Source organism: Hippopotamus amphibius, chromosome 1 (assembly GCF_030028045.1).
Source record: "Hippopotamus amphibius kiboko isolate mHipAmp2 chromosome 1, mHipAmp2.hap2, whole genome shotgun sequence".
NCBI classification, from domain to species: Eukaryota; Metazoa; Chordata; class Mammalia; order Artiodactyla; family Hippopotamidae; genus Hippopotamus; species Hippopotamus amphibius.
In genome coordinates this window covers 38,999,893-39,140,439 of record NC_080186.1, presented here as the reverse complement: position 1 = coordinate 39,140,439, position 140,547 = coordinate 38,999,893, and the positions used below count along the sequence as shown (strand labels likewise).

Here is a 140,547-nt window from a genome sequence, read left to right as displayed (position 1 = left end):
AGGTTCACAGAGGTGGGGGAGTCACCCAGAGTCACCCAGCCAGGGGACAGTTCCAAGCCGGGGGCCTGTCCAGTGGCAGCCATCACTGAGTGTGTTTGGGGCTTCGAGTTTGCAAATTACTGCTTCCCTATGGACTTATTACTCATTGTAGATGCAAAAGCTGAAAATACTCAAGTTTAGAGCCTGCCTCCCTTACCCTACCGTCATCTAGAGTGCTGGCTCCCAGATTCCCGCCTGGCACCCTTCTCTCCCCACCCCACCAGGCAGGCAGGCACAGTCTCCACAGCAGTCTGTAAGGCAGAGATCCCCTAGACTGCCTCATAAGGCCCAGGAGGGCAATCACTTTCCCCAGCCACCCCCCAGCCCGCCAGCCAACCTTATGTCTCTCTAAGGACTAGAATCCAAGGAAGAGCCCAGAACCTCAGGAGGGAAGAAGGAAGAGCTCTCCCCGGAGGCAAGAAGTAGCATCTGGAACGGTTTCTGCTTTGGAGCAGGTGTGCAGCCATTAGCAGGGCTTTGGCATGTTTGGGGGCAATAACTGCCTATTTTCTCCAGGGTGCATCATGAACCACTTTTGCTCAGAATGTAATGAGCATGTTTCCGAATCATTGGCAGAAAGACACTGGAACTCACCAAAAAAGACACCCCCACATCCAGAGACAAAGGAGGAGCCACAATGAGACGGTAGGAGGGGCACAATCACGTTAAAATCAAATCCCGTAACTGATGGGTGGGTGACTCACAAACTGGAGAACAGTTATACTGCAGAAGCATCCACTAAAGTGAGGGCTCTGAGCCGCACGTCAGGCTTCCCAACCTGGGAGTCCAGCAATGGGAGGAGGAATCCCCAGAGAATCAGACTTTGAAAGCCAGCTGGATTTGATTGTAGGACCTCCACAGGACTGGGGGAAACAAAGACTCCACTCTTGGAGGGCACACAAGAAAGTGTGCTCACCAGGAACCAGGGGGAAGCAACAGTGACCCCATAGGAGGCTGAACCAGACCTACCTGCTGGCGGTGGAGGGTTGCCTGCAGAAGTGGGGGGCAGCTGTGGCTCACTGAGGAGACAGGGGCACTGGCAGCAGGGGTTCTGGGAAGTGCTCATTGGTGTGAACCCTCCCAGAGTCCACCATTAGCCCCACCAAAGAGCCTGTAAGCTCCAGTGCTAGGTAGCCTCAGGCCAAACACCCAACAAGGTGGGAACACAGCCCCACCCACTGGCAGACAAGCAGATTAAAGTGTCACTGAGCTCTGCCCAACAAATCGGATTGAAGTTTTATTGAGCTCTGCCCACCCAGCTCTACCCACCATCAGTCCCTCCCATCAGGAAGCACGCATGAGCCTCCTAGACAGCTTCCTCCACAAGGGAGCAGACAGCAGGATCAAGCAGTATCAGCAGTATTTCACCTTGTGGAACTGAAAACCACAGCCACAGAAAGATAGAGAAAATGAAAAAGCAGAGGACTTTGTACCAGATGAAGGGACAGGATAAAACCCCAGAAAAACAACTAAATGAAGAGGAGATAGGCACCCTTCCAGAAAAAGAATTCAGAATAATGATGGCGAAGATGATCCAGGACTTTGAAAAAAGACTGGATGCAAAGATCGAAAAGTTTACCAAAGACATAGAAGAATTAAAGAGCAAACAAAGAGATATGCAACACAATAACTGAAATGAAAAATACACTAGAAGGAACCAACAGCAGATTAACTGAGGCAGAAGGATGAATAAGTGACCTGGAAGACAGAATGGTGAAAATCACTGATGTGGAAAAGAATAAGGAAAAAAGAATGAAAAGAACTGAAGGCAGCCTAAGAGATCTCTGGGACAATGTTAAACACACCAACATTCGCATTATAGGGGTCCCAGAAGGAGAAGATAGAGAGAAAGGACCTGAGAAAATATTGGAAGAGATTATAGTTGAAAACTTCCCTAACATGGGAAAGGAAATAGCTACCCAAGTCCAGGAAGCACAGAGAGTCCCAGGCAGGATAAACCCAAGGAGAAACATGCCAAGACATACAGTAGTCAAACTGACAAAAATTAAAGTCAGAGAAATGTTATTAAAAGCAACAAGGGAAAAATGACAAATAACATACAAGGGAACTCCCATAAGGTTAACAGCTGTTTTCTCAGCAGAAACTCTGCAAGCCAGAAGGGAGTGGCACGATATATTTAAAATGATGAAAGGGAAGAACCTACAACCAAGAATACTCTACCCAGCAAGGATCTCATTCAGATTCGACAGAGAAATCAAAAGCTTTTCAGACAAGCAATAGCTAAGAGAATTCAGCACCACCAAACCAGCCCTACAACAAATGCTAAAGGAACTTCTCTAAGCGGGAAGCATAAGAGAAGGAAAGGACCTACAAAAACAACAACAAAACAATTAACAAAATGGTAATAGGAACATGCATATCGATAATTACCTTGCACGTAAATGGACTAAATGCCCCAACCAAAAGACACAGACTGGCTGAATGGATACGAAAACAAGACCCATATAGATGCTGTCTACAAGAGACCCACTTCAGACCTAGGGACACATACAGACGGAAAGTGAGGGGATGGAAAAAGATATTCCATGCAAATGAAAATCTAAAGAAAGCTGGAGTAGCAATAGTCATATCATATAAAATAGACTTTAAAATAAAAACTGTTACAAGAGACAAGAAAGGAGGTTACATAAAGATCAAAGGATCAATCCAAGAAGAGGAGATAATTATAAATATATATGCACCTGATATAGGAGCACCTCAGTACATAAAGCAAATGCTAACAACTATGAAAGAGGAAATGCAAGGCAGAAATAGAGACACAGATGTAGAGAACAAATACATGGACACCAAGTGGGGAAAGCGGGGAGAGTTGGGGGGGGGATGAATTGGGAGATTGGGACACCAAATTGTACACTCTAAATATATGCTGTTTATTGTCTGTTAACTGTATCTCAATAAAACTTCTTGAAAAAAAACAAAAAAGAACGTAATGAGTATGTTTCCTACGAGGTGGGGATGTTTACACTGCTCTTCTGTCATCTGCTTGACCTCAGGCTCCAGGCCTTCCTATTTTTAAATGGATCCAACAGCCTTAGGACCAGCCACTGAATGCAACTGTGAATGTGGCTTTCGTGATGGGACCAAGGACCAGTGGGGCAGCCTTCTAGGGGAAGAATCATTCATTCCAGTGCTTTACTGTGGTCACAAGTTACTTCCTTTCAACCCTGTTCAAAGACTCCACCCTGGGGATTTTCCAAGCTTTAAAAAATGGAGTTTTTTCTTGTTTTCCCAGACGTTACATGGGTGGAAAATACAAATAAGGTCATCTCCTGTGTCTCCTTCCCTCCGGCCCCAGGCAGCTGCTTTCTCTCGTTCTCTTTTGGGCTCTTACAAAGGCAGGTTCTGCTGCCTGGAATGCCATTCCTCCTCTCTCCGTGCCCACCCCTATCTGAAAAACTCAACTCTGTGCCACCTCCTCCAGGAAGCCTTACGAATGGGGATACGTCTCCTTCTCTGACTTCCCCCACAGTTTTTATGCTTCCGTCTGACACAGCCATTACCATGCTCAGTACTGAATGTTCACTTAACTCCCTCCCCTGACTAATTTTGTGAGTCTTGAGACCCGGGGATGGGAATTATTCTTTACCAAGAGTCTCAGTGTCCAACATAGGGCCAGGGACAGAAGAGATGCACAAGGGATGTTGACTGACTGACTAATTGATGGAAAGACTAAATTAATAAACATAGTAATAGAGCATCAGAGATAAAGGGGGAAGGATGCAGCCCCGTCATTTTATAGATAAGGATAATGAGGCTTAGAAAGGGAAGGGAGAAGGTATTATTAGGAGCCATTGCTTCATGGCAAGGATGTAACTGGATTTAGGGATGTCTGGAATCAAGTACTCAAACACCCTCTTCACATCAGGATCACTCTTCCAGACCACTTTCTCCACAAGGTTGGGGACCTGGCTGTTGGCAAACTTCATGCTCTCAAAGTTCTGCAAACAGGGACAGAAGAGCAGCAGCTGGAAAAAAAGAAAAAAAAACCAGAGCAAGCACTTTGAATGATCCCATTTGAGACCCATGCCCACTCCTCTCAAATCACTGTCAGAGGATGGTAGCTCCCAACTAAAGGAGGAGCAATTCTCCCAGACACATGAGGGCATCGCAGCCATAACTCTTGGGGAAATCACTATGATCTGGGCAGCCACCCCAATTTAAATCTACTAGAGTCACTAGTTTTCTTGAGCATCTCTGTACCCAACCCATGTTAGATATTTTCATGCCCACTCTCTCACAATAACTCTGTGAGATGGATATCATTACTCCCATTTCACAGATGAGAAAACTAAGATTCAAAAAGGGTAATTGGCCCAAAATCCAAGAGAGTTAATGAGCCCAATAGAACACTTAGTCCCACTCTCCTCTGTGTACAAATGAAAAAAAACTGCAACCCCAAGAGGGTAGGGACTTGCCTGAAGTCACAGAGTAGGTCAGTAGGAGAGTCTGGAACTGGATTTCATGAGCACATAGTCACATTACATTATTAGATATGTAACCCGCACCTTCGGGGTATCTGCTCTGCTCATGAAAATTCACTTCTCTCAGAACAGCCCACCCACCACCCCCCAGGACTGTGAGGAATGACTCCCCAGAGGGTAGCCTGGCAGCTGCACTAGCACTATGTGACCCCATCCCCCTCTCAAAGCTGATTGGGCCAGAGTTGGACACCTGCTCCTGATGGTCCAATCACCCTCTCTTGGGAACATGGAGATTCTTTCCACGTAGCTGGACAGGATAGGTGCTGTGAACAGTCATGTTGTCCCCCATCTGATCAGAGGGGCAGAGAAGGCAAGAAAAGAGCAACGAGGCAGAGGCAGAGGTGGGGAGATACCCCAACCTTGGGGTCTTGAGCTGGATCAAGCCCTTTTCTGTGTTAGGTCGCTTGAGACTCAAAGTCTCTTGTAATCAATCCCCCTTTCTTTGTTTAAACAGACTCTAGTGGATTGCTGGCTCGGTGAGTGTTGATTTACAATGTTGTGTTAGTTTCTGCGTACAGCAAAGTGAATCAGTTATACATATACATATATTAAACAGACTCCAGTGAATTTCTTGTCGTGAAAATAGCATCCCTCTATAGCATGCAACAAAGCACCTTTACTGATAAGGGGTCACTGAGTGAAGCCACATGGTTACTTCAGGCAATTCAGGTGATCTGACGAGGAGGCCCGTGTGGGCTGGTGTGGTCAGGAGGGCTTCCCTGGAGCAAGGAGGACTTCTCTGTCCTTGAAGGATGAGATGCATGTAGGCAGGGAGAGAAGAGGCAGGAGCACTTCCAGGGGATACTTGAGATGAACAAGAGAGGCTAATTTGAAGGAGTCGAATGCAGGGTCAAGCAGGACAGCTAAGTAGCAAACAAGAACGACTGTGGTCTTCTGGTCCCCTGGGAGCCATCCAAAGCTATCCAAGGTGTCCAGTGGATGCAGGGACGGACTGGGGGGCATTAGCCCCTGGGAGGGTTCCCAGGGCCGGTTACAAACCAAATCACTGTGGTGAGAGCAATCGCATCCCACCTGTGCTCTAGGCTGACATCAGGCATTTTGCCATTTCCCATTGGCCCCTCACTCTCCTGACTCTGTGACTTTGCGCAGTTCTACCAGCCTAGGAGCCCTTCCATCCCATCTCAGCCCAATTCAAAGGCCACCATACCCCAAAGCCTTTCCTGTCACCACCCCCAACACCCAAAGGGTAATCCAGGCTTTCTTTCTGCAGGTTCCCTCTTGGACCCTCTGCTGTGTAGTTTATATAATACTTATCTGTGCAAGTATCTGTTGCTACCACTAGAATGTGAGCCCCAAGGCCAGGACTCAGATCTGATTCAGCACTTCTCTGTAGCTCAGCGCTGGAGCCGGCCCACAGTACGGCAAAGCTTGCCGCACGCCTGAGTGTGTCCTCTGTCCACGCTAACCATGAGAAGAAGTGGCGGGTTAGCCACCTCCTATCAACCTCCCTCCCCCACTTACCGGTCAGGAGAGAGAGCAGGATGTGAGGGAGCAGGGAGCTGGTCCTCCCACGGGGGCTCTGGAGCTGGGAGCTGTGTGAGGATAGACGTGTGTGTGCACATGTGTGCGTGCACAGGCCTGTGCTGGAAGCTCCCTCTAGGCTGTCAGTCAAGGAGGGCTCCCCCCAGAGCTGCGCAGCTGGCAACACTAGCTGTGTCACTAGCTATGTCGGCCACCCCCGGCCCTGAGCTTCATTCTACGCACGTGGTCCGATGATGGGCCCGTAGGCATCAGGCCTGGAGGCTGATGGGAGATGTAGTCCATAGCTCCAGAGCCAGCCCTGCGTGACCTGGAGCCCAGGGGGGGCTGCAGAGCCACAGAAATCAGCCTAATCCTATGTCACATGCTGTCCCCAGAGATCTGTTCGTCCCTGTTAACCTACAGTTGACATTCAGGTTGATTAGCTGCTTCCCTTCCTCACGCTGCTCCCCAAGGCTGTGAGGGGCCAGGAGGGAAGGCAGAGCAGCCATATGAAGAGAGACGGCATGTTGAAAGGTTGGACAAAGAGGAAAGGGGCCAGAAGGGAGCCGGCACTCACCGAGCCGCTACGGGCTCCCGCTCTGACATATACTTCATCCCTTCCTCCCTGCAGGCCTAGTTATCCCTTCTCCAGCCAGTAGACAAGGAACCTAGTGCTCTGGCCCCAAGGCGGCTTGCCCCAGGCTGAGTGGCTGGGAACAGGCAGAGCAGGGACTTGAACCCAGTGTGCGGACGGCCACCCTCTCGTCATGGAGTCCCGTTGCCTTTAGAGGGTCTAGAGGTGGGACCCCGAACTTCTCCAGCACCTTTTCCTCCCGAAACTTCATGGCCCAAACCCTCATCACCCTACACGTCCAATCCTCTCACAGAGGATTTTTGTGCCAGATTTCTGCCAACTGGCCTATCTGGCCTGCGGTCAGATCACCCTCATTCCACCTGCAGCGTTCCCACCAGCTTTTACCATGGCTGAGTCACTTAGTCCTATAGGTGACTCTTTGCCTAATGTCTGCCTCTGCCACCTGACTCTAAGTTCCACGAGGGTAGGGGCTTTATCTTTTTCTCTGCACTCGCCCATTGTTCATTCACACAACAGATATTTATTGTGTGACAGCTGCTGTGTTAAGTGTTTGAATATAGTCATGGAAAAAAAAGACAAAAATCCCTGCCCTTTGGAGCTTACCTTCTAGGGTAGATAGATAGACAACCAGCACATCTCAGAGTGGACTGTGTCTCACAAGGTGATGAGCACAATAGACAGAAATCATAAAGTCGGGGAGGATAATAGAGAAAGCAGGGGTGCAATTTTATGTAGGGAGGTCAGGAAGGACCTGGAAGAAAGAGAGGGAAGGAGGCATTTGGATATATGGAGGTAGGGCATTCTAGGCAGTGGGAACAGCAAGTGCAAAAGCGCTGAGGTGGGAGGGTCCCTGGTGTTTTCCAGGAACAGCCAGGAGCAGAGAGGACCAAGAGCGGGGCAGGAGAGCCCTGCAGGATGCTGCCTTCCCTTTGATTTGGAGAGTGATCTGATTCAGCTTTTAAAAGGACCACTCTGGCTACTCTGGTAAGAATTGGTAGTTTCTGATGCACATCAGGGATTTAATAGATATTTTTGAATGAATGAGTAGCGGAGAGGGAGAGGGGAGAAAGAAAGGAATTGCTATCGAGGGGAGAAGCTGCAGAGGCAAAGCCAGAGCACAGTTCTAACCTGGACACTCAGTGATTCTGAGTCCAGTTATGAGGCAGTGAAAGGGAAGAGACTTCTGCTGAGCTGGGTGTGAACTTTCCCGCTGTCAGGGTGTCTTAGTAAATGTCCTGGGAGGCTGGAGCACCTTGTCATGGGAGATATGCAGGTCAGGTTGGGTGGCCTGAGGAGAACCTGAGAGCTCTGGCTTTCCAGGGACTAGCGACAGCCTGTGCTCCCACCTCCAGCTCTCCCCTCCCCTCCCCTCCCCTCCCGTCCTTTAGCTCAGATGTTGCCAGTGGGTGCAGCAAGATTCCTCTCTCCCCCCTGAGGACCTCCATGTGGCCCGCAGGGAGGTCGGGCCCTCTGGCCTTTGTCCACCTTCCTCAGGCAGTACCAGTGACAAGGAGGCCCCGGGAGCAGGCCTGCAAGGAGACGACTGCTGTGGAGCGTTTGGAGCCGTTGGGTCAGGAGGCTGTCCAGGGTGGCAGGCTCTCTGTGGGCAGAGTCCTGCATTCCAGGGAGCCAAGGCCAAGGCAGGCCAGGAATTCCTTGCTTTAATTTTTGCCTCTAATTCCTCCCAGAAATGAGCCGTGTCAGTCCTCAGATTCTTGGGTTTTTACGGGGCGATTATGGTGATTAGTATAAATCTCCCGTGTGTTGTTTTCAAAGGGGTAATTAAGTGGAGGAACCAGGCACCATTTTCATTTCTCATTAAGTGATTAGGGTTTGTCTGGCAAATCCCAGCCTCTGTGGCTGGAGGCAGGCTCTGCTGAGCTTGACTTGGGCAGGGCATGGCCTCCCCACACAGTGCGCATCCAGCACTTCCCTTCTGCCCCGGCCTCTCCTAGTGTGAAGGAGTTGGAAGGAATCCTTTCAGTGTGCAGATGAGGAAACTGAGGCACAAAATGGGGAACTAACGCACAAATATTGCACCACTAGCAAGGTCTAGAGGCAGGTTCTGCCTCCCAGAGTAGGACTCCAGGCAGTACACCATGCTTCCCATCTAAAGAAGGAGTTTTCAATAAACGTGTTCCCACTGAGACAGCTTCACGTCTGGAAGGAGCAGTGACGTTTCCTTCTTTAGCATGGGGTCATCTTTCCCCCTGATTCTTCTTTCTCCTAGAGCAACCACCACATCAACAAAGTATAGCAGACGCTGTTGGTGTCCCGCACAATGGTGATTCCCAGCCTCCTATTCCTTTGCCTACCTCCCACTAAAGAGGCTGTACCCAACCTGCCTAGTGGTTAGGAGAGGCGGAGTGACCCAGTTCTGGCCAATGAGAACATGGGGGATTCTGCTGGGGGACTTCTGGGTAAGATATTCCTCCTCCTTAAAGTCACTCAAGGAGAAAGCCTTTTCTCCGTACTCACTCCCTCACCTGTGCTTTTAGATGTGGTTGTTTGTAAGGATGTGCGTAGCTGAGGCAGCCATCTTGTAACTTAAGGCAACAGGCTAGAGGAAGAAAGCCAACTGTTCCAGTTATCTTCTGCTATGTAAAAAATTACTGCCCCACCCCCCAATTCAATATCTTAAAACAACAACTTGTTATCTTTCATCATTCTGTAGGTTGCCTGGGCTCCACTAGATGGTTCTCACTTGAGGTCTCTCACGAGGTTACAATCTGATGGAGGCTGGGGCAGAAGTCATCCAAAGGCTCGCCTGGGCTGAATGTCCTGAATGGCTCATTCAGATCACTGGCGGTTGATGCTGGATGTCCAGTGAGAGCTCATCCAGGGCTCTTGACCAGTGCACCTGCACATAGCCTCTTCATGTGGCTTGGGTGTCTTCCATCATGGCTGCTGGTTTCCAAGGGCAAGTGTTTCAAGCACTAAGCATTTTAAGAGGTCCAGACAGATGCTGCAAGGCTTATGACCTAACCTTTAAAGTTCAAAATGTCATTTCCACACATTCTATTGGTTAAGCTAGTCACTAAATCCAGCCCAGATTCAAGGGGAAGAAAATTAGACTCCAACTCTTTTTAAAAAATTTTATTCTAGTATAATTGATTAACAATGTTGTGTTATTAATTTCTGCTATACATCAAAGTGACTAAGTTATAGATATACATATTCTTTTTCATATTCTTTTCCATTATGGTTTATCACAGGATATTGAATATAGTTACCTGTGCTACACAGTAGGACCTTGTTGTTTATCCATTCTATATATAATAGTTTATATCTGCTAATCCCACACTCCCAGTCCTTCCATTCCCCCACTCCCCACCCCCTTGGTGACCACAAGTCTATTCTGTATGTCTATGAGTCTGTTTCTGTTTTGTAGATATGTTCATTTGTGTTGTATTTTAGATTCCACATAGAAGTGATATCGTATGGTATTTGTCTTTCTCTTTCTGACTTACTTTGCTTAGTATGGTCATCTCCAGGTCCATCCATGTTGCTGCAAATGGCATTATTTCATTCTTTTTTTATTGCTGAGTAATATTCCATTGTGTATGTATACCACATCCTCTTTATCCATGACTCCACCTCTTAATTCACACTGCAGAAGAGCAAGTGGCATGGAAGATATTGTTGCCTCCATCTTTGGAAAATGTAATCTACCATACCCAAACCCTGAGGAGGATGATGTGGAATATGGAAAGGGTCATGGTCCTTGTTACCTATGAGCTACTGCATAGTCTCTAGACTTAAGTAAACAAATAATATTCTTAAGGCTTAAGCCATAGTGTGTTGGATTTTTGTCAGCGTCTGAGGCAAGAGGCAAACGTGATCAGGGAAGACTTCCTGGAGAAGGTAGGATTTAAACTGGACTTTTCAAGACCATTTCAAATTCTTAGACTTTGGCACCAAATACTCCTAGGTTTGAGTTCAGGTTCTGCAATTACTACTCACTGTGTGACTCTGAGCATGTTAGTCTCTGTGAGTTTCAATTTCCTCATTTGTAAACTAGGAATAATAAATACCTGCCTCTAAGTTTGTTCCGAGAATTAAATGAGATAGTACGTAGTAAGAGCTTAACATGAGCCCTGACACCCAGTAAGTGGGCTGTAAATGTTATTTATCATCATTATTTTATCATGTTATTGAGATGAGCAAGAGGAACCCAACTTGTTCTGTGTGGTTCCTGGTGTCATTGCTGAGACCATTGAGGGGACGTGTCAGGAAAGCACTTTGGGAACTTCCCTGGTGGTGCGGTGGTTAAGAATCTGCCTGACAATGCAGGGGACACGCATTCGAGCCCTGGTCCAGGAAGATCCCACATGCCACGGAGCAACCAAGCCCGTGCGCCACAATTACTGAGCTTGCCCTCTAGAGCCCGCAAGCCACAACTACTGAGCCTGTGCTCTAGAGCCTGTGAGCCACCACTACTGAGCCCACATGCTGCAACTACTGAAGCCCACGCACCTAGAGCCTGTGCTCCACAACAAAGAGTAGCCCCCACTTGCTGCAACTAGAGAAACCCTGTGGGCAACAACAAAGACCAGACCCAACGCAGACAAAAATTAGTTAATTTTTTTTAAAAAAGGAAAGCACTTTGTGAGGGATATAGCTGCCTCTGGATGTGCCCAGCTTCCATCCCTGGGAGCACAAGCAGAGCTGAGGGGCCCTGTGAGGGAGAGTGCAGAGGGGCCTCTGCTCTGGGAGAAGCTGGACTGTCCTTTACAGCTCAGCGATGGGGAAAAGGAGCAGGTGAGGGGGCCTGCTTGGGACCCTGGGCAATCAGCTCAGAGTAGTTGGTGAGGCCCCAAAACTTCCTCTACGGAAGCCAGCCTGAGTTGGAGCAGGGAGCAGTCCTCTGCAGGTATAGTGGTCAATTCGTCCCAGTTTGCCCAGGTCCTTCCCGTCTTAGCACTGAAAATCCCACATCTGGGGAGCTCCTCAGTACAGGGCAAACCAGGTTGGCTGCTCAACTCCTTCTGCAGGGAATCCTCTGGGTGGAGCCCTCCAGGACTCTGGAGTCCTGAGTCCCTCGGAGGCCTGGGATGCAGAGCCACCTTGAGAGCAACCCGGCTTTACAGTCTCCTAAGTCAGGGACAACATCAGCCCCTCGGACATCACAGGCTGCATGTCCAGGTCCAGGGATAGGGGGTGTAGTGCAGAGAAGCAGCAGCCACTATCCAGCCACAGTTGGTCAGTCTCAGTCCCCTGGGAGAGTCACGTTTGTGCTATTATCACCAGTGAGTAATGTAGGAGCATTTTAGGGCCTCGAGGCATAGAAGACCCGTACTTACACCTGAGATAGAACTTCCCTAAACTAAGCCCTAGAACTGAGAGCCCACCATTCACACTTCATTTGTTAGGTTTGAACCAATGGGGACTGTGCTCTCTGAAGTTCTCACCTGACAGGCACTCCCAGAATAAAGGAGTTTATGGTCCTTTCCTGAGGAGGAGAGAGCCTTGAAAAGTGAAGAAGAGGTGCCTGGGGCCAGGGGAGAGGAGAGTGAGCACAGGAGATGTACATGGAGGACCTCACACCTGGGCCAGTGCTGTAATCAGAGGGATAATAAGACAGCTTGAGCTGACATGTCCCTGGGGATGATAAATTGACTGCTTGTTTTATCCCCCTTTTTCTTGAGAGACTTCGAAAATGATTATTAAGGAATACAAAGGATGTAAACCCACAGCAATAAAGATAATGGGTGAGGTAACCTCAATAGACAAGATATTACAACAGAACAGTAGAAAGCAGATGGAGGAGTGGTAACTAATGCAGCAGGGCAGAGACAGAGCGTGTGGAGCAGAAGATACAGCCAAGGAAGGAGGCAGTATGCCTTGGTAGAACCAGGAAGACACAGAGCTTAAAACAGGGGATTAATTAAAAATCAATATTGGACAGTCTCTCCCCAACCCTGCGCACAGAGCACCGAGAGGTCAGGATCCATTCTCCAGGGGGAGGTCAGGGGGCTTCTGGAGCAATCTAAAGTCCCCAGATGAGAGACCTTCATGTTCTGGTATTGGATTGGGAGTGAGGGTAGGAAGTCCCCTGCTATGGACTCACTAACTGCCCAGTTAACCTGAGGCATGCATACTAGTTAATCAGCAACCTTGTTAGTTCTTCATTTGTAAATATGGACAGTCAAGGATTATCAAACATTTGAGGACTGCCACCAAACTGAAAGAGTAAGACAAACAAAATGACCCCAAAGGAAATGGAAATAATGCAAGGAGCAGAAAAGAACTAAGAAAAAAAAAAGTTTTATACTCTTAATAGAATCCTCATAAGAGTCAAGGAGATAGTGTATCCATAAAATAAAAAACAACCAGAGAATGAGAGAGCTCTTGAAATTTTAAATATATATTTCAAATTTCAATAGGTTTCAGTGTTTTCAAGCCAAGGAAATTTCTCAGAGAATGAAATAAAAAGATAAGGAGGTAGAAAATATGAATTAAACTTCCAACAAATGGGAATTCTAGCAAAAACAGATAAAAATGGAGAAATTATTTAAAAGTTACCTAAGAAAATTTCCCATGAACAAAGTTCACAAAGTCTCCATATTAAAAGAGCTCAATACGTGCCCCAAAAATGAATGAAAAAAATGACCCACACTTGGGTACCATATTGTGACTTTTTAAACACAGGGATAAAGAGAAGATCTAAAAGCTTCCAGATGGGAGAAAAGTAAAAAAAAGAAAAAAAAGTCACAAAGGAGTGGTAATCAGAGTGACTTCAGAATTCTCAGCAGCAACACAGGATGCTAGAAGTTAGTGGAGAAATGCTTCAACGTGCTGAGGGAACATAGTCGTATGAACCATCAACTACACAGAGTAAAGATATAGGGAGACATATCAGGAGACACAATATTTACATCCTATGCATCCCTCCTCAGGTGGTTTGTTGGAGGGTGTGCTCTAGACAAACATGGACATAAACCATGAAAGAGGAAAACATGTTTCAGAAAGGGTGGACCACACACAGAAAGCTGTGAAAGGAAGTTAAAGTGACAGATGTCCAGCAGGCTTGGACACTAGCAGACCACATTAGAGCATGAGAATAGAGGGCCTTGGAAGGAAGTCTCTGGGGAGAGAGGGAGACTGGATGAAAGAGAGACTGGATAAGTATGAGGGAGGGATAAAGGCAGCTAGGAATCTGAGGAAAAGAAAAGGTGGTGTAAGAATATGCAATCTAGGAATCCCCAGCTCTGTAATGAATGATGATAACACAATTACACAAAAAACACAGTTTATTAGTTTCTAAGTTTTAGGATGCATCTATAAACAAAGCATTAAAGACTTGATTGACCAACGGGTGACAGAAGAGAAAGTCAGGGGTTTGAATCATGGGGAAGATTCTGTCTGCCTTTCTTGACTGGAAAATGGAGGGGGCATAAGGAAAGGACCTGAGCACAGCCTCTACTGCCAAGAGTGCCCAATGACCAACAGTCACCAAGGAAACAGGACTGTCAGTCCTACAACCACAAGGAACTGACTTTGGCTAACAGTGTGGAAGCTTGGAAGTGGATTCTTTCCTGAGCCTCCAGATGATACCTTGATTTCAGCTTCGTGATACTGTGAGAAGAGAACCCAGACTTCTGACCTACACAACTGTGAGGTAATAAGTGGGTGTTGTTTTTAAAGTTACCAAGTTTGTGATTATTTGTTAGGCAGCAATAGAAAACTAAAACACCTGGCATGCCCTTCCCCTCTCTGCTGCTCCCAAACTCTTACTTTATTTATGTCATAAGAGGTGTTTGAGCCTAGTGGCTAAGCTCTCAGACTGCAGATAGGCAGACCTGGGTTAGAATTAGAATATCACCTCTGAAGATAAGCAGTCACAAACAGTAAACATTCAGTAAACAGAAATATAATGATTGTTCTTATTCTGTGAGTATCAGCTCAGCTATCACTCTCTCTGTAAATGTTTCTCTGACTCCCCACCTCACTCCTCTGGAAAATTCATCACACTCTCCCCTGCACTTTGTATTTACTGTATTATTGTGTGCCTCATGCTGTACAGGTTAAATGCCCTCACCAGACTGCTAATTCGTTGAAGGGCAGAAATCTTGTCTATTTGGAGCCTGCCATAGCCCGTCATGAAGAAGGAGCTCTGAGAATGTTTACGGAGGAGGATCACAGAAGAACTTTCTAGATCCAGTGAGGAGGGATGCTCAGGGAGGGGTGAGTTCTGTTACTAGTGTAGCTACCTGTCAGGGATGCTCAAAGGGGTTGACTTCTGCTTCACTGTGTTTTGAAGCTGGGATTTGTCTCATAAAAGCACATAAAAAGCTGGGAGGCAGGTGCTAGAGGGTGAGAGACCACTCCAGCTGGGGTCAGTGGAAGAGGCAGAGTCAGGGGCTGAGCTGGGCATTACCTCATCCATTCAATTATTGTAACACACATTGTTAACTCTGGCAGTCCTGCACAGGGAGACGCTGAAGCAGACTTTGAAAAATAGGTGGGGTTTTGACAGCTGCTCCTGGGAGAGAAGCCTTGGTAGAGACCACATTATGGTCAAGACCTGACAGATCCACTTCTCCAAAGAGCAGTCTGAGGACTGAGCGGGGGGGGGGGGGGGGGGCTCTGAAGTATGTGTTCAGCTAGTGGGGAGGAGGGATGGAGACGTGTGCTTGTTTCAGTGGTTTGAGATAGGGACAAGGTGAGAATGAATACAGTCGGTCCTAGAAGGTTGGAACTGGGAGCAAGGAGCCTCCCAGCTCTGTTCAGGGATTCAGAACAGGAAGGTGCAGGCTTGTAGGTACAGAAACAACTTGACCAGCTGACAGAACCAGCAAAGAAGTGGATGCAGTATGGATCCTGGGCGCCCCTTGGTGGCCACACTGAATAACTACACCTGATACCACCCAGGCACAGCCAGTGCGCAGCTGAGCACTTTACTTACCTCTGGACTGGGAGGACCCACTCACCCACCTAGGAGGACCACTTGTTGCACTGGTGTCTGGGGTTGTGTGTCTGGTGCTTGTGCTGCCCAATTGTGTAGGTGTATACATGTATATGAGTGCATGCACGTGTCTGAGTGTAGGTATCCGTGCCTGTGATTGGGCACATGTGTTCGAGTTCTGTGTGTGCATGTATGTACTAGGTGATAGTACCCTAGCATGCATTTGTGTGCACTGGTACCAGGATGTCCATCTGTACTTTTGTATGTATATGTATCTGTCATCCCATTGCTTGTGTCTGAGTGCATGTGTGTTACTGCAACTTTTGGGGCCTTGGCTTTCTTTTCTGTTACACATTGAAATCGTTAAGCTCCATAATCTTATTGTTTGTTTAAAGTTTGCTCTTGGATGCAGGCCTGTTCCAGAATAACTAGCAGATGCGAAAAGCATCCATTATGTATTTTTGCAATTAGCCGAAAACCCAGAAACTTTTTCTTAAATAACAGACACAATTCTGTGGGCTGCTTATTGCTGGGAGCCACCTCCTTTCTCCGGCTTGCCTGAGCCAGCCCTGGGCCCAGCCCCAACCCAGGCCAAGCCAAGGAGGGTTTGCACACTGTCCCTAGTGAGATGGAAAAACCATTAAGAGTTCAGAATAGAACTCAAGGGACAGCTTACAGTGAGGAGGAGAAAGAGCATAAAGAGGAGGGGTGAGGGGAGGAAAAGTGCAGCCTCCAAAATCTGAAAAGCCTTTGTCACACTGGCTCATCCAGCCCAGTAGTTATAAAGCGTTCTGGTTTGGACCCAGCTAAACAGACACAGGACAAACCCACATTCTTTTACTTGCCTTTAAGGTTTGTCCATTATATCTCCCCACCTTATCTTTGCATACTCCCATTGTTTGGAACATGGTCTCCCATAAGCCTCATGCATTCTCACTGCCATCCTTTTGCTAGAGCAGTTTCCATCTCCTCTCCTCCAATGCAAACCAGGTACCTCCTGATTATCATCAGCAAACTTCGTTGAGTATCTATCCCAGGCACTGGGGAGGGGAACTGGGAGGCAGAAACAGAAGCTTAGGTAATCTCAGAATTTGAGTTCTTGTGTGAGGGCACAGACTTTCATCACGTTCCCCAGTCTCTCCTCCCTGCTTCTATGGACAGAGAGCTGTTCTGTGTCCTGGGATTCAGGAAGGACCAGAGAACGTGGCTCAGGTTCCAGGTGGACTTCAGACTGAGATTACAACTTGCACAGGATGGTCTGTGAATGAAAGAATGCTGGGCTAGAAGACTCTAAAGCATCCTGCCGAGTAGGCTCCTAGGCTTTGCTTCCTCCAGTGATGGGGAACTCACCAAGTCCTCAAGCAGATCAATTCACTGTTGGGTGGCTCTGACTTTCAAAGGTCTTCCTTGCTTCTGCTGCCCTGGCTCTGCCCTCAAGCCCACACTGAACACAGCTACTCCATCTTTCTTCAGAAGTCTAGAGAAAGTGATAGTGGTCCCCTGGGCTCGCTAAGTGAGATGAAGGCAGTTCCACCATGTCAAGTTGGTGTCCATTTGACAACCTCTTTAGTGGGGGAACATCTGTGATCTTCTCGAAGTACTTCTCTGCCCTCAACCCATGAGCTTCAGGGATGGCAGGCTAGGCAACTGCCTGATTTGTGAGTTTCCACTAAGGTTGTCATCAACTTGTCAATTCATCATGCACTGAGTGTCTACGTCATGCCAGACACTGTGGAAACAAAGACCAAGAACACGTAGTCCCTTGCCAGTAAAGACGCAAGGCTGCGAGTTTCCAGTATTGCCTCTGGTCACTCTGTTCAGTACAGTGGTTCTCAGAGTATCTTATCAGCATCACCTGGAGCTTTAAAAGAAATGCAAATTCCTGGAACATACCCCAGATCTACTAAACCAGAAACTCTGGGTACGGGCCCAGCAATCTAGGTTTAAGAAGCCCTCCAAATGATTCTGATACGCTTGAAAGTTTGAGAATCACTGGTTTAGGTTCACCTGGGAAGTCTTTAAAATTAAATCACAATTTCTGGGATGGAGCCTGAGGCATTTGTTTAAAAAAATAATGGTTTAAAAGACACTGACTAAAAGCTGAGCACACTTAATGAAATCCATTAACAAGTATTGGTTCTGGAGCATCACAAGGTATTACTTTGCCTTCCCAAGTCCTTGTTAGTAATGACGGAGGTAAAAGCATGTTGGTGTTAAACAATGAGACCTGGGTTCTAGGCCTAGTTCTGCTTCCAACTACAAAGAAATACAACTAAGACCTTTTAGAAACTTCTTTCCCAAAGACTCCATTGATCAAGAACTACAATGCAATTTACTGAGTGGCTACTAAGTGCAGGTACTGGGAAACAGAGATGAACAATACAGACAACACTTTCGCTCTCCTGGCACTTATAATCTAGCAGAGATCAACAGGAAGTTAAAGAAACTTCATAAATTGAGCATATGTACAACAGAGAAGATAAATGATGGTAATAGGCTAGTGACAGAGGAAGCCTGGTTGGGTATTAGAGGCCACACTTCAAAACTGGGCTTAATTACAGGTAGGCAGCATGGACTACTAGAGAGACCGGAGGCAGATGTGGTAAGATTCAGAGGTGTGGGCTCCAGTTCCAGACTCACAACTATCTCGCTGTAAAGACTGTGGGGCAATTGACTTGGGCTCCTTGGACCTCAGTGAAGCATCCATGAAACAGGTCAGTAACAGAATCATCCCAACCTGCCTTGTTGGGAAAAGAAAATGAGATGTGAGGTAAAAAAAAAGTTTGCCAGCATTAAAAGCACTCTACACAATACAGTTAAGAAACCAGGGGTTGTATATTGTTGTATTACTAACAAATCTGGATCAAACATACTTTGAAGGAATGGCCAATTTTTTTGTAATGTCCTCATTTTAGTGTTATTCTCATCTCCTGTAACAAACTCTCTGATCTCAGTCACAAGTGTTAGTGTCTCTGAAATTTGGCTTGCTAATGTGGTCAGTTAGCTCAATTAAGATGGCAGATCCTTGCATGAATGTGATTGTAGACTGTAATAATGCCTCCTATATGCGTCTATTTTTTCAGCAACTGGCCATAATCTGTGTATCGTCATATGAAACAATGATTTAGCTGATAACTATAAGTTAAATAGCTACTTTAAGTCAAATACACAAGCTAAACTCAGAAATATCCATGAAATTACTCAAACCACAAGTTATGAATAAAGATAGATGGCGTTAAGGGCATCACCTTAACACCTGAAACCCATTTTCATCAACAGAATACTCATGGAGTGGAGTGGGAATGATATCATGAAGACTTCTGGACAAATTAAGAATGGGTGGTTGGTGGGAGTGATTATGGGTGGAATAAATAAGTTCCTACAGGAGCCATCACGCACGAAGCAGATCTGGGCTGAATCAACTCCTGCTTCTCTATACAAATGGTTTTATTCTCCCTACCCTCATCCCATCCCATCCCCTAAATTTCTGAATCTTCCATTAGCACACAAGTAGCAACAGCAGCCGCAAGTCAGCAGTTACCTTCTTTCCCTAAACAGCACTTATCCAGATCTAAGTAAAGGCCCTAAATAGAGGCAGGAATACAGATACAATCTCTGCTCAATGACGTTTGATACTGGATATGACATGGACATTCTGACACAGCATCTGAGACCAGGGGTTTTTTGATGTTGCTGTTTTAACTTGGTCATTTTGATGTGGGAATATTGACTCAATCTAAAAGTTACCCATGAAACTTTCACATTTTCCCCCTTAAATAATGTAAACAACGTGTCCATCTTGACCACCATCCCGGCTGAGAACAGGATGATGGTTGTGCCTTCTGTGCACATTACCTGATAATTTAAAAGAAAAGAGGTTTACAAATTCTGACAAAGCCATTTTGATGCAGTCTCGTAATGCTCACAGGTACTCTGGGCAAGTTCTGGCAGCTTCTCTGGAGCCACTTATGAAAATGCTTCTTTATAAAACTAATAACCTAGGGTGAGCCATGCACAACAGCTTTGTGCTTTTCAGTACCAACTATGGACCAATGCAACGTCTTTCCCTTCTGGCTCAGGAAACCCATGGAGCCAGGTGGCTGTGAGACGGCCAGTTCCACCCACAGTCCTCAAAGGGCTGCAAGGATTTACCAACTAGCAAGGAAACTTACCCAATGCAGGAGTTTTCTTGGAAGTCCATCCTGAGTCCACTGTAGCAATTTCCCCCCCACCCTTAATTTCATAGATGCTGCTACTGAAAAGTATTACTTCTTCCAGGGAGCCTTCTAAAGGGAACTATATGAGCATTTCCAGAGTTCACATACATGGCTTTTTTTTTTCTTCTAATTTTACTCTTTTTAAATGTGGTTATTCAACCAAACAATAATACATTTGCTATTTCTGCAGTATACTGCTTAACTGCTGATTTCACTGTGTAGAAGACAGATCTTAAAGTTTCCCAGGGTTATCTGCCATTAGTGTTAGGATGTAATAACCACCTCTACAGACTCTTTTCCTCTGGTTGGTTAGGGCATCAAAAACCAGTGTTAGGAAGTTGCATAAAGTTACTTCAAAATGTATCACAAAATAAAATACAGTTTTCTGTGGCTGCAAGAACCTCATCACCTAGAGAAATTTAAGGTTTCTCTAAAGGGTTTGTCTCCCTCAATAGTGCAAAATAATTAAGCACTCTTCTCTTATGCCAGGGTCTTAGGAGATCAAAATCATGAAAGAAAAGCCTCTTTGAAGAATGAATGGGATGGCAGGAGTCCCATAAGAGTCTGAGCCCTGGTGATGGCCTGGAGCTGGTATGGCTGACATAGGACGTAAGGGTAGGTACCAGAAATTCAAGGTCGTCCTTCAGCTCTCCCCAGAACAGGAAAGATGGTGACCAGCAGAACTTAGCTACGGTTCAGGATTAACATCGCAATCAAAATAAACACACCCTTTCAAAGGAAAACAGACTTGAATCTAAGAGAGTACTTACACTTAAGTCAGAGATGAAGAAATAAAGGGATAAGTGATGAGGACCATTTTTACCTTTTCCTTTGGTACGCAATAAATGAACTTCTTTTCTTTCATTTAAAAAAACTGCTTACAATTAAGGAGTACTTAATTAAGCTGAAGTATGCAAGTGGGCTAGGGAGAATTGCATGAATGAAGTTAGCCATCTGAAGGTCTATCCACACCACAGTGTTAGTTTTAGATAAAAAACTCTTGGAAGGCAGAATATGTGTTTACAGTACTATGGCTTGTGCAATTAGTATGTGTTCACAGATGAAGGACCAGACCTCCAGGGAAAAGATGCTGACCTTGTCTGGCCAATACTGTCAGCCACTATTATCTCCAGGGACTACTGGAATGTCAGGCAACCACTTAAATTACATGGACAAAGCTACAAGCCCACAAAATATTTGCATCCTTGATACACTCTGCCTGCTGCCAATTTCCCCCTCAAAGAGACAAGCAATTGATGCTGCAGGCCAGTAATGAATCAGGCTACTTGTGCTTCAATCCGGATTACTTCTTGAAGGAACAGGATAAAGTCATGCTTTCTGCTTAATTCAAGATGCACAAACATAGTACACAGAACAGAAAATTCTCTTGGATCCTGAACTCTGCTTTTGCCCTGTGAAGACCCACATGTTAAATATGATACTTCTTGATCTTCAATATGCTTCAGAAAATAGAAATCTGAACCAGCAGACAGCAACGGCCATAGCACAAAATTTATTGGGATTACTCACTAAGTATTGATAATTCATACGCATCCAACATCACTGAATGAAAATAATGTTAATTAATTTTTTAAAAACAGCAAGGCTTCCACTGGGGTCTTTTTAAAGTCAAAAACTTTTTGATGACTGTATCTTTAATAAGTGGAATGACCAAACTAGTGAAATCAGAGGTATCTCAATCAACTCCTAAACTCAACATTGCCAACATGCTTTTCTACTTAAAAAGCAAACAAAAAACAAAGCCTCATAATTCAGTAATTACTCTGTTTCTGGGTTTTTGCTCTAAAATGCCACAGAAAGATATTTGATGAAAAGGGAGCAAAGCAACTAGTCTCAGCAGTATTCTTAAAAACCTTAGGTTTGCTTTCACAATGTCAATATAAATATTCAGAACCCCATCTGATGGATTTCTTCACTCACGTGAGTAGAAATGTTCTCAAAATTGTCGTCTTTACTCTTGCTTCATACTACAGCGGTTTGACTGAACTACCAGTAAAATCCCTCGGTACTGGCTAGACTAAATCACTAGATAAGAATTCATTACAATCTCTTCCAAGAAATCAAGATAATCTTAACACAGATTTTAGTGGCTGTTACAGTACTTACGGATACTTTGTTTTCTATGGCGAGTATGTTGAAAATTCATCACTAATAAGTGAATTTCATAACACACAGAAATAAATAAATCTATCACAATATAAGAACATCCATAAATCGCCCTCACTATTCCAACGACTTTAAATATAAAATCTAATTATACAAAGTCAAAATACCTTGCCCAATTTAACCCTGTATACCAACAGCATAAGTGCTGAAAATGAGAACTATTTTAATAAATCTCATATTAAGAGCCTTGGATACCACTTTGCACTAGTGATGGCAGAAAAAGATCAGGAGAAAAATTTTCCAGAGATTTTTAAAGGAAGAATGAATTTAAGAGAAAATTCCTTTGGACTTGATAGCTTTTTGAAAATTCTGTACCTTTTAATACTTCAACATGATGCCAAAAAAAAAAGAATTTACTGAATACAAGTAGCCAGGAAGGGAATCAAACATTTACAAGATAAATTTATTATTTTTCTGACCAAAGTGCAATGATTTTTAAATCTTCTTCAACAACTATGAAAAAAGTCTTCAAGAAAATAAAATACAAATGGGAAATTTAACCATTAGATTTCTTCTGCTTTGTGCTAACCCTATGCTTAGTCTAAAAAACAAACAAACAAAAAAACTTTGAAGTATTACTAAAACACTAACCAAATCATTTTACCATAAATCTAAGTACATGCATTTCAAGGTTCCACTGCTAAGAATTTTAAGATCAGTTTAATTATTAACAACATTATATAATAAAGCAAAAGGGAACACATGTCGTTACATGTGATCCTTGCCCTTTACCCTCAGATTTATGTCAGAATAAGGCTGACAATTCCACCAGGCTCTGAACCCCCAGTGCCCCCATCCCAACCCCTGGAAGCAAAGACTATGCCTTGTCACACAACTTGTACATGTTGTAGTAAAACAAAGCCTAAAGTTTTCTTACCTTTCTATAGGAAATGGTCAGTTATTTGATAAATAATAAAACACATAAAGGAATTTCTTTCATGAGTTTGTTTACCAAACACATTGTGCAAGAACTGACTACACAAAAGGTTCCTTTGGAATTTGGTCCATAAATTCACTTATCAGGTTGGACATTTAAAACCTGTAAAAGAATACGTGGGGAATCCCTATTCCAAACATGCTGTAATTACTAAAGGGATATACATATATACTAAAAAGTTTTGCTCACAGAGGTACAAACTATAAAAGGATATTCTTTTTGAATAAAAACTAAGAACTAGCTAACACCCTTCTTTGTTTTGTGAGCACCACAGCTAATGTGAATTTAGACTCAAATTCACTGTCTACTCCTGTGACCAAAAAAAAATAAAAAAATTTTTTAAAAATTGAAGATAAAACATTTAATTTGTCTTACTACATACTTTCCAGCCATTAACTGAAATGTAATTATGAAAGATTAAAACTGCCTTAAAAAGGGGTTGTGATAGCAGCTATCAAAGCAATATTCAAGCATGATTTCAAGGATGCTTTCAGAAAGGTTTAGAGTTAGCCTTCTTTGTCAAAAATCTTCACAACTTCATCAAAAACCTGTAAAGGAAAAAGATACTCATAATAACTAAAAGGCAGATAGTGTTAAAATACCATATGGCTAAATTCCTGTTAAAATGGCCAATTTTACATTAATTTTCAAAATGGATCATTAAAAAAACACATTATAATTTCTTAGTTTCATCTATTCTACATTAGACAATAGTACAATACCATAAATAATACATATACAATTATGAACATGTTGCTTCAATTTTATTAGTGCTTTTAAAGACAAAACAAACTTCTTGATAGGCTACCAAAAATATGATAAAAAGTAAACAGGCTGGGCTTCCTAGGTGGCGCAGTGGTTAAGAATCCGCCTGCCAATGCAGGGAACATGGGTTCGATCCCTGCTCCAGGAAGATCCCACATGCCGCGGAGCAGCTAAGCCCGTGTGCCACAACTGTTGAGCCTGCGCTTTAGAGCCCGTGAGCCACAACTATCGAGCCCATGTGCTGCACCTACTGAAGCCCACGTGCCTAGAGCCCATGCTCTGCAACAAGAGAAGCCACGGCAATGAGGAGCCCGTGCACCAAAACGAAGAGTAGCCCCCACTCACCACAACTAAAAGAAAGCCCGTGCACAGCAAAAAAGACCCAACACAGCCAATAAAATAAATAAACAAATTAATTAATTAAAAAAAAACTCAATAAAAAAAAAGACAAATAACCCAATTGAAAAAAAAAAAAAAAAAGTAAACGGGCTTCCTAGGTGGCACAGTGGTTAAGAATCCTCCTGCCAATGTAGGGCACACAGGTTCAATCCCTGCTCCAGGAAGATCCCACATGCCGTGGAACAACTAAGCCCGTGCGCCACAACTACTGAGCCTGTGCTTTAGAGCCCGTGAGCCACAACTATTGAGCCCATGTGCCGCAACTACTGAAGCCCACACGCCTAGAGCCTGTGCTCCGCAACAAGGGAAGCCATGGCAACGAGGAGCCCGTGCACCACAACAAAGAGTAGCCCCCACTCGCCACAACTAGGGAAAGCCCGTATGCAGCAATGAAGACCCTACACAGCCAATAGATAAATAAATTCATTAATTAATTAAAATAAAGTAAACCAAAGTGGTTTATCTTCCTAGTTCTGATTCTAAAACAGTAAGTCTTCCGATATATTATCTCAGCTCTATAGGAAGGGGCCATGGACCAAAAAACCAAAAATGACTATATGATAAAAGGTCCAGAGGAAGACGAGTCACAGAATCAGGGAAAGATTGGGTGAATTTAAGAGACACTAGAAGCAGTGGCTGGGCACTGAGAGCTTGCAAACCACAGTACAGAGACCAATGATTCATGAAGGAAGCAACAAGTGTTGAGTCATGGAAACCCTGCACCTCTGGAGCTACATGGAAGCTACATCTCTTCCTCTGTGACGGAAGAGATGAAAGCAACCTGGGGCTCTTCAGCTAGATGATTTGCCATTCATGTTACAGATTTTTTTTAAATGATCATGGTCCAAATCACTGTTCTGAAAATGCCAATTTTCCAGTGCTCGAGAAAAGACGTTTGGAATTAATAAACCACCCACTTCTTAGAAAGAACAAGTCTGAAATTGTAAAATCCATTTTAGACTCTATTCAAAAAGGAGAAATACACCAGAAACTAACACAATATTGTAAATCAATAAAGTACACATACTTCAATTCAAGAAAAGAAAAAGCCTAATTTTTCATTCAGTCTCCAGTGTTTTGAAAAGCAAAATAATCTGCCGTAGTATTTCTTTTTCTCCTGTATACCGCTCCTCTCCCTGCCCCAAATCACATTTTTACTTTACTTTTAGGCAGGCTAGGAATACTCACTTCATCAACAGATCTAGAAGCATCTATTTTCTTGACTTTCCCCATTTCTTCATATAAGTCGATAATTGGCTTTGTTGACTGAAGATAGGTTTGAATTCTGCAAAAGAAGCAAATATTGCAAGGTTCTAAGCATACTTCTCTCCCCAGTTATAGGATAGATCAGGGGACAATACAGAATAAACCCAATTGACTCCCTCCCTTACCATCTTTTTAGACAAGCCATTCTACATATTTAAGCATGACATTTTCTTTTTCTGGACCAAAATGGGGCAAGTGTTTAATCTATTATTCAAGTTCCAAACTGAGACACGGTGGCTATGTGTAAAAAATGCAAAGTACCTCTTTTCCAAGCTCTCTCTGTTGTCATCACTTCTACCACTACTCTTTCCCCTCTCAAGACATCGTTCAATACAGATCTAAACAGACAAATATATAAAAAGTTATTTTTAAAAAGATAGGAATTTGCCAGTCTTTTAAACCTGGAAAGAAAAGTTTAAAGAGATTACCAACAAAATCCTGCATTAAACCCAATGTGTCTAATTCATTAATCAACATGCAAAGTTGAAACATGTGGTTCAATTTATGTAAACTAGGTTAAATAAGTACAGAGCATAATAAGAATTCATTCATGACTCAGTTTTTCCTGTGTATTTTCTTTCAAACCGCAATAAAAAGATGATCTCTATGTGTATGGTTCCATCTAGGATATATTATTAACTTATTAGGTATGAATTACATGCCTCAGACTTTGTTCCGTTTTTGCTTACTTTTTGAAAATTCCATAAATATCCGAATATTTGAGTCAACATATTTGCATTTGAATAAAGTATCCCTTGTTAATCGTGAATAAACATTCCTTAGTTATAAAGCTGCGGTAACATTCTAAAATTAACTTTGAAGAATAAGTGAAAACATATTTTTTGGGGGTTGGAAAAAGAGAGCTACATTTTAAAACAACTGGAAGGCTGCAGCAAGTCTCTCCACCACAGGCACATTTGCAATTCAACCTAAGAATAGTCAACCTCCTTCAAGGCAGTATTGCTGATTCTTATTCTTTCAGGCTGTTGGCATTAATTTAATAAAGTTTATATTACAGCTGTCAGAGTCAGGCCTTTTAATTAAATGATTCCGAAAAAAAGAAAATCCAAGAAATTCATTTAGTTATTCAAAAGTATGTCTGGGTATGTTATTAGAAGTGCCAGAAAGAAAAAGACTGCTTTCCTGCTTTTTTCAAGATCATTTCCCTCTTAGAAGACAAATCAGGCTATCTTATATGTTTCTTTAAAACAGGAAGTTTCCCCAGCTTCCCAGAAATATGTGTTTCTTTTCTAGTAAACAATATCCTAAGGTAAGATACTCTCTGATAATAGTGCCTACTTGAGAAGCAACAGTGCAGCTTCAGTACCCAACATTATTGTACGAGTCAATTCTTAATTCAAAATAAGACAAATTCTTGTTATTTTGAAAGTGAAGTAAATTTTAGGCCCTCAAGGTTGCTGATGCCAAATAGCTTTCAAAAATCCAGCAGTAAGACACTGCTGTTCTGTCCATCCAACCTACTCACTCAAAAAACACTGTTGCCAATATAAAACATAAGTAAAACAAATCACTTTTTTTCTCCAGTAGTTGACCATCAGCTGTTTAAAGTCCATGTAGGCAGATAAAGATTTTCATTACCTCATTATTACAGTCAAAAAACAAAACGAAAGATACATCAGCTTTCCCATCCATGGTCTTGTTCCAGCCTTGAAGGTTGTCTTGATTTCTTGGAAACCCGTCAATCAAGAATTTACTTTTCTGAGCATTGGCTGCCATTGTCTGATCCATTTCCTAAAGGAAAAGGAAGATTTAATTTCAATACTACATTAACAAAATGCAATTTCTTAAGCAGGGTGGCATCTATATGGGTATGTTTTATTATTATTCTTTAAATCATAAGCGTGGAGGGTGCACAGGAAAAAAAAAGACGAAGGAAATAACATGTTTGCCTTGAGTTCGTAGAGTTACGGGTATGTATCCCTCCCCCATTTTATACACATACACGCAATTTTTTTCCTGTAGTTTTAAACTTTTCTATAGTAAACATATATTATTTTCACAAAGTTATAAACAGCAAAAAGAGAAAAATAAGCATTAACCAATATTTTTGCTCCAGCCACTAGAGACCCTTTGTCTTCCCTTTCCTCTTCCCAAGTCATTTTGCTATGGTAGGAAGTATGCTGCTTCTATAGGTACTCAGATTCTCTGCAATAATTCAAGTCCAACTGCAAAAAGTTTTGGACATATAAAGAGATTGCTAGCATTAATTATTAGTGTAGGAGTCAATACTCTTTTTTTCTTTTTAACTGAAGCTAATTTAAACCTAAATGCCACTGGCTACCCCAAAACACACTAGCAAAGGAAACAATACATTCAGAAAGATAGCAAGCACTGCACATTTCACCATCCTCTTCCAAAGTCTGAATTTAGGTAGAATGTGGAAATATGTGAATGGGAGATGCAGATCTCAAATCTCCAGTCCTTACCATTATCAACCACCATGGGATAAGCACAGAGGCATGACTTCGACAAACTCCAGAAGAGCCTCTACTCTAAAGCAAACTGACATCCAGTTCCCTCAGTGCTAAACTTTCCTAGTTCCTCAAGAAGAACAATGGCTGTCAGAATCCCTAATTCCTTTATCTGAGGGGTGGCTCTACCCCAGCATCTAGCTTCTCCAACATTCACAAACTTTCACAAAATGCTTTTGGGCCCCTGCTATAGCATTTCTATCCCAAATATGGTAGTAGAAGATATCTGAAGAGGTACATCAATATTCTACTCACTCAATATACACTCATTCAAGGCCTACCATCAGGGAACATGAAGAACAAGGCCACGGCCCCTGGGGGGCTCACAGTCCAGTGGGTAACAAGTATGTGTAAGTAAATGTGCTAAGTTCTATACTGAGGTATGCAAGGAAGCTGTGATAAAACAAAGAAGCAAGCACAAACTACTTGGGAAACTGCCAAAAGAGTTTTACCAAAGAAGTGGCAGTGGAGCTGAATTCTGAATAATGAAATGGCAGGCAGAGACAGGGACCAAGGTACGCCAGATGGTGTCACCTGGATGTTAAAGGCTCAGCAATGAGGAAGCATAACAGCTTTGATGAATCTGAAATAAGCTGGTAGAGGTGAATCTTAGGATGCATGCAGAGAGTGGCAGAAGATGTGACTAGAAAGTAGATAGGGCCAAAATTAATGAAGAACTTGTTGTATCACAGTAAGGATCTGGTTTTATTCTGCAAGTAATACAGGACCACTGAGAAATTTTAAGCACTAGAAGAATATGCTCCCAATACCTGTAGAAAAAAAAAATCACTCTGCACCATGAAGGATGAATTAGAAGGGGAAAAAAGATGGATTAAAGGCAAAAGATTAATGATAAGGCTCTAGTGATGGTCCAAATAAGAAAAAAAGAGGATCTGAACTAAGATAACAGTAGTAATAGAGGGGGAAAATAAATAAATAAACAGAAGAGGATAAAGAGAAAGATAACTGAAGGGATCTGCTCACTGAATGGATTTGGGAAAGTGTGGAAGAGGTGGAAAATATAGGATGGCTCCCAGATTTCTGGCTTGGGCAGCTGGGTAGATAGTAGAACCATTAACCAGGAAAGGAAATAAAGGGTGATCACATTTTAAATGATATAATCAGTCTCTGACATGTTGACTTTGAGACACTTGTGAGACATTCAGATGGATGCCTAATAGTTAGAAATATAGGTCTGGAGTTCAGAAAAATGATTTGTGGTATAGATTTTGGCATCAACACAGTGAAAACCTTGGACGTAGCTAACACCTTCCAGCAAGAAACATATAAAATAAGAGAACCAAAGATGAAACCCCAAGAAGCAACATGGTTTAAGAAACTTGCACAAGAAGAAGAGTTATCAAAGGAGACTGAAGAAATAGCAGTCACTGAAGGAGGAAGAGAATCAAGAGAAATGGTGTCACAGAGAACAAAGGAGGAATGAGTTTCAAAAAGACAGTAAGTTAAAGGCTACAAGAAAAATGACTAAAAATATCCCTTAGATTTGATAAAGAAGGTCACTGGTAATATCAGCAAGAATAGTTTCAATGAGATGGAAATAGAATCTTAGTGCAAAGAGCTGGAGTAGAAAATGAAAAAGCAAAAAATATAGACTACTCTTTCACAATTAAGCATAAAAGTGGAAAAGGGGCATTAAATCCAGAGAATAAGGAGAGAGCATTTAGTTACTCTGAATGGAAGCAGGTTACTCCAATCTCTGAGACAAGAGGCAAGAATGTATGTGAATGAGCCACTCTTAAAGTTTCTCTGGTTCCAAACAGGAGCTCATATATCTCTTATCCACCAGGCTTCAACTATTTCTTGCTCTTCCCACTCTTCCATTTCTCCTTCACATTTCTTACATGTGGAAATATCTATTAATGGCTATAATCTTGGGAATCTACAGTGGAGAGTTACCATGCAGATGTAAGGTATCTGGTTTTTAGATGGGACCTATTTTAGTTTGATAGCTGTTAGTTTCAGCATTTCACACTAAAGATGGTGATGCATGCACCAGAAAAGGAAACATCAAGACTGAAAGAATGGCAACAATGGGAGGGTCATAAGGAGAGAGGGAGGGAGGGAGGGAGAGAGGGAAGGAAGGAGGGAGGGAGGGAGGGAAGGAAGAAAGGGAGGGAGGGAGAAAGTTTGGAAGAAAATGGGCAAGGGAAAGGGAAAGGAGGAGGGGAAGGAAGAAGAGGAGAGGAAGGAAGAAGAGGAGGAGAGGGAGGAGAAAAGGAAGAAGAACTAGAAATGGAAGGAGGATGGATTGTCTGCATGTTAGGAAGGCTCAAGTGCACACACATGAATGTTCAGTTGTAGCTGATCCTAGATCAAGGTAGAGAATGCTTCCTACTGTCCAATTTCTTCCCAGGTGAAACTGGAATTTCCAGTTCTGCCATTCTCAAACACCAAGACCACCCTCCACAAGCAAAAACTTCAATACTCTGATTTTTTTCATTGCTCAAAGGAAGAGCAGATTTAATTTCTCATTTCCTTGTTGGTTTAAACTGGTTGGCATTCATACTCCTTACCCTCCTTAACAAACTGATGGTTATCTCAACTGGCACAATCTTTCCATCTTTAATGTACTTTTCAATGAGTTCTCCATACTGTGAATCTGGGTTCTTCCTTTCATCACGAAGAAGTTCTCCTGCAGAAAGGTGTGTGTAGCCATATTTCTGAAAGAAAAAACACAGAGGAAGGAAATCAAAACACATTCAACCGGTGACAGGACTATTGTTTTTTCCCTTCATGTTAATTTCTATATTCTAATTTTTCTACAATAAACAAGCTTTGCTTGTAAAATAAATAATAAAAAAAAATTGAAGAGCAATTTCTTACCATCCAGTTTGCTTAAAAAATATCCTTAATCTACATAGGGCATGGTAGCTATAATGTTCACAAATCATGCAATCATCCCAAGATTTATTTATTTAAGGCATTAACAGCTTATTATATTCCTTCACAAGCACAAAGTTTAAATGTTATTAATAATGTTCAAAGAAATGCCTAACAAAAATCTATATAATTCAAGCCAAAACCCCCAAATCTTACCACAGTTGGCTGTACTTACCTTCTATAAAATCTTCCCTTCCCTTCCTTAAACTCAACCCATCTAAACTGAACTCATCAGCACTTACATAAACCCCATTCTTCTGTTGTGTTCCCTTTCTCAATAAACAGTACAAGTCCTACCCCTTCCATGAAATTCACTTTCCTGACCACCCTGGAGAGTGGACACAATCAAATAGTGTCTTAGAATATCACTGTCTCTCTGTCTAAACCACTGTCTTCCTTACCACTCTCAAAAGTCCATTTCCTACCTCTCTAGTTGTGACTAGAGAGGTCTCATCTGTAAAATGGGAATATAGATACCTATTTTACAATTTAGCGGTGATGACTAAATGAGATAATGTATATAAAATGCTTACCAGGGGCTTTCCTGGTGGCGCAGTGGTTAAGAATCCACCTGCCAACGCAGGGGACACAGGTTCAAGCCCTGGTCGGGAAGATCCCACATGCCTCAGAGCAACTAAGCCCATGCGCCACAACTACTGAGCCTGCGCTCTAGAGCCTGTGTTCTGCAACAAGAGAAGCCACCACAATAAAAAGCCCACGCACTGCAATGAAGAGTAGCCCCACTCTCCACAACTACAGAAAGCCTGCACGCAGCAATGAAGACCCAATGCAGCCAATAAATAAAAAATAAATTTAAAAAAAAATTCAAAATAAATAAATAAATAAATAAATAAATAAAATAAAATGCCTACCAAACAGGCTGACACATAGTAGGAGCCAATAATAACCTCCTTGCCATCATGAAGATACTTAAATAATCTGGAAGCAAGTTTGAATTATATACACAAACCACTTTTTATATTATTATATACATGCATGTGTAAATGTATTCACTTCAAAGGTTTTGATAGAAAGATCAATCAAAGGAGATAAGACAGTAGATATCAATACACTGTGAAAGGTCAGCAGAACAGTAGTATTATGACTGTGATGATCATTACTATTATTAAAGATTTACAAATGATGTATTAGGTCAGGGTATAGGGTAACAGTTGAACTAAGTCACATAAGATGCTACAGTGTTATTCTGCCATGTCCCCATGGTTAGAATGAAAAAACAATACAGATCTAAGAGACAATTATGAATACTGAAAAGCTTCTTCCTCCACATGAACTTGCACGTTCTCTTGTATTAAATCAAGAGAACTATAAAATCTATTTTCAAAATAGATTAAAATAGATTATTTTTACTCTCAAATATCAGGATACTGAGATCTATATTCAATGTTCAGTTACAACAATCATCTCATCCCAAATCTTAAGACTCCCTAAATGAGTTTTTTATCTCATTCATAGTAAGTGTACAGCAAATATTTGATAACTTCAATTTTATCTTTAATTTCAATGTTAAGATTTGAGGCAGCCCACACTCCCACCCCTCTTCTTCCAAAACAGAATGTTTTAATTGTACATTTTACAAAAATTAACTCTTTCAATTACTTGGGCGATAGTGAGTTCTCTCTAATCTCTCTGGATATAAAGTTTGCTGAGAATAAACAAAAACCATAGTATCACTCATGTCTCTCTTAGGCACACAGCTCTATCCATTAGAAGAAATGATCAAAAGTGTATTTAGTTGCTGTAATAGGCTTTTAAAAACACGTCCATCATTTACAGAAAATGGAAATAAATACAAAAGAACTTAATTATTTAAAATGTTACTTTAAAATTTTTTTCACACCACACCATTTTTAAATGCCTACTTTTATCACCAAGTATACACAAACTTTTGAAAGATGGGTATGGAAAAGACTATAAAAAACGATATGTGACCTACTTTCCCATTTACTATGTACAATTTTCAGAAAGCATGTTGCAACTATTGCCCACAAAATTTTACAGCAGCTTCATTTCCCACTGCTTACTTTGGCTCCTGCTTGGAAGTCTATGCTTGCCGGATGCTCTCATCTGGTCTAGAGATTATAGCATATGGTAATATTGAATAAGTACAGAGACAAACAGTACTAAACAATGGCAAATGCTCAGTGAAACACCACCAATTCAGACTGCTCTGTACAGACTGCCCTGGCTGTATCAACAACATATACATTGAGAAATCCACCTAGTAATTTAGAAATTAGTACATACACAGTTTTTCCTGACATCAAAGAGCTCAAATCTGCAAGCTTATATTATATTACAGTAGGTTCTGCCATTTCACTTTTTTAAAAGAGAGACTAGCTGTAAATTGCAGAAGTATACAAATGATATGTTTTTAAAAAATTATGCAGAAAACCACCTTATCTGCAAAGTTCAAGGAGATAAGGAATTAAAATAAATATAATCATGTCAAATCTATATGTCTTTCTATTTCTCATCCACATTTCATTTTTTAAGATCCTCTATTTACCAGTTACTTTTTCATACTATATTTTTCTTCAGGATTTTGCTGAAGCTTTCCTCTTACCAGAGTTTCTACAACAAAAAAGCAACTATCGCTTATGCACTAGTTATTATGGTATTTAATAACAGTCAGACTTTAAAGAGCATGTTTTCAAAGCATTCTGCTGTCATTAAGCAGTCACTGATGCCAATTTTGAGGAAAGCAAGAATGGATATTTCCCAGGCTCAACCAAAACTTTTTCAAATTCTCTGAAATTTCCTAGCAATTAAAATCTAGTGGGTCACTAATTACAGTCTTAAGAGCAACATTCAAACCACAGCAGGTTATAAATACTATAAACTATAATAACTACAATCACAAGCTACTATTCAGCTAAAAATAGCAGTTTTTCCAGTAACAACTGTATAAATTCAATTTATTTAGCGTAATTGTCTAAATTTTTTACTTTCATTTTCTCCTTTAAGAAGCTGAGAAACAACTCAATAACTTCTACGAATCAGACACTAAGATTTGGAGGGAGGAAAACGCACCATGTTCTCAACAAGTACAGAACAGCACTCAATGTTACTACAACTAGGCAAATGTTGACAATTTTATGGTATCAAATCTCAAATTATCTTGCTAGCTTCCCTCCCTTCTTAGAAATTTTCTTTCCTTCTTTCTATATTTAGGTAATGTCGTTCTATGTGAATAAAAACAACAACAAAAACAATCAAAACCAAAACAATAGCAAAAAAAAAAAAGAGTTCAAGGTACAAATGGTGCGTAAATGGCAAGTCTGTGGGGGCAGGAAGAGACGGAGCCATCCACTCACCAGTTTGGCACTTGTTGCAAACAATAGCTTTAGAACTTATTACAACATCCCAGCAACACTTCATGTAAGGCTATCATTTATTTCAAAGGCATTTCCAATAGAACTTTTTCCAATTACTCTGAGATGTCTGATAAGCACTTTCATCATCAGAGTAACATTATCTGCCAGTCTTAGATTTACTTTTGACTGTAAGAACTGCTGTACAGTGCCCAGATGTTTAAAATTGGTCAACTATTTAGGATTCCTTCCAGTGTTACCCACAGAGGGTTAGAAAAAGGATTTTTCTTATAATCACCATTATACAGAGGTTAGGAAAGAAAGGAAGGGAGGGAGGGAAGGAGGGAGGGAGGAAGGAGGGTGGATAGAGAGAGAGAAAGGGAGGGGGTAGGGAAAAGAGGAAAGAAGGAGGGATGGAAGGAAGGAAAGAAGACAGAGTGACTCTATCCTGTGGGAGAAAGGCTAACTATAATCTCTGACTTAAATTGCTAGCTGATTTCCAATGTCATTTTTAGTCCGCCCTCATTGTATTTCCAAATGCATACATCACATTTGACCATGCCTATTTAATTACAAATCTACATATTAACTATAAACTATGAAAGTTATAAACCAAGCTAAATCTTTTCTTAGGCAAAATCTTTAACAGACAGGCTCCAAATTAACATGAAGCATATTTCCTTCTCCAATTAAAGACTGATAATTTGGGAGAGATAAATAGGTTATATTCACAAAGGATGCAATAGTGACTTACATATTTAAAGTGGGTGAGCCCTTCTATTAATTAATAAAGTCAATTTTTCATATTTGCACTAACTTTTCCTAAGGAATTCAGTCTTTACCAGCACTGTCTGCTTGGAGAAGAAGAGAGTCTTCAGAGGCAATGACAAGAAGGTAGAACAATAAATAAAACTTAAAGAAAGGGTCATTTAGAAGCCACAAAACAGACTGTTTTCTCATTTGTGTAGGCCTCAATATCCCTCTAACATTTTGCAGAAGGCTTCTCAGAAACGTTGAGGATTCTGGCATCTGATTTACATATCAAATGGCTCTTATAGCAACTGTGAATTGGAATTTTCACACTCCAATTTCTTTCCAGTTGTTCATTTCCAGTATTTTTATTTCTTTAAATTCATCTCAGCCATTCTGAATCAATCCACATTCCCTATATTAGAAAGGGATGGAAAACAGTCAAAGATGAAGATGAGGCCCCAGAAACCTCCAGGGATTCTAGGAGCTCACAGGCAATAATTTGAAGATTTCCAACATTAATGGATAGGCACAGAGGTTTTGTTAATCTTAAGAAACACTCATCTCATCTTGTTAATTAAATGATCAATTCTTATAGTCACTGCAGAGCCTACATGCAACACACTCACATCCCTACAACACAAATATTGTTGCGGGCGGTCTAAGAGCCTAAATTCAGTTAATTCAATTTCAGTGAGAATACTTAGAGGATATACATCAAACCAGTCAAACGAAGCCCTAGCCTCTACTCACCTTATGAAAGGGAGGTTTCTAAAACACTAAGCAGACCCAATGGTACTTATTTCTTATTTTTTTTTTAAAAAGGTAAGTAACATTAAAATGAGAATATCACTTACCCAAGGAATACCGAAAGTAAGAAAGTCACCCTAAGAAATAAAACTACTTGGGAATACACTTTGTAAAGAGCCTCACCACAAAAGAACCACAACATTTTAATAGCTTAGGTTCTCTTTAAGAACTAGAGTTTATTTGGATTTACCAATCAACACTTGAGAAAAATGTGCAAAGAATACCAAACTCTGAATTCAATAATATATGCAAATGTAAAATATGAGTATCTGCAACATTATCAAACAACACATTTAGAGAAACACGTAGGCTTCAGCAAGGATCAGAAGAGCATAAGAACCTTGCATGAAGTCACATACTTAGAAAACTGAAAGAGAAGCTGAGATAAGGTTTTATACCTAAACTCTGTCACAATCCAGTGTGACTCCAGGAAATTTATTTAACCTTTCTTAGATCTCAGTTTCTTCATTTGTAAAATACCTATACTACCAGAAATCATATCTGTACTACATTACACTATCAGCCATAGCCAAATATCATTATTAGCTGTTAAAACTAAGCATCTCCTGAAGAACATACTCCTAAAAATGTGGTCTACTAGATTCAAAACCTACCATGAAAGCTCTCAGGTCAGGGAGGAGTTAGACTAACTCATACAGGCTATTCCTGGAGCAAAGTCCAAGATAATCAGTGGCTAAACTACAAATTACATACCAATAAAAGAGCAAAGTCAAAGAATAACTACAGAACAAGGAAACTATGATACATGAAAATTCAATTCACTATGCAAATACCCTCAAACACACAGGCTCCAAAAACTGGCATCACAGATGTATTTGAGTACATTAAAAAATTTATAAAAACAAGATTGTATTTACCTTGCTTACTATCTTCTTATAAACAAACAGATCAATAGCCTTCCAACCAACCAGCAATGGCTAATTAGAAAATATACATTTTAAAAGATCCTATTCAAGTCAACTGTACCTCAGCTTTAAAAATCCTATTCAAAACAGTACTAATAACTTAAATTTAGGGGTAAATCTAAAACTAATACATAAGAATTATAAGAAGAAACTAGAAACACTTAAAATCAGTATCATAAAAAGAAGGCATTCTATGTTCCTGGATAGAAAGATTCAATGCTGTAAATATTTAAATTTCCCACAAATTAATCTATAAATTGATTGCAACCTCAATCAAAATTCAACTGGGATTATTTATTTTTTAATGAAATGATGAGTTGATTCTCAAGTTTATCAGAAAGGGTAATAAATGTGAGAGAATGTCCAAACTCAGAAAATAATATTAACAACTACAAATGGGAACTTATCCTACCAGATGGCATAAAATACTATAAAGCAATAGTAATTAAAACAGTATGATACTGGTATAAAAATAGACAATGGAACAAGGAAACTCAACAGAGTCCAGAAACAGACCCAAGCATAAGTGGGAATTCAATAGGTGATAGAGTCCTCATCTAAAAATCAATGGGGAAAAGATGAACTATTTAATAAATGATACTGGCTACCCATCTGAAAAAAATTTAGACTTCTGCATCATATTATATGCAAAACTAAATTCCAGGTAAATTAAAGTTCGAAAACAACATAAGCAAAAAACAAAAACAAACAACAACAACAACAAAACCCCTAGGACAGTACCGGGGAAAATAATCTTGAGATAGAGTTAGACACTCCAAAACAAGAACCAAAACAGCTAAGATTTATGTTTGACCACATAAATAATAAAAACTTCTGAACAAAGGAAGATATCATAGATATAACCAAATGACAAGCAACAGCCTAGGAGAAAATATTTTCACCATACAAAGGTGACAGGGTAATACATGTTGTATATAAAGAGATCCTACTAACAAAGAAAAAAGCTCAACACACCTACCTACTGTATAGCATAGGGAACTCTTACTTAATGCTCTGTGCGACCTAAATGGGAAGGAACTCCAAAAAAGAGGGAATATATGTGTACAGTAGAAACTAACACAACATTGTAAAGCAATTATACTTCAATAAAAATTAAAAAAAAAAAAGAAAGAGAAAAAAGCGCAATACAAAAATGGGCAAAGGATAAGAACAAACAATTCAAAGAAAATAACAGATTCTCAACCTTACTGGTAATCATGAAAATGCAAATTAAAGTAATGTGATTTCATTTTTCACCCATCAGATTGGTTAAAATAAAAAGACATATTTGGCTATGGCAAGGATGGGGGGTGGGGGTGGGGGAGAACCAGCATCCTGACAGTTGGTGGGAGTGTAAACTGGTTCAGCCTTTTTAGAAGGCAATTTGGCAGAGTCTAGCAAAATTTAAGTTTGCATACCCTTTGGCTCAGTAATTCCATTTCTAGGAGCTGTGCTACTGAAATAGTTGCACATGTGCTCAAAGACATATGTACATGACTATTTACGTCAGCACCATTTGTAAACAGAAAATCTAAATGTCCACAAATATAAGATTAGTTAAATAGGTTATTGTATGTATTGTGAATGGAGCAGAGCTATCTGCATGTTCTGATATGGAAAGCTATCCAGGATATACTGTTAAGCAAAAAAAAATGCAAGGCACAAAACAATAAGCAACGTTTGTGTGCATGCATTTTTATCTGTGTATAAATACATCAAAAAAGGACCAGAAAGCCACACACAAAAACGCTAGTAGGTGATTACAGAAGGAGAGTAGGCTACGGTTGATTAAGGAGAACTTTCACTTTTTACTTTATGTACTTTCAAACTGTTTGAATCTCAATGTAGATGGATACATACAAACGTTTAAAATTTTTGATTTAAAAAAAGCAGATATTCTATCCACACATCTCTAAATGGCAAACATCACAAAGCAAGGTTGATGATTTAAGTGTTTTATTAATATTGAATCCTAAGAGAACAGCAAAATGAACAGCCTTACATTAGGAATAAAAATCCCTACAAAAAAAACATTATCTAATTTCAAGAAAAAAGAAAAATAGTACCTGCACAATCGCAAACTTATTTAAAATTTAAACTAAATCATTGCAGAGGATAGCAGCAAAAATCAATTCAAATGTTTGGATAAGAATTTCTCTGGAAAGTGATCCATTCCCTAAACAAAGGAGAAACAAAAGTATAATATAGCAACACAGAAACACACTGCCTGGGCATGAAGTCAAGAGTTATAGAAGGAGACAGAAAACAGCCCAGTTTTATAGCCTAGAAACAGATGGAAATTTAGACACACACTCAGTTGAGAGGATCCAAGAGGCACAGCAGCAAAAGTTTAAAAGGAAACATATTTCAGCAAAGCCTTACTCTAGACACTAGAGTTCAAAATTATGAGCAAGATGTTCTGGAAATGACACCTCCATGGCAGACAATGTACCTACACTACTTATAGTCTCCAGAATGACCCCTTGGAGCACTTTCAGAACTTTATTGTACCAACCTCTCTCAACTGATTTTTTTTCAAAAGAGAAAATTAATCTATCTTAGACAGCAAAGAATCATCTTCATTTTTAGTCCATCAACCTGTGCTAATAGGAGAAAGTGTGAGGAAAATCAATATTTGTCTTTAGAAAAGAAGTACACATTAAAAAAAATTTTTGGTATAAAATTTACCTTCATGATTACATTTTCCTCAATCTAAAATTAAAGTCAGTCTAAGAATATACATTTCTGATGGCATAGCCATCAAAATCCTAGCTCAACCTGGGATTTAATGCTGACCATAGACAACTGTACCCATTTATATAATGTAGAGCAGAATATAAGGGATTCTTCGTTCTTGATTAGAATCTAACTTCTTCACACAAAGGAAATATCCTAAAAAGTGATAAGCTTATGGGAAATTTTTATGGAAAACTTTCTTTCCTGCCATGACTACACAACAGGAAGAATGCTGGAAACCATTTTGCAAAATGGAAAACCTCTCCCACCTCTCTAGTCTGACTTAACTTGGACCCAATTATGCCCTGGAAGCAGTCAAGGAAATGACAAGAATCTGTCACTCCCACTCTTCCTTTCCATTCACCACTATCCCCTCTCTCTTCCACCCTCAACTCTCAGTCCCAGGCACAATACAGACACTTACCAGTTACACCTCTTCTACAGTTTTGGCTTCTCTTTATCAATCTTTTAATCTACACTACAGGCAACTGAAAGCATACTGTATGTTCTAAAGTGCAAGATATTAGATCTCATCAAAATTAAAAACTTCTGTGCTACCAAGAAAATGCAAAGACAACCCACAAGATGGGAGAAAATATTTACAAATCATATATCTGGATAAGGGACTTGTACCAAAAATATACTTTTAAAACTTTACAACTTAGTTATAAAAAGATAAATAACCCAAATTTAAAAGTTGCAATTAAAATACAATATTCGGGGTGGGGGGTGTGTGTGTGACAGACCAAGGATACAGACAGACATTTCTCCAAAGAAGACATACCAATGGCCAGTAAGTATGGGAAAGTTGCTCAACATCATGCAAATGCAAATCAAAACCACAATGAGATACCACTGCACACTTAGTAGGGTGCTTATAATCAAACAAACATAGACTAAGTGTTGGTAAGGATAAAGAAACCACACATCACTGGTAGGAACGTAAAATGGTACAGCTGCTGTGGAAAACAGTTTGGGGGTTTCTCAACAAATTAAACAGAATTATTATATGATCCAGCAATTCCACTCCTAGCTACATACTCAAAAGACTCAAATAGATGGTTGTTTACCAATGTTCACTGCAGCATTACTCACAATCGTGGAAGGTGGAAGCAGCCTTCATCCAACAACAGATGAATGGATAAACAAAATGTAATATCAATACATTACATACAATGAAAAATAATTCAGCCATAAAACAGAATGAAATTCTGATACATGCTAACATGGATGAAACCTGAAAAAATTATGTTAAGTGAAGCCATTAAAAAAAGGACAAATACTGTATGATCTCACTTACATGAAGCAACTAAAACAGGCAAATACAGAGGCAAAAAGTAGATTAGAGATTACTAGGGGCTGGGGTAAGAGAAGAATGGGAAATTATTGCCTAATGGTAGAGTTTTTGTTTGGGGTGATGGAAAAGTTTTAGAAATAGTGGTGATGGTTGCACCACACTGTAAATGCCATTAATGCCACTGAATTGTACACTTAAAGTGGTTAAAATGGCAAATTTCATGATGTATTTTACCACAATTAAAAAAAAATTAATAACATGAATATACCAAAATCACTGAATTGTACACTTCAAGTGGATGAGTTGTATGGTATGTAAATTATATCTCCAAGGTATTTTTTAAAAAACACAGTATTTCTGAAAAATCAGAAACAAAATTTCCAAAACAAGGAATCAATTAATTAATATATGTAATCTAGAGTATGATATCATTATATAGATTATATGGTAAAAGTACATTTATAAGCATGGTAATATGTTTGTGATATTATAAGTAAAAACCAGGTTTCCAGAGTATAAGCCTACTAAACAAAAACAAAAACAAAAACTCTGGGAAAATATGTCCCAAAATATCGATTAATGGTGGTTTTCTCTGGATGGTAAGATTACCACTAATTTTCATACTCTTCTTTTTACTTATCTGTATTTTCTATTTTTTCTATAATGTATGTGTGCTATTTATATAATTAAAAAGTAATGAAAAGTAAAAGTAGGCATATCTTTAATAACATGACAGTTAGGGTACATATACAGGCTTAGCTTATGATACTTAACCGATCATTGGGTCATTAGCTCCATTTGGCACCTAGTAACCTATTTTGAATATAAAGAGCATTTATACTATAAACTTTTCCTTAAATTCACTTGCCCTTTCTAGGATTTTAAAATCTAAGTTAACTCCAAACATTTTCTCTAAGTAGAAAGACCTTTCATATTCTATAGACTTTGGCATCCTGGGTTTTTAAAAATCTGTAAACTGATTAGTGTGGGTAATCATTTCCTTATGCTGTAGTAAACAATGCGAATACAATGATCCCCCAGACTACTTTAATCTAAATTACTCTTTGATCTCTTTACTGCAAAACTTTCTAAACTACTGTTATCCTTTACACATCTACCAAGTGCCATGTACTGTGCTGAACACTGTAGAAGCATTATGCTAGTTCATCTTTGTAACAACCCAGTGAAGCTGGCATTATTATCATCACTCTACAAATGAAGAAACAGAATCAGAAAAGTTAAGCAATATAGCCATAAGTGGCAGACTAAGATTCAAACCAACATCTGACTTCAAGGTCTACATTCTTTCTAATACTATGCTATATTGTAAGAAAGCTGGCTCCAATATTCCGTTTCTTAAATATTTTTAATTTTTAAAAATTCATACATACACAATTGTTCTATTTCAAAAAGCTATTCATTTTCCCACCCTTACACATTCTTTGTTACCACTCTGAAGTTCTATGTAAACATGAAATTCAGTGGGAATTTATCAAATATAACTCCTTGGTGCTCCCATTCATACCACATAGAATGGCAAAGAAGATACACATATTCATAGTGACTGGATAATATGCCTCTTGAATGTGACTACAGGATTACAATACTAACACTGAAGTCTCAGTATACTGATCTATTTTAGGGCTGGCAAGACCACCTACTTCCAAACCCCTCATTTTACGAAAGGGGAAATGGTGACAAGCTAACTTGCTTATTAGTGGAGAGGAAACTGGCACTTGAACCCAGGTCTCCTGACTCTCAGTGACTATTATTCCACAGTGGGCCTCTGAGGTAATTCCTAGGTGATAGACATGGAGATACAATCTTGCCGTCAAGCTGCTATGGCCTGTGCACGACTGAATCTGCTGGTGGAAATTAAAAGGGAGACTCCAAGTTGATGGACTCTATCATTTTGTTGTATCCTAGCATGGAGATGAGATCAGGAACTTTATCCACACACAGAGCCCGGCATCTCTGACCCACCATTCTGCCAGATTCTGACCATCCTTGTTTCATTTGCTTCATTCTTGTCTTTCCCCACTTCTGACCCCATTTCCATTTCCACTTGCCTCACCCAATAATCATTACATAAGTAGCAAAGAAAAATTTCCAATTTAAAAACCTAAATTAACCATCAAGTCAATTCCCAATTATATAGTAAAACATCTTCTGGGCTGTCTCTTTACTCCCAGTAGATACCAAGAGAACAGAAATTCTTGTTATTATCTACCTAAAATATACTTAATATAAAGGCAAGTCCTATAGGTTAAGTTAAACACACAGAACTTTCCAGTGGCAAACATCAATGACATACATCATGGAAGTTCCAAACAGGAAGTGAGCAAACATGCATTCTTTTGTGGAGCCCCAAACTGAGCCCATTTAATTGCTTGTTGGTATACAATACACCCTAATGATGAATGGAACCAACTTACTATTCTTCTGGAGATGACCGATGGAAACCAAGCATGGAACAGGTGTTTTTTGGGGTCCCAGTTCCTTAAAGTGAAAGTTTCTGAGAGTGGTACATAATAACTGGGGCTTCTTCCATTACCAAAGTGCTGTTTGGTTAGCTTTGTTCGCCAAGCAGAAGAAAACTGTCAGCAAACAGTATGTCCAGTCACACATGTTCTCTATTAAGTTCTAAATGCTCTTATCACATGTTTAGTCTGTAAAAATGTTCTTAATTTAACTGAAATGTTAGAGTAAATACATTTTCATATGGCAACTGGTCTAAAAGTACTAGCTTTAAGGTTAACAAGAGTCAGCATGATCAGGCTAACATAACACAAAGAATAAGACAGTTATCCCCTGTCTCCACCCTTTCTCGCTTATCTGATCTAAAAGTCCCACTACTAGAGTGGTTTCTCTGAAATGCTCTGAATTTCAATTTCTATACATATATACACACACACACACACACACACACACACATACATATATATATATGTAATTTTATTATTATTATTTAATGCATGACTGAGCTGGCCAAAAATTAAAAGAATAACTCAAATTCAGATAAATCAAGAAAGCACAAATCCAGAGGAGTGAGAGTGCTGGAGATGTGGCTGCCCTGGGGACTTTCCCCATCCCCAAATCACAGGTGGCTAGAGCCTGGGATTTAACAGGCCACAGAGCTGGGAAAGGAGACAAAGACTGAGGCCAAAACAGGATTGAAGGTCAGATCAACCAGCTCCACACAAAGTCAGGACCTCTGAAGAATGATACCCTTGGTAATTGAACTAGGAAAAAAGTATCCACCAAGCAGAAAAAACAGCAAAATTTCCTAACCACAGGCCCATACTGATTAAAGAAACTTCTAAAGGATATACTTCAAGAAAGACAATGATCTCAGAAGATTTGAGGTGCAAAAAATAAATGGTTAGTAAACAAAGCAGTGTGTAAGTTATCGTAAACAAACACTTGTCATACAACATTAACAGGTCATTTGTGGAGATTAAAAAAAAAGTCAATATAGAATTAAAATCCAAAAAATCCAGAATAGGATAGAAAATAGAGTTGTGTCCTAAGGTATTTGTATTGTTTGGGGGAGGGTAAAAGTAGTAATATTAGACTTAAATAATATGTATACTTAAAATTTCTAGGGTAACCACAAAAAACAGACTGCATAGCTTCCAGAATGGGAAGGAATAAATCAGGAGGGAAAAAAAACTTAAGTAAGTCAAAAGAAAGTCAAGGCAGGGTGGCAGGAAGGCAGGTAAAATTAACACAGAAAAAGTAAGATAATGATAATAATAAAAAGAACAGTTAACATTTATATAGGACTTACCATGTGCCAGGTACTGCTCTAAGTAGTTTACATACACTAGCTCATTTAATCCTCACAACACCCCTCTGAGGTAGATATTATATATTATTATTCCCATTTTACAGATGAGGAAATTGAGACGTAGAGAGACTAAACGTTTGCGAAGATCTCACACATAGTAGATGTTACAATAAGATTCAAACCCAGACATTCTAACTCTGGAGTCTGAATTCTACATACTGCCTAGTAGACAATACACTGGTATGACACTTTGACATTTGTTCATGTCCTTTCAAATCAATTTTTCTTCAGTCTAACAACTAAGAATGCCTACCAAAGTGTAGCTATTTACGCTGCCCAAGACATTCCCTTCATTGACTATTTTAGGATAAGCATAGACTAGGCAAGGAGGGAGATGCTAACATATGTGAAGTGCCAAAGGCACTGCACATTTTGTTACATGGATTCTCTTGGCTAATCCTCATAATTACCCTGTAAAGTAGATTAATATTCCAAATTTTCAGGGGAGAAAACCAAAGAGCCAAAAAATTTAAATAACTTACTAAAGGGCAGAAATCCAGGTATGACCGGCTTCAAAACCTACTTAACAAACATTTACTGAGCATCAATTTATGCCAGACGTTGTACTAGACACTACAGATATGAGAGTAAATTTAGAAATTTAAGGTTCTCATCCTTATGGAGCTTATGGTCTAATGGGAGCAACAATGCAATAATGATAAAACTAAAAGTGAACTACAAACCAATAAACGTTATAAAGGACAACAGAATTTAAAAACTGATGACTATTATAAAGGACAAAAGAATTACAAACTGATAGATGTTTTAAAGTGCTTTGAGAGCACATAATAGAGAATCTGACCAATGTCACTGAGGAAATCATTTTTAGCTCATGGTTCCCAAGCTGTGTGCCACAGTGCCCGGGAGCACTGTGCTGAATTCACAAGAGTGCCTTGGGTTTACATTTTTAAGGGAAACAGCAATACTGGGCATCTATTAGATATCACGTGAACGATCAGCTCAGGGTAGTTCACAATTTCAACTTTAGATCATGCACATTCTTTTCAAAGACATCTTTGTGATGCTGACTTTTTGGTGGGAGGTTACTGTGATAAAAATAAGCACCACATGAAAATTAATGTGGAAAAGGAAATGAGGATGGAAGTGTCCAATTTGATTACAAGGTATGAGAAACTGGGCAGTGCCCAACAGGTATTTACATCCCATTAGTAAGTGACTGTGGTTGCACAATTAAAGTTGCTACTTTTTCTTTTAACTTACATGCACTATTTCTTCAAACAGCTACTAAGTTGCTAGAGAATACTTAAATATTGTTTGGATCCAACTACTTAATAAATATAACTGTTAGATACTTATTTTGGACTAAGGTGTTTGCGAAAAAAATTACTGAGACACTAAGGGCACCATGAACTGAGAATGTTTGGGAATCTCTGTATTTAGCTAAGATCTGAAGGATAAGTAGGCATTTCAAACACCATGAAGTAGAATGAACAAATGACAGGGTCCCCATCCTTGAAGACATTACAACCTAGTTAGGCAGGCAAAACTGAAAGATGAACAGTTTTTTGTTGTTGTTTTGGCCACACTGTACGGCTTGTGGGATCTCAGTTCTCCAACCAGGGATTGAATCTGGGCCATGGCAGTGAAAGCCCAGAATCCTAACCACTAGGCAACCAGGGAACTCCCAATAAACAATTCAATGTTAAACTTTAATACTTGCAAAACTCTATCATATCTTTTCTCATGAAATTCTATTAAGTATGTGTCTATCTCCACTCTAAATTGAGAGCCCCAAGAAGCCAGTATCCCCCAACACGGAGCAAAGACTTTGCATTTAGGAAGTGTTTTCTCGGTCAGTCTCACTTGTGTCAGTTTACTCTCCTTAGGCTTTTCTCAGAATTGAAACCTCCAACTACCCCTATGCAAGGGTAGATCTGCTTAAAGTGTTCTCTACTCCCTGCCCCCCCCCCCCCCCCCCATCTCCTGGCTGCTCCTTTCCTACTGTCCTTCAAAACTCAGCTCATACATATCACTGCCTCCCAGGAAGCCTTCCCTGACCCACTGGGCTGTAATTTAAATGTCCCTTATCTAAATGGTCTATTTGGTATATTTGTACCATAGGACTTAGCACTCTGTCCTGTAGTAGTCACTGTTTAACTTACACATCTCCCAGCTCACTGTAAATTTTGACAGCAGGGTCTGTGCCTTACTCACCTTAGCAACTATCACAGTGCCTAGCTCTCAAAGAATGTTTTCAGAATAAATGACAAGTATGGGGAAAATTTTTTTTAAGTCTAATTATGTCTTTCACCCTAATGGACTTCTTGGAAAAAAATAAGTAATTTACTGAGAAAAACTGTGAAGAGGAGATTAACAAATCTGCAAAAATTAAAATGACTGATAATCATCTAGTGCTAGTAAAAAAAAAAAAATCATACAACAGCTGATAGAAATGTAATTAAGTATAATGTTTTTGAAAAGTAATCAAATAATTATCAATTAAAATTAGAAATGAATTTATCTTCTAACTTAGCAATCCCTCTTTTAGGAATCTTGCTTGCAAAAATAAAAGCATCCATATGAAATATTATATTTACACGGAAGTTTATCAAAGCACTGCTTGCAATAGGAAAAGAATTCCTGAAAACTACCCTGAGTGTCCATCGATAGTGGGGAATGGTACAACTATGCTATGGTAACATCCATATTATGGACTACTCTGCAGCTACTAATAAAAAAGAGTCAAGTCTATGCGTGGATACCTGAGAGGATAGCCATGATACGTTCAGTACAAAATAGAATAATCCCATATGGAGGTAGAAAAGGTAAAGATATGCATTTTTATTTGTAAAAATATCGAGAAAGAGTTAATACCAGGCAGTTAATAGCACTGACCTCTGGGTTAGAGGTCACCAACAATTATGCATTACTATTGTAACTTAAAATGGAAAGAAAAAAATGAAGTTTTCAAACCTTAGAATAGTAAATAATCTGAACATATTCTCCCCTCCTCCAAATTCTTAACAACAACAACAACAAAAATCCCACATTACAATTACCTTTAATGAAAGGGTGGTGCTTTGGTAAAGCCGAGGACTCTGTGGACTCTCTTTCACAGATAATTTAAACTTTCCTTTAAAAACAAACAAACAAACACAGAAACCCAACTCTATCTCTTACACCAGCCTATCCCACCAAGAGGAAGAAGGCCTATTCTCAAACAAGTTTAATGTCCGGTGGATCTTTCTATCTAGTGTCTCTAATGAGTGGTAGTCTGCTTTGGGGATTTCTAATCATGAGCTTGAAAATTCTAGAATGCGCATCAGATTTTTACAACTATACCATTTATTCACTGAGAGCAAACTGAAGTGTTAAGTGAGAAATCGGAGTAAGACAGGTTTCAAACACTCCTGGTCCTGAAATTGGGAGCACTAACTGCTACTTGGGCGCCCCCTGGGGACAGAATTTTAATTTTTTTTTTACATCTTCAGGATAAACTGCTGTGCTATACAAATATTCATTCAAAGCATACTTATTAAGCGCCTATTATGTGCCAGGCACAATGTTTAACACTAGAGACAAAAAGATAAATAAAATCAAGTTTCTTATTTCTACATACTTAAAGTCAATATCACTCAAAACTTTCTAAGCACAGCAGGTAGATACAAAGTATAAGTTACCCATACAGGTCCTGGAGGAAGTTAAAACACAGAAGATGATAAAAATTGCTTTTGTGGTGCTACAGAAAGCAATCGGGCATGGATATAAGCTTCAGCATAATTTGTTCATTTAAGCAAAATGTCCACTGTCTTTAAAAGAGAGTAGGTTTAAATATCCCAGCTAACACACAAAATTGTGGTTGATATTTTCAGACAAGTTTAGGTTACAGCACCATAATTTTTCTTGGGCCAAAGCAATACAAATAAAGCTTAAACTAAAAAATGTAAAAATGACACGATATCCTCCATCATGATTTTTTAGTCACAAGTTATTCCACAATAATAACTCCACTCTGAATACCTGACTCTTGACTGCACTCATTTAGAAAATGGCTAATGTTCAAAAGCAAATTGAGTATGAGAAGACACAGACTTAAAAACAATTAGCTAGAAAATAAAACAAAACTGAAAAAGATCAGTTCAAATAAATGAGCAAAATTCAACCTCAAAGCCTTCTTCAAATCTTTCCTTTCCAGTTCACAATACTTTCAGAAGATACTGTATCAGAACTGCTTTTTTTCCCTCAAGGTCTGGGAAAGCAAGTAGCAGAGGCAGGATTCACAGCCAGAAAAACAAAACAGCTTCCTTCTGGTGATACCCTCATCCATTACTGCAATGTCCCAGGACATTAGAGGGCTAGATATTCTCAGGTTCTGCAGCAAGGGCCCCAAAGATGTACTTCTGGCAGCCTGAGTTGGAAATTAATGTAATCTTCCCAAAGAAACAATTCTATTTCAGCCACATTTCAGGTACCCTGTGAGCTAAATTAGCAATGGCATGATAGTTGGGGAATTTAACCTTGATTTATATAACTTTTCCCTACAGACAAAAAATTAGTTCCAAAAATTACAATTGTTTGGGATTCAGCTTACATTTGCCGGCATGATAAAACATTGAGTCAAAATGCAAGAGACTCACAAAAGAAAAAAACAAAACAAAACAAAAAAAACCTCTGACTTAACTGACCACAGATATTCCGTTGTTTAATTCCGTGCTAGAAGATAGCAACTGCTGAATTATAAACTATTTGGAATTGAAAGATAACAGTTTAAAAGAACTTAAGCTCATATAATTGTTGAAACCTTAATGAATAAGATAATACATTACAGAACATATCTCATCATGGAAATCTTATAATTCTTAATTAACAGGTTTAAAATATTATCAGCCATTACTGAACAGAGTAAAGAGTAAATATTAGTTACAGAATGTGGAGATTATTTTTAATCCAGTGGAGTAATATAGATATCACTAGTTTGGGTGTGGACACTTAAAATCACATTATGATTCAGAAACAAAATATTTAAATGCATTCAAATACATAGATCATGTGGAATAAGGAGGGAGGGAGGGAGGCTCAAGAGGGAAGGGATATGGGGCTATATATATAAATACAGCTGATTCACTTTCTTGTACAGCAGAAACTGGCACAACAGTGTAAAGCAATTACACTCCAATAAAGATCTGAAAAAATAATAAAATAAAAATAAAACAAAAAATACATCAGTCATAAACGAATTTTTAAAAAGTTAATACTACACTGTACTTCAAAGTAAAAAAAACCAATCTAATACATAAAGAACAGGAACTCTAAAAGAGAGGAAAAAATTATTTGCATCTATGTATGCCAGATATTTTACCTCATTTCATATTCACAAATACCATACCAGATAGGTATTATTTCTCTCTTTTTTACAGAGGAACCCAAGCTAAAAGTAACTTCTGTGGGACTAAAGAGAGAGTAAATGGAAGAGTTAGGGCTTGAACCCATATCTGTTTGACTCTAAAATAAAGTCTTTTCTCCCTCAGAATGGGAGAAAATATTTGCAAACAAAGTGACCGACAAGGGATTAATCTCCAAATATACAAACAGCTCATGCAGTTCAATATCAAAAAAAAACACAACCCAATCAAAAAATGGGCAGAAGATATAAACAGACATTTTTCCAAACAAGACATACAGATGGCTAAAAAGCATCACTACATCATCACTAATTATTAGAGAAATGCAAATCAAAACTACGATGAGGTATCACCTCACACTGGTCAGAATGGCCATCATCAAAAAATCTACAAACAACAAATGCTGGAGAGCATGTGGAGAAAAGGGAACCCTCCTACACTGTTGGTGGGAATAGGTGTAGCCACTATGGAGAACAGTATGGAGATTCCTTAAAAAACTAAACACAGAGCTACCATATGATCCAGCAATCCCACTCCTGGGCATGCATCTGGAGAGAACCAGGATTCAAAAAGATACATGGACCCCAATGTTCACTGCAACACTGTTAATAGCCAGGACAGGGAAGCAACCTAAATGTCCACTTACAGAGGAATGGATAAAGAAGATGCAGTGCATATATACAATGGAATATTATTCAGCCTAAAAAAGAATGAAAGAATGCCATCTGCAGCAATACAGATGTACCTTGTCATTGTCCTACTGAGTGACGTAAGTCAGACAAAGACAAATATATGATATCGCTTATATGTGGAATCTAAAAAAGTGGTACAAATGGACTTATCTGCAAAACAGAAAACAGAGTCACAGATGTAGAAAACAAACAGGTTATGGTTATGGGGGGGTGGGGGATAAATTGGGATATTGGGATTGACATATACACACTACTGTATATAGAATAGATAATTAATAGGGACCTACTATATAGTACAGGGAACTCTTCAATACTCTGTGATGGCCTATACGGAAAAAGAATCTAAAAAAAGAGTGGATATATGTATATGTATATGTAAAACTGATTCTCTTTGCTGTACACCTGAAACTGACACAAGATTGTAAATCAACTACACTCCAATAAAAATTAAAACAAAAAACAAAAATAGTCTTTTCTCCTTCCCCTATTATGCTATTCACATGTAAGCGTTATGCCATATATACAACAAAAACCTGAAACCATCCAATTGCTACATCTTTTAAAAAGTAAAAAGAACCAACAAAAATAAGGAGAAAAATATCTATGTTTTTTGGTTGAATTAATTCCACTTACATTCCTACAAATGATCAACAATTATTAATACAGCTATAAAACACATAATGAAGATGTTACCCTCCGACTTTTTCTGGATGCTCTTTAGAGAATAAAATATAGAACAGGAGTGGGTTGTATGAACCTAGGAGAGGAGTAAAATCCCAAAGCTAATAAAAGCCATATCCTGGAACAAAGGAGGAAATTGTTTTACAAGTTCCGTGTCAAAACTTTCTTTGGTTACCGAGTTTCACAAGGATACTTTGGTGTTTTACAGCACTACTGGTCCCCTCTTCTGTTTCTAGGTATCTTGTTTTCCTTATCTCCCAAACATTCCCCCGATTCTCCAACAAGCCTTTCACCCACACTGCAGCTAACCACGTTATCTGTTTGAAAATTGTTAACGGAATTGAACCATTAACATTATCACGTTTTGGGGGGAAAAAAAACCCAAAGTAAATAACACTATATTGGCAATGGGAAGCATTTCATATTGAGTTTAAATCTGTGTGCACAGCCTCTACTGTTCTACTGGGGGCAACCGAGACTCGGAAAGAGGAAGTGACTTGGCCATGCACTAAGTGTGAGTTGGCAGCCGGGCCGGAGGTTGAAGTTTGATCTCATACTTTTTCTAACCACACGAACCCGGGCTAAGCCTCAGGGCTGGTACTGCTGTGGATGGGTTCAGAAAGGGCTACGAGCAGATCCCAGAACACCAAAAGCAACGCCCTGTGGCCCGGGGCTCCTTTCTAGGGTAAACATCAGCTAGTGGACGGTTCAGAGTTTAGAGGGCCTGCGGGAAGGGGCGGGGTGGAAAAACCGGTCTCTCCTTCAGGCAACGGTGGGCGCACCAAGCCTGTAACCCAAATCGACGCTGCTGCCGCCTCCGCCCGCCCCACAACCAGCGACACACTGCCCTCCGCGCCCAGCCCACCCTCGAGACGAAACTTGGTCCCCAAAATGTAAGGAACGAGGGGCGCAGGAACAAAGCGACCCCAAGCGGCCCCCCTCCTTTCCGGGCGCCCCCGAAGCGAGCGGACGTGGACTACCAGTCCCGACATGCCGCGCGCCGGCAGACCCTCGACCACCGCCACGCCGGCGCTGTGCCGCGCGCCGGGACACGTAGTCCGCGACTCGGGGGGGAGGGGGCGCGGGCGGCCGCGCGCGCCAGGACGGGCCGGCCCGGCGTCCGGTCAAGCCCAGGGAGCCCGCCGGCCGCCCGGGCCTCACCTCGACGATGCGGGCGCACTGGGTCCCCTTGCCGGCGCCGGGACCGCCGAGGACGAACACGACCTGCGGCCTCATGAGGCGGTGCGGGCAGAGGAAAAGCGACCGGCCGGTCAGCAGCGGGAGGCTAAGGCCTAGGACGTGCAGCAGCCGCCGGCCGCAGCGGCTAAGCATGCACCGCGGCTCGGCCGGACGCTGAGGTAGCTGACAGCAGCCGGGCCGGCGTTGGCGCGGGGCGGGGCGCGGAGAAGGGGGCGGGCCGAACCGGCGCCCGCCGCGGCCCCGCCGCGGTGGCTGCTGAGGCGTCCGCGCCGCGGCCGGAAGGGGCGGGGCTTCCGCTGTTCGCTCGTTGGCCGCGCTCCGGCGTCCTCCCCGCCCCTCTGCGGGCTCATTCATTTGTTCGGTCCTTTCTCCTGAGCCTCCTGGTGTCCGGCGTGTGCTGGCGTCTGGGACGTGACCCACGGGAGAGCAAAACCCATTGTCTCTGCTCGCAAGTATAAATTTCAAGGGGCAAGCAGCCGACCTGAAGAAGTCGACACGCGAATAAATAAATACAAATTGTAATATAAGCTTTGAAGGAACCAAACGGAGGAATAACAAGAGATGCATGTAATTTGGGTAAAGTAGTCAGACAGCTGAAGACGTGATATGCAAGCCAAGACATGAGCATAGGAAAGAGCAAAACTAAGCAAAGACTGGGATAGAGTGTCCCATAGAGAGAAAAGGCGAGTGCAAAAACCGTAAAACTTTCAACTGTTAGAGCAACTGAAAGGCCAGTGAGATCAGAGCTGTGTGAACGAGGGAGGGACTGAAAGGTGGGAGAGTTTGGCTGATGGCAGGTCAGTCAGGCCTTTAGGTTAAGGAAAGGCCTTTTAACTTCCAAATATTCTAATTGCAATGGAAAGCCCTTTTAACTATAACTCCATTTCCCTGCCCCTTACATTAGGGAAACATCTTGAGAAGAAAAGGAGTCCAAGGAATGAGTCTTAATGAACAGACCTTTAAAAGGTAGAGAGAGAAGGAGGAACCTGAGAAGGCAGAACCAGAAAGGTAAGAGGAAAATCAGGAGAATGTGGTGTTCCAGCAAAGAGTGTTTGGGTGGGATGGTGGTGAACACTGTGTTAAAACCCAATTGGGGGGTGGGGGCTGGGCGGGGGGAGATTGAATTGGGAGATTGGAATCGCCATATACACATTTTTAATAAGAGAAAAAAAATCAAATTGTACACTTTAAATATATGCAGTTTATTGTATGTCAATTATGTCTCAATGAAAGTTCTTAAAAAAATGAGTACAGATAAATTGGATTTGGCAACAGGGAGGCTTATGAACTCTACAGTTCTGCCCAAAGCAAATCGTCTAATATGGTAGTCCTTAGCCACATGTGGCAATTTAAATTAATTACATTAAAAACAATTGAAAATTCTATTCCTCAGTCACAATAACAACCTTTTAAGAGCTCGGTAGTCACATGTGGCTAGTGGAAATTGTATTGGACAGCACACATACAGAACCTTTCTGTCATCACAAAAAGTTCTATCAGTCAATGCTGTACTCTTGCTTGTATTTAAGCTGCTAGGAATGATTTGATAGAAAGGAAGAGAGGTAACCCCTTGGGAAGCAATATCAGATGGGCAGGTCCGAAGGGCACGTGGAGGGCCTCAGATGACTTAAAAGGTCTTAGAGAGGAAGATGTTCATTTGTAACAGGAATTACAAGAAGGGTAGAGTTGCAGGAGGGTCTGAAGGTGGGAAGAGTTCCTGTCTGATAACTTTTATTTTCTCAATAAAGAAAGGGCTACATTACCTGAGGGGAAGGGGAGGGGACTAGGATATTTGAAGAGAGAGAAGCTATGAAATAGACATCTTTGAGACTGGAAAATGTGTGTTTCTAAAGAAAACTAATCAGTAGGACTTCTGGAAAGTATTAAGAGCTCTTTTGGTTTTTGAGATCATGGATTTAAAATAATTAAAGATATTTGGCTGTTCAGGTGCAGGCAGAGAGAAGGCAGGCTGCTGAGTTCATCTGGGATTGGTGTTTTGCCAGCAACAACAACAGAGGGAGAGAAGACTAAGGGAGTGTTTGCAAGAGAATGTTTCTGATGATGTATGCAGAATCGAAGTCATACAGAAAAGCAAATGGTGGCATGTGAGGTCTAATAGTGGGGGAGTAGAGGGGAGCCAGGAAAGGGGCCAAGGTATTAGAAGTATTGGTGTCAAAGAATGGTTGCTATGGGGTACTTGAGCATGTGAGTGGGCAGGGATTACAGATGCTGGTGGTCTGAGTGGAATATTTGGAACTGAGGTATGAGAAGTTGTGAGTTTCTGCAGATGCTGAAATCCAGGGTGAGCCCATGGGAATGGAAGACTGAAGCAGATGCACACCCTGTTATTAGAACTGAGAGGGTGGGGTGTTCAATTTTTTATCCAATTAGAAGTTTAAGTGAGATAGTATTGACATGAAGAGAGAGACTACAAGAGAGAAACTAAGTTGTTGAGGGCAGAGTGCCAGGAAGGGATATAAACAGGAGGGGAGGATGGTGGTACACCCTTTTGTCTGGCTACCACCACTTTCCTTTTCCCTGTACTACCCCTTTCCTCTTCCCTCACACAGTATTTTCGGCCTCTTCCCCATCTTTTGTCCCATCTCCTCCACTCTTTTTTAATTTGCTTGTTTCCAATCCTCCTCCCTTTCTTTTCCCACTTCTAACTTCCTCCCCTTCTCCTCATCTACTTCTCTTTTCCTTTTCTTCTCCCCACCCTCTTTCTTTGCCCCTCTAATACCTTCTCCCTTCAGTTTCTACTTTCTTCCTTTCCACATTTCTACCTTTCCCTTCCCATCATGGAAAAAGGAATGGAATATCTCAGATCATCACAGCTAGAGAAGTCTTATTAATAACTTATTATTCATATTGCTTCAAAACATTCCCTTTTTTGCTTGTTTATTCAGACCTATCATAGCTACCATCTTGTAGATTTAGTGACATAGATGTTACTATTATACTCATTTTGCAGATGAAACCAAAGCCAAAAGTTGTCTGAGGACAGCCAGCCAGTAAGCAGCAGGAGCTGGAATTCAGCTAGTTGTTGTTGTTGCTGTAGAGTTGGCATTATCTCATTTAAAAAGCAGAGCACATCAAGGTTGAAAGGAACTGTAGAGTTCCTAAGTCCAAAGTCTTCATGTTACCAAAGGGCAAGAGGTAAGAAAGGAAGTTCCTGGTCCAAGATCTTTTCCCATTTAGTACAACAAATATCAGGACTCAAGGAGGATTAATAGGCAGGGGCTGACTAAGAGTAGGGAGACCTATGTTTAAGTCCCAATGCTACCAATAAATCACTGTAACCTTAGGAAACGCCTGTGAATCTTGGAACTTCAGTGCTTCATTTTTGAACTAGGAAATGGAGAAAAGGGTTAAATGAAAGCCTTGGTTAGATGACCTCAAACTATCCTACTGTGTTTAGTTTTTTGATTAGAAGAGGGACCGTTACCCAATCGCTGCTACTATGCCTGTTGAGGGCGTGTCCCTGGTACCTAGCATAGGGATCTGCAAACATTTTCTGTAAAGAGCCAGATAAGAAGTATTTAGGTTTTGTGGGCCATACCATCTCTGTTCAGCTACACAGCTTTGCTATTATAGTAAAAAGCAGCCTCAGACAATACATAAAGAAATGAACTGATAATGTTCCAAAAAACTTTTTTTAACAGACACTGAAATTTGAACATTATGTAATTTGCATGTGTCTCAAAATGTTCTTCTTTTATTTTTTTCACCCATTTAAAAATGCAAAACCATTGTTAGCTTCTAAGTCTGTACCAAAACAGGTGGCCACAGGCTACAGTTGCTGCCCGCTGTCCTGGCAGAATGCCTAGTGTTAGAAGTCCAATCCACGCTCAGAGGAAGGCTCTAAATCCTCCACCTGCCAGGAAAGAGGACCTAGGACATATGTCAGCTGAAAATAAGAATGACTGGTCATATTATTAAGAGGTAGTAGGAGTACAAAAAAGGCCATACTGAAGCAAATGTGCCTCTTTTTCGTTTGTGCATTTTCTCTTAAGTGACTTTTCTGTATCTCTTATGGCATAATTGCCAGGGTTGAAAGATGTTAAGGTGAGGGGTTCTGTGTAAAAGGGTCTAGGAAGCGATTCTTTGGTTTTTGACGAAGGCCTTGTGCCCTTTTCACATGCATTAGGAAAGAAACAAAAAAATAGTCTTTCTGGCTCCATGATAGAGTCCACCAGAACTAATGATTCCACATAGGAGTCTGGGTTCAAAACTTCACTGTATACTTACAGTAATCTGTAGTGATTTTTATCTCTTTGACTCCCTGGAGAACTTGACTACAGTGGGCTCAGTACTTAGTATCCTACACCTTGTCCACCTCCTGCCAACTATGCCAGGCAACTAAGGAAAATACTAAGGAAGAAAGATATAAAAAAAGTGAAACCTAGATATTCACATCTGCCAAGGGGTTTCCAGGAACAATTTATTATTTGTTGGCTTTTTGGGCATATTCTGGTTATCTACTCCTACATAACAAACCTTAGTGGATTACAACAACAAGGAATGTTTGGCATGGGAACCCCACCCTGTACCCCAAATGTCACACACATTTGGTGACCAGAAGTGTTCAGTATGAGTAGTGCTGTGGGTAGAGAGAGGAGACACATGGAAGAGTTTTTCCAGAACACCTGTTTACCACACCAGTTGGTCCCATGGAGCCAAGCCAAGGAAGCTAGGATTCATAAAAGACCCCTTGCTACTCTGATGCCCGAACATTTAACCCCTCTGCTTGTCTAGAGTGAAAGGTCTAACTCTTCGCACCTAGGTCCTAATTTGTCCCCAAAGTATTCATTTTGCCTTAGCCTAATATCAGTACACCTACTCCTTGGAGGTGGCAGAGAAGCAATGAGTTCCACTTAGATGCATGCAATCAGACCCTCAATAAGAATATGTCTCAATAAGTATATATGGAATAAATGGCTGTCACCTATAGAGGGCCATTCCCTACTTAAATCCATAGAGTGAATCCATTGATTAAATAAATTTGATTAATATCTATTGAATATCCACTATGTGCCAAGCATTTTACTTATATTACTTAGTTTTTGGATTATATTCAAACTTTTAAATAATCAGTACTATCAGAATGTTTGTAGAGATTTCTTGGCCAGGATTTGCTGTGCCAGGCATCAATCCTCTAATTGTAGGATCATGAGGAGGTCCTAGGTGTCCAAGGAGAGGGAAAGAGGGCACTCAAAGTTCTCAGGCAAGTAGCTATATCCAACTCATACAGAAATAATTCACTTTTAACCACCAACACAATCTTACCAGTTGTCTGTTGGCTAAACATCAAGCCTTGCCTTACAAAATCCTCGTAATGCTGTGAAGTTAGTAGTCATTTTGCAGATCGAAAAAGAGAGCCAGGAGTGGAAGTACTTTGTTCAAGGCCACAGAGGCAGTAGATAGCAAAGTCAAACTTAAATTTAGCATGTATAGCTTCAAAATATGCATTCTTTCTGAGATAAAAATTTCCATACCCACAAAATCCCTTCAAAGTAAGTTCTGTTATAGAGGGGAAGACCGATCTCAGAAAGATGTATAACAGGAGCTATCCTCAAAACCCACTCCTATCCATATGTGTTTATTTATCAAGTGTATTAGGTCTTTGTGGCTTATATTCTGTGTGTGCATACTATTCCCAGAGTATAGCTATGTTCCTAGTGAACACTCAAGGGGCTTAAGAAGTAGGGCCTTGTCACCATTTATGTCCTATTTATCATAATTGTCCTTTAGATATCATTCCAATACTTTCGTTTTCCCATTCTTGACCACACCTTTTTGCTGGTGTGTGCTACTCATTTTACAGGATTCAGCTCAGATTTTACCTCCTCTGGGAGGCTCTCTCTAAATTCCCAAGACTGGGTTAGGTGCCCCTCTTTTGTGTTTCTACACCCACTACCACCCCCACCCACACACTTACTCCATCCCTGGTTTACTTCTGTTGTAGCACCGTGGGGTATTGTGTATCCACACTAGATTTAGAGCTCCTTGAAGGAAGAAACTATGTCTGATTACTGTTTGTACAACATAACAATGTGTTACCGTTACAACGTGACTTACTCTCTTAAGGGAATGCCAAGGTTCTTGGAAGACTTAGAATATATAACTTGGTTGCTGCCATTCAAGTTCTATCTATAGCAGTCTTTGGCAACTACCTCCTTGTAATTCTAGAAATACCTTTCTTGAGTATACCTAGGAACTGGTTTCTAGGATCAGTCTGGGTGATGGAGCAAAGACAGGGCATGTGGTGGCACAGATGGGTGGGTGGCAGGCCATATGCTTTGCATTCAGGCGTTCATAGCCATCTATTATAAATTGTGATCTATTTCCTGGAGGGATGCTTAGCCCATTACATGGCCTGATGCTTAATGGGGGTTCTAAAATGAAGATTTATGTTATTCAGATTTGCATGGTTATTGCTGTAATGCTTTATCAAAGGACCTTTTATCAAAGATACTGAGAGCACTGGTTAAAAGAAATGTGGTCTTTTAAAACCTGATGTGCCAAATCTAGCAACAGACAATACACCTACCCTCCTGGGAGTGACTTTGTCGGCTGAGCTCAGTTCATACTGCAGAATGGCAGGCTGACCAGTGAAAGGAGATTATCTTTGGCAGGTCTTACAGCATTTTTGCCTGTTAACTTTGCAAGCCTAGGTAGTTTGGTTATACCTATGGTTTCTTTGTCTGCACAATTAGGATGATGGTAAAAAAAAAAAAATCAGCTTAGCCAATACTTACAGAGAATTTACTGATGTGTGTGATTTGATCATTCTAGTCTTTATTCCAAACAATCCAAGCTCTAAAAAATAAGTAAAATAAGTCAACATGACTTGACACATAAATTATTATTACTTCTTCCAAGAGGTTTGAGTCTCAAAGGAATTGTGCATAAATTGACAGATTAACAATCCCCCTTAAAAATATGATGTTCCTTAAAAGCAAAGCTGTAGTTGTTTTCAAAAAGCCACAGTCCAGCTTAGCTCAGAAGTGTAAATAGAGAAAGGGAAAATTGGGTCTTTGGAGAAATGTAGTAAATAAGGGCAGAACTGGTAACTGATTCCAACTTCCCTGTTCCTGGTGATAACAATAGCTCTTTAATTCCCATGACTAGCCTATTAGCAGACACATCAGGGTTTATAGCACTGAACATTTACCAGGTCTAATCGTAAAGACCATGTCACGTGGTCAGGGACTGAAAGGGAATAAGGAAAAACGAAAACAGTTGATATTTAGAATGTAGAATTTTGGATTAATTTTTCCCTTTACATTTTTTTTCTTTGTAGCATTGTTTCTGTGACAAATTCATACATTTTTTAAAAGTATGACGTACTGGAAATCGTTCTCTGTGAAGCAAATTAAAGTGCTTAGAAATTTGAAAAGTAATACCAGTAGCTTTTCTCTCTGGGGGCCAATAGCCATAGGAATTCCATGGTGTCCTGAAATGACATAAGTATATATAAACAAGGATCAAAGAATAGCACAGTATATATTCAGTCTATTTAAACTGGCCTGTAATCTAACAATAATTCATATTTGCTTTGGATAATTACCTCTTAAAATTGTGCCTTCCTTGTTCTTTGCTTGTCATGTCCTTCCAATTCCCCATACCATCTAGCACACAGCTTAATGAATAGTAGATCCTTGGTAGAGCATTTGTAGATTTTATTTCACTAAGCTTATTCCCTAATTTAACAAATCATCCCCTTAATCTTTATGTATGAATAGCAGTGTGTTGCTCATTTATTAGCACTGTCAGTTGTCACTACACCTGGACTGATAGTATATGGGCAGCCTTTTAATTAACTTTCACACTTATGAGTTAACTCTTTTATGATAATGTATAATATGCAAATGAGGAAAATCAATCTTAGAGAGTCTAAATGCCAGAACTGGGGCCAGATCCCCAAAACCAATGCTTGTCACATTATACCATAATTCAAAAAAAAATGTTTATACCTAAGGAATAAGCCCTTTGGACTCCTCCAAGTTGGCCTACATGTGAGGCTGAGTCATTCCAGTCCAAAAATGAAGTCAGTAATTACTTTTCATTCAATTAAAAAAAAATCTACTTTATCCATAGCATTTAATGTATATCCTACTTAGAAGTCCAGTGGTAATAAAGTGTTTAATTGAAGTCTTTTCAAGTTATTATTAAGCAAAAAAGAAGGCATTTATCTTATTGTTGTTCAAAAAATTAGCATATATTCAACTCTCCTCTTGCCCCTTCCTTTCTTCTTTTTAAACAGACTTTATTTTTTAAGAACAGTTTTAGATTAACAGGAAAATTGAGAATATAGTACAGAGTCTCCTCATACCCACCCCCCACAGTTTCCCTTTATTAACATCTTATATTTAGTATGGTACATTTGTTACAATTAACTATCCATTATTGGTCACTATTATTAATTAAGGTCCATAGTTTATTTACATTTTTAAAATTTTTAAACTAGTCTCATTTTTTTCCTGTTCCATGATCCCAGCCATGATACCACATTACATTTAGTTATCTCTTTAGGCTCCTCTTAGCTAGTTTCTCAGACTTTCCTTGTTTTGATAACCTTGACAGTTTTGAGAAGTACAGGTCAGATATTTAATAGGATTCCCCACTGTTGGAATTTGTCTGATATTTTTCTTGGAATAAGTCTGGATTTATAGATTATTGGAAGGAAGATCACAGATGTAAAGTGCCATTTTCATCACAGCATATCAAATATACTTATTGGCCTTGATCACCTGGCTGAAATACTGAGGGTCAGGTTTCTCACTGTAAAGTTACTCTTTCCCCCACTCCTTTACATACTGTATGCTTTGGAAGGATATCACTATGCCCAACCTACACCTAAGGAGTAGGGAGTTGTGCGTTATGCTTGCCCCTTCCTTTTTGTCTAATTCATATCATCTTACATTTCTCTTTAAGATATTTTAAAGTAGTTCTTTAAAAAAAACACAAATCATGAGGGGTCCACACAAAATTTTTTTCTTTTACATCTTAAATTCAATTGGTAGTCAAATTCTGTTGAGTCTACCTTCAAAATATACACAGAATCCAACAACCTCTCACCACCTCCATTGCTGCCATTCCAGTTCAAGCCATCAATCTCTCCCTTATGTTATTGCAGCAATCTTCTAACTGGTCTCTTTGCTTCTGCCTTTGCTCCCTACAGTTTATTCTCTATGTGGCAACCATAGTGATGCTTTTAAAATCTAAAATCAGGTCTTGTCAGTCTTCTATTTAAAATCTTCCATTGGCTTCCTGTCTAACTCAAGAGTGCAGCTAAGTCCTTGTAAGCCCTATGTGATCTACCAACACTGCCTCCTCTTCATCTGTTGATATTCTTCTAACCCACTTTGCTCATCACATACTGGCCTTCTGCTCTTCCTTGAAGATGCGAGGAAACTCTCACCCCAGGGCCTTTGCACTTAATGTAAAGCATGGCAGCCATCAAAGTGTGCCACTTGTATCTCTCTCTAGACAGAACTTGACATTTAGCTGCAAAGAGTACACTTGGCTGACAGCCTCTTGTGGTCTTCTGTATCTGCCTTAACTTTAGTGCTTGCTCTTTATGGGAAGGTTGAGGCAGTGACTGAGCAGAGCAAGGGTTCTAGTCATTTCTACCTAATGTGGGATTCCTCTAATGGACAACCTTTGCTCCAGAGTTCCCCACTGGGTAAGCCAACACTTCGTCAGATGTGCATCACTGCCTGAGGCTCTTCCTGCTCTCACACCAGAGCAGAGGAACTCACCAGCATTTCTCTTAGAATGTGTGCCCTATTTCCTAGGAATTTTTCCAGGAAAACAGAATGACGCTGTGTGGAGCATATATTTCTTGGCTAGTTTGATACATTTTTCAGGATAATGTTTTCACCCTCTCAAAAGGGTGGATGCTTTTCAGAACAATACAGCCTACAAACGCAGCTCAGACTTCAAGACGCTCCCATATTGCTCAGGAAACTAACAAAAGTCTAGAGAAATGTAAGTGACATTTCGAATCTGGACTTTGCACTAACTAGCTGTGTGATCCCTTGTTGAATAGGGAGAGTAATACCTACTTGTGCTGTTAGGACAGTTGTATAAGGTAATGGTGGAGAAGGCTCAATTACCAACAATACTTGTGGAGATAATTCTAAACCATCACACTAATATTAATGCCACATGCCATATATATAATGCCAATACCATATATAATACCAATATTCGTATATATTTTGGAGAGAAATATAAATGGCTTATAAATTTGTCACGTTCTCTTATGCTCAAACAGGAAAGAATTAAAAAATTCTTGTTATTGAGCGGAGAGGACGATTCTTAGGGAAAAAACTGGAAGGAATCTAATTTCCCCTCTCTTGTCCATTCAATCGAGGGCTTTGATCCGCTTCTAGTGCCGAGGGGGGAAGAGAGCAGGGAGCACTTCCGGCTTCCTCTGCCGTCCTCTCATCCGCTGTGTTGGGCTTTTTATCGCGCGTGCTCGAGGCCCGTCCCACCCCGGAACTTAGCCGTTGATGACATTGAAGGGTTTAAATCCTCCGGAACCTGATCCCGGAGCGCGGGTGGCGCCCTCCTTTCTCCACAGAGGCTTTGCATTGGTCGGCGCGGGACCGGTTCGGGCGCTGATTGGCTGGCGCACCAGGGCGTCGCGGCGACATGCGTGACGCCTCCGGCACCGCCCCTGCTCCCTGACGGGTTGGGCTTCTGACCAGTCAGCAGGCGTGGCGCGGGCTTCAGTTTCTCAATCTTGTGTTTGCCGCCCTGCTTCCCGCGACCCCAACGTCCCTGACGCGGGGCGGACTCGGCGGAGGCGCTCCTTGGAGGCGACCTGTGTTCCGACCCAACAAACAAACCCCATCGCGGCGGAGGTTGCGGTGAGTGGGGTTTTGTGCTTTGGTTCGCCTGAGGGGCGTCAGCGGGGCGGGGGGATACGCGGTGGGCAATACTCTGGGCCCCGAGGTGGGTTCGGCCCTCCAGCAGCCTGGACTAACGACGTGAAGGGAAGCTAGTAGGAGAAATAAATTAAGCGGACCATGAACTCCTTGGGGATCGTTTGTACTTAGGTGTGTGAACGAGGTTTGCAATCGATAACGTGCCGTTTAAAGTTTTTACTGTGAAAATGTCTTGACTTCAGTCCTGTATGTTCGGACAGCTGCGTAGTAAGGGATCAGTTAACGTTTGAAGTTCGTGGTCTACTGAAAGTAATGTATAAGTAACAAAGCGTGAGAATGCTGTGTATGTGAACGCAGGCGGTGGTAACACCACCATGGTGTTTAGGAGATGGTTTCACAGAGGAGTTGATATTCGGATTGGATTGTGAAGGATGCTGGGGGTTTACCGGGACCTTCCAAGTAAAGGGAACTCGGGAACTGCAGGTGGGTCACTTTGATTGTGGTGTAGGAGGCGTGAATAAGGGATTGAGTTTGGAATAATAGGGTGGGGCCAGATTTTGAAGGTCCTTTATTCTGTACATAAAGAAGAGCCATCAACTCTTTAAGCAGATTTATATAGAAATAACCCTTCTAGCAGCACTGTGATTTACTATTTACATTTCAGTAAATCTGGTGAGAGTTGATGAAGTCAGGAACTGAGGTAGTGGAGATGGAAAGACAGAATTTGTATTGGGGAAGAGGGAGGAAGGAGAGGTAAGGATGACTTGATGGTTTCCATTTCATACACAGTGATGCTGTTACCCAGGGAGACTGTTTTGCTAGGTATCGGGGAGACTGTTTTGCTAGGTATAGGTGTTAGTGGTTTTAGTTTCGCTCGCTTTAGTTGCTTGTGTCAGAATAAACTGTCTCATGTGTTCTTTTATTTTTATTTTGGCACACGGGCTTAGTTGCTCCGTGGCATGTGGGATCTTCCGGGAGCAGGGATCGAACCCATGTCCTCTGCATTGGCAGGCGGATTCTTAACCACTGCGCCACCTAGGAAGCCCCATCATGTGTTCTCTTAAAATGAGAAGTAGATCAACATTATCTTTTTACCCAAATGCATAAAGGAAGAGAAAATATGGAGTTTTAAGACTCATTTGTTTAATGAAGAAAAATGGCACTTTATTACCTCGTAGAGTTACAACTATCAATCTGACATGACAACCAAGTAGCATAGAAGGACTTTAGAGTTTCAAACATGCATTCCATAGACGCTGCATGAAGTCCAGATACCTCTAAGAGGGACTTTTTATCAACCTTACAAGGGAACTTTGAATAGGATTTTGTTCTTGTAAATATGTCCAGCTTCTGACTTTTAACTAAAAAATTCTTCTAAATGACTTCTGCACCAGCATGAATAACTCTCTCCTTCCTTATTTTGCTTTAAACAATTCTCTTTTGCTAGAATTGAAGTAGAATGTACAGGGCCTAAAGATTAACCCTAAGATTTAATAAAAGAAGATAGCAAATAGTGAACTGTAAAGAAAGGACTTTGAGGTCTGTATTTTGCTTAGATGATATTTAGATGTAGCTATCCAGTGGGCAATTAGAAATATGGGCTTGAAACTCAGAGGAGAGGCGGAAGCTGAAAGTTTGCTGTATACAGATAGGTGTGGAAACAGTGGGAGTGGATGAGATTACCCAGAGAGGGTATGTGGAGCCAAAAAAACACCACTGACTTGACATTAATACAAGTTAGTTTGTGGGTATGCAGCGTTTGTCCCCATCTCCACAAGACTGAATATTCATTGACTTTATTATAGACCCGATAAATAATTACCCCAAATTGTTCCTATTTGCTGCTTTGTGGTTTTCTGAATATTGTGAGGCTTTTGGTCTAAATCTCATGTATTAAATACTACCTGCCCTACCCTGCTCACTAAATTAATACAAGGATCTTGGGGCAGAATCTGTGCTTTCCTTAATGAATAGATACATTGGTGGGTTTTGCTACCTAGAATAAATATTAACATTAATTTATAGGCTGAATACTATAGAGTATGAAAATGATCAGAATCCACAAGCACTTTATCTTATTCTGGATGAAGACGCTTCATATAAGTAACTCAACTTTGTCTATTATTTTGTCAATATGTGGTTGAATCTGGTTTCTTTTTATTTTTTGCTTCTGTCACTCATTAATCTTTTTATTTCTTTAAGATCCTGAGCATGTGAAATTGAATAAATCATTCACTGACTATCATGGAGCCTACACATCCTCTTGCAGGGTCCCAGATGAATTCCAGGTATAGAAATATGTTTACCAAATTTTTTTTTCACAGCTGCTCACATAACTTCGGTTGGAATAGAGGGGTAAAAAATAATCTGTAGAACCAGAAAATCTGGTCCATGTCCCAGCTCTACTACTTATTAGGTGGGTGACCGTGATCAAGTTACTTAAATTCTCTAAGCCTCAGTTTCCTCACCTGTAAATTGGGGACAGTAATCTCTAATGGAAGATTATTGTGAAGGGCTAAATAAGATTACTAAACTAAAGGGTCTGGGACATAGTAGGCACTCGGTAAATATTAGTCTCATTTCTTCATTCCCTTAGTTTCACAGAGGATCTTTTTATTGATGAAAAATAGTACCTGAACTTTTGAGGCTAAAGATCATATCCATATTTATTTACATTCCAGACAAATGGGAAAGTGGTTGAATTCCTTCCTTCTTCTAAACCCTAATTCTTCAATGGGAAAATTTTCACATTGGATGTACCAAGCTTCCTAAATGTCCCTAAGCCTTTTCCCACTTATGTGGTGTAGGAAAGAGGAGCTTGCCATCTGTCTCCTAATTTTCTCAGTCTGTCACTACTTTGAGGACCAAGCAAACTGGCTTGTGTCATTTGGCTCTTTAGACCATTTATTGTTCTTTTATCCCCTAGAGAAGAACAATTAATGCTGATGTGTGAATTTTTTTTTCTTTTAAACTAGAATTACATCCAAGAGTTACCTTTATTCTCTGTATTATTTTTCTCTGTGCCAGATGTTCTTGATGAAGACAGTGGGAAACATGACCCAAAGAGGCTATCATATTATTTTTGCTTAATTTTGGCCCTTCTGTTTTATCCTGTTGCTACCTCTTATTCTTTGAAAATTTGTCAACCTCTGTTCTTCTCTTTGATTTTATTATTGGGTCAAATTCATTCCCTACATTCTAGGGAAGATAATATACTCATGTGATTTAAACTCATTTTTCCTGATATAGTCAACTCTAGTTTTTTAATTCATTTATTGAGCTCTGGTTTTCAGTAATCTCTGGGCTTTCGGGCAGCAGTTTTGAATTATTTTTAGTTACAGACCGCTTTAAATATCTGAGAGCCATGAATCTCATTCCCTAATGAAAAGTACTTTTATACATACATACAAAATTTTACATACAATTTCAGGGTGTCTGTGTCTCTCTTACCTCTAAAGTCTACGTGTATACCTAGATTATGAAAAAGACTAATAACAGCATTTATCGAAATCTTGCTCTGCCAGGTTTTGTACTAAGCACTTTGCATACATTATTTTTATTTAATCCTCACAATAAACCCCTGAGGAGTAGGTACTATTACTATCCCCTTCTCTTTTTTTAAAAATGAGGAAACTAGCATAGAGAGATTAACCAACCCAAAGTTATACAGTTGGTAAATGGTATAGCCAGTATTTAAACCTGAAATGATTTCTACTCTGTACTGCAAGAAAGTTAACCTGAAGTAGTGTCGGTTGGGCTTTAAAGGTACTACGGACTACTTAGAGCAAAAAGAAATAGCTAACATCGAGCACTTACAGTAAGCCAGGGATTTTTCTAAGCATTTAACATATATTGATATTATTCTGTTTAACAGCTGAGGAGACTGAGGCACAGAGACATTATACAACTTGATCAAGTTCACGCAGCCAGCAAATTTTGAAGCCAGATTTCAGAACTAAGCAGTTGATTTCCAGGCTTTGCTTTTAAGCCTATGTCATACTGCCTCTCACCAACTGGTAAATACATTAGCTACAGAGACGTAGATAAGTTGACAGTTTGTCACTTACTATCTTTGTGACCTTGAACAAATTTCTTAATTTCAGACCGCGTCCTCATTTCAAAAAAGGGAGATTGAAAATCCTTATAGATATTATGAGCTGAAATCAGACAAAGATTTGAAAGTACATAACTAAGAATGTGGTAGAGCCGGACTGAACCCAGGCTCTGAGGCACTACATCATTCAGCCTCTAGTAGTATGAGCTTTGAAATCAGCCACACTTAGATTCAAATTCCAGCTCTGCTACTTAGTTGTTGTGTCAAGTTATAAAAGTTACAATTTGTTATCTGTAAAGTGGACAATAAAGTGTTTCTGAAACAGTTTTAGTGAGAAATATTGTATATGTAAAGTGCCCAGTAGGATGCCTGGTACATAGTAGGTGATCAGTAAACGGGCTAATATTTTAGTTGAGAAGTTTTAGCAAATGAAACATGAAAGTAAGATCTAGAACAATGGGGAAAAAAGATCTAGAACAATGTAGTCTTAGTGCATGATGTGATAAATATTTTTTCAGTTCAACTATTTAATAGTCTACTGCCATGCAAATGCACTTTTGTAGGTAGCTCACTGTCAGAGCTTTCTTACTTTAATTATGTGTGACTTTAGCTGATATTTTCTCCCAATCCTTTCTTTCGCTTCCTTTTCTTATTGTAGTTTTCTCGTGTTTCTCACTTATGTGAAATAAAAACTTTGTGATGATATCCTATATTATTTAACTTTGAAACCTTGCTTTACATTGCTTGCATGATCTTTGTTGAGGAATTATTAACGATGTCCTTTTGATGCTTCAATAATTAAACATTATACTCCAATAAAGATCTGGGAAAAAAACAAAACACACCTAAAAAAAACAATTAAATGTATGTGTGGTACTTCCCTGGCAGTCCAGTGGTTGGTTAATTAAGACTCCAAGCTTCCACTGTACAAAGCACCAGTTGGATCCCTGGTCAGGGAACCAAGATCCCACATGCTGCATGGCACTGCCCCCCCTCAAAAAACAGAAAACTTATGTGATAGGGCCCAAGATACCAAATTTGGAAACCCTGAAAAGTTCTTGTGCTTTTCATAATTTTTTATGAATTATCTAGAAATTAGTTCAGAAGGACGGATATTCATTTTAAATTTAAATGTAAATTCATGGTTTATATTCATTTTTCTGTTACTTAAAGAAGATTTTATGGAATATAGTTATAAATATTACAGATATTCCCAGTTCTTTTTCAAAAGGCTCATGTGTATATAAATATATATATGAATAGGAAAAAAAAGGACAGAAAAAAAAGTCATACCTAAATTCTGAGTGCTCATTCTCTTGATAGTAGAGTTACAAACGATTTTTCTTTTCTTTTTACTTCTTAAAAATATTTTTCAAGTCTTCTAAAATTACAAAAATAATCTGAAAAGCCCTACCATTTAAAGTTAAACTGTTTCTTGTAAAATTTCTACTATTTGTTTTTCATTGTGCTTTGATTTTAAAAAAAAATTTTTTTTAAGGTTTTCTTCAATCAGGATGGTGCCTTTCTATTTTCCTCCATCAAAATGTGCACTTTGGAACCCAATGCCAATTGGAGATTTCATCTACTTACATCTCAGTTACTACAGGTATAAGATGTTTTTCTTTTCAAATCAAACTAGTATAAACAGGAGTCAAAAGAATATGTAAGGCAATGATTACTGTGACTAATTTTTTTTTAAACTTTTCCATTCAGGAGCTCCCCTCATACAAAATAGTCTTTCTGCTGCTTCTTAAATCTGTTCCTTGTGCTTTTGAGAAGTAATCTTAATTTCACAGTTAAAATATTCTACAAATCTGAAGTTCTAGGTATTACAGGAATTCAAAAGAAACAAAATATAATAAAAACTGAAAAGAGTTTTTCATCATGCTTCAGCATGGTGTCTTTGAAGAACATTGAGAAGATTGAACTGATTTGGAGTGGATTGACCGTATTAGAAGGATCATGAAGGATTATGTTATGGCCAGGAAAGAATGACATAGAAGGCTAGGCTTCAAGTAATAGAGAATAGAGATCCATTGCGATTTTATATATGAGAGTTACTTGTTAAAAGCAATTTTAAGAAGGATGGATCATACTGAGGAGTGCCTAGAGTCAGTGTAAATGTGAGATGGTTTTCTGTAATCTAAGCAACGTAGATTTATTCTATACTGGTTTAAAGTGGTATAACTGGATTCAGACTTCCTGGAGGGTCAAATCTTGATTTTACCCTTTCTTATTTAAGTGACCTCAGTAAAGTAGCCAAGGATCAGTTTCTTTATTTATAAAATGGGTATATGACACTTGTTTCATAGTACTCTTGTAAGGATTCAATGAGACAGGGTCTAAAGCAGCAGTTGGCACAGTGCCTAGATAGAAGAGGTAGTCAAAAAATGTTAGCTCTTATAAGGGTTCAGAGCAGTGTAGCAGTGTTGAGATCAAGAAGAAAGAATGAAACATGGTGTTTTGAAGAAACTATAGCATTTGATGATCAACTAAATAGAGGAAATAAAGGAAAATTACAAGTCAAAAAGTATTTAAGTTCTAAACCAGTTGGCAGAGAAGGGTGGTATCATTGACAAATGCAGAGAGTGTTATGTGGAAGTTCAATTAAATATTTGTTAGACTTGTTCATTCTTTTCTACATGTCTGTTAACCTATATTTTCTATTGCTATCTTTCTGTGCAACATTTTGAGTAATTTCTTTTGTTCTTCAGCTCTCCTAATTTTCTCTTCAGCTATGCTTAGCTGCCATCTAACCTATTCATTTAGGTTTTTAAATATGGAAGTATACTTTATATGTGAAACATTTTTAATATATACACACAGTTTATAGAATAATAAATTTGTCTGGTCTTTTTCGATAGGTTCTTGTTCCTTGCTCATATTTTGCAGTCCCTTTTCTATTTCTTTAAACATGTGAATTGTATTAATATTCTGTATTCAGTAATGCTAGTATCTGAAGTCCATAGGTAATATGTAAACAAATGGATGTGACTATTTCTATCAAACTTTATTTATAAAAACAGGAGGCCTCATAATTTCTTGATCCCTGCTCTGGTTCATAGAATTAGGTAATGCCTGGAGAACAACTATAACTTCAGTGTCTGCTTATTGCAATTCTGCTTTCCAGGCAGCCCTCCTTACCCCATGCCTTTGACTCTAGGATTTCCCCATAATGATCTTTCTGTACATTTTAAAAGATGTGTATTATATTTTAGGCAACATTTCACGGCAGGAAGGACTTTTAGTCTGTCAGATCCACCACATTCGTAAAAGACTTTTGTTATTTTTCAGAAATCCAAAGGTTGTGGTAACTGAAAAGACCATCCGACTTGCTTGTCGTCATGCTAAGCAGAATAAGAAAAACTTGCCATGCTTTTTACTTGGTTCTGTCACAGTAGATGAAGGTAATATATTTTGAAAAAATTATTTTCATGAGTATAATAGATTTTATGTTTGCTGTTTCAGTCAATTATTGTCGTGTACTCTGGCTAATTTTCTTTGCTGTGTACCAACCTAATGAAGATGAATAAAAGTTGGCACCACTCATCATAGACTTCACCGTCTGGTCAGGTGGATGAATATATATGCAAGCCATTTTTTTAAAATGAGAGTTTAGTTGTACTCTTAGTATGAACAAAATGCTTTTCTATAACCTAGGCTTGTTTGGTTGATTTCACATTTCATAATTGGTGTGTGATAGAATAACTGCTATTTTTGTTCTTCAGATGAAGAAAGTGTAACATTGACAATAGATCGTTTTGATCCCGGTCGAGAGGTACCTGAATGCTTAGAAAGAACCCCTACTGCGTCTCTTCCTGGGGACTTTGTGATCCCATGCAAAATTCACACTCAAGGACTCTGTTCAAGAGAAACAATAGTTTACAATACAGATGACTTCAGTTCAGCTTTTAAGGTGAGATTTGTTGATAATGTGATTATTCCTAATTCAACACAAGAATCTAACTATGCATACTATGTTAGATTTTAATAAACCCATATTTAATAGGTATTCATATAATTTCTGACTAGATAATTGTTGACCTAAAATGCAATTAAATATGGTTTCTGAGGACAGAAATCCTAGGTAGGTAATATGGGTAGCACTCTAGAAGAAGAAACAACATGACCAAGGTGGCAAAGTGCAAGATGTGCTCAGGGTAACATTGAGGGTGGAGATTTTTCCTGGATTTGTGGGCAGTCAGCCTTGAGTATTAGCTTGTCTAGAAAATAGGGAGCCTGTCTGCCAGGCTGAGGAATTTGAACTTTGTCTAATGGGCCATGTTTTTCATTGAAAATTTCTGAAAAGAGGAAATACTTAAATCAGGCATGCTTAATGTGATAGGTCAGGCTGACTGAAGTCAGAATAGTTAGGCCATTGCAGTAGTCAGGTGTTTATTAGAGAGGGGTGTATTAGCCTATAGCAGAGTGGTGGCAGTGAGAACAGAAAGGACACACTGTGCGTGAGCAACTACAGAGGAAGAACTAACTTGACAATTTGGGGTGATAAGAAAAGAATCAAGGACTTCCCTGGTGGCACAGTGGTTAAGAGTCGGCCTGCCAATGCAGGTGACGCAGTTTCAATCCCTGGTCTGGGAAGATCCCACATGCCTCAGAGAAGCTAAGCCTGTGTGCCACAACTGCCTGCAAGCTGCAACTACTGAGCCCATGCACCTCAGAGCCCACATGCCACGACTACTGAGCCCACACACTGCAACTATTGAAGCCGTCTCACCTAGAGCCTGTGCTACGCAACAAGAGAAGCCACTGCACTGAGAAGCCTGTGCACCACAACGAAGAGTAGCTTCTGCTTGTCACAACTAGAGAAAAGCTCAAGTGCAGCAATGAAGACCCAGTGCAGCCAAAAAGAAAAGAATCAGAGAGGAATGGATTTTAGATTCTCTGAGACTGAGTCAAAGTTAATTTGTGTCCATTTTTACCCATGTAATAAATATTTATTGAAAGCGACATTCTCCAGTAAGACTTTAAAATGCTGCTGGGACATATAGGTTGGAAATATGTGATGGAGCTTGGTAGAGTAAGTCTTTTTTGCTTCAATGTAATTATTCACATACCCTTTTGGTTACATGGAAGAAATTAGAGAATGGAAATGTTGCAAATCAGAAATTGTTTAATTTTGTTAATGTAAGATATATGAAACAAAACCTTTAGAGATATGGACAAATTGCGAAGTTTTAAAATAATTTTATAATATTGATTCCTCAGGCTCTGCAGCATCATGTGTGTAGCAAAGATTCCCTGGATTGTGGTAAACTGCTTTCCCTAAGAGCTCATATCACTTCCAGGGAGAGTTTGGACACTGTGGATTTTGACTTGGATTGGGCAGCAGTAACCCTAGCAAATACCTTTAAATGCACACCTGTGAAGCCCATCCCCATTATTCCAACAGCTCTGGCAAGAAACTTGAGCAGTGATCTGAATATTTCTCAAGTTCAGGGTACCTATAAATATGGGTAAGTAAAAGACCTGTTCATCCAAAATTTTAAATTTTGGCCATGTTAGTATATTTTCATGTTACTCACATAATATGAAGTAATTGTTTGGTCAGTTTATCTGCCTGAGATCTGTGGTGGCTAGATAAATAACCAGGGAAGGTGAAAAATAAAGTTGTTAATTTTTGCTGAATATAGTTTTCTGATACTGAGCCTAATGGAGGCTAGAGAATTATTTATAATATGCAGTTTTAGTTGTGAATAATGAGCACTGCAGATAAAGGAGATAATTAAATAAAAATGTATACTACTCTTGCTTACCAAATTGTCAACCACTTGAGGGTGGAGTTTCCTCACATTGCTGACGCAGCATCCTCTCTTGCTTCCTATCACCACTCTCAGTTTCTTAGCAAATGTAAGCCAAATTGCTTGCTTTCTGATCCTCAGCAGGGCTGCTTCCCTGAATCCTCATCTACTTTCTTTATCCATTGTCTGCTGAGCTAGGTCAGACAATGTAAGCACCCACTGCTTTAAAGTCTAAGCAATTCACTTCTGGCTTCCTTTCCCACTGACTCCACCCTAGTTCCTGTTAGGTCTCTAGAGCTGAAAATGTTTGGCAAGGTAAACGCAACTCCAAGTCTTATCTACCAAAAATGACTCTTCAAAAGAGGATAAGAAAAAGGATTTTCTTTTCAGAGAATCCCTGGAAGAGCAAGAAAGTTCCCACATGCTGGTCAGAGCACCTTTGTGGGTGGAGTGGCACAGGGGAAAGTGTTGCTATATTCCAAAATCATGGAATGGCCGAAGGTGATAGTGATGAAAAATGTTCGAATTAAATTAGACATTTAATTCTCTTGAAGTGATAAAGTACTTCTCAACTGGGACATAGAAATTTGTATTAAAATTAACCAAAAAATTAATTTATTTTCCTTAGTTCCTGTGTCCATCTAGTAGTGAAGCATGAATTTACCTTCCTTTGAATTATTCCTTTGTGACCCCTTGGCATGCTAGCAGTAACCCAGGATGTTCAATATTCTATCTAATTGCCTATTCCTCTTACCCCTTTCTACTTTGAATTATTTAATTTGTGACATTTGCCTTTTTCTTTGACCACATTCATTTGTTTACCCTAAAATATTAGGATCCATTGTGGAACAGGTGTTGTGTTAGACACTGGAATTAAATAGATAAAAAACCATACTTACTGTCCATTAAGCATATTAACATGTAAACGTGATGTGGATAAACGTAATGGGGGTTTATATATAATGCAGGGAAAGCAGGAAGGTGTGTCCAAACTGCCTGGGAAAATCATGGAAAGTCTGAGCTGGCTCTTTTATTTTTATTTTTATTTTTTTTTAATTTTTTTATTTTTTGGGGGGTACACCAGGTTCAATCATCTGTTTTTATACACATATCCCCGTATTCCCTCCCTTCCTTGACTCTGAGCTGGCTCTTTTAAAGAACAGGAATTTATCAGGTTGTCAGGGCAGAGGAGCTCTCAAAGCAGGTGTAAGTGTTACTGTTGATACATAAATCTCCTGCCAGCTCAGGCTTAATCATCTTGTCACATGGCTTGATAAATTCACCATCTTTGTGTTTTAGGGTTTTTATAGCAATAAAATGTATCCTCAGTGGTACTATCAAGACTTTATATCACAAATGGCTTTGTTTTTTACGTATGCGTTTTAAAGTCATAACAGTAAAGTTAACTCTTGACAGTTGTACTGTAGTTATAATACTCTTAAAACTTATTGTCAATTATAAGTATAATAACAAAGTATAAATGTAGTATCATGTACTTTTAGGAAAAAGTGAGCTCTGGGGTTCTGTTATGATGATTGCAAAATTCTTTGATAGTGGTTGGAGGAGTATAGTACATGGAAGATTGGCTATCCCTCACCCAATTCAGCCTCCTTCAGTGAGAATTTAACATTTGTTGCAATCTTGTCAAGTCACCTGGATGCTTAAACACTTCCAACAGCAGGAAATTCATTTCTCCCAGGGAGACCTATTTGGTTCTGAAATTGTCAGCCTTGATTTTAATACTTTTGATTAAAAAAAGTTCACAGTTTTAGAGCAAACTTTTTCAAAAGGTGTGTAATCTTCAATGACCATTTTAATAGATAGATAGAAATTTTAAGACATTAAATCTCTTCCATTTCATCCTCATAATTACTGGAATCTTTTTCTACGCTTTGAACTGTTTTCTTTGTATGCATGTGTAAGTGAGAAAATTATTCATTTGAATCCTCTTCTCTGCCTGAAATATACTTCTTCAGCACTCAGATTATTTCTTTCAGGTAAAGTACATATTTCCAGTTGTTTTTACATGAATGTCTTCTGTTTAGCTATCTTACCATGGATGAGACACGCAAATTATTACTTTTGCTGGAATCTGATCCCAAGGTTTATTCTCTGCCATTAGTGGGAATGTAAGTATTGCATTACTTATGAAAACGTTTTCAGCCATATACATATTCAAATGTATATGATAAGCATGTGAATCATTTGTACTATGAATATGTCAATAACACATGGACCACCTTATAAAGCCATAAATGCCAATGATGCTTAAGCTTTCTTATTTGAAGAGCCAAATCAGTTAAAACAAGATTTTTGTCCAATCATAGGAAGAATTCCAGTATATAAAACAAAGCTGAATTCTTCTGGTTGAAGTTGAAGCTTTAGAGCCCTATTTCTTTAACCTTATTCACTACCCCTATCCTTAAGCTCCTTGAAGAACCCAGGACTCAGAATAACACTGTTTAAAATTCGCTGCCAGGCAATTCTGCAGAAATTCTCTTTAGTGTTTATGGTTATCTCTTTCAAGTTAGTGGTTAATGACATTTAGACAGAATATTCAGTCAGAAATTTATGTCAATTCAGTATTTATTGAGTGCTTACCCTATACATAGTATCATGTTTCATACTGTGTTGGGATTTAAAGCTCCTCAAGGAATTTATAAATAAGGTGAGGTGATAAAATATTCAAATATTCAAACACAGAAAGATAAATAATAAGAAAGTATATGATTTACTATGAAATAAACAATTTAGACAGTGAGCATTATTGCTGTTTGCAAGAGAGATGATAGGGGACGTTTTCTTAGAGAAGGCAAACTTGAGCTGGACCTTTAAGTGTGTGGATAATAGAAGGGAGGATTGATAGGGAAGGGAACCCATGCGCAAGAATGCTATGTGCACAGTTCAAAAATGAGAGTGCACAACTGTTCTGTGGACCGTGAAATCTACTTACAGTCAGCTTGCTCTGGTCCTGGTGTTGGCTGTGTGTTATTGCTGCTAAGTGAATATTTTCTGTGTTTCAGGCTCCCTATATATTTATAGAATGGAATCTTCTAGATAACTATGGTTTTAGGCTGCTAACTTCATTCCCCTCTAATTCAGCCTGTTCTTTCTAGTGCAAGCTAATTGATTCTAATTAATTCCTGCTTTCACCTCTATTGTTAACCATTTTCTCTCCCACCATTTTACCATCATTTCAGGTGGAAGAGGACAGAAAGTAGCGCGCTCTCTCTCTGTATCTATCTATAGGTATAGTTATATCTGCCTCTTAATTATCAGCATAATTTAATGTTCATAGATTTCTTACTTATGAGTTCTTTAATCTATTCCTGGTGAATGCCAAGAATTTCTACCTTGAGAAGAACATAATCTAAAGAATGTAAAGTGCTAATTTGTAAAATGACTGTAGTTTTTAATTTCTATTTTTTCTTTTAGCTGGCTATCTGGAATTATACATATCTATAGTCCTCAGGTGTGGGCTTGCTGCTTGCGATACATGTTCAGTTCTTCTATTCAAGAAAGGTAAGTCATATTTTTTTCTGTAGGGTTTTATTTTGATATTTACCTCCATTCATGTTTTGTTGGTGTCATTTAAAATTCATGCAATGCCTTAACCTTTTATAATGTTTACAAACCAGAAGAACAAGCACACTGAGGAAAACAAACCTTATATTAAATGGGAAGAAAACCAGACAAAAAAGGTGACGCTGTCCTATACTTGGAAGTAGAAGGAATTCACTTGCCTAACGTCAGTACTGTAACACAAAAGATATACTTTTTACGAGTGGGAAAAAAACCCTAGAGATCATCTACTCTAGCATCCTATTTTATAAAAAAAGAGATTAATTTTCATTGAAATGATTGAAAATGAGTTCGAATTTGTTAACCTTACAAGTGTTTTATTAAGTTACACTGCTACTGATAGTACCCTAAGAAACACTTGAGATGAAGTTTAATGTTCTTAGAACTAAAGCACAAGCATTGAAACTAATAGGGAAACTTTATTTCTAACCTCAACTCCGTACTTAATTTTATTTTGTTAGTGATACCACTGTTTGCCTCTTACTATCTTCGTCTATTAAATGAAAATTTCAAAGTCTATTTCTGTCTGCTTTGGTGGCTGTAATACACTTTAAAAAAAAAAAAACTTTAATGAAAAGGCAGCACAAGTATATGGCAATAAATCAGACATACATAAAGATACATAATAAAAATTTCTTTTCCACCCTATTTCCCCAGGCCCTATCCCCAGAGACAATCACTGTTAAAGGAGTATCTTTTCCTTCCTTCTTGAAATACCAGTGCATATACAAATATCACCCTTCCCTAGACTGTAAAAATTAAATCACAAACGGGGTCACACTGTTCTACCTTTTCTCTGTTGCTTTTTTCTTTATATCATACCTTGGAGATCATCATAAATCTTGGCACATACAGATTTAATGACACATATTTTACAACTGAATAGTAAATAATATATGCTGTATTTTAAAAACTACTCCTTTTGCTTGCAGACAACTTTGTGTATACATCTTTGTGTGCATATACTATTATATTTGTAGAATAAATTACTAAAAGTGGTTTTTCTGGGTCAAATAGTATATAATCTTAAATTTTGGTAGATGTTGCCAATTTGTCCTTCAAAGACTGCCAGTTTATAATCTTTCCAACAGTATTTGAGAGCGCCTGTTTTCTCCATCCCCTCACTAACGCTGTGGAACAAGTATTTATTGAGTACCGACTATGTACCAAGCACTATTCATGATATTGGCAATAAGCAATAAACAAAATGAAGACCCTGCCAAGATAGGCAGTAAACAGAAAAAAATAAGTAAAATAAATAGTATTTTACAAGGTGATGAGTGCTGTGGAGAAAAATAAGCAGGGAAGGTGGATATTGTGTCTATGTTAGTGGCAGGAACGGTTGCAATTTTAAATAGGGCAGTCAGGCAGGCAAAGACTTGAGATGAGGGAGTAAGCCATGTGGCTGTCTGGGGCAGTGTCCCAGGCAGATGGGTACAAAGCTGTGGGTGAAAGATCACCTTGCCATCTTCAAGGAACAGCAGGAAGTAGCTTGACTGGAGAGGAGTGAGGGAAGACCTCAGAGCGGTAACCGGAATGCCATTATTAGACTTTTGATCTTTGCAAATCTGATAGATTGAGAAATGGCCTTTTCTGATGTTTTATAACTTCATCTTCTGGGAGCTTCCTAATCATGTCTCTTGCCATTATTCTATTTGATTGTGCATCTTTTTCACATTGCTTTGTAAGGGCTCTCTTTTTGTTTTGCACTCTCTGTATACATACATTTATGTAATGTGTAAACTATATAGAGGAATATATATTTATTAAAGTATATGTGATATATGCTGCAAAGATTTTATATATATGTATATAAATGTTATAAAAATGTGTGTGTATGTATATATGCATTGGTATAGATATATGGCAAAAATTTATTTCCCCCAGATTATTTCATTTAACTTTGGTTAATATTTTTTTCCAAACAGACTTTTTTTAAAGTCAGGTTTATCTTTCTTTTTCTATTTTGCTTAGAAATGATATTTATTGAAATAAAAATCTCGTTTTTTTCTTCAGAAGCTTTTAGTTCTACTTTTTACATTTTATTTTGATTATAAAATACAATTAGTTTTGTTTGCAATAAAATAGAAATTAAATATTCATTTTAGCATATTAGTTCAGTTTTATTATCAGTGAATGGTCTTGCTTTAATTATTTATTGATTGTAAATGCTTGGTAAAGTTAGTTTTGAAGCTCTCTCTGTTAGTCGGAAGCATTAAGCAATTTCTTTGATACTTGGACTCTTTAATTACTGCCAACCTTTAACCAGGGAGGCATCAGCACTGCTTGGCATAGCTTAGGTTGGTACTTTATAGCATTCTGATCAGTAATTTTGTCTGATCCTAGAGAGAGGAATTGAGCAGAATAGGCATTCAAACCCCCACTACTTTGTTTTGTTAGTAGTGTAATATATCCCCAAATTATTTTTCATTCAGCATTTTACAAGGTAGAGACAACTACTAGAAGTATTTTTATTTTTATTTTTTTATTTTTTAAAAAAATTTATTTACTGGCTGCATTGGGTCTTCATTGCTGCACGCGGGCTTTCTCTAGTTGCATTGAGCAGCGGCTACTCTTCGTTGCAGTGCGTGGGCTTCTCATTGTGGTGGCTTCTCTTGTGGAGTATAGGCACGTGGGCTTTAGTAGTTGTGGCACACGGGCTCAGTAGTTGTGGCACACCGGCTTAGTTGCTCCACAGCATGTGGGATCTTCCTGGACCAGGCATTGAACCTGTGTCCCCTGAATTGGCAGGCGGATTCTTAACCGCTGCGCCACCATGGAAGTCCCTAGAAGTTTTTTTTTTTTTTTTAATAAATTTATTTATTTATTTTATTGGCTGTGTTCGGTCTTCGTTGCTGCACTCGGGCTTTCTCTAGTTGCCTCGAGCGGGGGCTACTCTTCATTGTGGTGCACGGGCTTCTCACTGTGGTGGCCTCTCAATGCAGAGCACGGGCTCTAGGCGCATGGGCTTCAGTAGTTGTGGCACATGGGCTCAATAGTTGTGGCTCATGGGCTCTGGAGCACAGGCTCAATAGTTGTGGCGCATGGGCTTAGTTGCTCCGCGGCATGTGGTATCTTCCTGGGGCAGGGATCGAACCCGTGTCCCCTGCATTGGCAGGCGGATTCTTACCCACTGCGCCACCTAGGAAGTCCCCCTAGAAGTATTTTTAATTAGTGGGTTTTGGTGTGTATTTTAAGGACTCGATTACTTTACAAATATTTGTTGAGTCATGTAGTGAATAATAAAATGAATGTTCATTTTATCTGTGTTTATAAATGTGAAATATTGTAAATAATTTAAATATTCACTTTTAGAAGCCTACGTGAATCAATAATAGCACATCTATAAATTATAACACTGGATCATCACTAAAAAAGAATAAGAAGGTCTAAGGTATAATATAGAATAGTGACATGGAAAGAAATCCAAGATTGTCAAATAAGAAATAGCAAATGTAGTTAAGGAAATGATCCCATTTACCATCACAACAAAAAGAATAAAATACGTAGGAATAAACCTACCTAAGGAGGCAAAAGACCTGTACTCAGAAAACTATAAGATTCTGATAAAACAAATCAAAGATGACACAAACAGATGGAGATACATACCATGTTTTTGAATTGGAAGAATCAGTATAGTGAAAATGACTATACTACCCAAAGCAATCTACAGATTCAATGCAGTCTCTATCAAATTACCAATGGCATTTTTCACAGAGTTAGAACAAAAAATTGTACAATTTGTATGGAAACACAAAAGACACCGAATGGCCAAAGCAATCTTGAGAAAGAAAAATGAAGCTAGAGGAATCAGGCTCCCTGACTTCAGGCTATAGTACAGTGCTACAGTCACCAAGACTGTATGACTGGCACAAAACCAGAAATATAGATCAGTGGAATAGTATAGAAAGCCCAGAGATAAACCCACATAACCATGGTCACCTAATCTATGACAAAGGAGGCGAGAATATACAATGGAGAAAAGACAGTTTCTTCAATAAGTGGTGCTGGGAAAACTGGACAGCTACATGTAAAAGAATGAAAATAGAACATTAACACCATACACAAAAATAAACTCAACATGGATTAAAGGCCTAAATGTAAGGCTGGACACTATAAAACTCTTAGAGGAAAACATAGGAAGAACACTCTTTGACATAAATTGCAGCAAGATCTTTTATGACCCACCTCCTAAAGTAATGAAAATAAAAACAAAAATAAACAAATGGAACCTCATGAAACTTAAAAGCTTTTGCGCAGCAAAGGAAACCATAAACAAGAGGAAAAGTCAACCCTCAAATGAAAGAAAATAATTGCAAATGAAGCAACCAACAAGGGATTAATCTGCAAGATATACAAATAGCTCATGCAGCTCAATATCAAAAAACAAACAACCCAATGAAAAAATGGGTGGAAGACTTAAAGAGACATTTCTCCAAAGAAGACATATAGTTGGCCAACAGACACATGAAAAGATGCTCAACATCACTAATTCTTAGAGAAACGCAGATCAAAACTGCAATGAGGTATCTCCTCACACTGTTCAGAATCGTCATCATCCAAAAGTCTACGAAAAATAAGTGCTGGAGAGGATATGGAGAAAATGGAACCCTCCTACACTGTTGGTGGGAATGTGAATTGGTACAGCCACTATGGAGAACAGTATGGAGGCTCCTCAAAAAACTAAAAATAGAACTACCATGTGACCCAGCAATCCCACTCATGGGCATATACCAAGAGAAAACCATAATTCAAAAAGATACATGCACCCAAATGTTCATTGCAGCACTATTTACAATAGCCAGGACATGGAAGCAACCTAAATGTCCATCAACAGGGGAATGGATAAAGAAGATGTGGTACATATATACAATGGAGTATTACTCAGCCACAAAAAGGAATGAAATAGTGCCATTTGCAGAGAGGTGGATGGACCTAGAGACTGTCATGCAGAGTGAAGTAGGTCAGAAAGAGAAAAATAAATACCATATAATATCGCTTATATGTGGAATCTAGAAAAATGGTACAGATGAACTTATTTGCAAAGCAAAAAAAAGAGACACAGATGTAGAGAACAAACTTACGGAAACCAAGAGAGGAGTGGGGGTGGGATGAATAGGGAGATTGGGATTGACATAGACACACTACTAAATATAAAATAGATAACTAATAAGAACCTACTGTGGAGCACAGGGAACTCTATTCAGTGTTCTGTGGTGACCTAAATGGAAAGGAAATCTAAAAAAGAGGGGATATATGTATACATATAATGGATTCACTTTGCGCTACAGCAGAAACTAACACAACATTGTAAAGCAACTATATTCCAATAAAAATTAATTTAAAAAAAAACTATATCACAGACCTATTGAATATGTGGCTTAGAAACACACCAAAAATCATGTTGTGTGCTTTTAATTAAATGTTATTTCTATTTTCCCGCAAAAAGAAAAAAAAAAGAATTAGCAAATGCAAATAGTGTGTATAGTATGGCCTTGTTTTAGTTAAATTGTGTAAAACGTTTGCATATGCCTCCGGGAAAATTCTGGAAGTATATATACTAAACTGGAGAGTGGGGTGGGATGGTTTTCATTTTCTATTTTATACATTCCTGTTTTTGTTTGAAGTATTTACAAGGAATATGCATTCCATAATAAAATGTATTTAAAAAATTAAAAATTAGTAACATTAAAAAGTAAGCATAGCGAATTCCCTGGTGGTCCAGTGTTTAAGACTCCATGCTTCCATTGTAGGGGGCACGGATTTGATCCCTCTTTGGGGAAAAGTAAGCATAAATTTGCCCCTCAGTTTTCTTCCAAAAATGGGACTATTTAGTTAGTCTATTAACTAGATTGAGAGACTCACATAGAATTCTTTAAGTGTACTCTTGTTCTTCTTAGTAAATTTTAATCAAGTGGCATTCTTTTTTGTCCAGGGTTTTTTCAGAATCCGGAAATTTCATTATAGTTCTCTATTCTGTGACACATAAGGATCCTGAGTTTTATGAATGCCTCCCTTGTGATGGCAGGTTACCTGACCTTCAGTTTCAGCTACTAACCAGCAAGGAAACATTACATCTTTTCAAAGTAAGTGTTTTGATTACCTAGCACGCTAATGACTTTAGGGTTGTATGTTGGCTTTTAAACCCAATGGTCTTTACCCTTTAAAATAGTAACTCAAATTATTAGGCTTTGTTTATTTATAATCAGTCTTATTGAATATTAATTTTATTCATTTATGGCTAATTTTTTGTTTTGTAAATTTTAGGCCATACCTCCAGAACCAAATTCTAATATAGGATCAAAGGTTATCCACAGAGTAACTTTCCCATGTTTTTCTAAAACTTTTGAAGACTATATCAAGAATTTATATGTTGTATCATTTTATGATATTGAGAGTTAATTTGTGATCTTAGTGTTTTCTTTGTCCTATTAATTTTTAAATGTATGGGTATAACAAATGATTTCCCATACTTGAAAGTCAGTGTCTATAATATATAACCCTAGGAATCAGAATACATTTTATTTTATATCCAATAAAATACATAAAAATACATTTAAGCGATGGTCAGAAAAAGTAGATCTTTGAAACCATAAGTGTCATTACGTAAAAAAATTCTAAGGCCATGAATAAAAAATAATTCTGTATTTTTTACAAAAATATTGACTACCCCTAAATAACCATGTTTCCACTCAGATCTTATTTTGTGCTGTTAATTTCATTTATAGGTTGTATTGATTCGAGTCAAGTTTTTATATTTTAATTATAAACATAATCACCTTAAATGAAGTCTGATTATTTCCATTTTAGAGACATACATCATTCACTCATTTTATTCTTCAGATTGTATCCTCAGTTTAAAGTTACTATTTTAACTGAATCCCTGGTTATTGGGTAAGTTACATAGTAAAGGTAAATAAGTTTTCAGTTTCATTTATGTAGTAGGGAGGTGGATATTTTTTTTTAAAAGGTTGCTTAAAAATAGAACTACCATATGATTCAGCAATTCCATTTCTGAGTATTTATCCAAAGGAAATGCAAACATTAATTCAAAAAGATATCTGCACCACCATGTTAACTGCAGCATTATTTACAATAGCCATGATATTTAAGCAACCTAAGTGTTCATGGATGGATGAATGAAGAAAATGTGGTTTATATTATATTATATTAATATAATGGAAAACTATTCAGCAATAAAAAAAAGGAAGGAAATCCTGCCATTTGTGACAACATAGATGGACCTTGAGGGCATTATTCTAAGTGAAATAAATAAAACAGAGAAAGACAAATACCTTATGTCACTTAATATGTGGAATATTAAAAAAATAAATTAAAACATTTCATTCATGGACACAGAGAACAGATTTGCAAGAGGTGGGGGTGGGGTTAGGGTTTGAGGGTGGCCAAAATGGCCAAAGGTGGTCAAAAGGTACAGACTTCCAGTTGTAAAGTAAATAAGTCATGGGGATGTAATATACAGCATGGTTAGTATAATTAATAATACTATATTGTATTTTGAAAATTCTTACAAGAAAAAAGTTTATCACTCTGTGAGGCAATGGATGTTAACTAGACTATTATGGTGTATATATTTCACAGTATGTTCAAATATCGAATCATGTTGTACACCTGAAAGTATTATACTGTTATATGTCAATTATATCTCAATTAAAAAAATGATTTTTTTAAAAAAGATTACAGAAATCAGAAGTCCCCTTCACCCGGTGTTTCAGAGTTACTTTTCATCTAAATAGAATTCTCTGGTGTTTATTTAAGTCACACCTTAAAGTAAGACCTACTTTATTTCAGAATGTTGAATCTTCTGACAAAAATCCAGTCTATTTTGAACTGAGTGCTGAAGGCCAGAATGCGGAAAGAGAGTTTTTTAACAAAGTTTCCAAGAATTTTTCAATTAAGAGGTAACAGATATTTTTATTACCATGTATACTTTTTTATTACTTTCATTAGTTTTTGGTGAGTTATTAAAGTAACTCCCTAATTATTTCTGAGGAAACTACTTATAAACCTTATACCATAGGTGTCCTTGCTTTAAATGCATTTCTTCCTACTCAGAAGTTGGATGATAATTTTAATGAAGTGACAGCTCTAATATGCTTCTCATTTGAGTTGATTTATTACCTAGGGAAACAAAAGTATTTGTGAAGAAATTATGTTGCTTAAGAAGAAGCATCCTGTTTCTGTTTAGTTTGCCTTCTTTTCTTCCCTTCCTTGTAGTAGTAAACCTAGGCCTATCAGATGAAGTACTATTAAAAATAACTCCTCTACCTAAAAAAGAAAACTTTTAAAACAGATACACTTGAGAATATTAAATAGTGGCTTGTGACTTTTTGGGTCCATATATACCTTTTGTGGTAAAGTAGATATTCCCTTTGTATTAGGGTTCTCCAGAGAAACAGAACCAACAGGACATATATACCTAAAGAGATAGAGATTTGTTTTAAGGAATTGACTCGTGCAGTTATGGAGCCTTGCAAGTCCAAAATCTGCAGGGTAGGCTGGCAGCCTGAGAAAATTTGCAGTTAGAGTCCAAAGGTGGTCTGCTGGCAGAATTCCCTCCCCTTGGGAGGTCAGTCTTTGTTCTTATTAAGGCCTTCAGTTGATTGGATGAGACCCACCCACATTATGGAGAATTATATGCTTTACTCAGGGTCTACTGATTTAAATGTTAATCTCCTCTTAAAAACACCTTCACAGAAACATCTAGAATAATGTTTGACCAAATATCTGACTACTGTGGCCTAGCCAAGTTGACACATAAAATTTAACCCTTCATATCCCTATTCCAGCTTTCTCATTTATGTTACTGTGTGCCAGGTAATGTGCTAAGGGCTGGGGATATAGTAGTATTAAAAACAAATGTGGACACGATCCCCATCCTCGTGGAATTTATAGTTCAGTAATGGAGTGTTGAATATTCTCTGTATTATTTGAGAGGTCCATTAATTTAAGCTAGTATTTGCCAAGTAGTTTAATAACCTCATTTAAAAGTTACTTTGGAATGCTGGCTTATTCTTTGATTCTGTAGCTCAGAAACTATTGTTATTTTTAACTTTCACTAACAACTGATTTGTCCTTTTCTCAGCTTTTTGACTATAATCTTAACCTATCTTTGGGCCTCTTTAATACTATCTGTTTAGTATCTTGTGTGAGAAACAAGCAGGTATAAGTTTCGTTATAGGTTATTGCAATTATTGAGCAAATAGCTTGACCTTTTTTTAATAGCATTCATTCATCTATCCTTAACACTTGATTCTATAGGTGGAAGTTAACTATGATACAGGTTTTTTTTTGGGGGGGTACAGTTTTAAAATAAATGCAAGCGATGCCAACTATTTACAGAGACTGCGTAACATAATAGTTGTGAGTTCAGGTAGTGGTATAAGACATATCTGTGTTCAAGTCTTGGTTGTAAACCTCAGTATCCCATCTCTAAAACGGAAATTGCAACTGTATCTATATTGGTTTCCTATTGCTATTCTAACAAATTACCACAAACTGAGTGACTAAGAACAATACAAATTTATTATCTTCTAGTTCTGGCAGTCAGGAGTCCAAAATGGGTCTTTAGGGCTAAAATCAAAGTGATGGTGGGGCAGCATTCCTTTTGGAGGCTTTAATGGTGAATTCATGTTCCCTTTTCCAGCTTCTAGAGGCCACCTGCATTCCTTGTATGGTGGCCTCTTACTCCATCTTCAAAGCTATAGCATCTTCAAATCTCTGACTTCTGCTTCTATCCTCACATCTCCTTCTCTGACTCTGACCATCTTTCCTCCATCTGATAAGGACCATTGTGATTACATTGAGCCTACCCAGATAGTCTATGATAATCTCCACATCTCAGGATTCTTAGCTTAAGCACATCTGCAAACTCCCTTTTTCCTTATACACTAACGTATTCACAGATTCTGAGGATTAGAAAGATGTCTGAGGTATACTCTATCTTTGGGCATTTTAAGTTATCCTTGAAACAGTTTAGATCACCAGAAAACTATATTCTTATAGACTTGCAGGAACACCTTCACTGTCTTAAGGTTTAAGGTTTTATTCAAGATTTTATTGAATGTTTATGGAAGAAAAAGCCACATTAAGGGGACACTTGCAATTTCTTTAGCACTATTGAAAAACCATGTCTATTTCTTTTTTTTTTTTTTTTGGAGTATAGTTGCTTTATAATATTGTGTTGATTTCTGCTGCACACAAAGTGAATCAGCTATTTGTATACATATACCCCTTCTTTTTTGGATTTCCTTCTCATTTAGGTCACCACAGAGCACTGAGTAGAGTTCCCTGTGCTGTACAATAGGTTCTCATTAGTTATCTATTTTATACATAGTATCAATAGTGTATACATGTCAGTCCCAATCTCCTAGTTCATCCCACCCTCCCCCTCTTTCCTCCTTGGTATCCATACATTTGTTTTTTATGTCTGTGTCTCTATTTCTGCTTTGTAAATGAGATGGTCTGTACCAATTTTTTCAGATTCCACATATATGCATTAATATATGATATTTGTTTTTCTGTTTCTGACTTACTTCACAGTGTGTGACATTCTCTAGGTCCATCAACTCTGACCAAAGCTTTGATAAGGATCAGTCATTTTTAGATTTTAATTTTAGTAAAATGTTTATCTCACCTAGATAACTGATGTTAGAATTATACAACATTGTTTTTTCTTTTTTGTCTTGAGTGCTAAAAAAGCTCAGAAATGGATTTTTTTGTTTTTTTCGGCCGTGCTATGCAGCATGTGGGATCTTAGTTCCTCCACCAGGGACTGAACCCCTGCCCCTGTAGTAGAAGCGCAGAGTCTTAACCATTGGACCTCCAGGGAAGTCCCTCAGAAATGGATTTTATTGCTCAGGTTGGGAAATTTTATGTGTGTGTATCTATGTGTGTGTTTTTATTGATATAATCATAAGTAAATATGTAACAAATATTAATTCCTTGCCTCAAACTGAGGTGTACCAAAAATGTAACTTTTTTTCTTTTTAAAAATAATTGAGGGAATTCCCTGGCTGTCCAGTGGTTAGGACTTGGTGCTTTCACTGCCTGGGCCCAAGTTCCATCCTTTGGTCAGGGAACTAAGATCCAACAAGCCGCATGCTGCAGCCAAAAGAAAAAAGAAAAAAAAAGGTACTGTTTTGAGCCCCTATTCATTTTGTTTAGTTAGGGAAGCCAAATTTCAGTCAATTCAAGGTCTGTTTATCCTCTTACCTCTGAGGTTATATGTAATTTAGTGGGGGCTAACGCTGTGGCACTGCTGGTGATGTGGGGTGACGTGATTATCATCCATCCACACCACTCAGCAGTCTCTTGAGGTGTTTTTCATTTGTATATGGTCTTTGGCAGTTGGTTTGCACAGGTTCCCGCTGCTACCTCCTTACCCTATTCAGATCACTGGCTCTCTGTGTCATGTCCATGCTGCCCTGAGGCACGTGGAATATCACTCTGTATTCTCTTTGTCCTTCTTGGGTGTCAGGGGAGAGCTTCGTGGAACTGTTTCATTGCAGCACCTTGGCACGGAAAGAACTCTGTATTTGCCTCTCCAGACTACCAGGGTTTGGGACAAAGGTCTATTCTGCCATCAGATCTTCCAAATCTACCTGGGGGTTTCTGTTGTTCTCCCTGCTAGGGAGATAGGACCCTTTGTTAGGAATTCCATTAATATCTAAGTTCTCTTAGCTTCCTTCTGGCTTTTCTTTCATCTACCTCATCTTATTGAGACTTTATTTAGTTTAGGATGCAAAAAAAACCTGATGCATATAGTCTTTCAAATTGTAGTCTTAAAGTCTAATGTCAGCTTTTGAAACTCAATACCAGCAGTCAGAATTTTCCCATGTTCTATTGGGGCATGGTACCTGTGACACAACAACTTCAACTGACTAAATGGAAGGAGGTACTTCAATGAAGGTCTCAAGAGTATTTTACTATCACAGATATAAGTATAAAGGAAAATGTAATTCTTTACTTGATTTTTCTTTCTAACACAGTGAGTGTTTAATGTAGTATGTTTAATACAGTGAGTATACATCCCTCTCATCAGATGATAAATTTTTGATAGCAAGCTCTGTCTTATTTATTTTTATACTGCTCAATGTGGTTAATCAGAAAATGCTCAGTAACTGTTGTTTATTATGACATTAAGAATAACTGGGGGACTTCCTTGGTGGCACAGTTGTTAAGAATCCGCCTGCCAATGCCAGGGGACACAGGTTTGATCCCTGGTCCAAGAAGATCCCACATGCCAAGGAGCAACTAAGCCCATGTGCCACAACTACTGAGCCTGTGCTCTAGAGCCCGTGAGCCACAACAGTTGAGCCTGTGCTCCATAACAAGAGAAGTCACTGAAATGAGAAGCCTGTGTACCGCAACGAAGAGTAGCCCCTGCTCTCTGCAACTAGAGAAAGCCCATGTGCAGCAACAAACACCCAACACAGCCAGTAAATAAATAAATAAATAAAAGATTTAAAAAAAAGAATAACTGGGTTATGAATGCAGGTAGAGATTATCATACTAAGTGAAGTAAGTCAGAAAGAGAAAGACAAATACAATATGATATCACTTATATGTGGAATCTATAAAGTGTGACGCAAATGAACCCTATCTATGAAACAGAAACAGAATCAGGGACATAGGGAATAAACTGGTGGTTGCCAAGCGGGATGAGGGTGGGAGAGGGTTGGGCTGGGAGTTTGGGATTAGCAGATACAAACTAGTTTATATAGAATGAATAAACAAGTTCCTACTGTATAGCACAGTGAAACATATTCAATATCCTGTGATAAACTCTAATGGAAAAGAATTCGAAAAGGAGTGTGTGTGTATAGCTGAGTCACTTTGCTATGCAGCAGTAATTTATACAACATTGTAATTCAACTATACTTCAATAAAAAATTAATTAAAAAAAAAAGAATAAGTGGGTTAAACTTGCCATGATCAGGAGAAGGGGATAGATTATTAAGCATGAGTGATTTAACTCAGCTTTCCTGATCATCTGACACTGGCCTGAAAAATAAAATAATTTGTGATTGTCAGATATTAAAGTAAATGGTCCAGATACTATTGTGGCTTATTAAAGGACTTTATTCAGCTTCAAAAAGAAAGAAGTGAATACTAAATTACTGAAGACTTACTTTTTTCTCCCCTCTGTTCTTTAGGTCTTCACAAAAGTTACCTCCAGGGAAAATGCCAGTAACTGATCATGACTCTGGTGTTGAAGATGAAGATGTTTCTCCAAGACCAATTCCTAGTCCTCATCCAGTGAGTCAGAAGGTATCACTGATCTTAGAACTCACCTGTGATTAGAAACCTAAAAGTCTCTTCATATTAAAGCTCAATAATATTACCTAAAACTTACTTAAGTTCATTGTAAGATATATGTAGCTATCTATATGTGTATGCCTATGACTATATATAAAGTGTGTGTGTGTGTATATATACATATGTTTGTCACAGGTACATATAATTATTATATGTAATCATATTATTTATATGAATATATATATACATTGTAATGAGTACATATAATTATTATTCCTAGAGAAAACTGAGGAACAGATTGGTTAAATTACCTGCCTAGGATTACATAACCAGTAAGTAGTAAAGCTGTAATTCAGGAAGTTTGGGATTTAAGTAAACCTAATAATGTAAGAGGTTTAGTTTCAAAATCTGGTGCTTCTAACCCATATCGACTCAACCTTTTATACTATCACCAGAGCTTGACGTTGTTTTTTATTACCATATTCCAGGAAAACATTCTACTTGCTTTTGGAGATTGCTAATAACCCGTCATAATTTTTTTATTGAGGCCAACTAGTGGGTTATTTTAGAATTGTTGTGTCTTAATTAGACTACTTATTGGAAGAAAAAGGAATGGGAAAGTTTTTTATTAATTAATATTAAATTATAACCAAATTCACCACAGCGAGTATTTATTTAATTACTCTTTTTGGCTCTCTTCCAACTCTTTTAGGTGATATCAGTAAAAAGAATAGCAGTGAATAATTTCACTTAGAAAAATATACTGAAATACTTATTGGAAGACCCTTTCTTATTTAAGATGCAGAAACGTTATTCGTTTCTAGATGTGTTGAAGCATCCAGTCTGGTGTTTTGTTTTTTTTTTTTGCAGAGAGGGTAAAAATGTCTGTTATAACATAGTTTCCCATATTGTGTTCTGTGATCTAAGCAACATTAACCAGTGTTCCAATGAAAGGAGTGTCATTGTTAAATAAGTTTGCGAGGGAAAGGACCTTATTTATTTTGTTCACAATTGCATTCCTAGCACTAGCACATAGATGATGCCCAGAAAATATTTGTCAACTGTCTAAATAAAGAATAAACACTTTTTAATAAATAACTGGATATAATTTGGAAAATACTAGCTTAAGTAAAATGAAGTATATATCATTCTCCTAAAAGGTACTTTTTCTTCTTTCATTTCTTTCCCACTTATAGGTTTCTAAGATCCAGCCATCAGTTCCTGAACTTTCACTTGTGTTGGATGGCAACTTCGTAGAATCAAACCCTGTATCTAATCCACTGGAAATGGTGAATAATGAAAATTCTCCTTTGTTGATTAACCATTCTGAACACGTTGAGCCATTGCAGCCCCAGTGTTATGATGAGAAACCCAGCCCAGAAGCTGAAGCTGGAGAGCCTTCCTTGAGAGGGTTACCAAATCAATTAAACCAGGACACTGCTCCTTTGAGACACTGCAGAGTAAGACAGCCATCTACCTGTAAGAAAGGGAACCCTCATACCAGGAACAGTGTTAAACCATCTTCTTTTAATGGACCATCTCCTGATACATCTGAAAAGCTTCAAACAGTTTCTGCTGGAAATGTACACAAAGAAGAATATCCTATGAGATCCTCCGCATTTAATTCCAGGCAGTCTTCTCTTACCCCACAGTCCCACCCCCACAATTTTGTTTTTTCACCTCATACTTCAGGAAGACCGATGGAATTTCAGATACCTGCTCCTCCGCCACCATCTTACTATTCCACAAATGTTTGCAGTTGTTGTCAGCATCATGGCCATATTCAATATAGTCCAATAAATTCTTGGCAAGGAATGAATACAGTAGGATCTGTTCAAGACCTCCAGTCTGAAGCCCTTCAGAAACATTCATTATTTCATACAAGTGGATGTCCAGCTCAGTACCATAACGCACTCTATTCTTCAAGTAGTCCTATAGCCTTGAGACCTCAGGGAAACATGGGGGGTTGTTCTTCCCACAGCAACATAGAACCATCGCCTGTGGCAAGACTACCTCCACACATGGACTCATGTAACCCATGGCCTTGTGCAGTATGTGTGCATACACCCAAGACTGGATCAGATGATGGAATGATGGGACTGTCTCCAGATGCATATAGGTTCATCACAGAGCAAGACAGACAGCTGCGACTACTTCAGGCACAGGTTTGCTAGCTTTCTTCTGTTAAATTCTTGGTGTTATTAGGGTTTTTAAAAAATAACTGGCAACTCTTCAGTAATTATAGTTTATGGAGTAGAGTTATAGAATGTCAGAACTAGAAGAGACCTTGGAAACTGAATTCTAGTACCTGTTGTTTTACACATAAGTAAAATGAGAGTTAGAGAAAATAATTTGCCCAATGACACATTGCTAGTTAGTAGAACTAGGCCTAGAAAGCAAGCCTTTTCTTCTCCGTCTTGTGCGTATCCTAACCTACAACATAACTGTATTGTTCTTTCACTTTTTGCCTCTAATGAAAAGTCTGTATGATTTACTAAAACTTTATATGCAACTAAATATAGAGCCTGCACAATGGGTTTTGATACACTCTAGTTTGTCAACCCTATAGTATGTAAACTAACTTTTAGCCAGTGTACCTTTACAGAATACATCTAATACCTCCTCTGTGTATCTATGCTAGACCTGTTCTACTCATTTTATTCTGAAATGCTTCCTTTCCTCAGGCCTTTATGGCAAAGTTCTTAGTCTTTTAATTATATCCTTGCACAGTTTAGTCTTTAAATATTGTATTGTGGCTTTTTCTTTCTTTGCTAACTGACACATTTCTTCCGAATACCTACCACAAACTCCCCACATCTTCCTTTCCCTTTAGTACCAATGGAAACAACCTGAGATAGATTCTTTAATAGTTTTTTCCATGATCCTGTAACTGTGGAAATATATGTATAATGGGCATATATACATGTGTGATTCTTTTTAAAAAATCTTTTATAAAATTGGAGTTATAGTGTTTGCATTTTGCAGAAACAAAATAAAACAGTGACATTTTTCAAATTCTGCTTAAAAATGCTTTGTATAGGACACCTGAGAAAAGTTTAGCTTTGCTGTTTTTTTAAACCCACGTATATTCTTTGAAATTGTAAAACATAAGTTGGATTTTAGCAAATCTATAAACATTTGGCAAAATTTTTAATGTTGCTAAATACTTCACATTGAAAAGAAATTTTTTTTTTGTCATGTTTTTTAAAAAAAGATAGGGCTAGAAAGTTCTTCTAAGCTGTTTAGAAATCTTAGTTACTTGGGATTTATATACTTAAAATGTAAATTATAGACTATTGGCTCTGGTGTAGATCATCAGTCATACTTGGAGAACACAAAAGATGATGTAGAAAATGCTTCTATGATAAATTCACATAGTATTTTGCTAATGTGAATTTTAAAAAACTTTTTTAAGGTACCAACTTATTTAAATTTTTTTAAGCATATCATGACATTTCCTATATACGTTTCTATAGAACTGTCTTATTCTACATAGGATTCCCTTATTATGTACAACAGATCTTCTAATTGGTCTTTTATCAATTATTTCGGCAGTTGGAAGTTTCTGCTTTTGCAAATAGTACAGCAGTGCACACTTTTATTCCTGTATATGTGCATGTATCACTGTAGCATCGATTCCTAGACGTAAAATTTTAAAGTCAAAGAGAACACACATTTAAATGCTCAAAGATACCCAAACTTGCTCCTCTTCTAATATTCAAAGTCTTATTTTGGTGTAGTGGTTAAGAGAGTGGGCTGTTTAGGTTCTAATGCAATTTTGGTGTGATATAAGTTATGCAATCTTTGCAATCTTAGACAAGTTACTTTATCTGTCTGACTTAATTTTTCTCATCCACAAAAGAAGAATATATATAAGTGTGTGGAGTTCTAAGGACTGAATGAGTTTACTAGGTCACGGCCGAGAATAGTGCCTGGCATATAGTGCTCAGTCAATGTTAACTATTACTATTCTTTTCTTTTCTTTTTTTATATATATTATTTTATTTATTATTTATTTATTTTGGCCTCACTGGGTCTTAGTTGCAGCATATGGGATCCTCGTTGTGGCATGTGGGAGCCTTTAGTTGCAGCACGCAGACTTCTTAGTTGCAGCATGCAAACTCTTAGTTGCGGCATGCATGCGGGATCTAGTTCCCCGACCAGGGATCAAACCCAGGCCCCCTGCATTGCGCATGGAGTCTTACCTACTGGACCACCAGGGAGGTCCCAGCTGTAATTTTCATTAGTGTTATTTCAGTTAATGACATCACTTCTCATCCTGTTGTTCAGGCCAAAATCCTAGGCATAAAAACCCAGGCTTTTACTTTTCTGGCTGTATCCTGAACTTAACTATTCCTTACCATCTTTCCTGCTACCACCCTAATTCAAACCATCATTTTCTCTTCTCCATACATGCTGGTTCAGTACCGTTTCCTCATGTTTTCCTGCAGTTGGAAACATGAGAGCCGCCTTTTTAAAGCTCAAGTCAGATCATAGGAATCCAGCTTAAAACACAATGGTTTTCCATTGCAATTAGAATAAAATCAAAATTCCTTACCTTGACCCTTTGGGTTCAGCCTCAGTCTCCCTCTCCTCGCTCATCTCTTGCCACTGTCTTCCATGTTGACTGCACTTCAGCTGCAGCGGTATGCTTTTTGTTCTTCAAAAACATGAACATCTTTCCACTTTACGTGCTTAAGCTTCTAGTCCCCTTTGCCTGAAACATTCTGCTAATTCTTCTAATGGCTGGCTTTTTCTCATCATTCAGTCAGGCCTTAATTACATGTTTTTGTTTTTGTCTCTAGGGAGCTCTAGGCAGGGAGCTTACAAGATTCATCACTGTATTCCGTAGCACTTTGAGTAGTACTTCACTTAAAATAGTTGTCTAATACGTATTTTGTGACCTGAATGAGTGAAAAGGGCCACCAGAAAGGTTATATCAATTTAATACTCCAAAAGTTTTCCTACATCTCCAATATTGGACATATCTACTCTTAAATTATTATCAGTCTTATTAATAGAAAGTGTCTTAATTTGCATTGTATTATTATAAGTAAGAGTGATCATTTTATTGTTTATTGGCCATTTGTATTTTCTTTCTATAAAGTCTCTGTCATTTACCCATTTTTCTATTGTCTTTTTCTAAATCAGTTTATAAGAGCTTACATGGCATTTCTTACAGTTTGTCTTCAGTGTTTTGTGTTTTAATCATTTGTACAGAATATTTCAGTGTAGACATAATTAGATTTATCAGTCACTTTCTTTTTGGGTTTTGTATTATGTTTAGAAAAGCCTCTTCCCTTTAAGATTATGAAAAATGTATTCTTTATTACCCCCCCTTCAGGATTATATTTGTTGCTTTATTTTATTTTGGTATATGAGATAAAAGATTTTTTTCTTTTAATCCTTAGATGACTGGCTCCATATATTTACTGAATAATATCTTTTTGTTAATGATTTAGAAATGCATTTTTTATTGTGTAATGGAAATGTCATGTGTTTGTATCTATTTCTGTACTGTGTTCTCTGTTGATCTGTTTGTCTCTTCCAGCACTACTGCCATTCAGTTTAATCTCTATAGCTTTATAATAAATCTCTTATCGAGTATTTCCTATGCAATCTCTCTTAACCGCACTTTTCTCAGCTGTAAATTGGGAGCAATGATTGGTATCATATGTAGATTTGATGGTTAAATGAATTTATTCATACACACACACACACACCTGTCTAGATAAAGTGCTTAGTGTAGGAATGAGGCTTTAGTAAATACTCAACAAATTATTTATCTGTTAGTCCTCACAACTACCTTAGTTTTAGGTGGTTTTGAAGCTCATAGTGGCTACATAGCTTTTCCAAAAGGTGCAGAGTAGGATTTAAATTATGTCCTCATGACACTAAAGCCTATGCTCCAAACTACTATAAGAATATATGCCATTTTGTATTATTAATGCAGGTCGTATCTCTACTGTCTCAGCAATTTATTGATAATACTTATTCTCCTATATTAATAAAGTTAATCTGGTAAAATTAATGAGATTAGTTGAACACACAGTATAACTCTAGGGAAATAGAAAATCACAGTGTTTAAAAAGGGAGGCTTTTCCACTCTTAGGTGTATATCCAAGAGAAATGAAAAACTACGTTCACACAGAAACTTGTACATATGTGTTCATAGCAACATTATTTATAATAGCCAAGGGTGAAGACAATCCAAAGTCCATCAACTGATGAATAGAGGAACACAGTGTGACATTATCTATACAATGGAATATTTTAGTCATCAAAAGGAATGAAGTACTGATAGGTACTACAGCACAGATGGACTTGGAAAACGTTATGCTAAGTGAAAGAAGCAAGATACAAGGCCATATATTGTTTGGTTTCATTTGTACCAAATGTCCAGAATAGGCAAATCTGTAGAGACAGAAAGTAGATTAGTGGTTGCTAGAGGCTAGGTTCTGGGGCCGTGGAGAGTGACGGCTAGTGGGTACAGAGATTTTGGAGGGGCTGATGAAAATGTTGTAGAGTTAGATGGGGATGGATGCAGACTTTGTGAGTGTACTAAAAACCATGGAACTGTATACTTTAAAGAGATAAGTTTTATGGTATGTGAATTATATCTCAATTTAAAAAGGAGGGGAAGCTTTTGGTGTTTGAACTTCAGCTTGCTACTTAGTTATGTGACCTGGGCAAGTAACTTACTTTATTTATTTATTTATTTATTTATTTATTTATTTATTTATTTGCTGCATTGGGTCTTCATTGCTGCACACAGACTTTCTCTAGTTGTGGCAACTAGGGGCTACTCTTCATTGTGGTGCACAGGCTCCTCATTTTGGTGGCTTCTCTCGTTGTGGAACAGGGCTCTAGGCACGTGGGCTTCAGTAGTTTCGGCACACAGGCTCAATAGTTGTAGCTCACGGGGCTCTAGAGTGCAGGCTCAATAGTTGTGGCACACGGGCTTAGTTGCTCCACGGCATGTGGGATGTTCCTGGAGCAGGGATTGAACCTGTGTCCCCTGCATTGTCAGGAGGATTCTTAAGCACTACGCCACCTGGGAAGTCCCCAGTAACTTTATTTTTAGTTCCTCAAGTTTTTTTCTCTGTAAAGTATACTTAATAGTAGTATTTTCTTCACGGGGTCGTTGTAAAAACTCATGCATAAAAGCTCTTATTATTGTGTCTTGTAAACAAGAAGCACTCAGTGTCAGAGGTTGTTATGAATATTTCCAGTTTCAGCATGACCAAAATGGACAATTCTGGTTAACCTTTATAAGATGAATCTTGTGTAAAAAATTGTTCTAATTTGATATACGGAGTTAGAGTGTGCCTCCTATCTTTTGATTTGTAAGTGAAATAGGAATAAAATGTTCATTTGGAGTGTTAACATTAAGGCTTTTCTGAATGAATGTCAATTTATGAATGCTAATCTAAACACCTGTATGTTTTTACTTTTAAATTCATATGTAGCCCACTTAAATGCTTCTTAATAACTAATGGCAATGATTTTCAACATTGAATAAGTTTTATGGTATAACTTAGTTGAAATGTGAAAAATTATAGTTGAAAGTCAGTTATTTATAACTAGGGCACTCTGTAACTCATTTTTAAACTCTTCTGCCAATTTGGCTGATTACTTCACTGTCAGTTTAAAGTATGTTTTTAACTGATACAGATTCAGCGTTTGTTGGAGGCACAGTCTCTGCAGCCCTGTTCCCCTAAGACAACCACTGTTGAAGACATGATGCAAGCTACAAGACAAATGGAGTTGGTTTCCATGGAAGCACAGTCTCCCCCTGCTTTGCACGTGAGAAAAAGTGTAAGCATTGCTGTGAGCACAGGTAATTTCATTTTTTAAATTTGTACATGGTACACATAAAATGAAAACTAAGGTGATGAGAGTATAACTTAAGTCTTAATTTTACTCTTTATGAGATAAAACTACCTGAAAACAGATTGGAAACCACATAATGTAATATATTGTTTGTTTTTGTGTTTTCCCAAGCTGGACCCAGTTCTAATCAGAGAAGTCATCTGTGGTTTAAAGGATCAGGGAAGGTTTCATCTATGCAGTGTTATTGATCCTGGGCCTTGAAGGGAATGTAGGATCTTAGTTGGTAGAATTGAGAGATGGCAGAACAGATTGGGTGGAGAAAATATTATGGGCTCAGTGAGAAAACACAGGGTTCTGGGTTGTCTAGTACTCTACACATTACTATGTCATGGAGAGCCTTTACTACGTCTTTCACAAAGCCATATCTACTTCAATTGATAAGCAAAATAGAAGGCCTTTTAAAAAATCAATTAATGATATAAATGATATATATTTGTTTACATTTACTCACCGCCAGACTATGAGATCTTCAAGATCTTTGTGTCTTCATTGTCTGCAAGATGTCTAATACATAGGGTGGTGGTGATAAGAATGAAGAGGAAGAGGCATGTACAGTGTTGATAAGATTTGAAAACTAATTGGATATGGCAGTTGGAAGAGGAAGAATTCAAGTTACTTCAGCTAAATGCAATGTGATTATCCTGGATTGGCTCCTGGAACAGAAAAAGGACATTAGTGGAAAAGTTTGATGAAATCCAAATGAAGTCTGGAGTTTTAGTTAATAGTAATGTACCAATACTGGTTTCTTGGTTTTGAAAACTTTACCACAGTAATGTAAGATGTTAACATCAGGGAAATCTGGGTGAGGAGTACACAGTAACTCTCTGTTTTAATCTTCTCTATAAATCTAGAATTATTCCAAAATTAAAGTTTAATAAAGATGAAAGTAAAAGTTACTCCATGATTTCAAGCCTGGATGACAGAAGGAAGGCAAGTTAGAGAAGCAGAGGCGAAGGGGTGAATTCAGTCTTAATATCTGTTAAGATTGAGCTACTTTTGGAAATGTGGATAGTAATACTCAAATGTTAGAAGAGTAGAGGTGGATTAATTACTTAAGACTTGTGAAAGTAACAGATAAAGATTTGAGCCTGGCAAATAAAAATTTAAGAGAGAGAATAAAGGAGGAAGACATATTTCTGTAATCTTTATCTGAACCCATATATCAATATTATCTAAACTCTCCATGTAGAGGGCAGCAACGAGGGAGGGTAGCAAGAAACTCTTGTACATTTATAAGTCAAATTCAGGTATTACTCGGTATTAGTTAAGATTCTTTGGTTGCAAGTAACATGAGCCACTTTGAACTGATTTAAGCAAGGAAGGGGAATTTACTGGAAGGATATGGGGTGTTTCATGAAAACTAAGGCCAGGAATAGGGCTCGACTTCAGGAAAAAACTAGAATTAAAAACTTGAAAACCACTGGACTATCCCAGTTATTCCACACGACTGTTTTATCAACTCTGTATGCAGTCTTCACTGCTTTACTTTTTAAAATATAGCTCACCCAGAGCTCCAAAGTTTCTGTGTTATACAGTTCTACCCATGTACACAAACCACATTACGATCCTTCAGTCCCAGTTTCAAACTGCAGAAAACCTGAATGCCCTAGTTTGAATGAGGTTGTAATCCCTGATTCATGGGTAAGGGGGTTGAGAAGCATACGATAGGCATAACTGCTGGAGTCCCATCTTTGTAAATTGTAAGGGTGACAGTTTCCTGGGAAAGTGTATGTATGTGTGTTGTAGATGGGTGGCGGTAAAGGAGTATTGTGAGATAACAGACCAAAAAGTGCAGTTTCCTTCTATGTCCTCTTGTGAAATTCTCTACTTACTGTATTACAATTGCTTATCATCTGTATCTGTCACTGGATGGTAAGCTTTTGGGGTCTGGAGCACTGCCTTATTGACTCTTGTATCTCATTACCTAACCTGATGCCTAGATCATGTGTGTTGAGTAAATGATAATTGAATGAAATCATTCACATGTTTGAACTGATATTCTAAAATTATTTGAAACAAGTTTTTAAACATGTATAGAATTCAAATATTTTTAAACCTCATAGATTCATATTTAGAGCTATTACTTACATGCAGAAAAATGAATTGTTAATAGTCATTTGAGATAAATGGCCCTTAGAAGCATGTTTATTCTATAGTAATACTTAATTCCTAAGGTTATACATTGCTAGGTGTTCAGGAACAGTAGCAGCACTCATGTAACTTTTCCAAAATTGTCCTTTTTTATTTTTGGCCACACCACGTAGCTTGCAGGATCTTAGTTCCCAAATCAGGGATTTTTTTTTTTTATGTATAGTGAGTACAAAACTAAATCATGCTTTTGTTAATTTATGTTTATTTAAAATCACCCAAGTTGTTGCTTGAAGTGGAAACAGTATTGACTTGAATGTAGTCTTTGGTTTTGACTTTTTTATTTCTTTAAATCATTTATGTATAGCAGTATTTCCCAAATTGTGGAATGCATTATCACTCAGATTCAAAAGATGATTTGATGTAGTATACAGATGACTATCTTATATTTTGTAGATATATTTGTTCGTATGAGTATTGGAAAAATGTAACTAGCATATAAAATCTATGATTTCACAGAAATGATGAAGCTAAAATAAAATGAGTTGATTTAAAGGAAATAAGTAAACAAATAATAATTAGTAAACAATAATGCATGCAAATAGTTCTGAAAATAATTGTGCAAGTGAGCCATAAAGTTTGGGAAACATTTGATTTTTAAATGCTTGCCTGATATTACGTATGTCTGATACATCTCTAATATAGTCTCATAAATACTGTATTTAAGAATCAAAATCAGAGGGATTTGCATTTATACATTTTCTCCTGGTTTTCAGAACAGCAGTTTTCAAAACACATATACACCCCAAACCATACTCAGAACCTTCAAGAGGTAAAACACATCATTTGAGAGCCACACCTCTTGAAGAGGCAGGACCCAGAATGTCCTCTTTCCCTTTGTACCCCAGTTTTCTCTCTTTTCACCTTTCACTTACCTCTTCATGGCATTTCTGAGAAAAAATAATCTGAAAACAGTTCTAGATAATTGTGTTAAAATAATATAGTTAGCGTTACTTAACATGTTTGTCAAAGAATTATTTTGATAATTGAATGTTTGTCTTGGTGTCTGTTAAATCCTCTAACCTCTAGGTGCCAGCTTGTTTTGGAACGCGGCAGGTGATGATCCGCAGCCTGAGTCTCAGCTGAGGCAAGATGATACCAAGATTTCCAGTGAGGACATGAATTTTTCTGTTGATATTAATAATGAAGTCACAAGTACTCCAGGTAGTGCATCTTCATTAAAAGCTGTTGATATTCCCAGTTTTGAAGAGAGCAACATTGCTGTGGAAGAGGAATTTAATCAGCAACTGTCTGTATCCAAGTAAGAACTCTTTGATTCAATATTCATCTTACTTCTTTTTTTCTTTTTTAATCCTACTATTCTTCTAGTATTCTAACTCAGAAACTGTTTTGTAAAAGTATTTTCATTGGTGTCTTTCCTAAAGTGATTCCTATGTAACAGACAATTCTGAGCCTTCTAGAACCATTCCCAGATGACAGTCATTGGATGTGTAAAACAGTCTGGCTGAATCAGAACATTTGAAGAAAATTTCAAAAATACGTATGCTCAGGCCTCCCTGTAGAGATTCTGATAACACTAGGTCCCAGATGGAGCCGGGGTCCTGAATTTTGTAAATTTTTAAAGATTTACTGCATTGTAATTATATACGTATAAGAGAGTCCTTATTTCTGAGCGCTATAACCTGTTATCTGAGATACACTTCAGGATAAGCTGGTGGGGATGAAATGGCTAGGAGTATAGTTGAAGCAAGATAGACTGTGAGTAGGTAATTTTTAAAACTGATTGTACATAGTTGTTTAACTGTTCTCTTTTGTGTTTGAAATTTTTCATTATGAAATTTTCTGTTAAAAAAATAAGGATTCTGAAGTGATTTAGATCCTTAGCAAATTTGGAGACAAGTTCAACAAATATTGTTTGAGCTTCTGGTATGTGCTGCCACAAAACTAGGTCCTAGACATTGAGCAGTAGGTCAGACAAAGCTCCTGACTTGATGAAATTTCCATGAGTTGTAAAGACAGACTATAACCACATCAGCAGGAAATCACATAATTTCATATAATGACAACTGCTTGAAGAAAATAAACCAGGGTGACCAAGTGGAGTGTAACTGGGATAGTGGCATGAGAGTGAGGGTGGTGAAAGAAGCCTTCCCTGAGGGGGTAACATTTGAAGAGTGGGTTGAATGATGAGAAGAAGCCAGCCATGACAACATCTGGTGAAGAGTGTTCAGGTGGAGGAAATGGCAAGTGTAGACCCTGACGTGTGCCTGAGCTTGAGAGTTCCAGAAATAAGCAGGAAAGCCATTGTGGCTGGACTTAGTGACAGAGAGAGCACAGGAAGTATGGTCGGCGATACAGGCAGGAGCCAAATTATGTAGGGCTTTGTAGGATGTAGAAAGGAGTTCTGAACTTATTCTGTGTTCATTAGAACCAGGGAAGACTTTAAATGATAGAGTGGTATGATCTGATTTTCATTTTTTAAAGGCCATTCTAGCTGTTTTGTGGCAAGTGAACTGATGGAGGCTAAGAGTAGAAGTAGGGAGACTGGTTAGAAGACTAAAGACCAAATGAGATGGAGATACCTTGGAATTGACTGTGATGGAAGTGGTAGAAGGGATCAGGTGTAGAATACGTTTTGAAGGTAGAGGAATAATGTCAGTGTAAAACACCACAGGGTAGTATCACATGAAACAGTTTTAAAAGAGATGAATTCAGTGGTGGGGGTGGCATGGGGCAGGCAGTTGATTACTTTTTAAAATTATAAACCTTTTGATAGTGTTTGACATTTTAAATTGTTCTGATTACAATAATGATTAAAACAATAAACACACTCCTCCAGAAAACTAGAAATACTTATCTGCTTTGCTCACTAGAGTACGTTTTAACCGTACAATTCAATTAAGTACTCATAGTGTGCACCACAGGTGTATTAAACAGATCTGTATATGTGTCTCCCCCGCTAGATTGAATTCCTCCAGGACAGGGATCATACTCATTTCTGCATGCTTAAGACCTGACCGAGTGTCTGGTTCCCCATGTTAGCTACTTCCTAAATGTGCAGTGATAGGAAGAGCAGTTTGCGGTGAGCCCCAAGATAAGTCCACATTTTATTTGGAATAATTATAGAAACTGCGAATAGACGCGTGAATTGTGGTTATTCTTATTTATTCTCCCTGACTTACTTCTGTAAACTGTAGACTACTTTCAAGAATTAGGAGGTTTTCCCCCTGAAATAGTTTTTAAGTCAGAACTTTAAAAATCTCCAATCCATTGTGGTTTTTAACTTCAGAAACAGATCTAAGTTAATTGATAGAATGCAGTTAATTGCCTTTTCAGGGCAATTAACCAACTCTGTTGATTCCAACACATAGCTAGATGTAAATCTGATCTTTGTTCAGCACAATATATGATTTGGATTAAATGGTATCTCCAGTGTTGTGTATGGTGGTTTTCGTGCTTCTCTAGGATTCTTCCCAAACATCTGGCCTGATTCATGTTATGGTTCCCACTACTAAGGTTTATACATGGCATCTGGCCACCTGGGTTCCTGTCCCCTTTGAATGTCTTGCTGAATCAGTCTCATGTTAAAGCAGTTTGTGAAAGATAAGTTTTTTGGCTCGTAGCGTATATTGTAGTTGGTTGCTTTTTTCCAGGGCAGAGTGGTATGTGATATGTATAGACTTTCTTTCGACACAATCTTTGTTTTTTGTTTTTTGTTTTTTTTTTTAAGAAGTCATGCTTTGGATATCTACTAACACTTGCCATATTAAGATTATCTTTAAATTTTTTTTTTAATTTGAAATCTTTAATGTTTTGGTTCTTTTCTTCTTTTTTAGCTTTTATTTTTGTTTGGAATATTAGACACCGAGACAGATATTTTAAAATTCTTGAAAATGCAGTATAGCAGAGTGATTAAGAGCATGGTGCCAAACTGCCTGGATTCAAATCACAGCAGTGTGACCATGGGCAGGTCTCATAATTTCTGGATGACTCTGTTTTCTTGTCTATAAATGGAGACAGTGAAAGTACCTATCTCAGGATTGTTGTAAAGATTAGATGAGTTAATATGAGTAAAGCATGTAGAGCAGTACCAGAATTAGTAACTAATTATTGTCATCATTTAGCTAAAGGTGAAATAAGGCAAACTCAGAAACTGACATGGACTCTCCTTAAAAATAAAGTGCTTTGCAAATGTTTGCATGATAAAAGTCCTACTTAGTACAAGTACTTTCCCCAAAAGCCATAAAATCTCTAAAGGCTGGATTTCTGCTTCTACATTTGAGTTTTGGTATTTTCATTAAAGTGAAATTAGCTAACATGGTTGAAGATAAAGGTTCAATATGATATTTAGGAAGCAAGAGGATAGCAGCAGGAGATGAAGAAAACTAGCAGTCACGGATCACCCACTATGTTTATCTGGCACCATGCTAGGCACTTTGTATCTCCTTTAATCCTGTCTTATCTTTTCCAACCCAAGGAGGTGGATATTGTTTTCCCCATTCTATGGATGAGGAAACTGAGGCCCAGAGAGATCAAGAAATTTGCCCACAACACCAACACACAGATAACTATATTATAAATGAGAATATATGTGACCTAAGAGATAGAAGGAAGTGCTATGGGGGTTGAAAGAAGCAAGAGGACATATCCAGTTAAGATTTTAGAACATCATAGAGGAAGCAAACTTGTCTGTTGAATAGTGGATAGGATTTTGATAAGAGTGTGCCAGTTTAAAGGCATTAGAACAGTAATTCTTGGCTCCATGGTATGAAAATATAGGTAAATTTGGGCCCTTCACCAGTGCAGAATCTCTGAAGGAAGACTTCCAAACAGTTGTATTTTTCAAAACTTTACAAGTGCTATTGCCATGTAGCTAAGATTGAGAAGTATTGCGTTGTAGGCAAGATTTATGGGCAAAATTCAGAGTATTGTTAGTAATCCAGTTTACTGAGAGTATAAAATAAAACAGAGGGCATTGAAAAAGATTGGCTGAAAATGAAGTTGACTACCAAGTTTCAGAGAGCTTTGATTGGCACAACAAGGAATTATATTTGTTTTAGTAAACCATTTAAGGTTTTTGTGGGGGTTTTTTGTTGTTGTTATAAAACAAAATAACATAGAATTTACCATCTTAACGATTTATATACAGCCTATCAAGATGAAATGCTTATATAGTATCACTAAGAGCTGACAATACAAACCAGAATGCTGCTGAGTCTTATCCCATTCTCCCAAAATTACTGCACTTTAAATATTTTACATAGAAGATACCTTGATAACTAACACTTACTTTATATATGTCCTTTCAAGCAGCTCGTCTCCACTTGTGAGAAAAGAACCTGATGTGCCTGTATTCTTTCCAAATCCTCTGCTGGCAGAGAGTGTAAACATGTGCTTCTTCCAGAGTGGACCAACAGAGGGTGCCACTAACAGCTCTGTAACATCAGGGGAACCCAAAACTGAGCAAGTAATGCAGCCCTTGCCTCATCAACCATCAGATAACCAGAAACTATTCCAAGATGTGTTGGTAAGAAAATGTAAAGCATTTCATCTTTTGTGAGATGGTTATTTAGTCTAGGGTATACAAATTAAGCCTTGCCTGTCTTTAAACTGATCGGGACCTTGACATAAAAGGATTTTCCCCAAATTAATGATATAGCACTTATTTCTTTTAGCTTTTCACAAATTATAACCTAAATTCAGTAATTCACTGTAAGCATGCCAGTCATCAGATATTTAGCCAGGAAAAAAAAAGTCTCATTTTAAAAATATGTTGACATTATGCCAAATTCAAACTAAAGTTAGTACCAGAAGAAATAAGCAAGTATTTGCAGGAAGTTTGAAAATTGGAAAGTAATAGAATATTTATGATATTTATTGATTTCAATTCAGATAAGCAAATTTTTTAAATTGAATACTTAGTCTAAGAAAATGAACTGAGTAAAGTGGATAATATAAAGATGAATATGACAGTCTCTGCCTTTGAAAACCTAGGGGAAATAGCACATGGATACCAGTAACAAACAACTATAAGACAGGCTGAGAAGTGCTGTAAGCAAAAGCAACACACAATAAAAAGGGGTAATTCTGGTTGGAGGAAATAGTCATCTTGGAAAAGCTAGAATGTAAACTGGGACTTGAAGGTTGAATGACCGTGGCTGTCACAGTCAAATTGTAGACTCTGGAACATTTGATTTCTCCATTTATAATTGAAGGCTAATTAAACATACTTCATAGAGCCCTAACTATTCATCAGTTAACACATATTTGTTATTTGCCTGCCAGGTCCTAGACTGATGCTGGCAGCCGTGTGTTCAAGGGAATGAAATATGCTTTAATGTCACGAAGGCAGAGATAGGATCACAGGTCGTTCTCATTCAAAGCAAGAAAAGAGAGGAGTCAAATTCTGAAAGTAACATAAAGATCAAACGTATAACTCTGAATAATTATCATTTTTCAAATGAAGGCATGATTTTAAACTTTTGTTTCTAAAGAATTTATTTTAAATCCTTGAAAACACTTGAAATATTACTCAAATGGTTTTTAAATCTGTTGGTTTTAAAATGAACGAGTTCTGAACAAACATTCTAAGTTTTCTCGAGGATCTGATGAAGTATTTTATTCATTAGAGTGGGCTTCTTTTATAAATACTCGATAAAACTTGGCAACTGTATTTGATACTTTGTAGAATTTAGCAAGATAATATTTTGCTCTTCTCTGGTATTACTTAACACTGTTGTTTGCATTTTTGTTTCCTAAGACTTATTAGTGATTTTTCAAATAATCCTTTTTCTTTTTTTCATCAGGGTCAAGGGAACCACCTATTGAATAACTCCCCCAAGGAAAATGAGCAGCCATCTACCAAAGCAGTAGTTATCAGTCACGAATGCACCAGAACCCAGAATGTTTACCATACTAAGAAAAAAAACCATGATTCAGGAGCAGTGGACAAAGATTGTGTTCTTAACGCAACCCTTAAGCAACTAAGAAACCTTGGAGTAAAAATTGATTCTCCTACTAAAGTGAAGAAAAATGCACATAAAGTGGACCACGCCAGGTAAGTTCAAAATTTGTTTTAAAAAATAAAAAAAAATTAAGTGATTGCAGCTGTCTCATGGAAAAAGGTATAAGCTTGCCACTCAATTCAATTGGCTTATAATTTATTCAGTGTCTACTATATATGTGGTAAATAATAGATCATCTCTACCATATAGATTCTTCATTTTAGTAGAAGAGTGGGTTTTTTATCTAAGTAATTTGAGAGATATTGGGGGATATCTCCTGGGTAAAGATGCCAACAAAATGCCCTGGGAGTCTTAGAGGAAGAGAAATGAGCTTTTTGCTTATTTTTGGTGTCTGGAAAAGTTTTCCTGGAGGTGATAGGGTCTGTGCCAGCTATTGGATGTACAGTTAATGCAGTTGTCGCATCTAAAAGCCAAAAACATTCCTTCTTGTAGGAATGTTTTGAAGAATATAGTTATATGAACTTTACTCTTGCTCACTAGTTCCAACTGGCCATGTTCTTCTGTTCAAATTCCTCTTCATCAAAGATCACCTCAACACACACTTGTTTTTAAAGAGAACAGAATCTGGAAATTATGTTATTAAGGCTAGTGTGTTTTCTGTTAATCATTTTTTATATTGTTTTCTAGTTACAAAAGTAATACAATCTCATGATTTAAAAAAATGTCAAATAACATGCAAGAATATCATATAAAATGCAAAAGCCCCCACTTCCCAAACTCCTCAGTCTGATTCTAGTTATTTCTCTTAACTATTTCTTTGATATTCTTCTAGAAAGTGCTCTAGGCATGTTCAAGTATACATCTTGATGAGTGTGATGAGCGTTACAATTTGGGTTTTTTGCTTAACATTATATCTTAGATACTTTTCTTTATAGGTATATGCAATTCTTTCTCGTGCATTTAAACAGCTGAATAATTTTCTATTGTACCCATGTACTATAACACTGTGAGCCCCAGTTCTCAATTTTTCTTTTTTTTAATTCTTTGCCCGCACCACGCAGCGTGTGGGATCTTAGCTCCCCAACCAGGGATCAAACGCACGCTCTCTGCATTGGAAGCGCGGAGTCTAACCATTGGACCGCCAAGGAAGTCCCCAGTTCTCGATTAATGGACTTTTAGGCTGAATCTCTTATCTCAAATTTCTTATCTCAAATAATGCTAAGTGAACATCATTCACAGACACTGGTACAAATGTCTTTGTGAGATAAATTCCTGAGAGTAGGCAGGATCAAAGGATATGTGCATCTGAAGTTTTGGTAGGTGTTGCCATTGCCCACCAAAATAGTTGTACCAGTTTGTATTCTTACCACCAGTGTAGGAATGAGGCTAGCACTTCTGAAGGTTTTATTTCAGTACTCTTGGCATAGAGGCTCTATAACTTCTGTTGGAATGCACAAATCACCCTACTATCTGTATGGAACCCTTACATTTTGATATGGCTGCCTGTGGGGAAATTTTTAAAAAATATTTATTTAGTTAGTTGGTTGGTTGCGTTGGGTCTTAGTTGTGGCACTTGGGATCTTCATTGCCACATGCAGGATCTTCAGTTGCAGCATGAGGGGATCTTTAGTTGCAGCTTGCATGTGGGATCTAGTTCCCCGACCAGGGATTGAACCCAGGCCCCCTGCATTAGGAGTGCGGAGTCTTAGCCACTTGACCACCAAGGGAGTCCTAGGGAATAGTTCTTAAGTAATATATTTCTTCATAGTGGCCACCCTATTTTAGTGTGTTAAGTGTAAAACATTGAAATTAATAAATTTTCAGTACATAATTAATTTGATTCAGTTTTTAAATGCCTGGAATGAAGTGGAAAGTAAAGCCTTTTCGATGTATCAGTGTGGGATAGTCAGATTGTTTTAATCAATTCTTTTGTACTTTATTTAAATGACAATTTATATTATAAATTTATACTATAAAAATAATATATGCTTAGGGTTGGAATTTTAGAAAATGTCATCTGAACTAATAACACACAAAGAAAATTAGGAAACATTTGCAGTTTTACTATATGTATAATTTTGTTTATTTTTCTTTATTTACCATTATAAAATAGACATTTTCATTTAATATTGTGAGCCATTCCCATTTTTAAAATTCAGTTTTCCATATGAGTTGAAAAATCCATAGATGCACATTCATAGATAGGATTTTAGTTTCATGGAAGATGATTTTCTCAAGGAAGTGAAAGCTGATGTGAAAAAAATTGTTTTCAGTTCAAAGCAATATGTTAAAGTAATAATTTCCATAGAGGGGTAAGCTGGCTAAAATTTTACAATAACAGCTGTATCTTAACATGAAAACTTATTTTTTAAGCTTTATTATATGATATAAATTTTTGTGTAAAATATTGTAAAGCTTTGGAAATAGAGTTTGATAATTTGTTTTGTTTCCATTTGTCAAAGTAATATAAGTTTGTTTTGGAAAACTTGGAAAATTTAGAAAAGTAGACAAGGGAAAAAATTCAGGAAAATTTCCTTGCAGTCCAGTGGTTAAGACTCTGCTCTTTCACTGCTGAGGGCCTGGGTATGATCCCTGGTTGGGGAGCTAAGATCCCACAAGCTGCGAGGCCAAAAAATAAATAAATAAATAAATAATTCATACCAACCAACTTCATTTATTATTAAAAAATTTGCTTTTGTATTTCCTTTTATTTTTCTAAAATAATTTTAACAGCAACCATTTATTTTATTTTATTTTTTAATACATTTATTTGTTTGCTTTTTGGCTGTGTTGGGTCTTCGTTGCTGTGCTCAGGCTTTCTCCAGTTGCGGTGAGCAGGGGCTCTTTGTTGCAGTGCACGGGCTTCTCAGTGCAGTGGCTTCTCTTGTTGCGGAGCACAGGCTCTAGGTGCTTGGGCTTCAGTAGTTGTGGCACGAGTGCTCTAGAGCACATGCTCAGGAGTTGAGGCACATGGGCTTATTAGTTGCTCCGCAGCATGTAGAATCTTCTCTGACCAGGAATGGAACCGATGTCCCCTGCATTGGCAGACAAATCCTTAACCACTGCGCCACCAGGGAAGTCCAGCAACCGTTTATTGAGTGCTCATAATGTGTGAGGAACTGTGCTAAAGTTTTATTCAACATTATTTCAGTTAATCCTGGCAATCTGTGTGATAGGTACTATTCTTATACACGTTTTATAGATGAGGAAATTAAGTACCGATTTACTCAAGGCCCCACACCTTTAATTTTAAACCTACTCTTCTTCTAACTCTAAAGTCCATAGTTTTGTTTTTGTTTTGTTTTTTACTCTTTTGCTCTGTGCTTATTGCTTGTTTAATTTTTTGGTGGGGTCTTATGGTGGTATATATTTTGCTGCTTTGTATTTTGACCATACTGTATATATCAAAAAAAAAATTTGTTTTTGGTTTTACATTGGAAGATAAGCATGTTTTCAAAGTTGTTGTAACATTTTCTAAGCATCATCTTTAATGGAGTTATAATAAACCAGTAAGTGGGACATAGTGTTTGTTTACTTAACCCTTCCCCTCTGGTCAGAACTGAGTCAAATTGTTTTCAGTGTCTTACTGTTTTAACTATTGCTATGATAAACATCTTTTTGCAAAGATTGCAGTTTTTAGGTTTGGGATTATTTCCTTAGGATAGAGTCTCAGAAATGGAAAGACTAAGTCAAATGGTAGGAAAACTTTAAGGCTGTCACTACATTGCTTTCTGAAAGAGTAAGATTTTATAGTCCTACCAGCTATATGTAGTAGTAGTTCACCAGTACTTTCACTCATTTTACTTCAGTAAATATGCATTGAGCTTCTGTGAGCCAGCTATGAGAAATATCATGGTATACAGGATAACCTAGGAAAAGCATCTTTCCCCTCATAAATCTTATAGTTCAGTGGAGAAGATGCACAGATAAATAGTCAATGGTATAATACTCTGATATCTGCTATGAAAAGGAAGGATATAGTATGCTATGGAAGGACATAGGAGAGGTACCTAGCATATTTCCATACTGTATTATAATTACCCTATATTAAAATTGACCATTTTAAAGATCTGTGCTAATTTAGAACAAAAATTATTGTTGTCTTTAATTTATATTTTATGGATGGGTTCTATATATTATTGTGATTAAAAGTGAAACTGCACTGAAATTGTTTCTCTAACACATATAAGTTATATTTTGTTGATAGTCTTAAGCTGAGAGGAGATTCCAAGCATAAGACTATCTAAAGCGTACCTAATTAATTCACGTTGAATCACAGTTTGTCTTGAACTTAGTTCTTTTAGTATAATCTCCTACCACTCTCTACCAAATTCCAGTTTACCCACCTTTGACACTTGCAAAGTTCCTTGCTGTTACTTTTGCCTGGGATGCTCTTTTTTATCTTTCTGCTTGCAAGAATCCTTCTTATCCTTCAAAGCTGAACTCAGATGTCCCCTCCTTTGTCAATGTTTCTGGGACCCCCTCACCAGAATATTGATGTGTTGTACTCACAGAATACCTTGTTTGTAATGGATTTTATAGCATGTTCTTGTGATAACCTTTCCAGCAAGATTGTGAGTTTTATCTATCTGTGAATCCTCATTGCCTCTAACCACGCTTGGTGGGTCTTCATGGGTTGCAAAAAGAAGGAAATCCCACCTACTCAGGTCATCGCTGAAGTTTACAATGAATGCCTTATTTTTAGTACCTCTGTAATACTTATCGTCAGTATTTATGGCCTTCTGTTGTTATCTTTTAACACATATTGATGTAACTGGTATGCTAAAAGTTCATAAGGCAGTTGTTTAGAATTTGACACATTTTTCCTCTAGAAATAGTGTATAAATTGTAGTTTGTTATTCCAGGAAAGTAATCTTTATAATCTTTGTAATGCCTGTTGTTCTTCTAGTTCTGTAAACCAGCTACCTTTGTCATTGTACCTATGTGAAAACTTATTTCACGTTCCAGTTCTGGACTCCAGGAGCATATCCTCCAGCCAGAAGAGTAGCTGAGACAGGGGAAGGAAGATTTCCTTTCTGCTTTCCTGTTCCATGGCACTGCAGAATAAGAAGGTCCAAAAGCAAGAAAACAATGAAAGAAGGTCCCAGACATATCTAGAAATTATAGGGAAGATGGAGGACTGGCAGCACCCTCTACAGGCATATTCCCAATTGAAGTGACCTTTTGAATTCAAACAGATCTTAAGCAGTCTCTCTAGTTACTTCCTTGCTCTCTACTTGAAAGTGGTATGTTTTCTCTAGCTGAAAACCCTGTGCAGGATAAGTAGGAGATAACTAATCAGGATTCAAACAGGACAATAAGTCAGGGTTGGTTTTCATCTTTAAGTAAGTTGGAATAATTCCCCTAATTGTTGGCATGTGACTCTCATACTCAAACATAAATGAACTTTCATCATGCTTTTGTGACTGCACATCTAATGAGATCCTAATACAGTGTGTGTGTGATGAAGGCTTTTAGGATTTGATCAGTGGAATGGCCTACTTTTGCTTTTCATCTTAATTACCCGAGTGTTTATATGCATTGGTTCTGCGTATTATTGATTTGTTTTGTTTTCAAAGTAATGGTGTTTCCTCCAGCCCCAAAATTGAAACTAGCTGGCTGTGTTAGACAATGAAACTTGAAGAACCTTCTAAACTGGTATCGATTGTTTTTCTGAATTTATATAGATCTTTTAACCATTCAATAAAAGAAGCTCTATTATTGCTCAGCCATAAAAAAAAAAAAGAATGAAATAATGCTATTTGTAGCAACATGAATGAATCTTGAGATTATCATGTTAAGTGAAGTAAGTCAGAGAAAGGCAAACATCATATGATATCTCTTGTATGTGGAATCTAAAAAAAATGATAGAAATGAACTTATTTACAAAACAAGAATAGACTCACAGACATAGAAAATAAACTTAATGGTTACCAAAGGGGATGGGAGGAGGAGATAAATTAGGAGTTTGGGATTAACATGTACACACTACTATATATAAAATAAACAGCAAGGACCTACTGTATAGCTCAGGAAACTGTATATAATATCTTATTATGATAACCTATAATGGAAAAGAATCTGAAAAAGAATATATATACACACACACACATATATATATCCTGAATCACTTTGCTGTATACCTGAAACTAACATAACATTATAAAGTAACTATACTTCAATTTTTAAAAATGATTTTACAAAAAGATGTAATCCAAATTAGATCGCCTTTTTCTCAATATTTAACATTTTCAATTAGAAGTTTTTATTTGCCTTTTCATATTATTTATGTTAGTTATCTATAGATATTATACTCATTTTTAATATGTACATCTGATTTAATATGCAAATTGCTTATAATTTTGAGGAAATAGGCAAAGAAAGTAGAAAAAAGACTTTATATTCAGAAGATATTAGCACTATAAATATATCATAAAAGAATAACATCTATATATATTGGTAGTATCTCTTATTCCATCTTATTAAGACAGTCTCCAAAACAGTAAATGCCAAGAAGGTTGAGGAAGAATTCCAAGGTAGTTATAAAGAACAGCATTACTGAGCACATTCTTCCATTGATTGGTAATGACATCACTGGTTTTTAGGGGATATCGATGGTTGAAAATAGTTTCTTCAAAATTTCAGGTGCTTATGAGAATAAAAATATCTGATAGTTATTTAGGTTTTGTGAGGGTGGGGATGCAGGCAGTGGCTGGCATGTATAAAACAGCTGAATTTCTTCAATGGATGGTATGGAAAGTCATAGCATATTCTTTGACTAGAGAATAGTAATACAATATATATTATATATATAATAGTACACAGAGGACTCTAATTTTTAGGGAATAGAAAAACTGATAGCAAAATACAAGTTGCTGGATACAGTACAGTGAAACAGTGCTTGTAGGACCCCAGAGAGTAAGGCAGACGTGGTCTCAGCTTGCCAGTTACTAGCTGTTCAACTTAGGGAAATTAGTTAAAATCTCTATTCCTTAATTTTCTCAGCCATAAAATAAAGATAATAATAATACCTATTTTATTCATTCAGTAAATACTTACTGAATGCCTACCCTGTGCCAGGCACTGTTCCAGGCACCAAGGATACTGCAGTGGCAGGGAAAACAAACAAAAAGTCCCTTGCCCTCATGGGTTTTCATGAGGGAGCAAGACAATAAATAGAAATATGAGTTAAATCTCTAGATAGCCATAAATGCCGAGGAGAAAACAGAAAAGTAGGGGAAGGGAAATGTGAATTGTTGTAATGGAGAATAAGGTTGAAATACATGATAGGGACAACCTCCCAGAGAAAGGTTTCTGCGAGGATTAAATGAGGCACTGAATGTTTAGCAGAGTGCCTGGCATATAATAAGGCATCCAAAAAAATTAGCAGCTATTATTGTATATGTGACATACAGGCAGAGGCAAGTCAATTAATTACTATTAATGAGATAACACCAACCAGAGTGAGTGAAGATTATATCTAACGAAAGAAAATAAGTGTATACACACACGTGCACACACACACATCCATATCCAGAGACTGGTTGATATTTTTCATTCACTACAAATGGAATCTCTTCAACTATGAACAATGTAATATTGTGAGCTACTCACCAAATCTTGTAATGTTATATTATCAGATGCGTTTTCTGTTTGGTTTGATTTTATTTTTGTTTTACTTTACCAATATTGAAAAGCTTTACATTTTAGGGTCTTATATCTGGTCTTAAAACCATAACTGATGTAAATTTAGGAAAATTAATTTGTGTTCCACTTTCAGTCTTCGAATCATGGATTACCTTCTAGGTTATCATATTTACACCCTGAATGTATCTGGATCATCCAGACTTAGATGTCTGAGCTCTCAGATAAAAAGCACCATCAAACTTAAAGCTGAAGACCCTTTGTTACTTTCATAGAATGGAACATATTTACAATAACATTGAGTAAGATAAATGATGGCCTGCTCTGTTCTGTCTTTCAGTGTGTTGGCATGCATCAGCCCTGAAGCAGTGATCTCTGGATTAAACTACATGTCATTTGCTAATGTTGGCATGAGTGGCTTAAGCCCCAGCGGTGTGGATTTGAGCATGGAGGCAAATGCTATAGCGCTGAAATATTTAAATGAAAACCAGCTGTCACAACTGTCTCTCACTCGATCAAACCAAAATAACTGTGACTCATCTTTTAGCCTTCTACATATTAATACAGACAGAAGCACACTGGGGCTTAGTTTAATTTCACCAAACAACATGTCATTTGCAACCAAAAAATATATGAAGAGATATGGACTCATACAAAGCAGTGACAATAGTGACGATGAAGAGGAGCCTCCAGACAATATGGATAGCAGTAGGGAGCATTTAGTGAACCAGAACCTTACCTGCATAGCTGAACAGCTTGATTGTCAGAAAGAGCCTTCTAGGAATGCTTGTGAGATAACTGATTGTTGTAACAGTGACTCCACGGGCACCCACACAGATATGCCAGTGCTGAGAAATATTACAAATGAAGTTGTTCGGCCAAAAGCAACACAGCATTTGAATGAAAACCCAGCTTTCTTATTAAAGAACCTTAAACCAAATCCTGCAGTGAACCTCCGACCTGGAAAAGTAGAGTATACCCAACATCCTGAGAAGGAAAATTTAAGGGACACTCCAGTTTTTCCTGGAAGTTTGAAACCTTCTGAGACTTTAAAGCAAATGAATAGTATGACTTCAGTAGGCACCTTCTTAGACGTAAAGCGTCTCAGACAGTTGCCAAAATTATTTTAAACTTTTAACTCCCCGCCCTCCTGATATGAGGATGGGATGTCTTCTGAAGGTACTTACGGAAGCCAGAGCCTTTTGATAGTTGTGGAATTCCTGATCATTCTAGGGATCAGTCTGTTTCTTGGTAGCAGCTGATGGCAAAGAGCTGAACAAGTGACCTGATTGTCTGTGAGATGGCTGGCTAGTAGGAGGGCTAAGTGCTCTTTGTTCAGATAGACCTGTTCAGCATCACTGGATCTTTTTTTTTTTTTTTAAACAAAACCAAAAAACCTGAGGTCAGTTATTTCATCGAATTAGGTAAGCAGATGCTATCCAACTATGAATCTGAATTGCTTTTTTATACTGTACATTTTGAAAAGTAAGTCTGTTTTCCTAGCATTTTGCATCTCTGCATCTACCCAGTATCACCTAAAAGAACATAAAGTTATCATGACCCTGAGTAAATTAGCTAAATCAAAACCCTTATTGGATTTAAGGGGAAAGTTTTATTTTTAAAAATAACTTAAGAGCTTTTATACATGGAGTATGTAGTTGTCTTAATTAAGGTGCATATTTGTTAAAAACTGTGGAAGTAAAACTTTTGCACTCTTGTGGGTTGATGTTAATGTAGCATTTTCAATATAGAGCACTGACTATCACAGAATAAGAAAATTATTGAGTATGAGTGTGTTTTATAAACTTTGTGAGTTTTTCAAATGTTTTAATATTTTTAATGGAACTTAATAAAAATGTCTAGATTGACTGTTTTCCTTTGTCCTCTGCTATAGCATGTCCTTCTCCACTTTTTTAAAAAAACTTTTTAGCCTCCTCCAAAATTACAAAAATGATACAGAGAGTTCAGGTGTACCCTTCATCCAGCAACCCCCAATGATAATATCTTATATGACCATAGTAAATGATCAAAACCAAGCAATTGATGTTGGGTTCAATATTAGGAACTAAACCACAGACCTTTCAGGTTTCACAAGTTGCACTTATTTATTTACTCTTTGGTATATAACTGTGGAATTTTATCACTTACAGATTTGCATAACCACCACCAATCAGCACACGGAACTGTCCCATCATCACAGAGAACCCCTTAATTCTACTCTTTTAAAATACAGCCTCCCTCCAACACTGACTCCTAACAACCAACGATCTGTCCTCTGTCACTGGAGTTTTGTCATTTTGAAAATGCTAATGTAAATGGAATCATAGTATGCATGTGTAATTTCTTGAAGTTGGTTTTCACTCAGCATAATATCCTTGAGATCCATCCAACTTGTTGAGTGCATCAACAGTTGCTTCCTTCCCCCACCTTCTTAAAAAATGAGTTTTAAATTGTTATTTCTGAATATAAATGAAGAAGTCCTCATTGACTTGAGAGAGAAAGATCTGCTGAAGTTAAATTAAGACGTCATTGCCTTATATCAAAATATGATATGTAAACTGGAAAGAAATGGCCTTTGGGTTTCTAAATACCCAGCTGGGCCTTCTGGGGTAATAATCTGATGAACCAATTTATAGTTAGCCAGCGAAAGTCTGGTAACGTGGCTGCTCTCTGTTGTTCCCCACTGGAGCCAGGCACCAGTTAGTGCACATTTCCCCGTTGTATTGCTCTTTTAGTTAAAATTAAGATGTAGAAATGTCACCGATGGTGATTCTCTGTGTTTACCTTTGTTCCCATAGGCATCGTTTGGGGCTTCAGTTATTTTAATAAATACTTTAAAAATCCACTTATAAGTTTCATTGGAGTAAATTTTTAAGTAGTGGAATTGTCAATGCCACTTCAAGTGTGTTCTATTTAACTTTAGCCCTCAGTGTTTCACCCAAGAAGTGAGTATAAATACAATTTATATTGCATCTTATTTAAAAAACCGAGAGAATGCTGATTCACTGACAGCCTCCTTAACTATACCATTATCGCTGGGAACCCTGTAATGTCCACACCAAACAAGAAGCTCTCTATCTGAACAATCAAAACTGAACCCGAGGCTTTTTAGGCAAAATCTAATTCCATCTCTTCTGTTAGCACATCTAATTTAACGCCTCTAATAAGACATGTAAGCAGTTTTGGAGACTGAATTTAGACTGCAGATTAATTCAACAGAACATGTCTGCTACTAACTACACATCCAGAGAAGAGGGACCATCACTGAAGCCTCTCTAGAATTCTCTAAGAAGAATGTTTCACTCTGGAAGTTATTTGACAAATTAGTACCTATGGTAGCTTTTCAGCATCTTTGGAAAAAGCATTAATACTGGAAAAATTGGATTAAAAGACTTTGGAGATGATTGCCTTCCAAGTGACATTTGTCTAAATTTCTTTCATCCAGTCCCATAGAATACTGTTTATAGATATATGGGTGCTATGTCAAATGGAATAAGGAAACAATGGAGCTTCTGTTACCTGGGAAAGAAAACCTGTTAATCTAGGCGCTGGCTGGTTGGCGCCTCCACCCGCTTCATCGAATGTCCCTTCGCTCAACCTCTGAGCCCCTTGATAGTAAATTACTCTATGCTCACTTGTCCTCTCCTTGCCCTGCCTGTGCTAAATAAGCTGCACAGAAGTGGATGTAGACATGTTAGACATAAGCCTTGCCTTTGCCAGCTGTAAAGGCTCTAGGGAAAACAGATACACACTGGAAACAGTGGCACAACTGTATGAGACAGTGTATGACCACAAGCCAAAATGAGTGATCCAGACTGTGAAGAGCCACAGCAGTGTAATCACGACAGCTTCCATCTTTTAAGGCTTAACCATGTGTTCGCAGGGCACTGTGCAGAGCACTTCGCATGCCTTAGTTCATTTAAGCCTCCCGGCTGACCCCAGCTGGTGAGTGTCCTCTCCTGGTTGAGGGACTGACGTTAGGGAAGTAACTTACACAAGTAAGTTGTTACCAGAGATTCAAGCTCAAGCTCCTGGTACGCTGGTGAGAAATACAACTTATCGGAGGCCTGAGGAATTCAGGAAGAGCTTCCTACGAGACACAGATCTTGAGCTGAATGATGATTTTGAATACTACAGTCACTGCTATTTCAGATATGTGCTGTCCTCCAAGCTGCCGTCCTTATTTTCCCCAAAAAAGTCCCCCTGCCCTTTAGCCAAGACCAGAAACTACAGTTTTTTTAAGTCAAAAGTCCTGAAGAAGGGAACACAGACTCTTAATGTTAAAGAGTTTACTTCAATGATTTTACATCGTGGTAACCTCTACTGAGTTCTGTAATGGCTCCAGGAAATTAGAGACGCAAAAGATTTTTCTGTGCTCTTGTTTTCTAGACATTACTCGAGGGCAGAACCTTTCCTAGCTCCTACATTAACTGAGAGACATTTATGCCTACAAAATGAATTTAATGATGATGTCCTAGGTTTGTAGACTGCTTCACACTCTTCGAAGTGCTTTCCCACACATTTCCTCATATAATCCTCTCGACCAAAACCCAGCTGAAGTATGTATGGCAGACATCATCAATCTCTTTCTACAGATGATGAGACAGACACCAAGGTCACACATTTATAGTTAACAACCTAGTCCTTCCATAGCATCCAGCCCAGCAGTAGCCATTCCCTCCATTCTTCCTCTCCCCACCTGCACCTTTTTTACCCCTAGTCATTCAGCAGGTGTCTAATGTTGATACTGCTGGGCTCTGGGCTAGATGCTGAGCATACCGTGACGAACAAGACAATTTGTCCTGTAGGATCTCGATCTAATGGGGGAGACACATGCAAACATAAGCAATACAGTGAGGTCAGGGCTTATAATAAAACTATATGACATGTGAGCATATACTAAGAGAAGCTGGGAGGACAATATTTTGAGAATGCTTCAGATTTTTCCAAAATCTTGCAGGAATGATATGGAAGAGAAGAAGAAGATGTGATATTTCTGACAGAGGGACCGTCTTGTTGGAAAGCATGGAGATCTGAATAGGTACAGCATTGGAGGAGGAGGTTGGGGGCAGGAAACCAAAGATAGGAAAGGGGAAAAATATACATGTAGAAGGAACACAGAGTTAGGAGTCAGCAACAATTGGGTTCCTCTCGTCCCTCTGCTCAAAATTCCGTAACATTGGGCAAGTCACCTCATATCACTAGGCTTTCGTTTCCCAGTTTTTGAGGTGAAGGGGTTAGCCGTGTACCTCTAACATTCTGTGATTGTATGAAACATTAATGTAGAAATAGGCTGTGAGGAGTGGTTTATAAGTCCAGAGGAGGGAAAGGCTTCTGCAAGAGATAGTAATGAAATTAGGCATTGAAGCATTTTGAAGGATTTCCACAGTCATCGATGAGGAAAATGAGATTTCCTTACTTTTAATAACACCTAATTATTTAACAAACAAACAAAAACTTTCTGTTTTCACCACCAAAATGTTGAGTAATGATATCTGTTTGAAGAGGTACCAACATGTTTTTCTCCAGCTCTGAATGAATACATTCCCTGACTTTAAGGAGCTCAAACTCCAGTGTGGAAGAAAACATCAAACCCATGGAAAGGGGCTTAAGGATTTGGAGGCCTGGGTGCTGTTCCCTATCTCCTCTCCACTCCCCAAACCGGAACTATTTGGGTCACAGAAAACATCCTCACAGGAAATCCTGCTTTCCCACCTCTGGGTAAGAGGCTAAACTCCAGGAAAAGGATGGATTTGGGGAGAGCCCTGTGTCCTGCCTCTTCACGGGAGGTCTGGGACCAGGAGGACAAGAGGAACTAATTAAAAACACAATGGAAAAGGCAACGTCAGGTATTCAGAGCTGCAGGGCCCTCAGAAATCACTTAGTCCTCATTGTATAAATGAGGACACTGGGGCCCCAAGAAAAGGGACTTGCTCAAGTTCACAGAGCTCAGTAAGCACAGAGCTCCGGTTGGAACTCAGGACTCCAGCCGCCCAGAGCATCTTGTCACATGCCATGGTATTTGAGTCAGTAAGTCAGGTATCAAGCAATCAAATCTAGCCTCCCCTCTCCTGCCCCCCATCCCCCTTTATATACCACAAAGGAAAGAAAAGGCTGTACACACACACATGCACGCGCGCACACACACATACACACACACACACCCCAATTGCTCCCTTTGTCTCCACCATGGGCTCAAAGCCCTGAGACCTTGTGCTAGACCCTTGGGAGCAAAACGAAGAAAGAGAAGGTTCTGGTAGACCCTGCCATTGTAAGGATGCATCTATGCAGACACAGGTGCAGAATCCCACTCATCTAACATTTATCTTAGCCCCACTCAGTCTCGCTAGACCTCACCCAGCCCTGAGACGTAACAGCAGCAAATGTGCAGTTTCACAGGTAAACACTCACAGGGGTACTCATGACCACAGAAAACTGAGGCAAAAGCAGAGGAAAAGACCTGCAGCAACTGACAAGATCCTCGTTCAGGGCTGTGGTAGACGCATACAATGAGGGAGAGGAAAACAAGATTATTCTTAGAGATCTTTCTGAAGATCAGAAAGTGTCTGTTACAGGGACTTCCCTGGTGGCACAGTGGTTAAGGATCCGCCTGTCAATGCAGGGGACATGGGTTCGAGCCCTGGTCCGGGAAGATCCCACATGCCGCAGAGCAGCTAAGCCCATTTGCCACAACTACTGAGCCCACTGCTACAACTACTGAAGCCTGCGTGCGCTGAGCCCATGCTCCCCAACGAGAGAAGCCACCGACCGCAATGAGAAGCCCACGCACCACAGCAAAGAGTAGCCCCTGCTCGCCACAACTAGAGAAAGCCCACACGCTGCTGACTAAAGACCAAAAATAAAGTGCCTGTTGCAGTCAGTACAGTTTGCTTGCTGCCTGGCGGATCACTCAGGTCACAGAGGAAAGCACCATTACTTGTTTTCTCCTCTAATCACCATAACGACTCAGTGACTTAAGAACAGTCGTTAACATTTACTGACTACATCTGCTATGTACTAAGCCCTTTACGTTGTTAGTTTACTGATTCCTCAAAACGACACTATGAAAAAAACCCCGACACTGTGAGGTAGATACTCTTATTATCCCCCATTTTAGGGAGTAGGAAATAGGAACAGGGAGGTTAAATAATTTTCCCCAAGGTCATACAGCCAATGCAAAGAACCAGGATTCAAACCCTGGCAATTTTGCTCCAGAACCCTCGCCGTTCACCTGAGCATTCTGTTGGGACTATCCCTGAGAGGAAATGGACACTCTGTGCTAAAGTGCTGTGCCTGAGGGGCATGAAGGTGAAGCCAGGATTTGAACTCAGGCCTGTCTGGCTTCAGAGCCCATGTTCTCTTCTCCTTTGTCTCCTCCTCCCTCAGAGCAGGTGATACCAGGTCATAGATGCTGACTGGACCACAGCTGAGTCACTCCAGGTGAGTGATTTGCTCCGATCTCCCAGAATTACCCCAGGGGGTGTGCCGTGACTCTCCCCTCCTTCCCCTCCCCCCACCTCCAGCACGGAGAGTACCCCGGAGACTGAGAGAGTCCAGCGTCCCACCTCCATGAACGCCTGCAGTTCCTGGGCCCCCAGGAAGGGGCTGCGACCCATAGCCTGTGTGAGCACGGGACCGTGTCTCTCTCCTGCAAGGGCCATACAGGACGCCCTTGCACATTCTCTGGGGCTGTTTTCTAGGAACCGGAGGGCTGGCCAGTTCTGTTTCCTCTAAGTTCATGGCCCAGGTTCCTGCTGGGTGGCGTTGCTCTCCCTCAATTTCTTTCTCCAGTTCTGTCTCTGTCACTCTTATTTCTTCAACATGCATTTGCGGTGCTCCTGCTGTGTCTCTGTGATAGGCTGGGGTGTGGACAAACCAGACACCGTCCCTGTCTCCGAGGGCCTTCGCGGGGTACACAGACACCCAGTCGTGTATGGTCGGCACCACGATGGAGGGGTGTTTAAGGGCCACAGGAGAAGGAGCTGGAGCTGAGAACTTCTGCTCTGCTGGAAGTCCCAGGCCAACCAGAGTTCCCGACTCCCTCTGTCTCCCTCCAGGAGACTTACTTGGTGTTCACCCTTGTCCCCGCCACCCCCTGCCACCCCTGTGCAGCAGGGCCCCAGTGCACAGCCCTGGGAAAACAAGACAGTGGTGGGACCCATCCAGGAGGAGGCCTTTGTGTGCTGTTTTAAAGGCCCTGGATCGTGGATATGATTTCATTCGACGCCTCTCCGTTCTCCTACGGGTGCGCCTCAGCTCCTTGAGGGCAGCCCGGTGAGCTCTGGGTCCTCTCCCATCCCCTGCAGCCAGCACAGGACCCAGAACCACTGCTGCAAAAGTGTTTGCTCCGAATGGACAGATAGGTAGGTGCTGTGCCCACTGTGCCTATAAGGAAACTGAATTCCAGACAGGGCAGGTGATTGCTACCCCACCACAGCTTTTCGTAACAGACTGAGAAAGAGCCCAGGTTTCTTACCCTTGTGCAGGGCGTGCTGTGTAAGAAAGGGGAGCATGACTTACTTGTCTCTGACACCCGGGCACCTAAGATGTTGTCTTGCACAAACTAGATGCTTAGCAAATGTGGAGCAGAGGGAATGAATGGAGCTGGGTGGTATGACATGGAGAGCCCTGGCCCCCCATCCTCACCTCACCTACCACAGATCCCCTGCGGGTCACTTGAGCCAGTCACACTGAGCTGTTTGCATCCCCATCTGTGCCCTTCACTTCCTACCCCTGGGACTTCGTATTTGCTATTACTCTTCCCTGTCATCTGCCCCTGTTCCTCACAATCCAAGACCGATGACCCCAGTTCTGTAAAGTCTAGTCTGACCCTTCCCAGCAGAATAAAGACACACACTCTCTCTCTCTCTCTCTTTCCTGGGTTCCCAGCGCGCTTTGCACACTCTGCCCTCGTAGCACACTAATTGAGCTGTGCTAAAATTCTTTGCTTCTGTGTCTGTCTCCTCCATCTTAGAATTCCCTATGCCTGAATACAGAGCTGGTGTGAAGTAGAGGCCTCTTATAAAACATAATAACTTCTATCTGTTCAATGGTGTTAGGCTCTGTGCTAAGGTCTTTCCATATGTCTCATAATCTTTCCAACAATCCTGTGAGTCATATGTTATTTTTACCCCCACTTCAGAGGCGAGGAAACTGAGGCACAGAGAAGTGATGTAACTTGCATAGGGACGCCACCTACTGAGCAGCCGAGGAAGAACACTAGCTTAGGGTGGCCTAACAATCAGTCACATGTGCTTAATCACACCATTAGGCTCTGTCCTGGCGGTGGGGGGAGGTGGGGGGGAGGTTCCAGGCTGGTCACACAGGACCCAGGCCATGTGGATGAGAGGGTTCCGGCCACAGTGTTTCCTGGTGACTCAGAGCTGGTGACAGAGTCCAGTAGGCCCGTGTGTGTCTTTAAGTGGTGCCTTTATAAACTCTTCCCTTCCCTTTCCACCCTCCTTTCCATCGCCCCCTCGCCCTGGATCAGAACAGCTGACAGACCAGTTTATAACTCCCTGTCAGGTCTGACTTGTTAGAAATATGACGAGGGAACTGAGATGCCCTGTTGATGCAGGTACCTGTGAGGAACTGGAGTTCTCACTGAGAGCCAGAGCAGAGACCAGAAAAAGAGAAAGGATGCAAAGATGAGAAGCCGATTAAGACAGACAGAGAGTGAGGACCAGAGGCAGGAAAAAGAGCAGACCCAAGGAGACAGAGAGACAGAGACAGAGAGCGCTCGCGCAAGCTTGAGGCAGAGGTGGCAGAGATGAGAGGCAGAGTGAGAGAAATGATGAGATAACAGGGAGAGAGGGACCTGTGGTTACCTCACCCCGTTACATTCCCTGTTACAGATGGGGAAACTGAGGGTCAGAGGAAATGACCCTACTTCCTGGCAGATGTCTCTGTCACTTTTCTAAACACCATCAATTTCGTTTCTCTCATGTCCCCAGATACGTACCAGTGCCTCCTGTGCTGGCCCTGAGCGGCACGAATTGGACTGCAGTGGAGGGCTCTGGGGGACACTCATCAGAAGAGCAAGAGGTGAGAGGAAATATCCATGCAGGATTGACCAGGGAAGGCTCCCTGGGCAAGACAAGACTGGGCCACAAGAAAGGTTTATAATGACTTTATTGAGGTATGATTTAAATACAATAAAACACAGCCAGTTTGCACAGTTTCTTGAGTTTTGACATGCGTATTCTCATATAACCACCACCACAATCAAGATATAGAATATTTTCATTACCCAGAAAGTTCTCTTGTGCCACTTTTCTGTCATCTTCCCTCTCCCACCACCCCTGATCTGAGCTTTGTCGTATTTCAGTTTTAGCTTTGCCTTTTCTAGAGTTCCCTATAAGTGGAATAGGACACTAATGTGCTCTTTTGTGTCTGGCCTCTTTCACCAAGCGTAATGTGTTTGAGAGTCTGTATTCTTGCATGTATCGTAGTTTGGGTTTTTTTTTAATTGCTGTGTGGTATTCTATTGCATGAATGTTCCATGATTTATCTGTTCACCTGTGGCTGGGCATTTGGCTTATTTCCAGTTTTTAGCTATTCTGCATAAGGCTGCTATGAAGATTTATGTACAAGAGTTCCTGTGGATATATATATTTCAATTCTCCCAAGTAAGCATATGTTTATAAACTGTATGTTTACAAGGAACTGCTAAAGAATTCTCCAGAGTGGTTGAGTCATTTCTGTATTCCCTTCAACAATGTATGAGAATTCCAGTTGCTCCACATCCTTACCAGTACTTGGGATTGTCAGCATTTTAAATTTTAACCATTTTAGTGAATGTATCATGGTATCTCATTGCAGTTTTAATTTGCATTTCCCTAATGCAAGTTTGAGCATCTTCCCATGACATTTTGGCTATTTGTTTATCTCCTTTAAGGTCATAATGGATTTAAACCAGGACATAGCACAAGATTTTTTATTTATTTACTTATTTACTGATTGATTGATTGATTGATTGATTTTCTGTGTTGAGTCTGTTGCTGCGCTCTGGCTTTCTCTGGTTGCGGAGAGTGGGGGCTACTCTTCACTGTGGTGCACAGGCTTCTCATTGCAGTGGCTTCTCTTGTTGTGGAGCACGGGCTCTAGGCACTCAGGCTTCAGTCTGAGTTGCGGCACATGGGCTCAGTAGTTGTGGCGCATGGGCTTAGTTGCTCCGAGGCATGTGCGATCTTCCTGGACCAGCGCTCAAACCCGTGTCTCCTGCACTGGCAGGCGGAGTCTTAACCACTGCACCACCAGGGAAACCCATAGCACAAGATTTTGAAGTAGTTCTCCCAATGTAGCAAATATTTCCTTATAGCCAGCAGGAATGCAAAGGACTTTGGATCCAAGCTGACGTGGGTGCCGGCTGGCTGACTGGGTAACATAAGCCCGTTTCCTCATCTCTTAAGTCGGGGTCACACTAGCAGCCCGGCAGGGTTACTGTGGAGGATTAAGTAACAGAATGGAGGCAGGAGTAAGGAGCGATGCAGGCACACACAGCAGGTTCTCAGCACCCCACAGTCCCCCTCATCCATCCAAGGGTCCCACCCACAAGTATTTACATTACACAAGGGCCAGGGCCCCCGTCTGGGTGACCAACAGCAACTATTTGCTGGCCCGAGGGCTGGTGGCGGCATACGCGTTCTTCTGTCCTTTTCTGACAGTTCTGGGAGCAAAACTATTGATGGCAGCGCTGTGTGGAGTTCTCTCTTTGTGAGGACAGACCCCCTTATGTGCTATTGGCTCCATAACTCTAGGGAGCAGCACTGGTCTTCTGGGTGCTCCTGTACGAAAGGGGAATGGCTTCAAAACATTGGGAAGCACAGTGCTTTCTTAATACAGCAACTCTTTTACATTGGCCTTTGTGACACATGAGGGCTCTAAACCAGGGCAATGGTTCTCACATTTTTTTTAAAGAACTTTATTTTATTTATTATTTTTTGGCTGCATTGAATCTTTGCTGCTGCATGAGGGCTTTCTCTAGTTGCAGAGAGTGGGGGCTACTCTTTATTGTGGTGCGCAGGCTTCTCATTGTGGTGGCTCCTTTTGTTGCAGAGCATAGGCTCTAGGCACACACAGGCTTCAGTAGTTGTGGCTCGAGGGCTCTAAAGCAAAGCCTCAGTACTTGTGGCACACGGACTTAGTTGCTCCGCAGCATGTGGGATCTTCCCCAACCAGGGGTCGAACCCGTGTCCCCTGCATTGGCAGGTGGATTCTTAACCACTGTGCCACCAGGGAAACCCGTGGTTCTCACATTTTTGTGCTCATCAGAAATCACCTGGCCGTCCTGTTAGAACACAGGTTTCTGGGGCTCATTCCCAGAGTTTCTGATTCAGCGGGCTTGGGGTGAGGCCTGAGAATTTGCTTGGCTAAGGAGTTCGCAGGTGATGGTGATGGTCCCCTTTGAGAAGGACCAAGTTAGAGGGAAGTCCTTTCTGGCCCTGAGCAGTGCGATGGCAGCACTGGGGTTTGGCAGCACAGAGAGGACTCTCCTCGCCTCTCAAGCTTGGAATTCTGGGCTCAGATGCACTTACTGAGGGGGCAAGGGTTCTTCCAGGGCAAGGAATGGGGACAAAAATGGAGACAATGGTCATACTGAAATGGAAGGGGGAAAAATGACCTCTCAAATCAGAGCTTTTACTGTTAAAAATAATCCTAAGAACAGTATGATGTACAGACAATATCATCTCTATGCTACACTTGAGGAGAGTGAAACTCAGAGATCAAGTAACTTTCCTAGAAACTTACAGCTAGCAACTCGGGGGAGCAGGGTGGGAACTCAGGACTCCCTGGTGATTGTATTTGTTCTGCTGCCCTTGGGAGCCGCTTAGCCTGAAGCCAGATTGTCCTAGGTGTGAAATCTGGCTCCACCACTTACCAGCTGGGTGTTTTCTGCAAGTTGCTCAACCTCTCTGTGCCTCAATTGGCTACCTACAATAATGGAGGTGATGGTAGTCCCTACATTACTGGGTTGTTGTAAGGATTAACGGAATTAATATTTATGAGGTGCTTAGGACAGCACCTGGCACATAGTACCACCATATAAACGTATTGAAAACAAACCTAGCTGCCCACCACAGTGCACACACACTGCATCCCTCCAGGGGACAAGCTCTGGGGAGAGAGCTCAGAGACTACCTAGTACCCAGAGACAAGGCAGGCAGAAACACTTGGAAAAAAATTATTTATTTATTTTTTTATTGGCGTATAGTTCCTTTACAATGGTGTGTTAGTTTCTGCTGTACCGCAAAATGAATCAGCCACATGTATACATACATCCCCCCTTCCTTGGATTTCCTTCCCATTTAGGTCATCACAGAGCATTGAGTAGAATTCCCTGTGCTATATGGTCTATTCTCATTAGTTATCTATTTTATACATAGTAGTATATATATGTCGATCCCAGTCTCCCAACCTAGTACTAACCCTGTCTCCCCTTGGTATCCACACATTTGTTCTCTATGTCTGAGTATTTCTGCTTTGCAGATAAGTTCATCTATACCACTTTTCTACATTCCACATATGTGTTAATATACAGTATTTGTTTTTCTCTTTCTGACTTCACTGTGTATGACAGTCTCCATCCACGTCTCTACAGATAACTCAGTTTCTTTCCTTTTTATGGCTAATATTCCATTGTATATATATACCACATCTTCTTTATCCATTTCTCTGTTGATGGACATTTAGGTTGCATTCATGTTCTGGCTATTGTAAATAGAGCTGCAATGAATGTTGCGGTGCATATCTTTTTGAATTATGGTTTTCTCTGGATATATGCCCAGGAGTGGGATTGTTAGGTCATATGGTAGTTCTATTTTTAGTTTTTTGAGGAACCTCCATACTGTTCTCCATAGTGGCTGTATCAATTTACATTCCCACCAAGAGTGCAGGAGGGTTCCCTTTTCTCCATACCCTCTCCAGCATTTATTGTTTGTAGATTTTCTGATGATGGTCACTTGAACCAGTGTGAGGTAATACCTCACTGTAGTTTTGACTTGCTTTTCTCTAATAATTAGTGTTGTTGAGCATCTTTTCATGTGTTTGTTGGCCATCTATATGTCTTCTTTGGAGAAATGCCTCTTTAGGTCTTCTGTCCATTTTTGGATTGGGTTGTTTGTTTTTTTGTTATTGAGCTGCATGAGCTGTTTGTATATTTTGGAAATTAATCCCTTGTCAGTTGCTTCATTTGCAAATATTTTCTCCCATCCTGAGGGTTGTCTTTTCATCTTCTTTGTGGTTTCCTTTGCTGCGCAAAGCTTTTAAATTTAATTAGGTCCCATTTGTTTATTTTTGTTTTTATTTTCATTACTCTAGGAGGTGGATCAAAAAAGGTCAAAGAGTGTTCTGCCTATATTCTCCTCTAAAAGCTTTACAGTGTCTGTCCTTACATTTAGGTCTTTAATCCATTTTGAATTTATTTTTGTGTATGGTGTTAGGGAGTGTTCTAATATTCTTTTACATGTAGCTGTCCAGTTTTCCCAGCACCACTTATTGAAGAGACTGTCTTTTCTCCATTGTGTATTCTTGCCTCCTTTGTCAAAGATTAGGTGACCATAGGTGTGTGGGTTTATCTCTGGGCTTTCTCTCCTGTGCCACTGATCTATATTTCTGTTTTGTGTCAGAACCATACAGTCTTGGTGACTGTAGCTTTGTAGTATAGTCTGAAGTCAGGGAGCCTGATTCCTCCAGCTTCATTTTTCTTTCTCAAGATTGCTTTGGGAGACTTCCCTGGTGCTCCAGTTGTTAAGACTTCGTCTTCCAAAGCAAGGGGTTTGGTCCCTGGTCAGGGAGTTAAGATCCCACGTGCCTCGGCCAAAAAAACAAAACATAAAACAGAAGCAATATTGTAACAAAATTCAATAAAAACTTTAAAAATGGTCCACACCAGAAAAAGAAAAATCTTAGAAAAAGAGATTACTTTGGCTATTTGGAGTCTTTTGTGTTTCCATACAAATTGTACAATTTTTTCTTCTAATTCTGTGAAGGGTACCATTGGTAATTTGATAGGGATTGCATTGAATCTGTAGAATGCTTTGGGTAGTATAGCTATTTTCACCATATTAACTCTTCCTATCCAAGAACATGATATATTGCTCCATCGGTTTGTGTCATCTTTGATTTCTTTCATCAGTATCTTATAGTTTTCTGAGTACAGTTCTTTTGCCTCTTTAGGTAGGTTTATTACTAGGTATTTTATTCTTTTTGTTGCAATGGTGAGTAGGGTTGTTTTTTTAATCTCTCTTCCTGATCTTTCATTGTTAGTGTATAGGAATGTAAAGGATTTCTGTGCATTGATTTTTTTAAGTTTTATTTATTTATTTATTGGCTGTGTTGGGTCTTCATTGCTGCGCGTGGGTTTTCTCCAGTTGTGGCGAGCAGGGGGTACTCTTCCTTGTGGTGCGCAGGCTCCTCATTGTGGTGGCTTCTCTTGTTTTGGAGCACAGGCTCTATGCTCGTGGGATTCAGTAGTTGTGGCACATGGGCTCAGTAGTTGTGGCTTGCAGGCTCTAGAGCACAGGCTCAGTAGTTGTGGCGCACTGGCTTAGTTGCTCCATGGCATGTGGGATCTTCCTGGACCAGGGATCGCACCTGTGTCTCCTGCATTGGCAGGCAGATTCTTAACCTCTGCACCACCAAGGAAGTCCCTGTGTATTAATTTTGTATCCTGCAACCTTACCAAATTCATTGATTAGTTCTAGTGGTTTTCTGGTGGCATCTTTAGGATTTTCTATGTATAGTATCATGTCATCTGCAAACAGTGACAGTTTTACTTCTTTTCCAATTTGGATTCCTTTTATTTCTTGTTCTTCTCTGATTACCAAGGCTAGAACTTCCAAGGCTATGTTGAATAATAGTGGCAAAAGTGAACATCCTTGCCTTGTTCCTAATCTCAGAGGAAATGCTTTCAGTTTTTCACCATTGAGAATGATATTTGCTGTGGCTTTATCGTATATGGTCTTTATTATGTTGAGGTAGGTTCCCTCTATGCCCATTTTCTGGAGAGCTTTTATCATAAATAGTGTTGAATTTTGTCAAAAGCTTTTTTGCATCTATTGAGATGATCACATGGTTTTTATTCTTCAGCTTATTAATGTGGTGTATCATACTGATTGATTTGCATATATTGAAGAATCCTTGCATCACTGGGATAAATCACTTGATCATGGTGTATGATCCTTTTAATATGTTGTTAGTTTCTGTTTGTTAGTATTTTGCTGAGGATTTTTGCATCTGTGTTCGTCAGTGATACCGGTCTGTAATTTTCTTTTGTGTGATATCTTTGTCTGGTTTTGGTATCTGGTGATGGTGGCCTCCTAGAATGAATTTGGGATGCCCCACCCTCTGCAGTCTTTTGGAAGAGTTTGAGAAGGATAAGCGTTAGCTCTTCTCTAAATGTTTGGAACTTTCATTTGTTGGAAGATTTTTAATCACAGTTTCAAGAAATATTTGAAAAAAATTTAAAGCCTCAAATTTGATGGAGAACTCTGCCTTTGGTGGGGGTGGGGGACAGGTCGGGGAGGGGCCACAACGCCCTCAGGCCCAAAGCCCCATACCCTGGCTAGGCTGTTATGTCCAAGCTTCTCCCTCTAGTACCAGACTCCAGAGGCACAAGTCTGGGTCCCCACGTCCCCTCCCCCTCGACATCCCGAGCCCAGGAGCTCTGGGTTTCCTGCCGGCGCGAGGCCCCCGCTTTGGGCGGGCGGAGGAGGGGTGGCATTTCCTGGCGGGGCCGCGGGCAGCGTCACTTGCTACCGGACACTCGGACAGCGCGCTGACCGACAGGCACCAGATGCTATTTATGGTGGCGCTCCGCTCAATGCGCAGTTTCCGTTTTTCCATCGACCGTCGGAAACGGGGAAGCGGGGAGGGCATAGACGTCATGAGCCCCCAGCCCCAGGCAGGGGTTCGGGGGACTGGTCGGGATGGCTGCCTGACCATCAGAATCTGAAGCTTCCCGAATAGAGGGGGAGGGGAACGTCACCTCCCCACGCCTCTCTCTCTGCTAGCAGGGCTGACAAAAGCCTTGCCTGTCCCTCTTCAATGCCCACAGCCCTTGGGGTGACGGGCGGGGTCGTTTAATGCCCTGTGAAATAATCCAACAGCCTGTAGGTGCCTCCAAAGCACCTAAACTCAAGTATTTTGAAACCAAATGCAGAATCCCTCTCCGCTCCCCCGGCTTTCAAGCCACCATCTCCGGGAATAACACTCCCATCTAGGCAAATACAGCCAGAAACCCAAAAGGTTCCTGGATTTCTCCTTCCCCCTCATCCCTCAAACCCAGTTCTTACAAATCCGATTTTGTATCCTAAATACATGTCATCTGCATCTGCCTCTCGCCATCTCTCCTGGCAACATCCTAGTCCATGCTCCAATCCCCCTTCCTTGGACCACTGCATTGGCCTCAGCACTGGTCTCCCCACATCCTTCCCACCCCAACATACCATCTCCACCTGCAGCCAAAGTGCTTTCTAGAAATGCAAATCTGATCCTGTATATGATATTACGCCCCCTCCCCTAACCGAATAAACAAAATGGTGCCCCTCCCCACATTCTTTTAATTGTCCACAGCCTTGCTCCAGCCAGTACTGGACTCTTTTCTATTCCTTTCATGAACCTCAAGCCCTTCTGCTCCAGCCTTTGGCATACCTGGAAGGCTCTCAATGCTCTCTCCTCTAACCTACCGTTCAGAACCCACTCTCTGATCTCAGTCCAGGCATCAGTTCTCAGAGAAGTATTCCTGGCTGGGCTCTCCTTTTTTGCAGGGGCTCAGAGATGTGAAATGATTTGCCCAGTGGTGCCACAGCCCCAGGGTGACAGCACTGGTGTTGAACTCAGAATTGTATGACTCCTACTCTTTCTATTTAGTGATGCAAAGGCAACAGGGACCAAAGGAGGCAGAGATGAAAGCCGATCCTTGACCCTCATTGCAGAGAGGCTTCAAGACTCCTTTCGACTGAGTCTTGAAGGATGGATGTGAGAAGAGAGGGTGGTAAGGCAGAAGCTGACACATAATGGAGGGTGAGTTGAATTTGATAACAGTGGGTGAAGTGGGGCTAGAGCCATGGGAAGGGAGTGCGACATGGGGCTGAGCAGACCACAGAGGCCCCTCCCCTGAGTCCCGGCCAAGCAGTTGGTGTGGCCAGGGGAGGCCTTGTGGCAAGTCCAGGAATTAGACTTTTTTTTCAGGACATGGGCAGCCCTTCTCCCATGGGATTCTGTAAAAGTTACCCTGACTTCTTTGACTTCAACCAGAGAGCATGAGAGGAACAGAGGGAACAAGCTGCACTGAATTAACTGTATCTTCACGGAGAATGGCCTGATGGCCAAGGAGGGGCTGGACTCAGACTGCGGCCACACTTTGGGACTCAGTCTGTGAATTCTCAGGCTCCAAAAGGAGCTCAAGACCAGAGATGCTGGAAGGACAAAACAGTCTGGCATGGTGGATAGAGTTGTGGGCTGAGAACTGGATAACTGAGTTTGCGTCTTGGGTCCTCTAAGTTACTGTAAGCTTTGGTCAAGTCACATCTCCTCATGACCTAATTTCCTTCTCTATAATGATAACCAGAACTCCCATGTGCAAGTGCATATGATGTCATCCTGGGCTCTGGGCTAGGTAAGGGTCCATAGATTATTGCCCTCACCACCTTTTAAAGATCATCTTATATAATCCTCAAGACAGCTCTCTCAGGTAGGTGCTATCTCCCCATTTTACAGATGAGGAAACAGGTTCGGAGCTAAGTGACTTGTAATATTTGAGGTAAAAGGTAAGAGAATGAACACAGATACCCTCTAGGGGCTGAGCCCGTTGCCTACCCCTCTCTGAACCTAGATTTCTAGGCCACAGTACAGAGCTCAGCTCCTGCAATGAGTTGAGCCCAGATCCCTCTTCCAAGCCTAGGCTCTAGCTTGGCTCCAGAGGACTCTGGTGTCAAATTTGTTTCAAACCCAGGTTTCACCACTCACTAGATATATAACACTGGTGATGGTACTTTTATTTTCTGTGCCTCAGTTTTCTCACCTGTAAATTGAAGATAATAATAGCACCAACCTGTCAGAATTATTCCTGAGAACTAAATGAGTTAATATCTGTATAGTGCTTAGAAGAGTGCTTTGGTAGCCAGATTAAAATGTTAAATTGTGAAGGGAGGGATGTTCCTGAGCTCTGGGCTCAGCCTGAAACGCAGTAGAATGGATATTTTAAACTCTTTGTTGATACCAGTTCTGCCTCCACAGAGCCCCTTGGGTGTGACCTCCTCAGTCCTGATATTCAGGCAAGGAGGCTCCATTTTAGAGCAGAAAAGAGCCAGGTTTGAAGGGGGTGAGTCACGGGGCAGCTGGGGAGCTTTCTGGGATAAGAGGAACTGCCAACTGAAATCCGGGTATCAGGGACACTGGTATGAATGAATGTCAGGGAAAGAAGGGTTGGTTGTGATCGTTTTGGCGTTGTGGTCTTGCTGGGATGCGAGTCGCTGGAGAAATGTGTCTGGAAGGCCGAGGGACTGAGGTTGTGGGGAGCCCAGGTTCCCGAGAGGCCTCGGGATCAGTAAATGAGGCTGGACCCGCCGGGTCCTAGACAGAGCGCCGTGGCGCATTCCGGAGCCGGTCCCAGCGCCGCGCAACCAGTCCCCACTCCCTCCGGTGAAATTGCCAAATTAAAATGAATCATTTGGCCCATAATGGCCGAGGCGCTTATCGGGGGCGAGCGGACCCGCGGCAGTGCCTTATCTCCGCGGCGCACACGGCCCCCGCGCGCCTCGGCCCATGCTAACGAGGCCGAGAACGTGAGCGGGATTAGAGCGCGGCGGTGGAGGAGCGGGGCGCGGCGCGGGCGGGGGACGGGGACGGGGGCGGGGGCGGGGGGAGGGCTCGGCACTAAGGACCAGGCCTCAAAATGGCCACACGCGTCCCCCCGTAGCGGCAAAACGTGAGCATGCTGGCCTTTTTCTAGGGGAAGGCAACCTGCAACCTCCCACGGAACTCCCCATCCATTTCCTCCCTCTTTTTGCCCGCTCGCAGAAGAGGTTTCGCTCCTTTTCCCTCGGTTTCTTTCGATGGGGGGCATTTTCCACGGACGCCCTTGGCGCTCGCCGCCGCCGCCGCCCCTCCCGCCTCGGAGACTCTCTTCCTTCCTTCCCCTTTTCCTTACGCAATATACAGAAATGCGCGAGGCGGTGGTTGGTTTTCATTTCTTCTTGGTGGTTGTGTGCATGCGGCGGGATTGTGAGAGTGCGTGTGTGAGCTGTGGGCAGTGCTGACTTCTGAGTGTGGTCTTCTAGGCGATAGGTTGTGTGTCCAAGTGTGATGGTGTTTGCGCTGTTTGGTGTGGAGATTTGGATTCTTGGAGGCCCTTCTGCGTTTTCATCGTTGTATATAATTATGATCGTTTGCCTTCTCGATATGTGTGTTGGGTTGCTTGGCCTTTGCAATTGTGTTTGGTCTCCTTGTTGTGGCGGGCGTGTGTGATTCTGACTACGTTGGGTTGTGCGTCCACAAGCGATTGCGTTTGATCGATTTCGTTGTGTCGTTCTGGACAATGTTTGGGCCTGACCGAGTCCGCTTGTGGGGCAGTGTTGGGTTGTGCTTACTTTGCTTGCCTTCTATGGGGCTGGACTGCGTGTGGCCCTGTCCGCACCGGGTTGTGTGCCTGTGTGCTAGTGTCCTTTGGAAGAGCATTTGTAAATCGCTGGGGGGTGGAGGGGAGGGCGAGCGAGCGAGGGATGGATGCGCAAGTTGAGGAGGCGGCATGGGGGCGGAGAGAGGGATTTCACATTTTATTCCAAATTATGATGTATTCGGAAGCCAGTGTTGACTTGGATGGGCAGCGCGATCAGCGGCTGCTCTGTCCGGAGGCCAGCCTCGGTGTTGGAGGGGTTTGTTAGTGAGTGGGGGGTTCTTCCAGGCTGGAAGCTGAGCAGCGCTCGCGGAGGCCCGCGCCTTCAAGCCGGTAGCTGCCGGCTTCGGTTCCCGCCGCACTCAGGCTTCGTCCATTTCTGGTCAGTTTCGCGGGTACGGCCGCCGGGGTCTGCGGGGGAGTCCCGGAAAAGACAATGGGCGCATTCTCCAGGCCTCGCGCCTCGGGTGGGGACCTTCGGGATCATCTCCAAGGAACATTTTTCCACCCCCTCCCTGGGTGAGCGACATTCCCGCGTGGGTCAGGTACCCGTCACATCGATGACTGGGGCCGGGCTTCATGGAGGGACCGGGTCAGTGCTGCCCTAACTCCGAAAGAAAGGATTTCGTTTTGATAGTTACTGTGGTTGCTAATGTCATCATCACCACCACCACCACCACCACCACCATCATCATCATAGTTTAATGAAAATAATTGTCCAGGAGAGAGGCGGCTTGTCCCTTTTAGCTTCTTTGCGGCGATAACAAAGCAGCGCGGGTTTCCTCCCACCAGCGCTCTGTTTTTTAAGTTGCTGGGTTTGTGGTGAGGAGAGAAAATGGAGAGAGGGACAAACACAGAGACTCCGTAAAGCAAAAATTAACCCCGACCTAAGACACCGGGCATGACTGGATTCCCCCTTGTCCCCCCCCCCCCCCAATTTGGATTAGAAGAGGAGAAAGAAAATCCCCCGCACTGAACTGGAAGCGCAGGGAATAATTATTACTGTATTTCCACTAAAGCCAGGGCAAAAAGGAGATGGCCTTAGCAATTAATCCAAGACTTCGATTTGTGACCATAAATCGATGTGGACGATTTAGACAAAACGAATTAAAACCTTCCGGGGGGTGGGGTGGGGAAGGCGAACTAAATTTCGCTACTGCTACATCCTAGGAAGCAGTATTGGATTTATTTTTACCCTCCCTCCTTTCCTTGATTATTGCTGCAAAGAATTACTAGAATTCTCCCCTACTCTGCCGATCAGAATACCGAAAAATCGAAAATCTTGTGTAGGGATGGTTGGGGGAAAGGCGAGGGCCTTGCCTTTCTTTCTTTCTTTCTTTTTCTTTCTTTCTTTCTTTCTTTCTTTCTTTCTTTCTTTCTTTCTTTCTTTCCTTTCTTTCTTTCTTTCTTTCTTTCTTTCTTTCTTTCTTTCTTTCTTTCTTTCTTTCCTTCTTTCTTTCTTTCTTTCTTCCTTCCTTCCTTTCTCTCTCTCTCTCTCTTTCTCTCTCTCTCTCTCTTTCTTTCTTCCTTCCTTTCTTTCATCTTTCTTTCTCTCTCTCTCCTTCTTTCTTTTCCTCCTCCTCCTTCTTGGTTTTTTTCCACCTTAATCAGTAGGAAGAAAAAAAGGGACCTAGATACATCAGATATTACCCCTCCCCCCATTCTCTCGGATCTGCGCCGTTCAGACTGTATCCCTTCAGGAAAGTAGCCTTTGCAATTGGGTTCTGGTTTCGCTTTGGGTTGGAGCTGAGCAGGTGAGAGTCATGGAGAGAATGGGGTCCTCAGAGGTTCTGTCACACCGATCAGGGTCTGAAGGCTGAATCCCCCTTTTCGGATACACATCCCCCTACCCACCCATGCCAGGCTGCGGACGACTCCGCGCTGTGGCCACAGCACTGGCCTGACCTCGGTTCCCGAGCCAGCGGCATAGACGAGTCAGTCCTTAGAAAACAAACGGCCACACTGAACCAGACATCCCGGTTGGAGGGTCCGATAATGTTCCGCGCAGTCTGCGGCGGGGTTGTTGTTGTTGTTGTTGGACTAAATAGTTATTCCTGATTGGTCAGGTGTAGGGTTCTTTTTGTATGGGGGTGCGGGGGAGGCTTCAAACACCTGCAGGTTGGGGGCGGAAAGCTGCTGGCGGATTCCAGGGGCTGGTTGGCGAGGACATGAGGTAATTCCCAGCCATTGACCCCCATTTCTCTCTCTCTCCCTCCCTCTTGCCCTCCCTCTTTCTCTCCACCCCCATCTTTCCTGGAAACTCGCTTTGGGCGCGGCAGACCGCCCAGGACCACACCGCGGCCTCACTGCCGGTCTGTCGGTGAGACGGGGGAAAGCAGAGACCCCCTTCCGCAAGCTGGACCTCGGCTCCCGCCCCTCTCCCGCCAGAGGAGTGGAGATCCTATTTAGAGGGGCCGGTCTCTCTAAATATGCCCCAGGTGAGTTTGGGGGGAACAGTACTGGTGGAAATGGTCACCAGCAAGGCCTTGGGATCTGGCCTGGGGTGGGGAAAGCTCAGGAGAGAGGACAGTCCAGTTTCAGATTGGGGAGGGGGAGGGGAGGACGAACCCAGAGCTGGGAATCCAGGATCTGCCCCCTCCGCTAACTGTGGCCTCTGTGCCGCTGTGGCTTCCAGCAGGGCCCTTTCCTTTTTAGACCTGGGTAAAAACAGCTAGTTGGACTTAGTTCCCCCGACTCTTCTGTTTGTCCTGGTTCTGTGGCCGTTTCACAAGGCTTATAACTTTGGGAGGGCTATATCCGGATAGCGCAGGCTGCCTGCGCCCTGGGCTCCGGCAGGAAGAAGGCCGCAGCCATCCCGGCTAAGCCAGTCCCAACTTGGGTGCGCCCAGGCTGGGGCCTAAGGCCTAGGGTGGGGCCGCGTTCGAGCACCCCTCCAATCCAGTAGCAGTGGGAAAGCGGTTCTGTTCATGGGAGGATTTTGGTTCGCGTGCAGGCTTGGGGCTCCCCCAGGGGGTTATGCGGGTGTGGATGCAGTATGAGGGACTGGAGGCCGGGTCTAAGGCGGTGGCTCTAGCCGGGGCATGGCGGAGGCTGTTTTCACGTAAGAAATTTTCCCTGCTGGGAATGGGGAGCTGCCGAATCTGGAGTTGCCAGAGACCAGGTGCCTGACCTCCAGGAGCTCTCGGTTTCCCCTGTCTTGTTCAGACACACATGGAAATGATCCGGCTGGCTGGCTGCAACAAGAGATGAGCCCGTGTAGGGGGCTTTGAGCTGGGTCTTGGCCGCACAAAGAGGAGTTGTAATGATCGAATAGTCTAGGGCTGTTCTCTTCGAAATCTGAAATCTTCTCATCACTCCTTCATTTCCCCTAATAAAAACAAATAAACAAAAATCACTCAGGCTTTCCTTTTAATAATCTTAACCGAAGCCAAGTGATGGGGTTTGGTCACCGACCACTGAGAGTGCTTGTGAGTTCTCTGGCTGCTTCCTGGAGAGCCTGGACCCCTGGCCTGGGTGATGCTGGTTGCAGATGAAATGGCAGGGTTTTCCTGAGGTCCCGGGAGAGGTGGGGAGAAGTCGGCCACAGACCCCTAGGGATCAGTCATAGGTTTCTCAGGGGGAGCCTCAGGGATATAGATTTTATAGGCGTCTGGAGAGGGCATTTGGGGCTAGAGTCAACTTATCTGAAAAACGTGCTCCCCTTGCCCCTCTGGGATCCGCTCCTACTCAGAGCCTCGGAATTAATCAGAAGGTATAAATGTGTCATAAGGAGAGCTTGAGCTCATTCTGGCGATTGCGGAGTGAACTGTTTGTCACTCGGTTAGAAGCTGGGGCTGAAGTACGTGTCACTGGGTGCTCAACGGTGCCTGGGGACAGTAAGGTAGGGAGTTGGCCCCTTGGGGCTTGTATGTTTTGCCAGAGGACGGTATATTTCTAATGCATTTCACTGTTGCAGGGGAGCCAGGACGTCTCCAATGGTATATCTCTGGTGCATTTCTAGTGGCCACAGTGTCTTCATGGTCCCATTCTGTGGATACAGACCTGTTGTTTCCACCATAAGCATAAACTTGCTTCCAATGAAGCATTGTGGACCTACTGTCTTTGCAGCCAGGGTACACCAGGTCTGGGGGAATCGGGCAGACCTAGGGCAGGAGCATAATCTGAACAGTGATTCTCCATCAGCTGTGTGTCTGGTGGCAATTGAGCTGAGCTCCAGAGGAGGTTTCAGAAGGTCCAGTCTCTTCTGGGGTGGGAGGATGGTTCCCAGGCCGACTCAGGTCCAGAGGGGTGCAGTGGCAGAATGGCTGCCAGGATGATTAGATGGACTCTGTTTGGGGCTGAGTTGGATTTTTGTGTATTTGTTTTGTGCTACAAAATACCCCAAGTATACAATTCCGACAGCAGAAACTATTTTGAACATCTTATGAAGCCTGTTGAGTTGATTATATTTTTTTTTATTTATTTTAAACTCAAGCATTTCCACACTCTGGACCCAGGGTCTCATAGTTTTCCTGTTTTTGTTTCTGCAGGGGGTGCAGGGGTGGGGGGTTATGGAAGAACTGGAGGGAACGGTAGTGGGGAGTGGAGCCTCTGCCTGCAGTCACCCTGGAGTGTGGCTGAGTGGAAGCGGAGTGTCCTTGGCTTGGGGGGGGGGTGGTATATGAGAGGGTGTATATGGGAGGATAGCAAAGACAAAGTGAGACTGGAGTTCTAGTCCCACTCTGTGGCAAACAGGCGAGTGTGACCTTGGGCAACTCTTGGGCTTGCTGGCCCAGCCTCCCTGTCTATAATAATGTTTACTTGAACTTTTGCACAGTGCTTTCAAATGCATATATGAGGTACTCCTCCCATTTCCCAGAAGACAACACTGAGGCGGGAGATGGGGATGGGGGAGTGCTGGAGGAGTTTAGGTGCCATCATGACACCCCTTTCCCCCACACTGAGCCCAGACCCCAGTGGCCTCAGGAGCACCCTTTGAATGTCCGCGCTCCACACCGCCTCAGCCAGGTATCCCTTCTAGACCCTACCTCACTTCTGAGTCCAGCTGAGCAGAAGCGGGTACATTGTGCAAGGAGGTAGGGCCAGGATCATGGTCTTCCCTTCCTGATGTCCTGTCTCCAGTCCCGGTGGGAATAACGGGCCACTGGGGTTTCCAGGCGCCGCACAGAATACAGGTGGATTTGCCGAGTGTAGACAGACATTCCCGCAGGGGGGTGAATATGTGTTGAAAGGGAGAGCTGGTTCCTCCGGATAATTCTCTGCCAGCCCTGATCCCTCTTGTACCCCCACCAGGTTTCTGGGTGTATGTGTGTGGCGGTAGGCTAGGGGCAGGTATTGCTGAAAGGCAAGGGAGGTTCGAAAAGCACCTCACCTCCGCGCGACAGGTTCCTTGCCAAAACCAAAAGGGGGGGCGGGAAGAACCGGGTCGGGGATTTGTTCCCTCCTCTTCCCTTG

The 140,547-nt window shown here is 40.0% G+C and overlaps 3 protein-coding genes across 14 annotated transcripts in view; 2 read left to right on the top strand and 1 right to left on the bottom strand.

The window, feature by feature from the left end:
• Positions 1-22,308: 22,308 nt before the first annotated feature.
• CMPK1 (cytidine/uridine monophosphate kinase 1) lies at positions 22,309-52,605 on the bottom strand. 2 transcript variants are annotated; one of them, XM_057710140.1, is made up of 6 exons: positions 52,292-52,605; positions 30,324-30,470; positions 26,897-27,049; positions 25,559-25,635; positions 25,220-25,316; positions 22,309-23,415 (listed from the first exon to the last, which is right to left on the bottom strand). In XM_057710140.1, the coding sequence occupies exons 1-6, from the start codon at positions 52,460-52,462 to the stop codon at positions 23,374-23,376; spliced, it is 687 nt and encodes a 228-aa protein (XP_057566123.1). In that variant the 5' UTR covers positions 52,463-52,605; the 3' UTR covers positions 22,309-23,373. The 2 variants fall into 2 exon arrangements, with proteins under 2 accessions (XP_057566123.1, XP_057566129.1); XM_057710146.1 differs by lacking the exon at positions 52,292-52,605 and adding an exon at positions 31,224-31,376.
• A 151-nt stretch (positions 52,606-52,756) lies between these two features.
• Positions 52,757-116,301, top strand: STIL (STIL centriolar assembly protein). Of its 7 annotated transcripts, none has more exons than XM_057710094.1 (19): positions 52,757-52,897; positions 53,235-53,338; positions 62,922-63,210; positions 65,431-65,516; positions 68,781-68,888; positions 70,577-70,689; positions 71,011-71,198; positions 72,509-72,756; positions 75,087-75,170; positions 76,477-76,563; positions 82,559-82,709; positions 84,436-84,545; positions 89,802-89,916; positions 91,101-92,069; positions 97,579-97,744; positions 100,975-101,206; positions 105,217-105,433; positions 106,713-106,963; positions 114,856-116,301. In XM_057710094.1, exons 4-19 carry the CDS (start codon positions 65,473-65,475, stop codon positions 115,643-115,645), a joined length of 3,873 nt encoding a protein of 1,290 aa, XP_057566077.1. In that variant the 5' UTR covers positions 52,757-52,897; positions 53,235-53,338; positions 62,922-63,210; positions 65,431-65,472; the 3' UTR covers positions 115,646-116,301. The 7 variants fall into 7 exon arrangements, 6 of the variants coding, with proteins under 6 accessions (XP_057566077.1, XP_057566109.1, XP_057566094.1 ...); XM_057710086.1 differs by having other exon boundaries at positions 52,842-52,906; XM_057710126.1 differs by having other exon boundaries at positions 52,757-53,338; positions 91,101-91,193.
• Positions 116,302-134,384: 18,083 nt separating this feature from the next.
• TAL1 (TAL bHLH transcription factor 1, erythroid differentiation factor) overlaps positions 134,385-140,547 on the top strand; it is a 15,598-nt gene continuing 9,435 nt past the window's right edge. For 4 of the 5 annotated variants that reach the window (XR_009050211.1, XR_009050210.1, XR_009050212.1 and 1 more), the window contains exons 1-2: positions 134,740-135,514; positions 137,412-137,570. The gene's annotated coding sequence lies outside the window, so the exon portion shown is untranslated. Of the gene's footprint in view, positions 134,446-134,739; positions 135,515-137,411; positions 137,571-140,547 lie in introns of those variants that run through there. The other variant, XM_057717324.1, reaches the window with a different exon arrangement.

Coding starts and splice junctions, on each gene's coding strand:
- STIL (XM_057710094.1), top strand. CDS start 65,473: ATGGAGCCTACACATCCTCTTGCAGGGTCCCAGATGAATTCCAG. Junction 72,757..75,086: donor CAGGGTACCTATAAATATGG/GTAAGTAAAAGA, acceptor TCTTCTGTTTAG/CTATCTTACCATGGATGAGA. Junction 92,070..97,578: donor TGCGACTACTTCAGGCACAG/GTTTGCTAGCTT, acceptor TAACTGATACAG/ATTCAGCGTTTGTTGGAGGC.
- CMPK1 (XM_057710140.1), bottom strand. CDS start 52,462: ATGCTTAGCCGCTGCGGCCGGCGGCTGCTGCACGTCCTAGGCCTTAGC. Junction 25,636..26,896: donor TTTTTGACTGTAATAATGAG/GTAATGAAAATC, acceptor TTGTCTGTTTAG/ATCTGTATTGAACGATGTCT. Junction 23,416..25,219: donor CTTCTAGATCTGTTGATGAA/GTGAGTATTCCT, acceptor TTTCCTTTACAG/GTTTTTGATGAAGTTGTGAA.